The sequence below is a fragment of the Rattus rattus genome, chromosome 2 (genome assembly GCF_011064425.1).
Source record: "Rattus rattus isolate New Zealand chromosome 2, Rrattus_CSIRO_v1, whole genome shotgun sequence".
NCBI lineage: Eukaryota > Metazoa > Chordata > Mammalia > Rodentia > Muridae > Rattus > Rattus rattus.
This window is the reverse complement of record NC_046155.1, coordinates 163,897,188-164,040,819: the sequence shown is the minus strand read 5'-3', so window position 1 is coordinate 164,040,819 and position 143,632 is coordinate 163,897,188. Positions and strand designations below refer to the sequence as shown.

The 143,632-nt window shown below is 50.1% G+C and overlaps 2 protein-coding genes across 3 annotated transcripts in view; both read right to left on the bottom strand.

Moving 5' to 3' along the window:
• The window catches only part of Kctd15 (potassium channel tetramerization domain containing 15), a 14,930-nt gene extending 10,939 nt beyond the window's left edge, over positions 1 to 3,991 (bottom strand). The window contains exons 1-3 of the mRNA XM_032893868.1: positions 3,854 to 3,991; positions 2,188 to 2,286; positions 405 to 497 (exon numbers count right to left, since the gene is read on the bottom strand). Coding sequence (XP_032749759.1) covers positions 405 to 470 — 66 coding nt within the window. The 5' untranslated portion in view covers positions 471 to 497; positions 2,188 to 2,286; positions 3,854 to 3,991. The remainder of the gene's footprint in view (positions 1 to 404; positions 498 to 2,187; positions 2,287 to 3,853) is intronic.
• A 19,976-nt stretch (positions 3,992 to 23,967) lies between these two features.
• Chst8 (carbohydrate sulfotransferase 8) lies at positions 23,968 to 129,829 on the bottom strand. 2 transcript variants are annotated; one of them, XM_032893867.1, is made up of 4 exons: positions 129,627 to 129,829; positions 99,033 to 99,248; positions 25,850 to 25,887; positions 23,968 to 25,442 (listed from the first exon to the last, which is right to left on the bottom strand). In XM_032893867.1, the coding sequence occupies exons 2-4, from the start codon at positions 99,160 to 99,162 to the stop codon at positions 24,363 to 24,365; spliced, it is 1,248 nt and encodes a 415-aa protein (XP_032749758.1). In that variant the 5' UTR covers positions 99,163 to 99,248; positions 129,627 to 129,829; the 3' UTR covers positions 23,968 to 24,362. The 2 variants fall into 2 exon arrangements, with proteins under 2 accessions (XP_032749758.1, XP_032749757.1); XM_032893866.1 differs by lacking the exon at positions 129,627 to 129,829 and adding an exon at positions 103,975 to 104,166.
• Positions 129,830 to 143,632: the final 13,803 nt, after the last annotated feature.

Here is a 143,632-nt window from a genome sequence, read left to right as displayed (position 1 = left end):
TTTTTTTTTCCAAGGTGTCAGCCTCCAGGGGCATAAAACAAACTGCAAAATTCTAATTAAAGGTCGCAGGCTTGTGTGTCAGATGTGAAATATCCCCTGACAAACGAATCACCAATTTGTGAATTGGGATTCAGGGGTTTTTTGCAAGTTTGTCTCAGTAACGAGACACCTCTAAATTAGTGACTTCCTCGGCACCTAAGGCGTTGAGCTTTATACATGTAGTAAATTTCACATCAAATTAAGAGCATTTTCGTTTCAAAAAAAAAAAAATACATAATCGTACAGCCAGTCAATACCCATCTCTTGCGTGCTGGGTCTCGGAAGACCTGCAGCTAGTGTGCAGGTACCCTAGAAAAGAGCAAAAGGGGCTGAGGGGCCAACCCAGCCCACCAGGCAAAGCTCACCGCGGTGCCGCTGCTGCCGTGTGCGTTAAGCGAGGACCCGCTCGGCCGCTCCTTGCGGTGAGGCATCTAGGCTTCCATCCCTGCCCAGAGTATCTGTGGGAAGCAGCGACTTATTTCTCAGGCTCCATCAATGATTTTTTACAAAGACGCTGTCTGGGGCCCCATGTATACCAGGCAGCCTTCCCAGATCCCACCAACCCTACACACCCCAAAGCAGACCTCCAGGCCACAGCATAGTCCCCCCCCTCTTTCTCTCTCTCTCTCTCTCTCTCTCTCTCACACACACACACACACACACACACCAAAGCAGACTTCTAGGCCATAACATCTCTCTCTCTCTCTCTCTCCCTCTCTCTCTCTCTCTCTCTCACACACACACACACACACACACACACACACACACACACACACCCCAAAGGAGACCCCCAGGCCATAGCATATCTCTCTCTCTCTCTCTCTCTCTCTCTCACACACACACACACACACACACACACACACACACACACACACACACGTTTTCTAGGCAGTTCCATGTCTGCTAATTTGGCTAATGACAGCCTAAAACATATGCTCGCCATTACTGCCCTTCCATGTTTCAGAACAAATCTGATTTCTTTGGTATTTTGAGTTAGAGCCGTGTTACCAAGCGTGTCTCCTCTTGCATCAGTGGGAGAGAACCTGGGGGGTGCGATCCCCCAGTTGGTTGGGGAGCCTAGGATCTCTCACCACCCAGGGAAGACAGTTGGTATAGGACACCTCTTTCCACAGAAGCCAGGGCACAGAGATGCAGAAGCATCACTGGGAAGCCACCAGTCTCCTAGAGTTCCCACAGCAGACAGGACCTGCCTTTGTTTGCCTGCTTCTCCAATAGACCCCCAGAATGGTGCTGCCTGGGCCTAATGTATTCCAGACCCCCTCAGGATCACAGGCCCTTGGGGCACTGAGAGCTGGCCAGACAGCAATCAGCAAATGGGCTTTCTCCCCTCCTCCCCAGAGCTACTCGGGACTTTCCTATGTGCCTCAGACACCTGAAATAAAATTGTGCCTCAGTCCTCAGAAGCTACCCTGGGGGCTTTCAGGGAGCCCATGAAGGAGGGGTGGAGAAGGGCAGGTTTCTAGCACCCCCTCAACTGGCTCGGGGCTGTCTCAAAGGGAAATAAAAACACACACACACACACACACACACACACACACACACACACACACACACCCTGGACTTCTCTGATACAGGTTTAACCCATATGGGTCAACTACATGGTATCCTGGGTACCCACATGATGCTTTTTCCTGTTAAACTTCTAGATCTATGTCTTAACATTCAGTGTCCCAGTATAAAACATGGTCTGAGGTGCACAGACGAACCACTAAATGTCAGGAAAGTGCCTCCCCTCCCATGATTTGTTCGACATCCCCACTGCCCTGGGAAGTTCTCTGATCTGAAACTGTTTGGGGGTGAGGGAGAGTGTTTTAGCCTCATGGAGGAGTTGGGTCCAATCCCCTGCTTTGGACATTAACAGGCCATTTATCTCAAGGAAGATTTTTGGAAAACCAAAGCACACCCAAGGGATGGGTTATCCAGCCCTGGTAGGAGATGGAGGAGAGAGGGTGTCATAAAGGAACACCCACTGAAGGTCAACAGAGATGGGAGAATTCTCACCCAAATGCTACCAAAGCACCACGTATCCTCACTACCAGGACCCAACTGAGAAGTGACAAGTAGCACCAAGCACCCATCACCCAAGCTGCCCCAGCCTGTTTCTTACAGCGCAAACCCAAGACTCACCATTGGAAGCCCCAGGCCTTAAGCCTTGACCCGAATCTCCACTGCTCCCTCTGACAAACGCATCTGTGGTGGACCACGACCCTTCTTCCCAGAACACTGCTGAGATCACAAACATAGAAAGTGCACTTGATAAGAGACACACGAGTTCACTGCACCAGACACCAGGACCCAGACGCGGCTGAGGTTTGGCCAAGCAGCCTGTTGCAGAGACCTCGGCGGGTTTGTAAACTGGCCCAGCATTGACCCGATTCTCCAAGCTGTGGTGGGAGACCCGGGTCCCGCGCCCACCCGCAGCCGAGCCCCGCCCGCCCGAACAGAGGGAAGTGAGCAGAATGCCACGCTCATTTACACACAAAATGATTTTGTGTCCCATTGTGCTCGCAGTTGTTCAGCTCTCTGGGGGTGATTAAACTGGCTGAGCTGCGGCAGCTTGAGACGATTTCACTAAATCGCTTCTTCGTGAAGTCGCTTCTTTTGCTAAGCTGTTATTTTAACCATAAAAGGTAAACAGAAGGCGCCTCTCCAGTTCCCTTCAGCTCTACGCCCTGGGCGCTTGCCCGAGGCGGCAATGCCAGGGGCCTGCAGGACTGTCCAGGGGTGGAACGAGAGGGACGCGGCGGGCCACCTGGTGCGCGCCAGCCCGGTCCCAAAGCCAGCCGGCTGTTGTGAACTTCGGGGCTACAGGATCGGCTGGGCCGAACCTCCGGCCCCGCGGGCGGGGTGGCCAAGGCACCCGAAGGGCCCAGCAAAGAAGGGGTGGGAGTGCGGTGGGGGGCGGAGACAAAGTTAAATCAAGAGGCAGACACTTCAAGACCACAGATGGGAAGCTCGCCTAATTAAGGACGTAAAAGCGCTTTTGTTCTCAAAGTTTATTGTTGCCGGGATTTAAAAAAAATTAATTGAAACTAATGCTGTTATTCACTCGCGCAGTTAAATTCCTTCATGCACATTTGAGACGCAGAGTGAAAACTTGAAGGTTTATCTTTCTACTGTCGGGGGCTTCCCGAGGGAGGGTAGAAGAGGTGCTACAGAGGCGCGGGAGTGGAAGAATGAGGGTGTTCGCATCCAGGTCAGGGGGTGCGTGTGGGCAGCGGAGATCTAGAGACCGAGGTCCGGTCTTGGGGCGGCGCGTTCCCCGCCCCACATCCTTCCTGAGCTTGGAACCACTACCAGTGCGTCTGGCATGAGACTCATAGGGTGGGCGTCAGAAAACGCACATCTGTCCCGTTAGAGACTTTTTCCTTTTCTATAATTTGGGCGCCAACCCGGTCCTGTGAGCCCCAAAACCCCAGCTACATGGAGCCGGTTTCAGACTCAGGAAAGTCACCAGCTCTGCAGGGCACTCGAGCCCATACTGGAACCAGAGTGCGGAGGACCTGGACGCATATACCGCGCGGCAGGATGATCGGAGCCCGGCTGAGTGGGGAGGGTCCACCCGCGGCTAGGACCAGCCCACGTGGGCACCCCCCGCCCCGTGCGCGCCAGGCCTTTGTGCTGGGCGCCCCCACGCCGCCAGCCCCTGCGCTCAGCAGAGGGACAAAGCAGCCCGTCCCCCCCACCCCCAGCCTAGGTCCCGGCCCGGGGCCGAGTGACTTTCTCGGCATTGCAGCCACTTTGGGAACCAGGGGTGTGCGGCACTGAGCGGTGGCCGCCGTGCTGGGCTTACCTCGGAGCCGGAGCGGTGGATCGGGCACCGGCGCAGCCCCCGCCCCCCGCAGCCGCCGGTGTCGGGCGCCCGGCGCAGCCCCGTCGCCTAGTGCTCGATGCGCGCGGGTCGCTCCGGTCTCGTCCTGGAGTTACTTTCTCTCTCGCCCCCAACCCTCCCCCCACCCACCCCTCCCGCCCCGGCCCCCGCTCCGCGCGGCCCCTCGCGGCGCGCCGCGCCGGGGCCTCCCCTCCCCGCCCTCCCCTCGCCTCCTCCCTCCTTGCCGCGGCCGCCGCCGCCTCCTCTTCGCGCCGCTCTCCGGCTGCCCTCCCGCCGCTCCCACCTCTTCTCCTCCCTCTCTCTCCAGCGGCCTCCCCCGATGGCTGGAGGGGGAAAAACAGCCCCCCAAAATCAGCCGGTAGCCTGTGCGCCTCGCCGCGGCCCAGCCTGGATTGCAAAGGGCAGCGATCCGGTTCCAAATTACCCCGGCGCGGCGAGCGCGAGCGGGCGCGCGCAGGCGACTCCTGGCTCGGGGCTCGGCTGCGCCTCGGGGCAGAGGATTAGAGTCGCAATTAGCTCCGCGCGCCCGCGCCTGCCGCGCTCCGCGACAAAAAATGTACCGTTCCCCACCGCCACCACTTCCTTCCCACCTCGCGATCCCCACCCGTGGGTCCCGGAGCCCCGTGCCTGGGTGCCAGGGGCCTCGACCAGGACCCTTCCGGGAGCGCTGCGCCCGAGCCCCGCGCCCTCTGCGCCCCAGCCCCCCGCCGTCCGGCCACGCGGCGCCCGGGCCTCCTCCGGGCTCGGGGAGGGGGCGGGGGAGAGGCTGATTTTAATCATTGTCATTTCATCTGATGTAATATTTCCCCGGGCGCTTTCAGCTGGGCATAAATTTTCGACTCCCAAATAAGTAACACAGGGCACGTTTCTCACATTTCTCGACTCCTCGGTTACAAAGAGGAGAGAAGCAGCCGCCGCCGCGGCGCCCCGGGGCTGAGGGCGGGACTTGGTGTGGGGAGGGGAGAGAAACTGGGCTGCCAGGCGGCTTACCTCCCTCTCTCCCTCCCTCTCTCCCCGGGTCTCGGCCCCGGCTGCCCCTCTCCCGGGGAGCAGCGCCGGCCGTGACGTCTGCGGACACGCGGTGGCCACCGCGGGGGAGGGGAGCGCGGGGCACCCGGCCCGTCGCCCGCGGCCACTCGCGCCATTTCCTGGACGAGCACGGCGCGATGGAGACGGCGGCGGCCAAAGGTCCCTGCGGCGCGGAGGCCTGCGCCCAGAATGCCCCTAGCTGCTCCCCCTCTGCTCCTTCCTTCTCCTTCCCTTGCGCCCCGCCCGTCCCTCCTCCTCGACCATTTCCCGGCTCCTAGGAAACGGATCGCGGCCGGTGCGCTTTGCCCAGACTGCGCCCCCGCCTGGTTCCCGGGACGCCCGGGCCAAAGCCAGGCTTTCGGCTAGGAAGGCGGGTGCGCTCCGGCCGGGAGCGGCGGCGCGGCCCCCCTTCACTGACTCGGTCGGGCCTGGGCGCCCTCTACTGGCCAAACTCCTGGGGGTGCTCTGGAGGCCAGACAGGAACACTGGAGAAATATGATGGGGGTTTGGGGGGGGAGGACCCAGTCCCCCCTGATTCAGGGAACCTCTAGTGCGAAGAGTGCATCCTACCGCGTGTCTGTAACTTCACGCGGGAATAAGAAACTTTCCTCCTGGGGGAGTTATTTATTTATTTATTATCTCAAACTACTGGAAAAGGGGGAAATTTTCTCATTAAAGTTACATCCCCGCAGTTAGTTCAATTACTTGATATATGCAGAAGATGTTGTAAATTTATAGATTTAAATAGCTTACAAAGATGCCGCAGGCCCCATCAGTTAATTTCCTTAATTTATGGATTTTAAGCTGCTCCTAGAACAGAAAGGGGCCCGCGAAGTAGGTCAGGGATCTGTGCTGTGGGGGCCCATGGTTGCCCACGTTTGCTTCCTGCGCTCCAGAATCCCCGGGCTTCTAGCTCCCAGCATTCCATAAAGAGGGCTTCTCTTCTGGTGAGCGTGCAGGTGCGGTCCTGTTCCCCTGCTGGATAGTCTTCTCAGTTCTTTGCTGGCTTCCCCAGGCTTTGAACTGAGCTGTTCAAGGTAGTGGAACTTAGAAACAGTAGATACCCCCCACCCCCACCCCGGTGTTGAAGAAGCTGACCCTTAGAACAAGGTGAAAACCACTTTGCAAGAACGGTGACCTCAGTAGAGCTGGCTGGTACGTGACTACCCCTCAGCTTCATAGAGAGAGCCTTCCCTAGGCTTTGAAACCCATGAGAGCCAGGAGAGTATGCTAGGCTCACTTGAGGACCAAGGACCCTCTGAAAACTACTTGTCACCGCCCCAGTGGGCTCCAGCACCCCTCACTTCTCGTCACCTGAGTGGCTGTGGGTGCGTCTCTGTTTTGTGTTCAATACGGGTGAATACATTCATATAAATTCGTACTTAAAAGATTGGAATAAACTCATCTGTTTCAGGAAGCCACATGGCACTGTGATTAGGACCGGTATTCATGATTTAACATTTCTTTTCCCTCTAGATGAAGTTTCTAAGATTCGCAAGGCACATGTCAAGGACGGGTGTATAAATGGATTTTTATTTATTCACAACTCCACGACTAATTGCTTCCCCTTGCCTCAAGGCCACGAGATTGGTTTTAATATGACACTTCAAAAGTATTCATAGAACTCCAGAGATAGCAAGTGTCATTGTTTAAGAGACAAATCTCACCGCGATACTGCTGACCCTGAAAAATAGCAGGTTTCACTTTATTTTAAATTCCCACATGTTTTTTTTTAAGTTCCACTTGATACCAACTATATTAAAAATGCACAATTTAATCAGAACAGGGGCTGACCATTTTGAAGGACCTTTGTTTCCTCGATGCTCCTGGTCTCTGTCCCCATTGTCTGTCATCAAATGGCCGAGCTCTGTGTGTGTCGCTAAGAGTAAGCTTAGGTCTTAGTTTTGTCTCAGGTGTTTTAAAAGTTCCTGGCTAAGGCTGGAGAGGTGGCTTATCAGTTATGGCCATGTGCTGCTCTTGCAGGAGTTCAGTTCTCAGCACCCACACCGCAGCTTACAGCTGCCTTTAACTCCAGGTCCAGCGACTCCAGCATTCTCTTCTAGCCTCTGAGGACATCTGCACTCACCCGCACCCCCATACATATTCAAAAATAAAATAAATCTTTTTTTTAAAGTTTCTAGCTAAATGTCAGTCACCTCTTAAACCAAGAGAAATTGGTATAGCCCCGTGATAGGTGTTTAGTGATCTGTTGTATCCAATGAAGTAGGGGTATGTTTTTAAATTGAGGATATATATATGCACAATTTAATCAGAACAGGGGCTGACCATTTTGAAGGACCTTTGTTTCCTTGATGCTCCTGGTCTCTGTCCCCATTGTCTGTCATTGAATGCCACATATATATATATATATATATATATGTATATATATATATATATATGTGTGTGTGTGTGTATGTGTGTGTGTGTGTGTGTATATATATATATATATATATATATATATATATATATATATATATATATATATATATATATATATATATATATATATATATATATATATATATATATATATATATATATATATATATATATATATATTGGATGGAAACACACCGAAACATCTTGTGGGCTATATCTTTCATTACTACAGTCTATGAGATGAAACTGGATGAATCTAGGCAGAGCATGTGTCATTTAGGTTTGACCAGCGCTGAAGTTATGACAGCCTACAAAGGGATCCAGAGCTGTACTCCCTTTAGGTTTCTGTAGCAGTCCTGTTAGCTGCAGGATGCAAATCCATCGGCTAGTGGAGCAAGGTGGTAGGTTGAGGGAGGTGGCTCTCTGAAGTTCTAGGCCAGACTGAGGCTTGAGACCCTGATTCAAACAACTCCCTGAAAGAGGCCCGTAGTTAGCAAGAGGGACTGAATCTTATATAAGATGAGTTAGCTTTACTTCAACATTCTTAGGAATGCTAGGACCAGACCGAGAGACGAATGGACTGTGGGTAGCTGAAGGGATAAGAGTGTGTAAGGTAATTGGGTAGAGATGGCTCTTCTCCAGCTTGAGGCTTTGTGTGTGTGTGTGTGTGTGTGTGTGTGTGTGTGTGTGTGTGTGTAACCAGACTTGTCTATGTTTGTATCCATCTTAAGACGGAGAGGACACCTCTACACTTTAGAATGGAGCCAGACTGACCCAGAGCGCACAGACTGAGTGATGATCCCAGCACTGAGGAAGCAGAGGCAGAAGCATCGAGGATTCAAGGCTAGCCTGGGCTACAGAGTGCTACCCTATCTCCAATATGCTAGAGGTGGTAACCCATGTTTGTACTCTCAGCCCTCCAGAGGCAGAGGTAGGATGAAGAGTTCCAGGCCAGCCTTGGCTACATAGTGGATTTTAAGACCTGGTCTCAAAAAGTATACTAAAACAAGAAAGCTTCGCCCTTAGACAAAGAAAAATTATTCCAATGACCCCACAGCCCTCCCTGCCACACCTTACTGCCCCCAAATGGGTTTCATGCCAACGAGCTTTGAATAATCAGACTTGCCTGCTAGGTTGGGGCCCCTTTATTGGGAGAATGGCTTTGTGCTCAGGGATGGATCTTTAAGAGTTCGTGAGGTGTTGCCTAGAAGCCTGATCAGTTAGCAAAAGCAGAAGCCAAGATGGAGAGAACGCTTACCAAAGCCTGGCAGGTAGCACATGTCTGAGCTACAGACTCACGAGGTGGGAGCCAGCCTGGGCTGCACAATGAGGCCCTGTCTCAAGAAATGTTTAAAACTTCAGGGCTGGAGAGATGGCCCCATAGATAAGAACATTGGCTATTCTTGCGAAGGACTGGACGGAGATTGATCCTAGCTCCTAAAGAAATCAGTACCTTCTAGGGGACTCTTTAGGCCACCAGCATTCAAATGTACATACTGACCCCACATACGGATGCGTGTATCTTTTCATATGATTTGGGGAAAAAATGGCGGTGGGGACAGGGTCTTACGTGTAGTTCTGGCTGGCCTGGAAACCCCTGGGAAGACCAAGCCAGAGCCCAAGACGAGCCCAAGACGGAGATGGCTTAACTCACCTTTCACCGACACCCTCAGGAGAAAAGGCTCTGAGGTGGGGGTGGTCAGGTAGAATGTGGCTACTTCCAGGTAACCAAACCAGGCCCCAGGCCCCAGGCACTCCACCTGGTTTCTTCTCCAGGCTCATTGGACTCTAGGGAGCTGCTTCAGTGAAGCCTACAATAGCTCCCAGCGATCCCTCCAGGCATGGGGGATGGGGCTGCTGCTCTGAACTGAGGAAAACAGACTAGTGGATGTCCACACAGACTCTGGCCTGCCATTGGTTAGGAGGCCCAAGGGCCACCAAGGGTCAAACACGTTTTGTGCAGCAAACTGGGGTTGGGGGTGGGGCAGGGATGTATGGTGAGCCTCGAGATCTCTGGGGTCCCCCCGCGAGGAGACAACAGGCTCAGCACTTGGGTTCTGTTGCTAACTGACTTTGTGTGGCTACCGGTGACCCATCATAGGACACAGAGCTCTGTAGACATTTCTGCAAGAGTCCCACGGAATTTTTTCCCAGCAAGAGTTACAGGCCATGAGGAAAGTGACCTTTGGTCTCCCACTTCGGCCTCAGGCTCTTTTCCAGGACAAAAACCTCTCAAGATGGCTCTCTGTCTTCTCAGGCAATTCCTTCTCCTTGGGTTTGTTTTGGAGCCTGAGTGGGGAGCGTGTCTACCTGAGTAGCCTTGGGCATGCTCTCTCCTGTCTTCACATGTGGTGTAGGAACGGTGAAAGCCCTTAGCTCATGGGAATGCTGGGAAAATTCAAGGTAAGGACAGACAGGCAAAGAACTTGGCTCAAGCCTAGGCTAAATGCTCAGGACCTGATTAGTTTTGAAGTGATGATTGACAGAGAACTGGGATGTGGCTCAGTGGTGGCGTGCTTCCATTCCCATCATCAAACGTGATGGTGATGATGATGGTGATGACGACGATGACGATGACGATGATGATGACGATGATGGTAGTGGTCGTGGCAACGGCCCTTTTCAAATGACCCTTGGACCAGTTCTGATCAAGCCTGGATTGCCCTGTCACCCTTCCTGCTCACCTGCAGGAGGCACAGAGGATCATGGGAAGGTAGGGCCAGTTCCGGTAGAGCAGCCCCTGCATTCTGGAGTCAGGGCTTATGAGTTATGTGACTGTACAATTAAGATAAGCACATATACTTTAAGGGGGAGACGGCAAAGTTTGCCTAAGGTTTAAAGATAAAAATACAGGGATTCAGAAAAATGTCCCATTTGCTTTGGGCTCTAACTTTGAGGCAAGATGAGGAAGTGTCCTGGGGTTCTCTGTCCTCAGGGTCCAGGAGGCAAAGGGCAGGATAGCTCCAGGGAGGAGTCCCCAAGGGCATGAAGGTCTTCCTTCTCCTCCTCTTCCTCCTCCTCCTCTTCCTCTTCATCCTCATCCTGCTCTTCCTTTTCTTCCTCTTCCTCCTCTTTTTGCCTTTCTGCCTTCTTAATAAATGCCTTTAAAAATATTGGGAGGGGTGAGCGCAGAGGGACATTCACTGAATGTACTGAGATTTCAGGGACATTTAACAAAACCTTTTGTTGTTGGATTTTGGTTGTTGTTGTTGTTGTTGTTTTGTTTTGTTTTGTTTTTTGAGACAGGGTTTCTCTGTGTAGCCCTGGCTCTCCTGGAACTCCCTCTATAGACCAGGTTGACCTGGAGATCACAGAGTCTCCTGGCCTCTGACTCCTGAGTGCTCGGATTAAAGGTCTGCACCACCACTGCCCAGCTTGGCCCATATATTATTACTATTATTATTATTATTATTATTATTGTTATTATTATAAGCAAATGCAATAAACCTCGATAAAATGCACAGAAAGGAAATGCAGCCTGATTCCTCTTTCCAAAGGGATGGCGCCGACACTTCAGTTTGCCTACCCAGCCTTTTCCTAAGCGTGTACCCACAGTGTGCTCCTGGCCTCTCTGTCACCCAGACTCACACAGACGTGCATGCACAAATACATGAGCTCAAAGGCATGGGGAATTAATACTCTAGGCACAGTGATACGCACAGACACAGAAATTCACAGAAAGGCACATAGGACTCCAGTTGTACACGTGTGTAATAGATGCCTGTGTGCTCACACATGGGACAAACACATTTGTGAGGGTGTAATACACACACACACACACACGTGATTTTCATATATGGAATGAAAGGCTGGAGGCGTGTCTCGGGCAGAGCGAGCTAGCACATGTGGGGCTCTGGGTTTGAGGTCCAGCCCTCAAAAATCAAATCAAATCAGGGATTAAGCTGTTCGTCCACCCCCAGACGATTTCTCCTCCCCCGTTGTGTTGTTTTCTTCTTATTGCTTGCAGTGCTGACCATGGAGCCTAGGCCCTTTTGCCTTCTGGAGGCGTTGTGCTTCAGAGATAGCGTCCTCCATCCTGCGTGCTTCAAATGATAGAAAACAGTATCACACACAGGCCGACGGCCCCAACCAAAACAGAACCCGCAGTACACAAAACAAAGGGAATAAGACAGATCCCTTGAAACCTTGGCCTCCTTTGCAGCTTAAGTTGCTTCTCTCCGCGGGCGGATAGCAAGGCAAGACCGGATTCACAAAGGAGGGGTGATGGCTTGCTTAGAAAGGCGCTTGGGCTCGCATCATGTGCGATGGCCACCGCTTGCTATGCTCACATCTCTGGGCATGGCAGACCCCCTCCCTTGTCCCTGCCCGGATCCACAGGGACTCCATAGCTGCTGCCCTGAGCCCCCTCCCTCAGCTGGCACCCCTCCCCCCTCTCTCCTTCCTCCCTGCAGGGCCCTCCCCCCTTCTCTCTCTTTCTCTCCCTCCCTTATTTTCACCTCTCTCCTCTCCCCTCCTCCTCTACCTGTAGGGCATGCAAGCCTCTGGCAGAAACCCTGGAAGGTCAGCCAAGGAAGTACAAAAAAGAAAAGGCATTTAGATACATTTCAAAACAGTATCTCTCTGCACATTTTTTTTTTTTTTTTAAAAAGAACATTGTTTTTACATTTAAGGCTCTCAGTCCTTTTAGAATTAACTTTCGCCTATGGTTTGAGGCCTTGAGCTAAAAATGAAAAAAAAAATGTAATTTTCAAAACAGCTAGCCAGTCTTTTAGAGGAACTAACTGATAAAATCTCTCTCTCTCTCTCTCTCTCTCTCTCTCTCTCTCTCACACACACACACACACACACACACACACACACACACACACACACTCCTGAGGAGGTGTTTGGCGGAACTGGGGCAATGGAAGCTTTTTTTTCCCCTTTTCTTTATCACACGGGAGGAGCTGGAGAGTTCAAATACGTTGTAAAAAATTAAAACATTGATTCTTTTAGTAATTAGAACTAATTACAAACGAATCCCCCACACCCCGGCAATCTCATTTTCTTCTTCGTAGGGAAGCTGGGTTCGGATGTGTAAGAGGTTAAATTATTGATTCTAACCCCCCCCCCCTTGCCCTGTAGTACCTAGCGCTGTCTGTGCCTGCCTAGACACCGGAATTGGCCAAGCCACGGGCTTTGTGGTGGGCAGGAAGAACTTCAGACCTAGTGTCACCGAAGGGACGTTTTCAAGGAATGGCGCCAAAAGAGGCTGGATGTGGGGACGTGTCCTTATGCTGTAGGGCTTGTTCCTGGCGCTCGCAGACGGCAGATGAGATGCTGCAGGCGGTGAGGTGCTGCAGGCCAAGCTGAGGAATGAGCTGTACAGGGCGGGGCTGGCAAGTCACCCGCACACCAAGGAGAAATGAAGGGCTCTGGAGGCCTCTGAATTCCGCGTTTGTCACGTGGCAATAATGGCGGACTCTAAACTGTGCGAGTTTGTGTGTTCCTGAGTATGCACACGTGCGCACAATATGCAAATTCCACGAGGATGTCTTATGCAGTAACCCACGATGGATAACTAGTATACCGTGTATAGTTATTCCTACTGTAAATATTGTATAAAATTACGGGTGTCTCTTCATATCTTAGTCCTGGGCTAACTTCTGGATTTTGGGGTTTTGGTTGTCCTGTACTTCACTATGTAGACCACTGTGGCCTAGAACTCACAGAGGTCCTCCTGCCTGTTTCCCAAGTGCTGGGACTAAAAGTGTGCACTATTATGCCTGGGATTTTTTGTTTGTTTGTTTGTTTTTTGGTTTTGTTTTGTTTTGTTTTGTTTTGTAAATGTGTGCCAGCGTGTTTGTGTAAAGGTCAGAAGACAACGTCTCTCCTTACACCACCATGTGGGGCCTGAGGATTGGAAAGATCTTCGGGCTGAGTGGCAAGTGCCTTTACTGGCTAAACCAGCTTGCCCAATTTTAACACTTATGGGGTCCAGACTGAGAGGGCAAATCAAGATCCAGGCTGAAAATGTTTAAGTTTTTTTTTTTTTTTTTTTTTTTTTTTTTTTTTTTTTTTTTTTTTTTTTTTTTTTTTTTGTTGTTTTTTGTTTTTGTTTTTGTTTTTGTTCATTGGTGTTTTTTGAGACAGGGTTTCTCTGTGTAGCATTAGCGGTCTTGGAACTTGCTCTGTGTGACCAGGTTGGCCTTGAACTCTCACAAGATCTGCCTGCCTCTGCCTCCTGAGTGCTAGGACTAAAGGCATGTGCTACCACCACTGGGTTTTAAGCACTTTTTTGTTGTTGTTGTAATTGTTTAGTTCTGTTGTTGACAGGATCTCTCTCTCTCTCTCTCTCTCTCTCTCTCTCTCTCTCTCTCTTTCTCTCTCTCTCTCTCTCAGCATAGTTGGCCCTTGAACTTGTGATCCTGCTTCTTCATTCACCTTCCCCAGTGCTGGGTTTCTGGTGTGCACCACCATATTCAATTGTCAGTCTGTTTGAAAGTAGTGAACAGAGCTAAGCACAAACATCCTTCCGCCTTGACAAATCCGCCTTCACAACGACCAAGAACATCCAGTTCACTCTGGAATTATCCCTTCCTTGGTCCTATGTGCTGGAATGTGGTGACTTGGGATCAGCTAGCTATTCCTGGCCAGCCCATCTGTCACCACCCCAGGCTCCATGGACCACTGTGGCGATGTGTGTGTGTGTGTGTGTGTGTGTGTGTGTGTGTGTGTGTGTGTGTAGTCTCATGAGTACATGTATGCACAGCCAGTTTGCCCATTCTGGATCTGCCTAATCCCACACAGATTCATGCTTTCTCCCACCCACTGACTGATTGACAAGGCCTCATCTGGGATATCCAAATTTCCTTAGGCTCCATGGATCCTGACGCAGACTCAGACTCCAGTGTTGCTGGCCGCCCAACCCGGACTCCCCCACAGGGTTCCATCTCTCATTTACTCAGCTTTGTAAAGTAGGAGCTGCAGGTCATTTGAAAGCTGTCCTCCTCTCATCCCCAGTCCATCACTAAGGTCAAGACTCCTCAAAGCTGGGCATGACTCCTTCACCCCTCACCTCTCACCTGGGGACTTGAAATCTTCCTGCATTCACTCCCTTGGTTTCCCTCTCTAGATCCCCTCCGTGCAAACCTTAGGGAAGGAGATCACAGAAGTGCTGGCTTAAAGCCAAGCAAAAGTCTTGTTCTGGGGCAGTGGGTTATATTCTCCTAAACGGGTTGTATGCTTCAGACGGTCACTGTCATTAGCCGGCCACTGTCTGGCTTTTCAAGCACCAAATGGGACCACTCATTGAAGGTATAAACGGAGCGCATTCTGCGCCCCGCGTTCTTGGGTCTCACAGACCAGCACTTCCGGTCGCCGTCTCTGACGCTTTGAGAGAATAGCACCGACAAGCTCCAGGGAGCATTTAGTTCCCTACCTACTGTGGTCCTCTGCTGGCAGCCTCTGTAGGACAGATTTCCGGATGGGGAGCATTGTGGGCTCATGAATCTCCCCAAGACAAAAAAATGAAGATAAGCTCACTTCCTCCTGGAGCAGCAGACCCAGAGCCCATTCCAGGCTGCTGCTCTGTGGAAAAGTAGAGGAAGTTGGTCCCCAATGGGACAGAGAGGCACAAGACAGCCCTCAGAAGGGACCGATGGGAACTCCTGTAGGGAGGGCCTCTGGTATGCAAGGTCCCAGGTCCTGGGTTCCATCCATCATCTGAGCTCTTAGTCAGGTCCTCTCCATGTTTAGTCGGCGGCCTTAGGCTTCCACTTGGGGGAGCATGTGAGCAACCTCCCTGGCTTCACTTCTACCTCTAAATGGTGCCACTGAACAGTGACTGATACTCACCATTGTTATCTAAAGATGGGACTTACATTTCGTGCTCCTTGGGAGTTTACCCAGCAATGTGAGCGTGTTGTGTGTCAGTGGTCTGTGACCAAGTTGCATATGTTCCTGAGGACTCTGATAGTGACATAGCCTCTGGCGGCGGTAAAGTTGTGTGTGTGTGTGTGTGTGTGTGTGTGTGTGTACGCACGGGCATGCACATGCATGCTAAATATACTCTCATCAGTTTGGATGCTGGTCTTGGCCATGAGACAGACTAGGTCTCTCTCTGACTCTACTCAGGTTCCCTGCAGGAATGGGCTTAAGAGCTTGGATATGCCAGAAGGCTGCAACCTGGGGCCCACACATGGTCTGCAGAGCCCTGAGAGGCTGGTGGCCACAGCAGACATAGCCCAGGATACCCTAGGTAGACTAGGCTAGGGTAGGGTGTAACTGCATGGAAGGGGTGGGAGTCGTGGCTTCAGGGTCTGCAGAGCTGCCTGGATGTGTGTGAGGCAATGTCTTTCTCACTTTTCTGTTGCTGTGAAGAGACACCGTGACCCAGGCCAGAAAGAGTTTATTGGGAGTTCGCCTACAATTTCAGCAGATTAGAGTCCACCATGGTGGCAGGGGACACAGCAACAGGCAGGCCGTGTGGCACTGGAGCAGTAGCTGAGAGCTTACATCTGATCCATAAGCAGGGCAGGGGGAGAGTAAGAACTAGATAGATAGATAGATGATAGATAGATAGATGATAGATAGATAGATAGATGATAGATAGGTAGATGATAGAAGATAGAAGATAGATAGATAGATGATAGATAGGTAGATGATAGAAGATAGATAGATAGATGATAGAAGATAGACTATAGATAGATAGATAGATAGATAGATAGATAGATAGATAGATAGATAACTGGGAATGGTGTGAGCTTCTGACACCTCAAAGTCTACTCCTAAGACATACCTCCAACATGGCCGCCCCCCCAATCCTTCCCAAATAGTTCCACCGACTGAAACAACCATTCACACATGTGAGACCACGGAGGAGCCTGCTTTCTTTCCAACCACCACAGGCAGGTAACAGACCCGTGTTCCTGAAGCCACGGTGGAGCCTCTGGTAGCTATTTGGGTGGCAGAGGGCCATTTGAGTAATCTCTGTGCTTCACAGTGATCTGGATGCTGGGCCTGGGTCCCAACTTGGATGCTCTCTGCTTAGCATGGCGCCTGACACAGGTGGCCAGGGTGTAAGTAGATATTATGGGTTGAATACTGTCTGTCCCTCCCACCCCCAGTAGGGCACTATGTTCAAAACCTCACTACCTTAATGGGCTTAGAAGGTGAGGCCTTTGAGAGGGCCGAGGTCACGCAGGTGGACCTCTCACGAATGGCAAGTCCTCCTCTACCCATGACTGACAGCTCCATCTTTCTCCCTTTTCTCTTTTTAAGAGAGGGTCTCTCAGTGTTGCTCAAGGCTTACCCTGACCATCCTCCTGCTTCATGTTCCCGGGGTAGCTGCATGCTAGGCCTGCAATGCCAGGCTAGGCTCAGGTTCATTCTGATCCTTTGGAGGTACAGATGCTGGATCATAGTAATGTCTCCCCAGGGCAGCACGGAATCTCATCTTCTTACTGGGACCTAATAGTTACTGGGGAGCTGGTATCCCGTGCAACCTTCCTCCTTCTCTATACATGCACAACTGCCCAGGTTGGGGGGGCGGGGCATGGCTTGCTCCCATGGGTTTCAAACCCATCAACACAGCACAGGGTGATCTTGATCCCACTGTGTGTGTGTGTGTGTGTGTGTGTGTGTGTGTGTGTGTACATGTATATGTGTAGGAATAAGTACATGTGTGTATGGAGGCCAGAAGTTGATGTCAATTCCTCTCCAGTTTATTCTTTGAGACAAAGTCTCTCACTGAAGCTGGGGCTCCTCTAAGAGTCTGCCTAGCTCCTCCTCCCCAGTGCTGGAATTCCAGCCACCCATCCCGGTGCCTAGCTTCCCACGTGGGTGCTGGGGATCTGAACTCGGGTCCTTGAATTTAGGCAGCCGGCATTTTACTGACTGAGTTGTCTGCTCTGCCTCTTGATCCTTGGTTTGGAACACAGCTACATCATGTGACTGTGGCTTGTCCATATTTAGGGTACCACAATCCTAATCACCACCCTCCCCGGGCCACCCCAAGCCCCGCCCCTCAGTCACCTGACTCCCTGAGGCTGGCCGACCTGGCTGCCAATCCGCAGAGAGCTGACCTCTGAAAAATGATGGCGAGTCCTGTCCTTGTGTCATTAATTCTCCTGTGACTGAGGCCTTTCCCCGAGGGTGGGCACGGGGCCAGGTGACTGATCACACCTGCTTGGCCTCTTGAGGGCTTTGACCGGTGGGAGGCTTCGGCAGAATTTCCCGAGTGAAATGCCGCGTGGAGATTAATGGCCCTGAGCTGTTCGGAGCTCTGGGTGCGGTAGGCTTGAGTCAACCGGCCCCAGGTGCCCGAGGCCCTTGGATCTGCCCGCCACCCTGCTCTGCCCGACCCCTTCCTGCATCAGAGCTGCATGCGGGGGGCTTTGCCTCTGCTTGGATCTCAGAGTCCCCCAGAAATGGTAGTCTCAGCATCATGCCTGAAACCTCCAACACAAATAATTTTCAATTTGCCTGGGAGTTTCAATCGTACAATCCGATGCTAAATAATAGATTAGAAGCCTCGGGGAGAGAAACAGGATTTAAGAAGAAATAAATAAAAGGCAAAGTAAAAATCTGGGCATGGCTTGGAGAGAATTTCTGATCTCACAGCTTCTGCTCTTGGCCTGGATTTGACCGCACTGTTCCTTCCCACAGTGTTGGGACAAGCAGGTCTCTGGGGCTGTGGGACCGCCACCCACCTACATCTCTGAGAGCAGGCGGGGCTCTACTCCAGATGCTAGACTGATTCATTCCATCCCCTGTACTGTTCTGGGCCTCTGTACCCCAGAGAGAAACCTTATCTCGTAGCCTTGGCAACTGTCCCCTGGTCAGGTTGCCAGGGTCACCAAATGCTTGCATAGTCACACAGACTCCTGGGGGACCTTAAGCCGTGGGTGACAGAGAGTTGCTGGCTGGTACAGCGATGGGCAGGAACCAGGCAGGGTTTGCTGGCATTGTGTGTGACACCTCAGAGGGAACGCTTATGGGATGGTACCTTCTCACTGCCCCTGAACTGTGGCCATTTCTGTCCATCCTTTTCCCTGTCACTCCAAGAGAAGGTTCCAGATTCTCATCTCCCACCCCCCTCCCCCTACCTCTCAGACCTCCCTCTTGGACCAGGCTGGCTTGGATTGGATTAATCTCTTCTCCTCCCCCTCCTCCCTCCCCCTCCCCCTCCTCTTCCTCCTCCTCCTCCCCTTCCTCCTCTTCTCTCCCCTCTCCTCCTCCTCCTCTCCTCCTCCTCCTCCTCCTCCTCCTCCTCCTCCTGTTTCTCTTGTTGTTTCTCTTATTGTTACCTCTCTTATACCCTTAACTTTTACTTTTCCAGACAGGGTCTCTCGTGTAGCCCAAGCTGGCTTGGAGCTTGTTGGGTAGCGAAGGATGGCTTAGAACTCTCGGTCAATCCTCTCTCAGCCTCTAGAGTGCACCAACTCCACTAGGGATCTGTCCCCATCTTTCCGGTTACACTTGCTAGGGGTGGGGACAAGTCCTATTTCTCCCGCTGCTACCTTCCAGTAGCAGGAGGGGTGTTTGTCAGAAACCTCAGGCAACCGCTTAAGGGCAAGGGCGTCTGGAATCTCGGTTCCCTGCAAAGCTTCTCTTGCCCTTGCTCCTGAGGTCATTGGATTCCTAACTCACTCTCACCAACCACCCCCTACAGAGCTGCTAAGTATTCTAACGGCTGAGGACTGGACACCAGACCTCACTGCGGGGGAGGGCTGGCGCTGAAAGCCGGGAAAAATCCTTTGAAAGCTGTGGCCTCGGGGTAAATTGTTTAACCCCTCGGTGTCTCAATGTCCTTATCTGTAAGATCCCGGGAGGATATACTTGCACTGTATCTATCGTACAGGGTGGTAATGGCAAGTAAATAAAATAATATATTCATGAAATGTGCAGCACAGTTCTCGAGATGCCTGTAAACAGCACGATTTCTGTGTATGTGTGCAGGGGCTTGAACCTAAGGCCTCAAGCGTATTGACAAAGGCTTTAAGAGGAATCCACACTCCCAGCCCCTCACCGGCAAGTCTGGGAAGGCAGCGTACCAACGCATGACCTATATCCCCATTTTTAAAAATTGATTTCTTACATTTGTTTATTCTGAATGCACGTGGTGTGTGTGTGTGTGTGTGTGTGTGTGTGTGTGTGTGTGTGTTCGCGTGTGCGTGCGTGTGCCATCACTCACATGTGGGGCAGCAAGGGTCAGTTCTCTCCTACCATGTGGGTCCTGGGTATGGAACTTGATAGTCAGACTTAGTGGTGAGCGCCTTTACCGGTTGAGCCATTTGGCAAGCCCCATTGCTACATTATCTTCTTAGACAGTGCCTCACTCTGTTGCCTAGGCTGATCCATAACTCACTATGTAGCCCAGGTTGGCCTTGTACTCAAAGCATTTCACTTGCCTGGGTCTCTTGAGAAGCTAGCTCGCACGGGTGAACCACAGTACCCAGCCATACTTCTTATTACTCCAAGAGCCAAGGCCAGAGAGAACAATGGTGTGGGTTTAAATGACAGCTCCAGCCAGGCCTGGTGGCACCATCCCAGAGCTCAGGAGGCAGAGGCAGGCTGATCTCTGTGAGTGTAAGGCCAGCCTGGTCTGCAAAGTGACTTCCAGGACAGCCAGGGCTACACGGAGAAGCCGTGTCTTAAAAAACAAACTCACAAACAAACAAACAAACATATGACAGCTCCAAATAGGGAAAAGACTTGCTCAGCCTCTGAACGTGCCTGATTCTGATTCCTACACTACAGGTGGAGGCAGGAGGATTGTGAGCCGGGCCAGCCTGGGCTACTGAGTATATTCAAGACCAGCAGAGGTTATGGTAGCTAGACACTGCCTTAAGAAAACAGAAGGAAGAAGCAAAGAAGAAAAGACAGTAGAGGGGAAGGGGGTGGATTCAAGCCAGAGTGCAGAGGTGGTGGGCTGAGGTGGGGATTCAGAGAGTGGGGGTGCCGGACTGGAAGAGGTGGGGCTCAGGTAGGGCAGGAGGTCTGAGGCATCTTCTGGATGCGCTTATGCAAATGTGGGGCAGGTGGCTGGCCAAGGGGGAGGAAGAGGTCAGGTGTGGAGGTGTGAATTGGGAACCCAGCATAAGGGGTGGTGTAGAGCTCTCTCCTCCAGGGGATGAGCAGGCAGGTGATGGCCGCTGGACTTAGAGTACTGGAGGCTGCTGTAGAACCGGCATCAACCTGTTTAGGAGGAGGTGGGGGTAGGGGTGGGGTGGGGGATGTTTTCAGAGAAAGGAGGTCGAGGAGAGGCAGTGGAGCCATGGAATGCATTTTGGTGGGAAAGACAGGAGAGGGTTGAGGCAAGTCTTAGAGGGAGACTCTATTTTATTTTATTTTTTTATTTTTTTTGAGACAGGGTTGCCCTATGCAGTGCAGGCTGGCCTGAAACTCACGACCAGAGCCTCAAAACCTCAGCCTTCTGAGTGTTGAGATTACATGGTGTCCACCCCTATGCCTTTTACATTCTTTTATTTTTGTCTTCCAGCTGTGCTTGGGTGATGTCTTGGAGGGGAAGACAGAGAGATAGGGTAGGCAGTGGAAAATGCCCGGTGCTGGGAGGTGAACAGGACCCAACAGAAAATACCTACCTTTGATGATATGGTAGGGGCCTCCTGAGTTTTCCCATTTATTTAAAATATGGAAAGAGGTGATGCTCATGAGTGTGTGTGTGCATGTGATCTAGCTCTTAAGAACAAGTGTGTGTCGATGTGAGAATGGGCGTGCACGTGTGTGCACACGCATGCGTGTGTGTGTGTGTGTGTGTGTGTGTGTGTGTGTCCAGTAAGGTCAGAGAATACTTGGCATCTCTCTGATGGACAGTGGAAAACATTGCCTTGCTGGGTGTTGGTAACCCGGCTCTTGGGCCCATATGAAGGGTGAGAGAAGTTGAGGTGCTGGGGAGCTTGGTAATCGGAGAGATTCTTTTGGAACTGGTGGGTTTGAAAGTAGCGTCTGGGGTCTTTGGAGAGGTTGACTGAAATCTCTCTTTAGAGAAGCTGGGGGTGCAATTCTTTCCGCTTTGGCCAGCGTCGCCCACTCTGGAATATTGCTGCCACCTGGTGGCCCAGTTAGGGAATGCACTGGTCTCTGTTCAGGAGCGGGGACTTGGCCCCACCTGCTGGTCGAGAGTGGTTCTACACCTTATAAAGTCCCTGTTGGCGGCAGTTATGCTACCTGGGAAAGGGAAGTGGCTTGTCCTGTCTGCTTGGCTTACTGGGTCTGTTAGGATTTAGAATGTCTCCCCAGGGGATTTGAGGGCCTTGAATTCTACTCTCAGGCCCCCGGAGGGATGCCAGTTTTCTCTATCCTGATTATGGTTTCTACATCTAGGGAAGTTCAGCCATTCAAAGATAAAGGCCTGGTAGGGATCTCGTGTGTGTGTGTGTGTGTGTGTGTGTGTGTGTGTGTGTGTGTGTGTGTGATGTGTCCCTGTGTGAGGATCACACTAGAGGAGGGGACCTGAGACTGGGTAGTTTTCTCCAAAGTGGTTGTTTTGGTTTTGTTTTTTCCCCTTCCTAGGACTCTGATCAGATGGTCCCCTTTCAGGGAGAATGCGGGCAATTGGGACAGGATTGAGTGGTGAATATGAGGTGTTGCCAGAGAGGCAAGGGGACAGGATGTGTCCATGGTCCCACCCACACATGTACCCATCATACAGTCAGTCATGTATGTCCATATAGGACATACAGAATGACAGAGAGACAGACACACACGCCTGCATGCCCATTCTTTTCTGTGTCCCACAGTCTGCCTCCAGGCTGTGAGGCTGGAGGTTGGGGCTGCATATACCTCAATGAATTCCAGGCAGGGCCTCAGGGCTGGGCCTATGGCCTTCAGTTGATGGTCATCCTGGGGGACTATCAAGGTGGTGATTATTGTCAGAGTCCTGCGTGTCCTGTTCCCTCCTCCCTTAAAATTGGTAATGGATACATTGCGTGTAGGTCTGTCCAGCTCAGCTCACGCCTGGGTGCCACTGAAGACCCTGTGAGGGTTTCTTATTTTTATCCCATCCCTGACACATACTCTTTCTTTCTCTCCCTAACTCCCTTCCTCCCCCCCCCCCCGTCCTCCCTCTCACTGTGGAGGTAGACCAGGGCAATCCTGGTTGTCCCTGAGCTGCAGCACACCAAGCGGCAGTATAAGTTGCCCAGCTGGGTGGGACTCTAGGTGTCTTTCTGTTGAGCAGAGGCTACTTGATGCCCTGCCCCAGCCTCTGCCAAATGTACCCACAACCAGGAACACTTTCTGTGCGTTGTGAATTTAGTTTCGCTTGTGCCTGCTATTTCTGCCGGGCCACAGTTAGCCAGACCTTGCTAGCTTTCTCTAACATGGGTCTGCCTAGAGCTGGTTGTGGTTCGGGTCAGGGTGACCTTCTTGGCTTTCTGAGCCTCTGGACATCTGCCTTCAATGAGTCTCCTAAGTCCCGCAGGCTGTGACTAGTCTCCTCCCTGTCCCTCTGGGTCCTTCCCTATCTGATAGTCACTTCCAGTTGGAACCAGAGGGTAGCCTCACCCTTTGCTCAGGGCTCTGAGACAGAAGGGTGCCTGGGTTGCTTGTTCCAGTCCTGGAAGATTCCAGAGTCGACTACAGTGGAGGCAAAATGGAGGCGGACTAGCTGCAGCTGCAGCGAGTGTGGGCCCAGCTGGATTCCAGCACCAACTTCTGCCCCGGGGACCTGGCGCTGTCTCTCTTCAGGGACCCAACATCAGCTTCCTCACCAGTGGGGACAGCTGTAGGAACAGTCTCCCAGGAGGACCTGGGTATATCTGCCCACAAATGGATCCAAAAAGGCAGGCAGAGGTTCTAGGCAATCCTGGGGAGACAGGCAAAAGAATATCTGCTCCTAATACAAAGTGCTTTCCTCTCCTTGTAGACACACAGTCCACACAGCCCACTAGTCACACCCATACTGTAAGCACCAACGATCCTTCCACTGGGACCTTTCCAGTGTCGCTCAGGCTCGTGACAATCTCAGAATCCGTTATGGCACCGAACTGTACTTCCCCTCCCCCAAAGCCGGTTCCTCAAGGGTGAGTAATCTGTCAGCCTTGAGGTGTTTGGTCAGGTGAGTAGATAAGACCGAGGGTCACACTCAGGGTCAGGGATGTACTGGCTATAGCTTTAGCCAGCTCGGGGTAGATGTCTAGGAAGTTGAGGACGACATCGCTCCCCACGGTGAGAATCAGGGAAACCGACTGCGCTGCTCAGTGCCTTATGGGGCCCCCGGAGCAGTCTTCATGGACACCTGACAGGGAGTTTGCCCCTGTTCTGACAGTCCTCAGAGGACCTGCTGCAAGGTGAGATACCAGGGTCTCCACTCCCTCCGTGGGGACAGGTCTATAGATCTTTTCTCTCAGAGACTCAGCTTTCGCGGGACCCACAGGTGGTCTGGAAAGAGAAAGAACTCAAACAAACAAGCCGGAAACACACAGCAAGATCCAGTTTCAACAAAACAAAAGCAGGCTCCGTGGTTAAGAGCTCAGATTGCTCTAGCAGTTCAGCTCCTACTGGGAAGTTCTCAGCTGCTTGCCACTCCAGCTTTGGGGGAATCCGACCCCCCAAGTCTCCACAGACACCTGTGCTCATGCGCACATATTCACGCATAATTAATAGTTAAATAAATCTTTTACAAAATATCTAAGACTCTCCAAAGCACAGGGCAAGGTCCCTCCCTATGAACTTACAGCAAGACCCGGAGTAGACACCACTGCTCTGAAAACCATGTGCTTTATTCAGACCTCCCCCTGGGTCATAGAAAAGCAGCAAACCACGTGGTTTGTTTGGTACAAGGCAAAGGATAGGGGGATGTAGGACATCCCTTACCGCTGGGGCCCTCTTCTGGGCCTCAGGCTTCCCTGGTCAGCATAACTCAACTGAGTTCTTAGAGCATCCATCTGAGCCCTGAGTAGCAAGCTCAGCCAACCCAATGAGGAAACGGGTGTGGGACAAGGGTCACGGTCCATTGTCTGGGCCTCTGTGGCCCACCCAGGCCCACAGCCACAAGGCCTTACATCCTCAGATCCCTGTAGTAGAACTGGCCTGCCAATGCACAGGCGAGTGGGCATGACCTTCAGACCCCGCCCCTGACCAGCAGGCCCCGCCCTCAGTACAGGTCCGAGAAAGGCTTAGAGTAGTTGAACATCAGGTAATCCATGTAGTAGAAGTCGTAGGTTCGCTGTCGCTGCAGCGAGGAGAGCTGAGCGAAGTACTGATGGGTGATTCTCGATGTGGTCCGCGCCTCCTCGGAGTGCCTGTCCTTGAACCTCGGGAATGTCAGGTTCCCTGGCGCGTGGATGAGACGCAGGAAGAAGTTGGCGTCGTCCTCCATGCTCTCGAACTTGCCCACGAAGTCATAGTCGATGAGGCAGGGGCTGCACAGACGGCTAACATGGTCCCAGTGGATGTCCATGCCCACGGGCCGGTGGACATCCAGTAGGTACTGGACGAACTCGGGGAACTGCACACCAGAGCCAGTCCGCAGTGCCTCCCGCGAGGCGTTGGCGCGGTACCGGGCCAGGATAGCCTTACCAAACACAGGATGATAGTAGCTGTTGGGATGCTCAAACTTGTCTCGGAAAGCAGAGACCAGCCGCTCAAAGGGTTCCCGGACAAAGAGCATCTTGGTGTAGGTACTGAGCCGGTGCACGATGCCCTGCCGGTCGAAAGTATCCAGGCGCTTGAGGGCGCTGCCATAGTGGACGGTGTTGTGTTGGATATCCGCAGTGGATGAGGCTAACCCCGCCAGCACCATCAGCACCCGCTTCCAGTTGGAGCAGCCTGCCTTGGGGACCTCACAGTACAGCACGCGGTGGCGGTCCTCCACGAAGATGCGGGAGACATGGCGGGGAGTGACAGCTCTGCGGCTGCTGCTGGCCCTGTACTTGGCGCAGGCTTCTTGCATCAGACGCTTGCGTTCCTGCTGGGTCTGGTGCAGGCTGAGCCAACGACTGTCCACGGTGCGGGGTCTCGGCTGGGTTTCGGACGAGTTGTTGCCTCGCATGGTCCCTGCAGCTGGCATCTTTTTGATGAGCAGTCTCCGCCTGCGCTGCCGGAGTCGCAAAGGAGACCCCGCCGCCTTCGGGTGAGGTCGAGGCTGGTCAGGCGCCTGCAGTTGGAGGCCTCTTGGGGACCCGCTGGGTGAATCTCGTGTGACCCTTTCTGTGGGTATCCTCAAGTGGCTATCCTAGGACAAGAAGAGAAGTGGCTAGGGTCCATACAAGATTGCAGAAATGTGGGACCTGAACGGCAAATATAATTTCTACCACAAGGTGGAGCAGTCCCCCCAGGAACCTCGGCTTGGCGTGCTGGTGGGATGGGGCGGGGCATTGTTGGTGGCCTGCAGGCGGTGGGCACAGATTTACTGTGTTGGTTAGTTCAGTCCAAAGGAGTCATCTAACAGAGAAGGGAAATTCATGGAGCCAAAGCCCCAGGCTTTTTTCCCAAGGTCCCTGGAAAGGACCCAACACATTTTTCTTCCTATGAATGGATTCAGCATGAGTTCTGAATTGCCTTTCTCACCCTCTTCAACATCGCTTCCTGCTCCCCCTCCCCCGAGCCCCACCTGTGATTTATGGGATTCTTGGAACTTACATGCTGGGGATGCTGGGGCCTGATGCTGAACTTTATACCTGGAAGGCAACGGAGGAGAGAGAAGAGTGCGTTACACAGTGGGAGCACAGAAGTACCACATACCCGCTCAGCCCAACAGTCAGGACCCTCTCAAGCCATCTCCACATGACTCTGTCATTAAGTCACAGAGTACCCTTTCAAAGCTCGTGTCCAGCCTTTGTCCATGTCTGTCACCACATCCTGATCCATACTTGACCAGCCCCATGGAAGACAGGCATTTCCATACTCCTGGGAGGTTCCCTTGCCTGGACATTCACAGTATAACTTTGGCCTTCTTGGTATAGTCACAGGGATGATGTCCATTTTTGGCTCATCCTGGTGTCCCCCAAAAATGCGAGCAGAGCCAAGGCATGAACAAGTGCTGATTGGTGACTTGGGGAGAGATTTGTATGCTGCTGGCTGTGCTCTTTACTTTTTTGGTTGCTATGACAAAGTGTCTGATATGATTCAATTAAAGAAGAAATACAGAACTGGAGAAATGACTCAGTGGTTAAGAGCACTAGCTGCTCTTCTAGAGGTCCTGAGTTCAACTCTCAAAACCATCTAATAATGAGATCTGGTGCTCTCTTCTGGCCTGTGGGCAGAATGCTGTACATAATAAATAAAAATCTTAAAAAAAAAAGTTATATAGAAGAAGAAGAAAGAAGGAGAAGAAGGAGGAGAAGAAGAAGGAGAAGGATAAGGGGAAGGGGAAGAAGGGGAGGAAGAAGAAGAGGCGAAGGAAGAAGAGGAGGAGGAGGAAGGGAAGGAGGAGGGGGGAGGAGGAGGAAGAAGAAGAGGAAGAGGAAGAGGAAGAGGAAGAGGAAGAGGAAGAAGAAGAAGAAGAAGAAGAAGAAGAAGAAGAAGAAGAAGAAGAAGAAGAAGAAGAAGAAGAAGAAGAAGAAGAAGAAGAAGAAGAAGAAATAATACTGAGAGACTGTCCAGCAGTTTAGAGTCCTCACTGCTCCCCCAGGGAACATGGGTTCAATTCCCAGCACCACATGATAACTGACAACCATCTGTAACTCCATTTCCAGAGACTCCAATGCCTTCTTCTAGCCTCTGTGGGCACTACACACATGTGGACACACATGCAGCAAACACCCATACACAGAAAATTAAAATAATAAAATTTTTCTTTTAAAAAGAGGAGAGACTTATTTAGGGCCACAGTTTTAGAGGGATCGGTCCATGGCTGCCTGGCCTCAGGTGCTTGGGTAGAGCATCATGGCGGTGGAAGCACGTGGTAGAGGACAGTCCTTCACTTCACAGCTCACAAGGAAACTGAGAAAGCAAGATGGGACAGGGCCTGGGAGCAGATGCCTTCAAAGACCAACCTTCGGCGACTCTCTTCTTCAAGCTAGATCTCATTCTAAAGTTCTCAGATCTTCCTAAACAGGGCCAAAAGCAGGGGACCAAGCCTCTAACACAAACCTTGTACCAATGCTTTGATTGTTGTTGAGACAAAAATCTAAGATAGAAGCAAGATAGAAGGATTAACTTTATTTTTTAAAGATGTATTTATTTTATGTACATGAGTACACTGTAGCTGTCTTCAGACACACCAGAAGAGAGCATCAGATCCCATTATAGATGGTTGTGAGCCACCATGTGGTTGCTGGGAATTGAACTCAGGACCTCTGGAGGAACAGTCAGTGCTCTTAACCACTGAGCCACATCTCCAGCCCCAGAAGGATTTATTTTTGTTTCATAATTCCATGGTGGTTGAGGCAAGATGACTTGGCTTCTATCTCTGGTTGGAAATGATCTGTTATGTCTCAGCCAACAAGAAAGCAGAGATCTTAGGCCCAAACCAAGGCTGGGTATAGCCCTCTAGCCAGCCCCTATAGCTTTGTATCTGCCATTTAGGCTATGTGCCCTAAAGGTTCTGCAGCGTTCTCAAACAGCGCCACCACATGGTGGCCAAGTATTCAACCACCTGAGTGTGTGAAGGACATTTCACATTCAAGCTATAATAAGCCTTTTGGTGGAACACTTCATATCCAAACTATTATGTCGGCCAAGTTCTAGAACGTTCTCTCTGCCCACCAAAGAGGTTCCACAGGGGCTAGACAGGGGTCAGTCAGGGTAATGCGTTCTAGGAAAGTCAACCTTTGACCAGGCTAGGTAATTCTGCCTTAAATCATTTGGTGTGTTGAGTGGTTGCTTGGGTAGGCAGATATTCTGTTGAGAACTCTTCTGCTTCAGATCTCACCAGTCCACTGAGATATCAGGGACTCTGTTCCTGGGTCCTGGAGTGGACATTTTGCACTCTGAGACTTTGCTGAAAGCCGGTTACAATCAGAGAAACATTCGCCTCTCCTACAATCAGAGAGCCAGAGTGATGGCCAGCATGTTGGGGCACTGTGCCCAGCCACACCTGACCAGTTCCTGGCTGAGAAGGGAAGGAATGGTTCTGGTGGGCCAGCACTTCCCCTGTGAATCGAGCAGAGGCCAGTGGCTATATTAAGCTGAAGGGGGATATCCAGGTTGTCACTGACCCATACAGTGGATTTCTCTGTGGGATCCAGTTTCTTGGCTTCAGTGTTGTTCCCTTGATCTCATGGTGCCCAGTCTGAGGCTGTGCCCCATGTCTACTTCATTCATTAGCAACTGAGGAAGTGAACAAAGGCTTGGGATGGAAAACCCAGATGGCTTGAGCTTCCTGGAACTGTCACTGTGTGTGTGCACATATGTATAGTAAAGACATTTGTGTGTGAGCATACCTGTGGTGTTTTCCTTAACTGTTCTCTACCTATTTTTTTTTTCAGGTTTATGTGTGTGTATGTGTATCTGGACGTGTGTGTGTGTGTGTGTGTGTGTGTGTGTGTGTTGTGCAAGCATACCTGTGGTGTTTTCCTTAACTATCTACTACCTAATTATTTTTCAGGTTTTGTGTGTGTATTTATGTGTATTTGGATGAATGTGTGTGTATCTGTGTGTGTGTGTGTGTGTGTGTGTGTATGTGTGTGTGTGTGTTTTTTCCTAACTGCTTTCTACCTTATTTCTTTCAGGTTTATGTGTGTGCATTCATGTGTGTCTGCAGGTTGTGTGTGTGTGTGTGTGTGTGTGTGCCTATGTGTTTGTGTGTGTGCATGTGTGGGTGGGGACCCAAGGTTGACAGATCTTCCTCTTTCGCTGGCTACCTTATTCACTCGGGTCTCTCACTCATTACTTCAGCTGGACTGGCGGACTAGTGAGCCCTTGGGATCCTACATCCCCGGCACTGCCGGGCTGGCATTTTTACTTTGATTCTTGTGAGCAGACAGTTCTTATGCTCGCACCACAAACACCGAACTCAGTAGTTCTTGAGACTCCAGAGTCTTCTTTTCCAAGAAGGGGCCACCGTTTTATACCAAGCTGGCCTCACATTTACAATCTCCCTGCTGCTGGCTCTCTGCTACCACACATAGCTTCCAGAACCTTCTTCAACTCCCAAGTGAGGCAATGCATTAGGCACTTTCTCGTTGCCATGGCTTGAACACTCGACAGAAACAACTTGCGAGAGGAAGACTTTATCTGGGTGTACAGTCTCAGAGATTTCAGTGCACTCTTACTGGGGAGGCGTGCGGTAGTCACGGTAACAGGAGCATCACGCAGACTCCTCCCACAGTAGCGGACAAGGAGCAGAACTAGACTCAAAGGTCTGCCCTAATGACCCACTTCTCCCTGCCAGGGCTCTCCTGAAAGCACCATGGACTTCAAACCACGCTACAAACCGGGGACCAAATATTCAAAACATGAGCCCGTCGGAGCCATTTTGAATCCAAACCTTAGCAGATGGAAGAAAAGGCAGACCTTGGGCACACCATCGCTTTCTTCTGGTAATCTTGGATTGGGTACAAGCGATGCTCTTTTGGGATAAAGGATACACCTTCCTGGTATTCACAAATCTGTGTATGTGACACACACACACACACACACACACACACACACACACACACACACACACACACACGGCTCTTTGCAAACAAGCCTTCTGGTCTCTTCAAAAGAGACCATGGGTGAGGGAGCTCCATGCAGAAGTGGGGCGAGGGATGAGTGCCTGGCTTGGAGGTGAAGCCCCTGCCAGGTGACCCCTCATCCTCAGTCTATTCCATCCTCACCGTGCCTGCCTCCCCAACCCATCCTCTCTGTATTTCAGCAAAAGCTTCCAGAGCTCATTTCTCTTTGCGTGGGGTCCTCTCCTGCTGCCAACGATGACAGATCCCTTCACCAGAAGGGACCGCTGCAACCGCTCCGTTTCCCTCTCCACCGGCGTTCCTTAATTATTTTCTTCTGGTGACGGCAGCTGGCTCTGCTAAATCACCTCTTCTCCACAGAGTCTCAGACACAGGGATTTACTCTGGTTGTCACGCCTGTCAACCTGTCAAGGTGTGATGGTCCTTATTTATATTCCCTTTTCTGGAGCAAACCAGTCATGCTAACTTTGACCAGGAGGGGCTGAAGAGCCGCTGACAGAGGCTCCCCATCACTCCGTGAAGTGAGGCCACATCAGCTGGGGCTGTGGACCCTGTCCCCTTTCACCCGTGCAGGAGGACCCGGTCTCGTGTATGCTGCCTCCAAGCCACTGGGAAGCTTCAACAGATGGCCATTCCTGGGGAATCAAGGGCACAGGATGAAGGGAAACCTTCCTGGACACAACCCAAAGACATTTGCCCACCAAGCCAAGCTGGCTGCAACAGTCCACTTGGCAAAGAAATTTTATATTGCAATTAAAACAGATAAAGGCATTTGGCTCTCATGTGGAGCCAGTGTAATCAACTGTGCAATCCCAACCCCTTAAACTCAGGGCCGTTCATTGGGTGGCGATGACCCCAACTCTCCACGGCCACTTCTGAACAGACAGAACCATAAAGAAGGGAATGCAATTGACCCCCCATCCCCAGCCCCGCCTCCTACATGCTCGTGCCAATGGTTTCAGCTCCAAGAGTGAGTTTTCCATGTCTTGTTTAAATAAGGTGGAAGCTCTGGGCAATCAAAGCTAGACATCAGTGTATGAGGCTGGGTGGGGAATGTGCGTGCCCTCGGGACCAGGAAGGTCAGCTAACCATTGTTGACCCTCAGGTCTGGCATCAGTAGCATGGGGCTCGTATGAAGAGGAGGCTACGGCTTCAGTACAGCCACCTCAAACCCAACCCAAGGCCCTAAGTAAACAGTCTAGATAAAAAAAATGAATCTTGTCAGACATAGTGCATAGTAATCCCAGTCCTCAGGAGGCTGAAGTTGGAGAAGCACTAGTCCAAGGTTGGCCTAGGCGATGAGTAGATTCAAGCTCAGTTTGAATCAGTTTAGAAAAACCAGTGGCTGGGGACATGGCTTCGTGGATAAAGTGTTTACTTAAGACTAACCAGTGAGGGCTGGGGGCATGGCTCAGTGGTAGAGCCCCTGCCTAGAATTCCCCCAGTGAGGGGATGGGGGCGTGGCTCAGTGGTAGAGCCCTGCCTAGAATCCCCCAGTGAGGGACTGGGAGTGTAGCTCAGTGGTAGAGCCCTGCTTAGAATCCCCCAGTGAGGGGCTGGGGGTGTTGCCCAGTGGTAGAGCCCTGCCTAGAATCCCCCCAGTGAGGGGGCTGGGGGTGTGGCTCAGTGGTGGACCCCTGCCTAGAATCCCCCAGTGAGGGGCTGGGGGCGTGGCTCAGTGGTACAGCCCTGCCTAGAATCCCCCCCAGTGAAGGGCTGGGCGTGGCTCAGTGGTAGGGTACTTGTCCTAGATTTCACCTCCAGGGAAAAAAGACAGCAAAGTGGGCCTGCTGGGCAGTATAAGTAGGGATCCCCAGGCCCCTCTTCCTTCCAAAGACACAGATGCTGCTGTGTATCTGCCTCCCACCCTCACCCAGGACAGGAGACCCTTAAGGTCAGCCACACCCGCTCTCTGTTCTCGGTGTCTGGGTTACCTGCTTGCTACTCTCAGTACAACGTTAAAAATCTGTAAGAACACTTCAACCCTCTGCACAGCAGGAAACAAACAGCTACTTTCTCCTTCTGGAAAGATGACATTTGAAGAAGTACACATGATGTGAGAAGAGTGAGCACCATGAGAAGAAACAAGGCACGAGTTATGGGGGCTGCGGCGTGCACCGTGCAGTGAACTCTTAGTTGTCTGGGTGTTTTCTTCTCAGTTTTGGCTGAAAACCTTTTGGTTTACCAGCTAAGGGGAAGCTAAAAGCTAGTGATAGGCAAGACTCATCCTTCTGTCTTTCCCTTCCTTCCTTCGTTCCTTACTTTCTCCCTTTCTTCTTTTCTTCTTGGACTGAGGTTAAAACTCAGGGTTTCATGTATAAGTCCCTCACTGGGGGATTCTAGGCAGGGGCTCACCACTGAGCCACGCCCCAGCCCCTCACTGGGGGATTCTAGGCAGGGGCTCACCACTGAGCCACGCCCCCAGCCCCTCACTAGGGGATTCTAGGCAGGGGCTCTACCACTGAGCCACGCCCCCAGCCTCTCACTGGGGGATTCTAGGCAGGGGCTCTACCACTGAGAGCCACGCGCCCCAGCCCCTCAATGGGGGATTCTAGGCAGGGGCTGTACCACTGAGCCACGCCCCCAGCCCCTCACTGGGGGATTCTAGGCAGGGGCTCTACCACTGAGCCACGCCCCAGCCCCTCAATGGGGGATTCTAGGCAGGGGCTGTACCACTGAGCCATGCCCCCAGCCCCTCACTGGGGGATTCTAGGCAGGGGTTGTACCACTGAGCCACGCCCCAGCCCCTCACTGGGGGATTCTAGGCAGGGGCTCTACCACTGAGCCACGCCCCCAGCCCCTCACTGGGGGATTCTAGACAGAGCCACGAGCTCTACCACTGAGCCACGCCCCCAGCCCCTCACTGGGGGTTTCCAGGGGCTCACCTGGGGGATTCTAGGCAGGGGCTCTACCACTGGAGCCACGCCCCAGCCCCTCAGCTGGGGATTCTGGGCAGGGGGCTCTACCACTGAGCCGCCCCAGCCCCTCAATGGGGGATTCTAGGCAGGGGCTCTACCACTGAGCCACGCCCCAGCCCCTCACTGGGGGATTCTAGGCAGGGGCTCTACCACTGAGCCACGCCCCAGCCCCTCAATGGGGGATTCTAGGCAGGGGCTGTACCACTGAGCCACGCCCCCAGCCCCTCACTGGGGGATTCTAGGCAGGGGCTGTACCACTGAGCCACGCCCCCAGCCCCTGACTGGGGGATTCTAGGCAGGGACTCCACCACTGAGCCACACCCCCAGCCCTACAAAACCAGGTTTCTTCCACCTTTCCCTCTTTTTCTTCTTGTATTTTATTTTTGAAACAGTCTCACTGTATAGCCCAGGCTGACCTCAAACCTGCAATCTTTCAGTTTCGGGCTTCCAGGTTCTGGAGTTGAAGGTGTGTAACAACATGCTTGGCTCTCATCCAGTTTCTTCATAATCAGGAGGGACAAAGTCTGTGGCTGAGTTGGGGAAGGGCTTCACTTGCATGTGGGGATTCTGAGTAGAAGGACCTCATTTATGTGTTCCCTCTGCAGAGATATAAGGAGATCTACTGGGTTCCGTGCTGAAACCCCAATCCCCAATGTTCAGGAAAAGCTGCAGAAGACAACCGGGTCCAGCTCTGTGGTCAGATGGTGTAGGCATTTGGCACTAATGTCTAACAGTACCCAGAAAGGCCTGCAAGTGCTTCATGTTGGCAGGAATGTCACATGTGAAGGTGACAGCTGCTCGGGCTATTCAAACCCCAGTCCCAGGTCCTGGCAGACAGTATTGAGAGGGTCCTGCCACTCTGGACTCTGTGGTCCACAGAGGGAAAGCCACTGCAAAGGAGTCAAAAACAGAAGGAAGGGGTGGGAGAGAGCCAGGAGAGGCAGAGGGCAGGTTCTAGGTCCAAGTCCACCCTCGAGTCTTGAATCTTCTGGCTAAAGATACCTCAAAGCAGTCCACACTGTCTCCTCACGTGCCTGTTCATACGGGGCTTCCCTGGTAAGTTTTTGGGGTTTGGATTGCTCCCCCAGACTCGGGCTTGTCTCCCTTTGTCTCACAGCTTGTACAGAGACCATGCTCACCACCCCGTCCCATCCCTCCCAGACTAGCAGTCAACATGGTTTCCACTTCTTGATGAGAAGTGTGTACCTGACACATGCTCTGACAGGACCCAGTGCTACAGGGCAGGCCTTGTGTGTGACCAATGCTGAGCTGAGCTGAGGAGAGGCCGAAATCCTGGTGCAGGGAGGCAGGCTGAGAGCGGGAAGGTGCTCTGCCCACTGGGCTCAGAGATAGTGAGTGCCTGAGCAAGGAGCCAGGTACCATGCATATCACAGGACACATGGAAGGTTCCTGACTGAGGGGTTGTTGTTTTGGGTTCTGAAGAAGAAAAACCACACTCAATAAGTAGTACATGCATGGAAAAGATAGAATGAGAAAGGGAAGGAGGGGGAGAGACACAGGTAAAGGAGAGAGAGATTTTGAGGAGTTCACTCAAGTCATGACCGTTACACAGGGTAACCTGGAAGGCAGAGAGGAGGTGATATTACAGATCGAGTCAAAAGCTGTTCGAAGGCAGAATTCTCTCTTTGATAACGTGAATCTTTCTGTCTCCTCAAGACCCTCAATGGATTGGGTAAGGCCCACCCACACTACTAGTCAGTCCTTTGTCAGTCTTAGCATCCGAGGCTCTAAATGTCGATCACATCCACTGTGTACATTTACCACAAACAAGCAGATGAAGGCTGGCAGAGCTACCCTGGCTTCCTTTCCTAGATGGTGGCTGCTAGTGAGTATCTAGGAAAAATAATCAAAGCAGTTCTGTCCCGTTGGAATGCTAGGGGTCAAGACCTGAAGAGGCTGGGGCTGGAGAGATGGTGGCTCAGTGGCTAAGAGCACTGGCTGCTCTTTCGGAGGACCCGGGTTTGGTTTCCAGCACTTACACTGTGTCTCACAACCATCTGCATCTCCAGTTCTAGGAGATAGGGTGCTCTTCTGATCTCTGGGGGGTACCAGACACTTGTAAAGTACACATACATGCACGCAGCCAAACCACTCAATATATATAAAATAAAATCATAAAATAAAATAAGAAATAAAGGTGTCGGCAGGGCTACACTTCCTGTCAAGTCTCTGGGAAGGATCCTTCCTGTCTGTTCCAGCTTCTGGCAGTTCCGGGGTGTTCCCTGGCTTTGGACCACGTAAATGTACTCTCTGCCTGTTATCTTCCCGTGGCTGTCTTCCCCAAAGATCTCCCTTTACTTGATTATGCATGGGGAGAGCCTGTGTGGCCACAGTTATGAGCACTGGGGGTGGCGATGTCTGCTTTGGGGGAGGGCACACCATTCAACCTGAATCAGGAGAGATGTTTTTATGGGTCTGTGGAGTGGTCCCCAGGGCAGCGCAGGGAGCAGCCTAGATCTTGGCAATGGGGTGGGATGGAATCTTTGGATTCTTGGAGGACTGTGTTTGGTGTCTGTGTAGAGGGGTGGGGTGGGACTTTTTCTTGTTTACCTCTGTCAGACCTGAGCAGTGCCTAGTAAACTCTAGGAGCTCACTGAGTGCCTGTGGTAAGGCAGACGCTCCCAGACTGTGTTGGTACCAGATGTGGGGTGGGAGTTGGGTCTCTCCTTGCGGTGACTGTGGCTAGGCTCTGACTAGATTCATGAACCCTTTTGGGGTATTTCTTCAGTGCGGTTCCATAGGAGTGGCAGGTGCCTGTCGGGTGGTCAGGTGGATAGGGGTGGCCAAGCTGAAGGATCTCCTACCACTCATGGCTTGATGGCCGGGGGGCCCTGCCTTCCCCTGACGTTAGACACCCCTAGCTGTCTGTCACCATCTGTAGCACATCAGGCTGGGGTCCTGTTCCCAGGCAGTGGCCTTGTTATGGACACACTTCCTGTGGCTCTCTTCCCTCCAGCCCAGGTCATTCTGACCTCTGCTGGCTCAGGGGTGAGGGTTGAATTGCCCTGGAGGATCTCTAAATGCCTCTCGGTGAGCGGGCGCCTGTACACGGGTCCCCGTTAATGTATGCAGATGAGATGCAAAGTGAAAGACCCAAGTGCTCGGCAATTAGAGAGCAGCCTGGGCTCTAGGCACCGGATTTGGATGAAAGAAACCTCACGGAAGGGCTTTAAATCCTCACGCGTGTTCACAGGAAAATTCAATTTACTAAATTGCTAGATTACAGGGCATAGCCTGGACTGGCCACAGTGCACACCCACATGGCTGCACATGGGGGGGGGGTTTCCAGCCAGGAGAGTCGTTCCCATACAGATGCTAGCTGTTCCTAGACCCCCGAAAGCTGGCTCTCAGGTTGGCACGTGCACTTTGAGGGAGGCGGGATTCAGACCAGTCATTCTCAGGTGACACGCTCAGCTGTCACTGTCCCTGCAGGGGCGCCTATTCTCCAGCCTGGAGCCTTGGCTTCTCTTGGTTGGTGTCTTCTAGTTGTTCTGATCCTAAGTGAGTTAGGCCAGATGAGGGTTGGCCATGGTTCATTTTCTGGATACCCAAGACTCGGTAATGGACCAAGCACAGTTCATTTGGCTCATAGTCCTGAAAGCTATAAGCCCAAGAGCATGGTCCAGCACTGGTGAGGGCCTCTCTGCGGTGTCAAAGCACAGCCGAGCACAGCACAGGGCAGGAGGGCTGGAGCTTGCAAACTCCTTTCTCTCTTTTGCACTCCACCTCCTTTTCTCTTTGCAGCTCTAAGGTTTGAGCCCTGGGACTCCCACAAGTCTGGCAGGCCCTCTACTACGGAGCCATGCCCATGGCCTCTTGCTGGTGGATTCTAGGCAAGTACTCTTACCTATGAGCTACGCTAAAGCTTGCCCCTTCTGTTCTTACTAAGACCCTAATCCTATCAAGGGATGGGGCTAGCCTCAGAACCTCATCTAACTCTAATTCCCTCCAAAGTACCAAGCATCATGTGAATCTGGCGATTAAGTTGGAAAACACATACATTTGGGGAGCACATGAACTCATAGCAGAGGTTACACGGATCCTCCAGTTTGGACTCATCCTGGGACACGGCTTAGAAGAGTTGTCTGGATAATTTGTTTTTATTTATGGGAGACAGGATCTGGCTGCATAGCCCAGGCTGGCCTTAAACTCATGATCTTTCTGCTGCAGCCTCCTGAATATTGGGATAACGGGTATGTGACCCTAGGCCTGGGTACCTGGGTACGAGTCATATAGTTTACTGAGGCAGCAGCGTATCAAAAAGGGAGACTGAGAGCAAGAAACTGTAAGGTGGGCGGGAGAGAGAGAGAGAGACAGGCTTGATTGCTGTGTGACCTTGAATTCTCTAAGTCTCACTCATCTTGCAGGTGGCACAGGGCATTTGGAGCCACCAGCTGGAGGCTGCCATCTCCTGGTATTTGGATGTCTTGGTCCCTTTCCCAGCAGCTATGTTCTTGGACACAGCTGCTGCAGTGGTGAGGGGTCTCCGGGCAGGTCAGTAGAGGAAGGAAGCAGGACTCGCCTGTCTCTGATGGATGGGTACTGGTCTGATGAATCTGGCCTCTTCCTGTTTTGTTTAGTAATTCCATTCCCTGCCTTTGTGATTAGGATTCTCTATTCAACTGGGTAGTTCCCTGTCAGCTCAGCCTGCACTATGAATTCCCTGGGAGCTGTCAAAGACAAGCCTGTAGAAGCTGTCTGTCAGTCAGCCCGCCAGCCGCTTGGCTAGTCTGTGAACCCAGCAGCTGCCCAACCCGACCCGCAAACAACAACCTGTCCATCACTTGGTGGGGGAAGGAAGCCCTAAACATGTCACTCTTTTGTATGCCCCGCCCATCTATCGGGAGAGGCCCTGAACTCCAGCTTCAAAGTGCTTCTTTGTTTAAAGCCTGGGGTGATTCCCACTGTGACTGGTGTGTGTGTGTGTGTGTGTGTGTGTGTGTGTGTGTGTGTGTGTGTGCCTGTGTATGTGCTGCTGTGATGAGATTTCACCCCATGTCTTACGGTCCAGTATACCATGCATGGGGAAGTGTCACGGTGTACAGACATGTACTTTCCACACAGCAAGGTTTCTGCTATGTGATATGGCGTGTGCGGGGTTCGGGGAGCACTTGAAGTCGCATGCCTGCTGGTCTCAGAGTCTACATACACGGCTTAGCAGAAGACTTACCTGTCCTTCAGGTGCCCTTAAATTCAGGACAGGTAGGTAGTAGGTAGTGAATGGATGGAAAGCAAGCAGGGACAACACCCATGAGCAGCACCCTGTGGCCCCCGGAACTCCCGTTTCTGTCTCCCATACTGGAAGCACCTGCAGGGAGCTGGCCCTCGGGCCACCACAGCAGAACCATCCTGCTCTCCACCACCATGTGCTCCCCCACTCAACATGGACAAGTACCTAGATGGGCCTGGTTGTGTGCTGCCATTGCTGAAAGTGTCATAGCCAGGAAAGGGACGGTTTAGCACCAAACTCTATAGCCCAGTTAGGGACAGGCAGGGACCAGGGACTTCACACGTGCAGCCTACAAGGACTGGAGCCTGCAGTAGGCAAGGCCAGTTAGCTAAGGACACAAAGCAATGGCGGTTGGCGCCTGAGGTTGGCATTGCTGGCAGAGCTCAGCTGCTTTGCCTCGAGAGAGCAAGGTTCACAGGGCGAAGGGAGCCAGGCAGCTCCCAGAGAGAAGGAGGAACACTGAGACTGAAGGGTGTTGAGAAAAGGCAGGGCTGAAAAGACTGGAAGGGTGTGGCAAGCAAGGGACTTCATGGTCCTAAAAGCACCAGACTTTATCTCCCAGGGTTCAAGACCTGGGCTTGTTCTGAACTCAAGGACCGCCGTGAGATGAGGAGGACCTGAAGAGAGATCAGCAAGATCCATCTGTGACCAGGAGAGAGACCCCAGAGGCCTGGCCAAGACAATAGTAAAACCAAGGAAAGGCCAAGATGGATGCTTCAGCTTACCGGTGAGCTTCCTACCTGAGCAGTGGGCTGCAGGGGAGGAGTCTGACCTTGGAGCTGATTTGCAAAATGTAAATATTCCCACCCAGGCAGATTTCATGCTGCTGCTCTGAACGCGGAGCAAAGCCCTCCTCGGCTGGTAAAAGCTGGCTTCAGCTCAGCAGCAGGACCTGGGGGCTAGCCGAGAGTGGAGAGAGGCAGCTACTGGTCTCTCTCTGGCTTGAGTGTTAAGTTGGACTTTGGTGATTTTGCTGAAAGGAAACAAGTCCCAAGAGAGTGATTATGGCATTGCCTAGTGGAGAGGGGCAGGAGGGGAAGGAGAGGAAGAACTGGGGCTGGATAGACAGACATAAATGTTCTTGCCCATTTCTTGCTGGTGCTGCGTGTGCACATGTATGTGCACATGTGTGCATGTATTTGTGCACATGTGTGTGTGTGTGTGGTGTGTGTGTAAAAAACTAGTGCTTACCATGACATCACATGCCTATCATCCTAGCACTTAAGAGATGGGGCAAGGGCACAGGAATTCAAGGCTAATCTTAGCTATGCAGTGGGCTCCAGGCCAGCTGAGGTTCTGTCTAAAACAACCAAACTTAAGCACACAACAGGGTGAGTGTACCTGCTCACAGGCCAGAGTGCCTGCGGATTGCCCTCCTCCCATCTCAGCGGGAAGGTGGTGAATTTGGTTTAAATAGTATCGAGTCCCAAGGAATGAAAACATGAAGGAACTGGAGCCTATGGGGCCTCCGTGGAGAGCCTCGTACTAGCATCAACTGGCCCTGCCCTGTGCTGACCACTCCAAGGACAAGCGTGCTCACCCTCTCCCTTACTGGCCTTTGGAGGCAGTCTGTGGGGCAGCCTCATTACCGTAGCGGCTTGACCGAAAGATAATGATCTTTCCAGCTTCAGCCGGCCTCTGGATGTGTCGCTCAGGCAGTGGCGTCAATTACTGAGCTGGCCTGTGGCTGTCAGACCTGTCACAGCTGCTCTCCGTGATACCCTGAAGAGCCACAAAAGCGAATCGGTCTTAGCGGATGCCTCTTTGGAGTGGGCATGTCGCTCACGCCCTGTCCTGAGTGAGGCAACTCGCCCCACCACCTCTCAGGAAAGAGGGTCACCTAAGGCCTGTCTTGGGGTTCAGGGGTGGGTGCTCGGACTCTTGGTGGCTGTGAACTGGTAGTCAATGCTGACCCCTGATTCTATCCGGAGGGCTCCCTGAGTCTTCCAGTCCTGATCCAGCAGGTCGGGCAGGCAACTACACCGGCAGGGCCCTCCCACCATCCCATTCCACATTTGACCACAGGGACCTCTGTTCAGTGGAGGATTGGATTGCAAAGAAAGCCCAGGAGCTCCCTAGGCCATTCCCGCAGGGGCGGGGTTGGGGGTGGGGGGCAGCAGGAAGTCCAGGAGAGCTTGGCATGGGGTCTGAGTAGCTATAGTCCATATTTGGAAAGGAAAAGAAATCTCCCAGGAAGGGCTTTCAATCGGAGTCAGGTACAGCCGAAGACTGGGACAAGAGTAACCCAGGAGGCTCCGGCCTGAAGCCCTGTATATAGGAGTGTAGGTAAGACCCCAGACTACAGATGTGAGCCTTGGGCTACAATGGATGCCTGGAGAGACACCTCCTTCCCTGTTTCTATAATGGCCAGCCTTTGCCCTGCCTAGTCCAGATCCTGTACGCGCTCCCTCGGGGTCCTCTCCCTGGAGACCTCATGCAGCCTGTAAGTAGGTTGAGCACATGGGCCCCAGAGCGTCTGTCCGACGCAATGAAGACAGTAACCTTCCCGGCGGACTGAGTTCTCCACATACACCCCTCAAGCCCCATGCACCGTAGAGCCAAGAAAGCCGCCTGTTCCCAGGGCCCCGAGGGTTCCTGAGAGCCTGAGGAAGTGAAGGAGGGGTTTCTAAGGGCTACATATTCAAAGGTCATTCTTGGGGCACCTCAGAAGCAGCCTGACGTCATGGCGTGGATGGGGAATGAGAGGTCGTGAACTCTGGGGGAGAGGGGCAGGGGAGGGGGTGGTGCGGGGTGGGGGCGATGGTAGATTCTGTTGAATAATGGAGGGCTTAGTGGGTTGGGGTGAGCATGAGGAGGGTGAGGAGAGCTTCCAACCAACGGTCAGGTCCTCTCCAGAGTGAATTCTTTCAGGGACGAAGGAGCCCCTGGGGTTGGGGGTTGGGGGGAGGAAGAATGGTGTTGTGCTAGCCCAAACCTGAAGTGCAGATCTGACCATTGCCTGAGTGCAGGAGTCTCTATAGGCAGTGGAGGCTGGGCGCTAATAGTGCCCATTAGCCAGTCTGGGGCTGAACGCCTTGACTTGATTTCATGGTTTATTGACTTGGGGGTAGGGAGGGCCCGCACTCTGTAGCCCAGGCTAGTTTCAAACTTATGGGTCAGCCTCTTGAGGGCCGGGATCGCAGACATGAGCCACCGGGCCCATCTCCCACCTCATCGGTGGGAGGCAGCAGAGAAACAAGCTGCACCACGCGACCTGGCAACACCCAACACCATCTTCACTTGTAACACCACGCTCCTTAGCAATGACCCGGCACAAAAGCATAGACGGTTATCCAGAATGTCCACCCTTGTCACGTGTACTTAGAATTTGTCAGCGTCCTCAGGAACCCCTCAGTGAAGATGCTCCCAGCTTTATCCCCAGTTCTACCAGGCAGGATGTGCAAGGGTCCCCGTGTTCCCCTGGGTTGGGAAATAGGGGACACTGAATATTCTGGACCAGATCATCCCTTCTTTGCCTTGAGTACTGAGGCTGGACATTTAGACGTGGTCTGGCTCTGCAAATAGAACTTGATCCTCGTGTAATGACCGCCTGTGTGGCTGGGGTCATTGTAGAAGGACAGTTAAAGATATTCTGAGCTGTTCTCTGGCTTCCTTTGAAATCCAACCATCATGGCTGCTCAAAAGATTGAGTGAGCTGATGACAGGCATAGAGGTGGTCCCTCTCGGATGTGTGTTTCTGGAGAAAGGAAGACCCCAGAGTAAATCACCAAGCAGATATTTGGGGCCCTTCTTTGTGGTCATGCCGCATGCCCCTCGAGGAAATGAAAGAGGTCAGGCTTGTGTCTTTGGCCTTGCGTGTGTGGAGCTGGTGGGTGGGCCATCCTCTCGAGAATTAATGACTTTCGAGCTGCCTTGCCCACTGAGGCAACTTCTGCAGGATTAAACGTCATTCCTTCTAATGACTTGATTTATATCCAAAGGTTTACTGCTCCAAACAAAATATTGGAACAATGGCAATAAATCACGACGATCCTTCCAGCTGCGACTAGCATGTCTGCTATTTGTTTGGGAGCAGACTGGGGTGTGGAGGGTGGGAGTGGGAGATGCTGGGTAACTGTGCCTGGGAAGCAAGGTGAGCACAGTACACGGCTGGTGTCGGGTAGCAGCTAGCTTGGATGGGGCACCAGAGGGCTTCTGATGCCTGAGGCTTTGTGAAGAAAGGATTTCAGAGAAGGATTTACAGAAGCCAGAAATCCCCTGAGCTCCAAGGAGTAGCTTGGAGTGATGGATGGTTTTGATGGTGGTGTTCTGAGCTTCCAGCCATATGCCCTACTGTATCCGTAAGTGGAAGATGCAGAGATGGGCCGGCCTCGATGGCTCTGCGGGGATGAGCTCCCTAGAAGAATGGCAGGTGGCAGGCAGGGTGGCCCTAGGCTGGCTTCTGTCTCACATGATGGGCAGAAAGCGCTCCTTGAAATGAGGCCCCTGCACTGCAGAGTGAGAGCTCAGAGGATCTGAGGGCAACATCAAGTCCCACTTCATGACAGATCTGGATAGAACCCAGCCGGCTCCGGCCAGAAGTCTGGAAGAGCGTGCACCTCCTTGTGGGTAGAACTAATCCCGGTTCTGGCACCAAGATAGAGGGAAATTGGAAGGAGGACAATACAATATGGGGGTCCAGTTACAGGCCAAAACTGGCTCTTCATGCACAGCAGAGCTGATAAATCTTGGGAAGACTCTCATGGCCTAGAATATCAAAGCAAAGGCAGGATGCCCATAAGAGGCCAGAGTCCGGATGACACAGGGGTGAGCGATCTGTTACAAGGCATGTGTGAAGTTATGATGGGACTCTGAAATGTCCCCCACAGGCTTGTGGTATTGTTGTTGTTGCTGCTGTTGCTGTTATTGTTGTCCAGTCATGACGTTTTGCAGGCTTGAGGGAGGTAGGTTGTGGCTGATGTAGGCCACTAGGGAAAGGCCTCTGGATGTAATGTCCACCCTAGTTCTGACCCGCTTTCTCTGTTTTCCTGCTCGCCCAGGATGTGAAAGGCCATTGCTTCACACTCCTGCCACCACAGGGGGAGTTGCTGTGCCCTGCCGTGCCTTCCCCTCCAGATCGAATGGAATCTCCTGGGACCGTGGACTCAAATCCACCTTTCCTCTCTGAAGTTGTTTCTGTCAAGGTTTCTTCACAAAATGCAATGGGGTGCTGGCCCTGGATCAGGGCGCACTTAACCGGGAGGTGCTCAGGTCTCCCATGTCAGATGCAATGAAGCATGGGGAGGGGAGGGGCACACGACAGCATGCTGACGGAAGGTGGGGTGGCGAGGATGGTGCATGGCGGTGTGTGCCACATGTGTGTGGGGGCGGGACAGTATGTAGATGGTGTGCTGATGGCAGTGGTAAGGGATGGAGGTGGACGGTGGGCGGTGGTCAGAGTTTTAAGAAAAGGGTTTAAATTGGGTTCCTAGCAAGGGTGGGTGGCAGAAGGCCAGACAGCAAGCATCAGCACAGGGGTGGGAGGTTTGGACTGGGGGCGGGGGAGCATTGGTGTCTAACTATACGCCACGGGCAGGCGTTGGTCTCATTTTTTTGGTTCTTTTTTTCGGAGCTGGGGACCGAACCCAGGGCCTTGCGCTTGCTAGGCAAGCGCTCTACCACTGAGCTAAATCCCCAACCCCCCGTTGGTCTCATTTTACTGGCTGGCGGGTACTGGCTGCGGTGTTCCATAGAATTAAATACAGGAAGCTTGGGGACTCTGACCTTTCTGGCCTCCAGGACGCTCAGGGCAAGATATGGAACCACGAGTCCCCCCACTGACCTGTGTGAGCCCTCAATATAGAACCCTGGCTCCTGGGAAAGACGTTGCTATCCTTTTTTCCTCTGCAAACACCCCCCAATGTCAAACTACAACACCTCCATCCATCTTTGATTAAAACAGGTAGAAAAAGGAGAAGGGCTGTTTGCTTTATAAAGCCTGGAGAATTTTGATAATGAAACCTTCCGAACGTCAAGTTCGGAAAACCTCCCTAATTCCAGGCAGATAAGGGATAATGGTAACGTATTTCAACTTCAAAAGCAAAAATAACCTTTTATCACCGAATTTAACAATGTTGCTGGCGAAATATGTTAGGAGAATGTAAAATGCTATTTAAATGATAAAATGCGCTGTCTTGGACGGGCAAGGATTTTAATTGCTACAATCAGAGTCCAAACACACTTCCTTGCCGGGCCTGACAGACGCAGCTAATGACAGGGTGTCCATAACGGAACGACAGCGAGGAAAAGGGTCATTCTTGGCTTCTGTCCTCTCCCGGGGGAACTATCCAGCTCGACAGCTGTCTGGGCTCGGCCGCACTCATCAACATCGGTGCCTTGTGAAGTAGGACTAGCCTCAGATATTAATATTAATCAGCTATCACATTAATATTAATCAGTTAATATATACTTCCCATGACAACAAGAGATAAAGGAAGCTTATTAGGTGGTGGATCAGAGAATACAGAACACCTAAGTGGATCTCCTTAGGATGCACAGCATTAAAAACAAAACAAAAAAAAACGCTAACCCTCTTAGGCCTGTTTCCTCAGCAGAAGATGGAAGTGAAGCAACACACATGCCAAGTCCCCGTGGAGGGGAGTTCTTTCCCACCCAGCCAGCAGTGGGCAGGTTGGAGGGACTGTGGATAGCATGGATGGCCCCTCACATCCCTTCCTCCTGGGGCTCAGGCAGCCTCTGCAAAGTTGCCCATTCGAGCCCTGGGCAAGGAGGTGACAGGGTGAGCAGGCACAGAGAAACCAGGCAGGGACCCTTCACTACCCACAGTACAGCACTATGCTCCTGCCTCCACTCACAATCCTCGGCCTTGGTGGAGGGGAACACCAATTCTGTAGTTACTCTTTTGGGACACTAGCTTTGCTGACAGCTTGGTTTTGCAGTCCCCATTTGCACGGTGCTGTGTGCCTTATTTTGTGCCTTATTTTGTTCTCTTCGACAGCCTGGTGGGCTGCAGAGCTGAGGTCCAGACCACACGTCACTTGGCGTCTTGGGTTTAGCCATTAGCCACCATTGTCTGTCAGCGCCCAGGGAAGGAAGAGTGGATTGGCCACAGGGAGGGTCAAGTAGGAATCAGGGGGACAGAAGGAGGCCAATGTAGTAGGTCTCTCAACATAACCCCCAAGTCACACTGTCAGAATGAGCTCAGGGTCTTGCCGTGGACAGCCCACACTGGGATCCCGGAGGGAGACCATGTTGCTAGGCAGGGGGCAGGGCGTGGGGGGATTATCTACCTGCCTGCTGGCTTTCGGATTGCTTCTGCAGGCAAATGCACATCTGCACAATTAACATTTTAAGCACTAATTATTTTACTTGGGCGTCGAAGTCTGAGGATCCTTCAATTTCAGTTTAATTGGAGAAAAATGGTCATTAGTTATTGAACAGCAGGAGGGAGGCTCCACGTTTCCTCAACACGGAGGGGCAAAGCTACACGGGAGTGGGAGCAGATGGGGTCGGCTACAGCAGCTGCTCAGCTGGGTACGGTGAGGGTGCGGTGGGTGGGGCAGGAGGACCCTGGGCACCCTGCCCCAACACCGTCCGTCCCTAACATCTGCTGGGAAGGCTTGCTGGCGAAGTTAATGATTTGCCTTCCATTTTGTTCCATTTTTCAGTAACACAAACGGGGAAAAAAAAAACGCAAAAGGAAATGGGATTCCTTATTAAGGAGACCTCCTGGCTTCATCGCAGCCCCCTTGGACTTGATAGTAATCTGAGCTCATAATGAAATCCTCAGGCACTTCCCACCCGGCCGGCGGGGCCGACAGCGGGTTGTTATGAGAGACACAGGTGCCCACCTGGTGGAGGGGCTCTACCTAAGGGACATCTAACGTCCCTGTGCTTTAGCCACTGCCCTCCAGTGCCTCTCCCCTGTCTTGATTCATAGGGTCTCCTGGGAGAACCCCTCAGGCCTTGGTGATCATAGTTATGAAACATTTTGACTTCGGCCAACTTTGGTCCTATTTAGAGAGACTCAAGCCTGGGCCCCCGATGCTGATGATAAGGTGGCCCCCAGGAGCCTGGCTGCTAGTAGGTGTGGGGAGGTAACTGTCTCTTTTGATAGCCTTCAGGATGTCCTGGCCTGCAGCCTGAGGAAGGAAGAGCAGAGCTGGGTGCCTAGGACACAGGGAGGGACTCCCTTGTGGCTGGCTCCTCCTTGGGTCTAGACCATGTGGTCCCGGAGAAGGGTTTGACCCAATGAGAGAAGAGCAGAAAAGTCTGTCTCAGTGCACACTCTTGCTGGGAAAGGGAATTTTGAGCCCCAAAGGAACCGAGCTCAGCTATGAACTATCAGGGCAAGAGGTGGGCCGTACCCAAGAACGCATTACCCCATTCCTAGAGGTTTTCCCTTAGCCACACTCTCCGTGATTCCTGCGATCCCATCCTCCTACCCCTCCTCAATTCTTTCAAGTTTCCAGATCCTTCCTTGTTAAAGAGAGTCCCTGCTTTCTCAGGGCCCCCTCAGGCCTAAGCCCTCCGGCTCATCTTTGAGCATCTTGGCCCCCCAACCTCTCCATCTTGCTGGACGGCCCTCTCAGTGCCCCATCTTTATTTACAGAGACTTTGTCTCTCGTACACTCGGGTCCTGCAAGATCATGGGCAGGTTAGAGGGCTTCTCCATTTTTTTTTTTTGTTCCATTTTCTGCAACAGAGTCTGTTGCGAGGCAACGGCACGCAGGAGGAAAAGGGATACTTCCACAGCCTGCAGCAAAACTCAACCCTTGTGTGCTGTGAAAGCAACTTCAAAGCTCCCAAGACTCCCTCAGAAGGGTTTTCAGCAAGAAATATTTCATTTATGCAAGAGAAAACATATAATATATAATATTGACACTATGAAGAATAACAGCCGAGGTGGGGATGTAGCTCAGTGGTTGAGCGCTGGTCCAGCATGCAGGAGGCCTGGGCCCCATGCCCAGCATGCCGGATGGAGAGATAACCACGGCAACGCAAACACCCAGGTAGTAGAAGACGCTAAAGCCTACCGATGTCTCTAAAGTTCCTTCCGTTCCTCTAGGAAGGACACCTCTCCTACACCAGCCAGGAGCACCACCCTCCCTTTTATTTTCCTTGAGACAGGTCTCATATAGACCAGGTCACTGCCTTCACACTCCCTGAATAGCTGAGGATGACCTTGGACTTGATTCTCCTGTTTCTCCTTCCTGAGTGCTTGGATTACAGGGGACACCAACATGCCAGGTGTGTGTGGGTGCTTAGGGATTGAACCCAGAGTTTCGTGTATGCTAGGCAATCACCCCACCAGCCGAGCTACACCCCCAGCCCCTGTTCCTTGCTTGCTTTCTTTTTTATTTTTATTTTTATTTAATTTTATTCTTTTTTTAAAGGTTTATTTATTTATTATATACATTGTAGCTATCTTCAGACACACTAGAAGAGGGCATTGGATCCCATTACAGATGGTTGTGAGCCACCATGTGGTTGCTGGGATTTGAACTCAGGACCTCTGGAAGAGCAGTCGGTGCTCTTAACCACTGAGCCATCTCTCCAGCCCCCTTGCTTGCTTTCTGAGCGTGCTTTTTCCATATCGTATTCCTAATCATCTTATTCTTTCTTACGTGGGAACCTTAGAATCGGAACCAGTAGAAATATTTACACCACAGAAATTGGCAAACGCCACAAACAGCGGCCTTCCTTTTCTTCCCCCACCCCCAACCCACAGAAAGTGTCTACCGGCGTGGGAACAGTGTCAGTCCATTTCCAGGATGAAGAGTCACCTTCCAGAAGAGGAGGCTGCTATCCAGCCAAGAGGGTCAAGTCTGTGATTAAGGACACGGCTGTGCTGAGCCCCTCAGCATCTAGCGGATGTCCTAGTGGTGGGGGATGGGCACGCATACCCCCGCCCCCTGCTAAAACCTGTCTGGAGGAAGCTCCTGAAGCTTTCAGTAGAATAAGTTATAGCTGGGTCCAGATTGGAAGTGACCCCACAAATCTGCCCGCCCCCTCATTTTTTATTCGATGGCTTGCGGTATTTACAGACCATTCCTTGGGCGTCAAACACATGCTTACCAGAACTCTTCCTACCCTGAAATTATTTATGACTCGGCGTTCAGGGTGGAAAAGCAATTTTCTCAAAATGTCTGATGTCATGATATATAGCCCCTTTGACATGCATGTGCCCAAATGGATGGCTGTGCAGGCCTGGCTCTCAGTGGCTAGGACCCTGAATCAAAAATGGAGAGTGAATGTTTGGCTCAGCCAAAGAAAACGCTCGGAGCATCTGATGGGAGAGATGGTGAAACGCACCAGTCATTTGGTGGGATTGTTTTCTCGAGGTCTTTTGCTATGTGATGATGCTGGAGTAACTGACGTTTACGGTCCTGGCTCATGGAGCCCACCTACGCCTCCTCCCACCTGAACCTCACCAGGGCCACACTGCCTGGGTCCCTGAGCGCCATGACGCCGAGCTGAAAGAAGTCCAACATGATAGTTTCTCCACACAAGTAAGAACGCCTTGCCTGTAAAAGTAAACCGACTGCCAAGATGCCAGCCAGCGCTGAGGCTCTCACTGGCAAAGAAGCAGAGCCCAGCACGAAAGAGAACCCGTCACTGACGTGAATTCTCATACAGGGCAAACTAATTTCTGGTGGTGGGATCGGATCCGTGGCTACCCTGACGTTGAGAGTGGGGATCTGGGTAAGCCGGGACGAGGAGTGGTATCCTGGGCTGAGGGAAATTCCTTGTGCCCGTATTAGGATGGCTGTACCTGTCTGTCAAATCTCCTCTACAATGAATGTGTTTTCTTGTTTACATTTTATATCTTAATTAAGTTGTCAGAGAATGATGTGAACATATTTCAGAATGCTAAAGTGCCAGGTTGTTCTTATTTATTTAATATTTTAAAGCTATTTTGGGTTTTTTTTGGGGGGGGTGGGGTAGGAGATCTCGCTTGCATCTCAGAACCCAACGCCTCTCATGGATCTGAAAAGGGAAGTGTTTCCAGCAATGTCAGTTACCATTCATTTTCCAATGATCTTTGCCAGGCAAGGTAGAAACAGTGCCTTCTGTGGAGTCTGCTTTCTGGAAAAGTAAGCACTGGGCAGTTCTTGTCCTTTGTGGATGGAGAGCCTGGGTAGAGGCCACTGGACCCAGAGATGAGCTGTAGGGGGGCAGAGACCAGACAAGATGGTGGCAGCCAGCCAGGCTGCTCAAGGCTGAGACTCCCTACAGAAATAACTCTGAGCTGTGGAAATCACCTCTCCCAAGGTCTCCACTCCCTCCCCAGGGCCGCCTGCACCCCACAGCTGGTTCCAGTAGGGTTTGCAGGCTCCCTTTCCAGTCAGTCAGGACACAGCAGTGGAGCCATGACAGCTCCAGGGCTCCTTGTGGGATTAGCTGACTAAATCACAGCCAGATTCTGGTCCTCCTCCAGTTCCTTCTCTACCCCACAGGAGTGGCCTCCAGGGTCACTCCCACCTCCACCTTCCTACTCTGCCACCCAGCATACCTTTTGATGTCCTCAAGCTCCTCCCTCAGGAGTCTGAGAGTGCATATGCTAAGATGAAAGGTAGGAGGGATGATTTACCACTAGCCGGCTGGCACGGGAGACTCCAGAATGGGCGGGTAAGAAGAAACAGTAATGAGGCTGTTAGAATGTGTACTGCTAGAGAATGAGGCTTACACACCAGTGAAATACTCTGGCGGGCACAAAAATGTATCCAAAAGTTGAAGACTGTGGGGAGGATGGTAATTTGGACAGTGAGCTGCCTACCAACTGCCTCTCTGTGAAGAAATTCTCAACTGGGCTTAGTTGTAGAGCCCCAGTCTAGATTCCACCAGTAAGAGGCTCAGTGGTAGAGCTCCTGCCTAGAATCCCCCAGTGAGGGGTGGAGGGGCTGGGGGCATGGCTCAGTGGTAGAGCACCTGCCTAGAATCCCCCAATGAGGGGCTGGGGGTGTGGCTCAGTGGTAGAGCACCTGCCTAGAATCCCCCAGTGAGGGGCTGGGGGCGTGGCTCAGTGGTAGAGCCCCTGCCTAGAATCCCCCAGGGAGGGGATGGGGGCGTGGCTCAGTGGTAGAGCTCCTGCCTAGAATCCCCCGGTGATGGATGGTGATAAAATAGTAGTAGAGCACTTGAGGTCTAATACTTAAGAGACTGAGAAAGGCAGGGAGGGAGGCCTTGAGGGTGGGAACGAGAAAGACAGAGATAGAGACAGAGGCAGAGAAAGATGGAAGCAGTAGGGAGGAGAGAGAAGGAGACAGAGAGAGAGGGAGAGAGAACGGGCTAGTATGTCTCCCAGGTATTACTCTAAGCCAGGCTGGGCACCTGACTAATTAGGAACGAGATGTGGAAAAATGAGCTGGAACATGAGGATTGCTACATGGTCATGTTTGTAGACTTCCCAGAGTCCTCTGTGCCTCAGAAGCACCCCAGCCTCCTGCAGTCTAGGTTGATGGTCACAGGTCTCTGCTGGGTAAGAATGTGTGTCCTCTGTAGGATCTGCCCACACATTCCCACAGAGCCAGCAACGAGACCCTTGCTGGGGACTTGTTCTGTTGCTAAGGGAAGTAAGGAATGATACCCAATACCCGGAGAAAGGCAAGGGATCAGGAAAACAGGCAGAGCCAGGAACCAGGAGCCTAGGACTTACCACTGAGGGTGCTCAGTGAGAGAACAGACCGTGACTTTGGCTGCAGAAGAATGATTTACAGAGGAGTGCTCTCCTGGGAGATGGGCTTTCAGCTTGTGGAATGGACCCCAGGAAAGATGCTCATAGGGTTGCATAAAGAGCACGGGGAAAGCAAGCCACAGTGCTGATCCAACCGCTGTTGCAGATGGCAGGCAGAGAGCAGAGGCTGCCAGAGACAATCCCTTCACAGGGGCACACACACGCTCAGACTGTGAAGGGCTGGAGATTCCTCTGCTGAGTGTGTTTGTGGGAGACCTGGCATATCCCCCTTCAGTGAAGGGCTGGCATCTAAGAGAGGTTCAAGACTGAGTGTGAAAGATGTCATTAGAGCCCTGGATTCTCCGGTAGATGGGAAGGACAGAATCCTGGACAATCCAAGCCAGAAAGCGATGATCATCTATGCTAACCAAAACGCACACCCATCCCAGTGTCATCCCAGGGCTCACCTACAGGATGGGTAATAGAACACGGCATCTCTAAGGATAAGAGAGATGGGTGACTAACAGGGAGGGTATTGATCAATAAACACACCAAAAAGAAACCAAGGAGGAGCTGGAGAGATGACTCAGTGCTTAAGAGCACTGGTTGCTCTTCCAGAGGTGCTGAGTTCAATTCCCAGCAACCACATGGTGGCTCATAACCATCTGTAATGGGATCTGATGACTTCTTCTGGTGTGTCCGACGACAGCTATGGTAAATAAATAAATAAATAAATAAATAAATAAATAAATAAATCAACCAACCAACCAACCAACCAAGGAGGGCTGCCAGGAGGCAGAGGGCAGACCTCCCAATAAAAAGGCACAGCCATGCCCCAGATCCAGACCATGACAATCAAGAATGAGAGCAGATCCCTCATAAGAAGCCCTCCATGACATCACAGGAAATGCACAGGGATAACGTCTTCAATCCCTCCCCAGGGACCTGCTGTCACATCTGGGATACATATACACTAGAGAAGAGGGAACACTCAACCATCCCAAGATTTTTGGTCCAAACTGAAATTTTTTTTCCTGGTTCTTTGGTCCCTGGGAGCCCTTGGCAGAGTGAGGACATACAAAGGTGGGTGATTAAGTGGTCCTCCTGTAGCTCGTGCTGAGCTCATGGACTCCTGTCTGGTGGCCATTTCTCCTCTGTCCCTGGAGTACAATCACAATGGATGCCTGTGATAACTGGCAGTGCCTCCGTGCCCTTGGCCTGTGCACACAACCATCATAGTAAGGGATGTTTGATGAAAGCTTAGAAAGCGACCCTTTGCTTTTCTGTGTTTGTTTATTTGTTTATTTCGTGTGAATAGGCAGAAAACTCTCTTTTGCTTTAGAGTCACAATCTAATTTTGCTGTTTTGAGGCAGGAGCTGGCCAGGTAGATTTGTCTTGTACTCTCAAATCCTCCCTTCCTAGCTTCCCAGGGGGGTAGATTGTGGGCGACCACACCTGCTCAATTGTTACTGTTATTGTTTTAATAAGCTCCCCCCTTTTGATACGGGGTCTCTTATAGACCAAGCTGGTTTCAAACTTACCATGTAGCTGAGGATAGCCCTTGAACTCTTAATCCTCCTGCCTCTACCTTCTGAGTGTGGGATTTCAGGTGTGTGCCAACCAATTTATGTGGTGCCGGGGATAAAGCCAGAGCCTTGTGCATCATGGACAAGCATTCTACCCTCAGAGCCACAGCTCCAGTGTCTAGGCAGCCCCAGTCTCTGAGCTGCATCGGATGCTCTTGCAGAAAGCCCAACATGTCACGGGTAGAATAAGCAGAAAGCCTAGTTTAGGAGCTGGGGTTTCAAGCGTCGTTGATGTAGATAGTGTCATGACTGACAGCAGAAGGGAACATTCTGGCAAAGGTCTAAGGTCAGAAGAGCAAGTTACACCAGAGCAATGCAGCCCAGGCTTAGGCAGCACCGCAGATCCCAGGGTCACAGCTCATAAACGGGGAAGAGACAGTTTCAGGACCACGGACAGCTGCCCACATAGTTCCCACGCCCACCTCCCGTTCTGGGTCTAACTAACCCCAGGTCCTTATCTCTGGCACAGCGGGCCTATGGAAATGGAAGATAGGAAGTCTGTCCTACCTCTCAGCATTAATAACAGATAGTCTACAACTGCTTCGACAGCGTAGGCTGTTCCTTGTGGTCCTACTTGTTCAGAAGCCAAGATATGTACACATAGCATGCTGTGCGGTGCCAATTCTGGGGGCCGATGTAAAAATAATTTGCCGGTAGAGATCTTCAGTCTTTAGTGAGGAAGGCAGATGGATGAGCACGGGTTAGGCTCCAGGGGCCCTGGACTTTCTCAAAAGGGGTGTGTGTGTGTGTGTGTGTGTGTGTGTGTGTGTGTGTGTGTGTGTGTGATGGGGTGGAGAAAGACAGAGACTGAGGGAGAGAGGGAGGAGGGAGAAACAAAAGGGAAGGGAGGGGAAAGAGGGAGGGAAGAGACAAAGAGTAGAGAGGAGAGAGGAAGAGAGAGGGGAGGGGAGAGAGTGGGGGACAGAGACACACACAGAGAGAGACAGAGACACTAACTTCATGTTAAAATTTGCTGATCTCTGGTTTGGGACTCCTGGTTGGGCTCTAGTCCCAGTATATTAATCATTTTTGTACGGCTGTGATGGAGTACCTGCCCCAAACAACTTAAAAGGAGGAAGGATTTATTTCAGCTGGTGGTTTTGGAGGGCTAGCCCACGGTGACTTGGCTCCCCACTTCCCAGCTGGTGGTGAAGCAGAGCACCACGCAAAGGAAGGGAACGTGTGCCCTAGCTGGCTCTTCTCTCAGCAAGTAGAGAGCAAAGAGGAGACTAGACAGAGACCCGTGCTCAGAACCTGGCTTCTTCCATCAAGGCCCTACTTCCCAAGGTTTCTGGAACCTTTCAAAACAGTGCCATCAGTTGGGAACCAAACATTAACACATGAGTTTGGCATAGATGCTGTCATATTTTAAAAAAACAGCAGGAGCCCACCAGTTAGGGTCTAAAGAGATCTCCTTACCTCTAAGGACTGGGAATTTCTGCTAGAGAACCTCACATCCACAGTTTTCCCATGAAATAGCTTGAGGTTTTTCTCTGTGTCTCTCTCTGCCTCTGTCTCTCTGTGTTTCTCTGTCTGTCTCTGTATGTCTCTCTCTCTCTGTCTCTCTCTGTGTTTGTGTCTGTGTCTCTGTCTGTCTCTGTCTCTCTCTCTGTGTCTCTCTCTCTGTCTCTCTGTGTCTCTCTGTCTCTGTCTCTCTCTCTCTGTGTCTCTGTCTGTCTCTGTCTCTCTGTCTCTCTCTCTCTCTCTGTCTGTCTCTCTCTCTCTCTCTCTCTCTCTCTCTCTCAGACAGGACTTCTCTGTAGCCCTGGTTGTCCTGGAACTCGCTCTGTACACCAGGATGGCCTTGAACTTGAGATCCGTCTGCCTCTGCCTCCCAAGGCTGAGATTGAAGGCTTGGACCTCCACTGCCCAGTGTACTCAGCTGTCTTCAGGGTTTCTTAAGAAAGAAAGGTAAAGAAAGGTACCGGCCCAAGCTCATGATCCCATCTAATCCCAGGGTAAATTACAGCCACTCACAGCAAACTGACTTAGAAACGTGCACTAGCATTGGAAATATTAGAACTGAGGTGATCTTTGAAAGGCAGGGAGCAAGTGTCAACTAGAGGGAGTGTTCTGGGATGAGACTAACCAGTTCTGAATTCCATTCCACACTAAAGCTGATACATAGTTACTATGCAACTAGCCACTCCCACCACCCAGTCCTGCGGCAACTAGACCCACAAAGTAAACAAAAGGATTGTTGCCTAATCATCCGAGGTACGGCGGTGGTGGGGTATTTGGGGCCAATCAGATTCTCTGAGAAGGATGACAAACAGATACGGTGAGTGGGAGGGAGGGTAGGAGGGAATTCTTGTTTCAGTGACTTCTGGTGGCTGTGCGTAGTCCAGGCAAGGCTGTAGAGTCAAGGCAAACTGTCCTCTGCTCAGTAACACTGCACGGGGCCAGAGGCAGATGAGGCAGAGGTGGGTGGTTGGAACTAAAAGCTAAACTGTGTCTCTGAATCCCCGTGAACTTACATTTTTCTTGCTTATCCTGCCTCTCTCTCGGCAGATGGAAAAGAAACGAACTGTGAAGGCAACCCCCCAGTTTCCCATGGTCAATGAGTTTCTGAAGGAGATGAAGGCTGGGGCTGTGCACACTGCCTGCTTCCCTGAACTCAGCCTCGACTAGGAAGGCCTTCCGGAAGACCAGGGAAACGGGACCCCAGAGTCTTAAGGAATCAGGAGATTTCCCCACTTCCCCCTCTAGCCAGGAAACAGCCAGTGCAACTGTTAAAGAACTGAGGCCCCGACTCTGCAGATGTCAAAAGAGAACTAATATCTGTAGCAGAATAACGGCACAAGGGCTCCTTGCGGGATTCTGCTTCATTTAGAGTCAATTACTCTTTGCTTCTAAGAGGAACACAGCTTTGAAGTAATATGAGAACATATTTAATCCTGCCCTACCTGGGATACCCGTTTTGAGGCATTTTGCCAAAATCTCAGGCAGATGATTCCCGATTCCTTCTACTTCTACACCTCTTTCATTTTCCTAATGAATGCAGAGATCAAAAGTCCTAAATATTTCCCAGCAAACATTTCCGGGGGCCTCTAACTTGACAAGTGAATGACCCTGCACCCCAAGTAGGTTGATGGTGAGCAGGGCATCACAGAGTCCCCACACGAATCGTAGGAATTTAGAAGCAGTCAGAGTCATGGTATATTTATCTAGCCTTGAGTTTCAGGCTTAACGTCATTTCCTCATCAAGAATGGGGAAAAGGGTAATTGGATTTAAATGTCAAGATGTTCCAAGTGTTGGGGTGGAAGACACATGTCTGGTTTTTTTTTTTTTTTTGGCTACTTTTTTCCTTTGGTTTTATGATAATGAAAACTGAAACCACTTGTTGCTGGGAGATGGGAGTGAATCCATTAGGACTTGAAAAGAGGGGCAGCGATGGCCAGAGGGCAGGTGGGTGACTATCAGATGCAGAGGGCAAGGGACACAAAGGGGTAAGAAAGCTTCCTGAGAGACTCAGCCAGGCACGGGACATCTGAAGAGGGGTCAACGAGAGTCCAAAGGAAGAGCTGATTAGGACGCCAGCTGGGATGATGGCCACACTTCAGAGAAGACTGCATCAAGTTTTGCCGTCCCCCGAGAACAGTTAATTCTTTCCTGGGAGTTTTGGAAGATCTGTCTTGTGGCTTTTATTTTATTTTAAGAGCAGCCCTTGTGCCTCCCTTACGGCGATAGACTCATAGCCCTGAACCCCGAGTCAAAGTAAAGTGTCCTCCTTTAAGTTGCTTCTACCTGGGTTTTTGTTACAGGAAGAAACGTCAACGTAAGAGGCCAAGAGCATGGGAGGGGACCATGAATGTCTACCTCAGTGGCTGACACCGGGTTGTGGAGCAACACGGATGGACTACGTATTATTTCATAGGCTACCTTCTACATGACCACAAACCCCCAACTTCCAAAGTTTGGGGTAGGGCATTGGGGAAAGTAGCCCGGTTGTTAGTGCTGGACACTTCCTGTAAGGATGAGACAAGTGTCTGGACTGGCTGTTCCCAGCTGTACCAAGGGCAGGTGAGCACCACGTGGGCAAGCACTCCATTTGGCTTGGCAGTTGTGCATCCCCACCTGAGTGCCTTAGGGAGATCCTTTCTCAGTGAGAGTAGAGCCGTCATGCTACAGGAGGGCAAAACTAGAACAGCGAGGAACTAGTCGTTGATCGTTACCAGATCCAAGAGCCTTTCTAAATAGCCACCAGAAGCACCATGCATAGCCCCTGGAAGTGCCGCCCATAGCCACCAAAAGTACCACTCATCACTCCTCCATTCTGATAGGAAGGCTTAGGGTTGGGGATCCTGCGTGGTCCTGATATGCAGCCATGGTGACCCTGGTGTGGTGGCCTGAAAGAGGATGGCCCCCATAGGCTCATATATTTGAATACTTGGTCTATAGTTGGTGGAACTCTTTGGGAAGGATCAGGAGGTGTGGCCTTGCTGGAGGAAGTATGCCACTGGGGGTGGGATTTGAGGTTTCAAAAGCTCATGGCATTACCAGTTAGCGCGCGCTCTCTCTCTCTCTCTCTCTCTCTCTCTCTCTCTCTCTCTCTCTCTCCCCCTCTCCCTCTCCTTCTATCTCTCCATCCTCCTCTCTGTGTCTGTGCCTCTCTGTCTCCTACTTGTAGATCAGATGTAAGCTCTCAGCTATTGCTCCAGCACCATGCCTGCCTGTCTGCAGCCATGCTCCCTGCCATAACGGTCATGAACTCTAACCTTCTGGAATGATGAGCCCCCAAATTAAATGTTTTCTATTATAAGTTGTCTTGGTCATGTTTTTTTCTCTCTCACAGCAACAGAAAAGTAACTAACACACCTGGTTAGACTAGGCTTGCCCATTAATATTCATGATTAAGTGAAGTGAAGTGTTCAGTAGTTGGGGTGCAATGGGAACCACAGAATGAACACAATCTACTCCTGGCTGATCTCCAATGCTGACTTCCCAAACCACACCTGACCACTGTAGAAGTAACTTTTATGTGTCTGATGTAATTGGTCGTATCTGAGGCTCACTGCCTCTGTCTGCTAACACAGGCCTAGTCCTGGAAACGTCTAACGTCTGTACAAACTAATCTAGGCCTAGAGTGGTTTCAGCCTCTGAGACTTACTGCTGAGTAAGCTCACCCTTTCTTGTTCTTTCTGAACTCTGGCTGGCCGCTTCAACTCAGCTGTTCTGGCTCAAACTCCTTTCCAAGCTGACTGATTCAATCTGGCTTCTCTTGGCTTCTGACTGAATTGCTCTGCTTGGCCTCATAGTAACGCTGGCAACTTGTTCTAATGTTCTAGATCCTTTTCATCCTCTGGCTTCAACCGCCTCTGTTGACCTGCACTGAACTGCACAAACTCATGAATGAACTCAACTCTACTGTGCTATACTCACTGCACTGACTCCCGGCTGACTGAAGAACTGACTGAACTCCACTCTCTTTCCTTGCACTGCTCCTAAGTAGCCTCTCCTTTCTGTGCTGGTCTCGTGTGAGTTGGGCACATCTTGTCTCTGAGTTATAATGTCAGATCTTCCTCTGACGCATCACTTTGCCCCTCAGTTAGATGTCACTTTCAAACATGGGCATTTTTCCCCCCTACAAACTAACTTTATCGTCATTGTTTGGGATGAAAGGTGTGTACTTAGGGTGTATCTGTATTCCAGCCAGAGAGATTAAAGGTTTGTACTAAGGCTGAGCCATACCACAACTAGAAATATCCCTTCCCAGTAAACAACACAATCTTGGGGGCCACAGTGTAATCAAATATCCTGCAACAGACCATGAAGTCCTGTCTGGTCCTCTGTCTTCCAGTGGGCCACATGTAAGTTCAGACAAATTGCTCAGCCTGATGTAGACTTTCGGCTACAGTCCAGCCACAGAGGATTCCAGCTATTGTCTCCGTTCAGGTGTTCTCCAAGGACAGAAGGCTTGTGGACAGTCTCTAGGCTTAGGGTCCCCGGCAGGGGAGCGATGGGAGATGTGCTTGCAAAAGAGAGCTGGTGATGGACTCCCAGGCTGCCTCCTGGTGTCAGTCTTCGTCGCCATGAATTGTTAGATTAAGGTCACCTATGGCTTCTCTCCGCAAGGAGCAGTCAAGGACACCACTACTTGGATGAATGGCATTGCAGAAAATAAGTATTTTTAATTAGAGACATGGGGAAGAGACACTCTACTCCATTACAGGCACTGAATATGGGATTGAGTTTTTTCTTGATGGGTCTGAAGATAAAATCTCTCTCTCTCTCTCTCTCTCTCTCTCTCTCTCTCTCTCTGTGTGTGTGTGTGTGTGTGTGTGTGTGTGTGTGTGTGTGTGTATGCAAGAGTTCTATGTGCAGAGAGGCGAGATGTCTTGGCTGGAGGCCTCCATCCACCCTGCTTCCTCCCGCACCCATCCACATTCTCCTGCCAGGGGGGCATTTGACACTTTGCCCGGTTTGCACTGTCTTCCTTCCAGCTCAGTCGCTCTGCCTGTGAGGTATTTAAAGCCTTGTCTTCTGGATGTGTCCATCATTCTCTGTGTGAGCAAGGTCAGCCCTCTGTGGGAGGAAGGCTCCAGGCAGACAGGGGAGGAACCTGTAGCTTCCCCGTCCCTCTCTCTTCATCCCTTCCCAGCCAGGCTGTTGGCAAGAATAGTCTGCCAACGGCTGGGATTCTCTGATCCAAAGCCAGGCCTGGCCCTGCAGCTTACCAGCAAGCACATGCCTTTAAAAGGAAGCCTCTTCTCCCCTGGGCTGGGAACTTCCCTGCCTGATGCGTTTCAGTCTCTGGGCTTGCCGCAGCCTGAAGGATCCTCAGATGTCCCCGCTCGCCCTCTGCTTGGCCTGATGCTGGGGGCAAAGGTCGTTTGATGACCGAGCTGGGTAAGAGACATGGTCCCCAGAGTCCCCCTTCAGGTTGCTATCCGCTCCCCCAGCCCCGGGTCTGGTAGGAGTTTGTTAGGGTTTGACATTCACAGGCTGAAGTTCTGAATGCTCAGCCCTAAGCCTGGGTGGCCTCAAAGGCTATGTGGGGTTTGGGAGACGGGGGCCACTGGCTGAAGTGGGTCGCTGGGAGCAGAGCATATGGAAATCATACCTTCCCTGGTTCTGGCTCTGTCGACTCCGCGTTCCACTGTGTGAAGAGAGGCCTGTGACGCGTTCCTATCGGCACGCCCACCCCACACGGTCGAATGAAATCTACCCAGAACCAAGAACCACAGTAAACTTTCGCCCCTGTCTCTTTTTAAAAGATTTATTTTATTATTTAGATGAGGACACTGTCCAGAAGAGGGCATCAGATCCCATGACAGATGGTTGTGAGCCACCGTGTGGTTGCTGGGAATTGAACTCAGGACCTCTGGAAGAGCAGTCAGTGCTCTTAATGGCTGAGCCATCTCCCCAGCCCCAAACTTTCATCTTTTAAGGGATTTTTCTCACACACTTTGTCACGGTGATGAGAAAAGTAACTGACACAGGACTTAGGTGGGACTGGAACTCCTAGAGAGGCAGAGGGTATTGGCGATCGCTCGCTGCTGCTGCTGTGCTCTGGCTTAGCACGCAACACAACCCTCCTGTCAATCAGACAGAAGAACCTTCTCCTGGGAGTCACAGGCCTGGCTCCTGGCTGGGTGCCACTCTCATCCCCTCACCTCCATTCCACCAGAGGTGCAGCCCCGTGCCTAAGCCCTCTGTGGGCCCAAGCCCTCATCTTCTCACACAGAGCGGGGCCTGGCATTAGAGAGTGCATAGGATCAGCAACTGAGGCTCACAAGTATCTCCCTCCCAGCAGGCCGCAGCGCCACATGAGGGTCTTGAACGGGGCTCCTAAACATAAAGTGGGACGATGTTTGGGCTCTTAGTAACACGTTGTCTCAGCTATGAGGCTATGAGCATCTGTGCCTAAGTCTGTGACACAACCCTGTAACCCTAGAGCTCAGGAACACTGAAGAAAGGGAGGCAGAAATGTAAGAGCGTGGGGAGGAGCACTGTGAAACTGTCTTCTCTATGTGACATGGCTGTCACACCCACAAATGCAAAGCAGTGTCCTTCAGTATTTCATCAGGACTGTGAAAGGGTCCAGAGAAGCTACAGGCAGCTCTCGGTTGCTAGGAGAGGAGCTACAGGCAGCTCTCGGTTGCTAGGAGAGGAGCTACAGGCAGCTCTCGGTTGCTAGGAGAGGAGCTACAGGCAGCTATTGGTTGCTAGGAGAGGAGCTACAGGCAGCTATCGGTTGCTAGGAGAGGAGGAGTCACTTTTTTCAGAGGTGTATCCGCTGGTAGGTGGAACCATGTACGCTCTAGTAAGTAATTCTCTTTATAAGTAGGCCCTAATTAAACCCAGTGGACCACCAAACAACAACAACAAAACAAAAACAAAACATGAATGCAGGGGGTCGGAGGACCAGTTGCGAAAGAAGAGGTCCATTGGAAGAGGGGATGAATGAGATCCAAATGCGTTATATCCATGTATGGAACTGTCAGATAACGAATACAAGTGGATTTTAGAAAAAGAGGAGGGTGAGGAGGGAGGAAGGCCAGAGAGTATAAACTGCAAGTGCATTTATAAAAGGAAGAAAAGTAGGAGCTGTGCAGAGGAGGCAGGCGGAGGCTGCCATTTGCAGCCACGTACGGCTCAGAGCAGGGATTTAGAAGTCTCCCCAGAGGCCTGGATGTTAAAAAGGCTTAGACTCCAGAACGTGGTGCGATTGGGGGGCTAAGGAACCTTTAAGAGGTGACACGTAGTGGCAGAAAGTTAGGTCATCTGGGGTTGTGCCTTCAAGAGGGTTCGTTGGACCCCAGTCTCTTCTTTCTTTTTGCTTCCTGGCAACTATGAGCTGAGCAAGGTGTTCAACCGCACACCGATGCCCTCTGCCTCGCCACAGGCATAGAAGCAAAGGTTCCATAAGCAACCATAGTCTGAAACCTTTTCTCATTGTAAGTCGATTATCTCTGATATTTTGCCACAGTAATGGGAAGCTGACTAACACATTTCGTAATGGGCTGTGGTATAATTAAGGACTCATCTGGACTTTGCCCCCAGGTTCCTGACACACGGCTGCAAAACCTCCTATAATTTCCTACCCGACGGAACGTCTCATTATGTAAATGAGGTCGCTTAGCCTCAAGATGGAGGCCAGTTACCAGAAATATCAAACACTTGAAATGGAGGGTGACTGATGTCCAAGGAGTGGCACTGGGGATTAAGATCAATCATGTGGCCAATAAATCTGGACTACTCATAATTAAATAATACCCTGTTTAAAACTCTGAGAAATGGGACCTGGAGAAATAGCTCAGTGGTTAAGAGCATTGTCTGATCTTCCATAGGACTGTATTTAACTTGCAGCAGCACCCACATGAGGACTCACATTGGCCTGTTAACTCCAGTTCCAAGGGGTCTGGCGCCCTCTTCTGGCCTCTGTGAGCACTACACTCATGTGGTGCACATACACACATGCAGGCAAAACACCCCCATATGCATAATTATAAACAAATTATTGGTGTATTAATTAAAACAATATATTTATAATAAATAAAATAGTAATTAAAAATAAAATTCTGGAGGACAAGGATTGGGGACCTTCCGGGTGAACCGGCTGATGTGCTGGGAGGGTCATGAGTCTGGACTCGAGGGAACAAAGACAGGAAAGCTTTATCTTCAGAGTTCAACTATAGCGTCTGCTCTAGGTGGATCCTTCTAGAAACGGTTGTCAGGAAAGCACATCCCTGAACTCCAGATCTTTCTAACAATCCTTGAACATGAAGTAGCCACACAAACTCCCCAGTCTGAATAAGCAGTGGTAGCCTGGGGACCCCTTGTGTAGCTGGTGTCTGAAGTAAGGCCAGTTTTATGGAAGACTCTGTCCTCAACTTGTGGGGTCGGATGTTAACTGTGGGTGGCCAATGTCACAGTTTGATTGCAGCACAGACCAGCTAGGGGTGGCCCAGAACAGGAGCTCAGTGGGAGCTTCCCGTAGCTGATGGGGAACAACGATTCCTGACACAAAAACCGGACAATAGGGCCTCCAAAGTGGATGACGCCAACCTCGTTCTTAAAGCAGGGGTGACTGTGAGCTACAGGGGCTTGGTTTTCAAGGCGTTCAAAAGAAAGACTCCATTATAGTGGATCCCAACTTGGAAGTGAACTCATGGGTCAAGTGTACACAGTGGAGGACCTGGCTGGGTGAAGGAAAAATTCCACCATGGATTAAGGAGGTCACATAGCAAGGAGAGCCCCTTGTTCCTATGCCTCAATCACAACACAATGGAGGGTGTGGCAGCTGCCCTCACTGGGTCTGTGGCAGGAATGTGTCAGAACTTCTCATGTTGCTGTGGCCAACTACTTGACTGAAACAACTTAAGGCTGCAAAGGTTTGTCTGGGCTCACAGTTTCAGCTCGGTGTAGCGAGGAAGGAGTTGGGAGGTTGTGGCAGCAGGAGCATGCACCAGAGACGTCTCACAGCTTGGTGGACCAGGAAGCAAAAAGCCAGACCAGGGCGGTCTCTGGAGCCTCAAAGTCCTGCCCCCTGTGACATACGACTGCCGGCCATGCCTCAAAACCATGTCAGGTGTTGGTGACCAAGTGCTCAAATACAAAAGCTAGTGGGGATGTTTCTCATTTGAACCATAACGTAGCAAACCAGAGAATCTAGCCACCCACCCCTGTTCCAGAGTGACTCAAAGAGAACTTGAACCCCGTCTTTAAGGAACACCATACTCCAGAGTCATAAAATCTAACTGAGAAAGATCACATCTCTGCTTGGCCTCATGCTAGCTACAGTTTCCACACTCTCTCCTTTGACACAAAGTGCCTCGTGATATAAGTTCCATTATGGATATCCCCCACTGAACAATGGTTCGATGTATGATTTTTCAACTTCAAAATGTTGGGTTACTTTTTCCTTTAATTAGACGTATGCATGTGTCTGTGTCTAAGTGCATGAGAGTGCAGAACTCAAAGAGGCCAGAGGAGGGCATCAAAGCCCCTGGAACTGGGATTATAGGAGGCAGTGGGCTGTCTGACAGGGTGTTAGCAACCAAATCTGGGTCTTCTGCCGGAGCAATGGGTGCTCTTAACTGCTGAGCGGTCTCTCCCGCCCCCCCTTTCAACTTTATGAAGGAGAGGAAGCAATATGTACTCTATGAAGCTTGAATTTGGATGTTTTCCCCCAAACTGCTTTGTTTACTCACTTGTGCTGGGTGGTGGCAACAAGTTACAGGTTTGGCCACATGGTCGTTTAGGAGAAGCAAGTGGCCCTGCATTGCAGGCTGTGCTCCTAAGCTAGCGTGCTTGGTAGGCAGAGTGCACTGAACGTATGTGTGACTTAAGATTACTTCATACGGGCTGGGGATTTAGCTCAGCGGTAGATCGCTTACCTAGGAAGCGCAAGGCCCTGGGTTCGGTCCCCAGCTCCGAAAAAAAGAACCAAAAAAAAAAAAAAGATTACTTCATACACAGTGGGATTTTATTCAGCTGCCAAGAACAATGCTGCCAAGAACTTTTTTTCCCCAATGGATAGAACTGGGGGCTATTGTTTAATACAAACAGACTCAGACAAAAGTCATGTTTTCTCTCAGATGCAGGGCCAAGGCACAGATATCTTACAATTTGGGGCCAGCCTGGTCTACAAAGCAAGTTCAACAGCAGCAGCAGCAACAATGCCAGCCTGCAAACAAATAAAACCATCAAAACCAACGCAAATTTAAAAAACCCACATATCTTAAAATTTCAGAAAGCTGGAAATAAAGGAGACATAGTAGATATATCCATTGAGAAATAAGCACACACACACACACACACACACACACACACACACACACACACCTCAAGGAGAGCCAGAGATAGCTCAGTGCTTAAACGCTTCCAGAGGACCAAGATTTAATTCTCAACACCCACATGATGGCGCAACTAACCCCAGTTCCAGTGGATCTGAGTCTCTCTTCCGGTCTCTGTGACCACGTCATGCATATGGCGCACAGACATGTAGTAAAAATACCAGTACACATAAAATACAAATAAATAAGTGTCTCTTAAGGGATTAAAGGATTGGGAGGTGGAGAGCTGGCTCAGTGGTTAAAAGCCCCGGCTGCTTTTCCAAAGACCCAGGATTGATTCCCAGCACCCATATAGCAGCTCACGCCTGTCTGTTACTCCAGTTCCAGGGGATCGGACACCCTCACATAGACACACATGGAGGCAGAACACCAATGTACGAGAGAGAGAGAGAGAGAGAGAGAGAGACAGAGAGACAGAGAGAGACAGAGACAGAGACAGAGAGACAGAGACAGAGGACAGAGAAAGAGAGAGAGACAGAGAGAGACAGAGGGCAGACAGAGAGACAGAGAGACAGACACAGAGAGAGATAGGGAGGCAGAGACAGAGAGGACAGAGAGAGAGACAGAGAGAGAGACAGAGAGAGACAGAGAGGACAGAGAAAGAGAGAGACAGAGAGAGACAGAGAGGACAGAGAAAGAGAAGACAGAGACAGAGAGACAGAGACAGAGAGAGACAGAGAGAGAGACACAGAGAGAGAAAGAGAGACAGACAGAGACAGACACAGAGAGAGAGAGAGACAGAGACAGAGAGACAGACAGAGAGACAGACAGAGACAGAGAGACAGAGACAGAGAGAGAAGAATCCGACAGCATCAGCTCTCCCAGTAGCAACTCCGAGTTCCCCGTGGTTTCTGGGCGCAATCATCTCCTCAGGCACCAGTGCTCCAATAAACCTGCTTTCTTCCCCACCATCTCTGCCTGCTGAATGCTGGCTTTCCGGGGAGAGCAGACAGACGTAGTTTAGACGTGACACTCAGCAGCAAGCCCTAATGTGGAGAGGGAAAATGAAACCCAGACGCTCTGTCCTGTTCCTGCAAAGGCAGGTGACAGGGTGACTGTGGTGCGACACAGCTTCATTGTAAGCTGAGGAGGATCCATGGTAACCTCATTCCCTTTCCCTAGTTGTATTTCCCTTCAGAGAGAGGAACTATTTTCAGAAAATTTCTCCCAAGTAGTCTCTCAGCATTGTCCTTGCCAAATCTCTGTTTCTTCGCATGGCAGCCAGGGTAACCTTTTATAGTGTAAACTCTTCACAAGACGACTTCAGTCATATCTCACGAGCGGTAGGCAGTTACTTTAGAATCCCCTATGAGGGGCTGGAGGCATGGCTCATTGGTAGAGCCCCTGCCTAGAATCCCCCATGAGGGGCTGGGGGCGTGGCTCATTGGTAGAGCCCCTGCCTAGAATCCCCCAGTGAGGGGCTGGGGGCGTGGCTCAGTGGTAGAGCCCCTGCCTAGAATCTCCCAATGAGGGCCTGGGGGCGTGGCTCAGTAGCAGAGAGCTTACCTAGAATATACAAGATCCTAGGTTCAATCTCCAGTACTCTGCCATCAGCTCAGGGATCCCTGCTTTCCTTGTTACCTTCAACTTTTTGAGATGCTACCAAAGGGAAAGTTTCCTCTTTCCCATGATGCCCCAACACAAAAAGAGGCCCAGTCTTTTAGAGGACCTTCCAGCATCCACCCGAAGGACCGAGCTTCTAGAACATGACTCACTCAAACCATATCCGAACCACAGCAGATATAGTTGAAGGGAGGAAAAAGCTATTCTAAAAGCCTCCTCCCCTTGGCTACCGGTGGCACCCTAAGGCAGTATGGGTACCAACTCAGGACTTGAGGAGGCTTAACTAGATGATGCCCAAGGCATCCCGGTTCTCTGCGTTTACTGGAGAGTACCTAAATAGTCTGGGATGAGGTGGGTCTAGTGCTAAAAATGTAAAACGTAATGAGTGGCCCATCTACTGTGCCAGAACCCACTTGAGCTGCCATGAGTGTGGCCATGAACCAGCTACGGAGCTAATGGCACTCGCTGGGGTCTCAGTGCTCCACTCAAAACAGCTCCACGTTGGTCCGCTGATTGCCCCCAGCCTGCCCTTGGCTCAGCCACCCCATCTGGGTGAACTGGTACTTTCTCTGCATCCCAAGAGTGCAGTCTGATTGGGTTTGGGGCTCAGCAAAAGTAGTAGAGTCCAGAAGAGACAGTCACCAGGAGGGAAGGCACACAGGTTATACAAACAGTATAGGAGTTGGAAGGCAGCCACCAGCCTGCTCCTGCAGGAGGCTTCCCCAGAGAGCAGATCCACTTGGCACCTGGTCACGGTAATTACCGCTGAACTTTAAAACCTAACGCAGCAAAACCACAAATATTTAACATGTGCTTCTCCTCCCGGGGAGGCCCTCCTGAGGAGACACAAGCAAACGGTCAGATTCACAACATGAACTCCCAAGTCTGTTCACAGACCAGAGTGATGAAGAAGCCAGCCAATGGGAGCCACGGTGCTCCAGCAAGCTTCGAGGCCTAGCCTCCAGCGTCCTCTGGCTACCACAGACTCTTGGCTTCTGGAAGCCTACTCTGGTACTTCATAGCATAGGCATGCGCCAACGCTCCTGTGCATGGATGCACACATACAGTTTGGCAAGGCCCAGAAGCATTTATGTTCTGTGCGTAAAAAACGTGCCCTTACCCCACTCCCTGGTGAGTGTGGCCCGGCAGAGAGCACCATGGCAGCCTGGTTTAGCTTGCCATGTTAGCACAAGTTGTGAGCCTGTTTTGGAGGACTTGTGGGATGGGATGTTTGAGGTACCTAGTTTTTTCCCATGCTAAGAACATAAAGTTAGCCTGTGAGCAGTGGTTTGAAGAATAGCAAGTATTGTAAGGAGATTCCAACTGTGGGATTCGGGTTGGGGATTTAGCTCAGTGGTAGAGCGTTTGCCTAGGAAGCACAAGGCCCTGGGTTCGGTCCCCAGCTCCGGAAAAAAAAAAAAAGAAAAGAAAAAAAAAACAAACAACTGTGGGATTCATTCAGAGGACCATCTAGTGGTTCTCTGTAACAAGTAAGGAAAGGGATGGGGATAGATTAGACCCATCTCCATCCTGCTTCCTACCCAGAAAGGATCTCGGGGGTCCAAAGGCTTGTTTCACCTCCAGGCTGACACACTGACAGGGCTTAGTGCTGGAGCCCAGTTGGCCACCAAGAATGACTTGCTACAGCATGGACCTCCAGACTCCATGCTGGCTGCTACCCACTAGATCGGCAGAAAGAGGACCACCTCCAGGGCAGAGCCTGATTGGCTGCATCCTCCGGGGTTCCCTGTGCTCGAATTACACCCCATGAACAGACCCTGGACCAGGCCACGCTGACAGAGAATGTGACTGAAACCTGCGGGCCCCATTCTCCCGGTTCACCTCCTATCACCCAAGTTGAGATCCCCAGAGTCTCCCCTCCAACCCGGGTTTGGGAGACTCCTCTAGAGGAGGTCTCTGGAGGTGCTGGGAAGTCAAGAAATGAAACCATCCTCTTAGTGACATCTGGGATCGATGGTGAGAAGGAACAGGGAATCCCTGGGCTAAAGCTCTGGGGAAAATCTCAAGGGATTGATTCCTGAGGCCCCACAGTGACACAGCAGGCCCCTGGGCCACATCAGTGACCCCCACAGAGAAAGAGAGAGAGAGAGAGAGAGAGAGAGAGAGAGAGAGAGAGAGAGAGGAGAGAGAGAGAAGAGAGAGAGAGAGAGAGAGAGAAAGAGAGAGAGAAAGAGAGAGAGAAAGAGAGAGAGAAAGAGAGAGAGAGACAGAGACAGAGGGAGACAGAGAGAGAGAGAGGAGAGACTGCAATGTGTGGCCCAGGCTAGCCCTCGCTTCCTCAGTGCTGAAATAACAGGTATGTGTCACTAAATTACATACATAACCACTGTGTTTTAGTTTTTGCCTTTGCAAATTTCATTACAGGGAATTTAAAATGTGAAGGATTAGAACTTTTGACTCAGCCCATTTTGGAAGAGCCCCTAACAGTTGTGGATGGGCAGACTCAGGTACAGGGTACCACAGAAGCTGTGTGTGTTTGTGTGTGTGTGTGTGTGTGTGTGTGTGTGTGTGTGTGTGTGTGTGTGTGTGTGTTGGGGGGTGCTGCTGCTGGTGTCAGCCTGGACGTAAACGGAGATAGAGGCCCTTCCTAACCCTGCTCAGCTTCAAAGACTTGTGAGCCTCCCTCCCCCACATACTATAAACCACGGGCACACACACCTGTATCCATTATGACAATGCTTTCTCATACATCCTACGTGTAACCAGAGCCAAGCAGGACTCCTGCTGGGAGCTGTGCCTGGCAGATGCTCTCCTGGAGCACTGGAAAACCACCGCCTCCTCCTCCTGGGGTTCCCATCATGCCCTATGGTACTTCCTCAGGGAACTGCAAGAACCCCGCCCCCTACTTCTCTGCACTAGCTGGGACATACCCAGGGGGCAACTGCAGAAAGGGTGGGCTCCCCAGATGCACTTCTGTCCCTGTCCTCACAAAGCAGGCCTCTCTATGTCACCGGGCTTAGGAACCTTACACTGCTACCTGGAGTAAGTCTTCCCTGACTGAGCCCGCTCTGCTCTGGAAGCTCCAAGGGTGGGGAGAGAACAGTGAGGTGGGAAAGGACACTGAGCAGGAGTCAGAGCTCAGCTGCTCTGTCGGGCTCTGACCTCTCCTGGCTCTCCAGCTGCCCCTGGCAGAGTGGAGCCCACCCACCAGCAGCAGCCAGATTAGCAGCGGCACACGGTCGGGGGAAGGGCTTCCTGGAGGCTGCTGCCATGCATTTTAAGGTGTCTTCAATTATTCATGGAGATTTGGAGGAGCTGTCTGCCTGCCTGGAGCCGCCCCGCAGCCACACTTTGCAGGATAGAAGCTCACTGCTCCTCTGTCTGTGCCCCATGGGGGAACTCAGGTGTCCTCCTTTGGAATAAAGGAGCCATTGGGAAGGCAAGGCCCCCCTCCCATGCGGTTCCTGGCCCTAGTGGGTAGGAACTGGCTGTCTCCTGCTCTCTTTGTATCTCCCCTTTCTTCTGAGAGGTGCACAGGATTAAGGGACAGGACACAGCTACAGCCTTAGGGCAGCTCCTGTCAGGAAAAGGCATGCCCAACACAGAGAAGGTGGACTGGATCTGCACAGAGTCTAGGAAGGCTCTGGATTCTTGGAACCAGCCAGCCAAGCCTAGCCAAGAAGGATGCAGTTAGTCTGAGGCCAGAGTGGTTCGCTTCACCCACACAGCTACTGCCAGCATCCATGTGAAGTTGGAGGTTACCCAGGTCTAGGCACAATACCCAGTAAACCAAGCACAATACTAGGGAGGGGGGTACCCACCTACTGCTTCTGTTTCTAATCTGCCCACCTCCATGCACATCAGCACTTACTTCCTCAGGACTCATGTCATCTGAATTAGTGATACATACACTAAGGCAGACACAGGTTGCAGAATCCAGCCGGACCAACTTGCTTGATCTATGTCAAAAGACTTGGATCTGACGTGCTCATTCTCATATGGGCAAGAATTGAGAAGCCTTGGAAGTGCCAGGACCTCCCCTGAGGAGAAGGACATTTGGGTTTCAAGCATTCAGGTTCCGGTGACACTGAGATGGCACCTGTGTGTGTCTCTCCTTGATGCTGTCCCTTGTGAAGAAATGCTCCCATCCAACCCAGGTCCTCCCCGGTTAGGAACCTTTCTCCAGCAGAAAGGACAACAGGCAAATGCAGAGCCACCTGCCCCAGGTGAGAGCAACAGGGGAATGTTCCAGACTGGGAAAGCCTAGAAGGCATGCCACCTCCTAGAGAGATGACTCGGGGTCCCCAAGGGAGTATCTGGTATACAGTCATACCGTATGACAAATACAGGTCCCCTACATGCACACGCAGATGCAGAGTGCACAGGTAAATGCTTTCCATAGCTTATGCCTGTGCCATCTTGTAGGAAAACATTCAGATGGGCACACATGGACACAGGAGGGATCCTGGCATGCTCCAAAGGCCCGGGCACTCGGGCATTCAGCCTCCAGAAGTGCATGTTTGTGCGTGTACACACACACACACACACACACACACACACACACACACACACACACACACACACACCGTGAGAGACAGACACAGAATCAGAGACACAGAGAGACAGACAGACAGAGAGAGATAGAAAGAGACAAACATCTGCTCACTCCTGCACGCACAGCCCCCTCAGTCCCTCCAGGATCACATGTAGGAAACTTGGGCCAGGTCAGCACCCTAGACTTGGCAGCAGAGTGTGGCCCAGGAAACTTTGCTGGTGCCTTCTGGGATGGGAGCCACGCAGATGTTCAGCAGGGTGAATACCGGGTGAAAAATGATTAGCTGTCACTCAGCGCTCGATGGATGCAGCCTTCCCTCTACCCCTGCTCTCAGCAAAAGGCTGCCGTGTTATTGATCCACTTAGTGCATTCAGATCAGCAGCCGCACACGGGCTGAGGCGTGATTAGCTGAAGAACATGGAATCGGGGTGGGCTACAGTGGGGTGAGGGCTGCAGGGGTGGGCTACGGTGGGGTGAGGGCTGCAGGGGTGCTCCTTCCAGGTCGCCCCTGCCTCCTGAAGGGCCACTGAGCTAGGAGATACTTAGGCTAGGAGGCCCAATACTTTTTTCTTCTGGAAATGTTGTCTCCAGTCAGGTCCCTCCTGGATCATGTTACCAAGCATAAATTCCCAGGCCTTGTTGCAGGGGGAGGGATAACATGAGGGAATAAAATGATGAGAAGGGCAGAGGCAAAAAAAAAAAAAAAACCCTGGTGACAAGACCCCAAGGGTACTGAGGTATGAGGCACGGGAAACCATCAGATCTGGAAATGCTAAGCGTCTCACCTGCTTTCCAGGAGAGCCTGGTCCACATGAAGGATAGTGGCCTTAAATCTAATAAATCCTTGCAGAACTTCCCTTATTAATTCCTTATACTATCCATCCATCCATCCATCCATCCATCCATCCATCCATCCATCCATCCTACCACCCACCCATCCATCCATTCTACCACCCACCAATCCATCCATCCACCCACCCATCCACCCATCCATCCACCCACCCACCCATCCATCCCACCACCCATCCCACCACCCATCCATCCCACTACTCACCCACCCACCCATCCATCCATCCATTCACCCACCCATCCATCCATCCATTCACCCACCCACCAATCCATCCATCCATCCATCCATCCATCCATCCATCCATCCATCCATCTTTCCACCCACTAACCTACCCATTGTCCTTCTGTCCATTTGTCCACTAATCCATCCTTCTGTCCACTCAACAAACATTTATGAATCACCTGGCATAAACTACGAAGGAAGCTTGGAGTGGAAAGACAGCCGGGACCTGAGTCCTGCCCCAAGAACCATCAGAAGACAGGGCAACAAAAGTGTCATGAGCTGGCTCAGGGCGCCCTCTGCTGGCATGAAGGCAAATACACCACTGGACACATCATTGAACAGCCCCAACCTCAGAAAGGTGTCCAGAGACTGGCAGCCTTTCCACTGAGCCCTGCCTTGTCCCACAAAGCTTTCCTTTGTGAATATGTGGTTCAAGGATCAACTTGCATTGAGCCTGGGGTTGGTTACAAGGGCAATTGTGTCTCTGATTGTAGCATGCCCACCCAGGGTGAGAGGCATCAGTCCTCCATGGCTCCCAGACGGGCCAGTGACAGCAGCCACTCTGATCTGGGTCATGATGGACAGGACCGTCCACCATGGAGGAAATGCTTCTCAGACACCAGCCCCAGTTCCCTGGCTCTGCTCTCTATCACAGGAGAGAGTGAGCTGAGGGGGAAGGCAGAGAGGCCTGGTGCCCTGACACTGCTTGCCTTGCTCTGACTTGCTCCTGCCTCTCTATCTTTCTGACTTCGCCATGATCACTTGAGCTGAGTAATTCTCTGTGAGTCAGTAGAAGCCACAGACAGTGTATGTGGTGTGTCTGTACATGAGTTTTTGTACATGTACAGTGTTACGTATGTACATATGTGTGCACTGTGTGTGGATGATATGTATATATCATGGTGGTGTATATCTGTATGTATGGGCGACTCATATATGTATGATGTGTAACATGTGTATTTATATATAGTATGCATTTGTGTGCTCTGTGCATATGTGTGTGTGCTGTGTATGGATGGTATGTACATATGTGTGTATGTTGCAATGGGTAGTATATGTGTATTTGTGGGAATGAACGGTGTGTGGTGTCCACATGTATATGCTGTGCATGTCTATGTGTTCATTGTGTGTAGATGGGATGTACATGTATGTGGTGTGCATGTATATATGTATTCATTGTGTGTAGGTGGTGTGTATATGGAGTATTTATGCAGCTTCGATTATATATATACATATATATGTATGTATGTAATGAATGGTGTATGTGTGTGGTGTATGTGGATTTGAGGATTGTGTGTACATGGGTGCTGTGTATGCATGTGTGTAGTATATGCATGTATGGTGTGAGTCTGTATATACAAGGATGAGTAGTGTGTACCCCATCGGGCCAGACAGTCCTTCTAGTTCCTCCCTCCTGTGCCCTTCCTCTCTCTTCTGATAGACAGGGGCTTCCTAGTAGGGCGGGCCTGGCTGTGGAGTTTCAGGGGTTCACGCAGGGGCTGCTAGGCTTTCTGTGGAGCCAGCTGCCATAGTGGAATCAGTCATTCACGAGAAGAATGGATGTCATGCTCACATGGGAAGCTAAGCCAGAGTCTCCTTTGTGGTCTGAGCCCTCCCAGTCAGCAGCCAAGGAGATGATGTGTGGCCATCATGGTGGCACCGTCACAAGGCAGGACATCTACCTTCCTTGACTGGAGCAGTACACAGGAGCCTGACACACAGCGACTGTCACGTGATGCCCTCCACTGAATGTGAAACCCAGGCTTGCTGTGGTTTTCCCTTTGGTAGCCACAGCAAGGGGCTCCAGCCCCATCTTGCCGAATGAGGCTTCCTGACCCTTGCTCATCCTGCTACACAAGGCTCATCCACTCCTGACCATCTTCCCAGGGCCCTAGGCAGTTCTGAAGGCTTGATAAACCTGGGGCTGGGCGCCTTGCAGCCCTCGGCCTTCCTTCCTCCCCTGACTCTGCGGGAAGGTATAAAGTGCAGCCCTGGGGCCAGCCCAGGTTCTTCAGGTGACCCCCGCCCCCAGTCATCACTCCTAGAATCCTGTCACATTCCTGGGTTTATTGTCCAGTACAGGGAACACTAGCGCTCTCTCTCTCTCTCTCTCTCTCTCTCTCTCTCTCTCTCTCTGTCCCTGATCCTCTCCCTCCTCCCCCTCCCCCACCACACACACACACACACACATACACACACACACACACACTTACACACTCCTCCTGGCTTTGAACTTGTTATGTAGCTTAGGTGGGCCTCTCCACCCTCCATCCCCAGCCTCTGGAGTACTGGAATGTCAGGCATGTGTCACCACGCCTAGCTGTTAGGCTCTTCCAAAAGCACTCCTCTCTCACTCTTTCCCCAGAGAACAATAGCTAGGGAGCTCCAGCCACAGACACTGCAGCCTCAAGTGGGGGTGGATCCTTGGACAGAATGCACTCTTCTCGCAAGGGCACTGAGGCCTTGGAATGGAGAGACACAAGGAAGCCTGACTGAGAACCAACATACACACGTGATCTTGCCTTAGCTACACAGCCAGTTCCTGTCGTCTCACAGGTGCCCTGTGCCTTTCAGACTGGTGGCTAACGGGCAAGACACAACCCCACCCTGGCCATCACTCGGGCCTGAGGACAATCCTGTAATATGTCATGGGTTTCCCACCTGGCCCTCTCCCAGCTGACAAAAGGAATTCTCCTTATATCGGGGGAAGTGTAAATGGCTTTTAAAAACATTTATCAATGTCAGCCACAGTTTGGAAAACACATTTCATTTGGGAGGTGACAGACGCTGGTGTCTCGCTGTAGAAAGCCACACCTATGATGTCATTGGTGGGACTGGTGAGGGGAGGCTGGGTACATCTTGGGAACTTGAGGCTGGGGAGGGGAGTGAAGCAATGGAGTATGGGTAACTAGACCCCCAGATGAAGTCGAGAAGAGCAGGCACCCTGCAGAGCCAGAGCTGGGGGCAGGGTGCACCTGGCATTCAGGATCCCCAGAGAGGTGCCCAGACCCTGATGGAAGCTGTCGCCTCTCCCCACGAAGTGTCCCAAGCCCCACGGGATCTAACAGGGATTCAAGAGCTGGGGGCTGGCCTGGATGTGTAGCGTTCTCGCCCTCCTCTGCAGCCTGCAGCTTCTACCTCTTCCCGAGAAGGCTTCTGGGTAAACACAGAGGACTGAACACAGACATTTATCTCAGCTTCCCTCTAAGATCACAGTGTAACGGCAGCAAAGAATAAAACAGATAGCAGCCCACGGTGACAAACAGCACTAGTGGGGGACGGCAGCAGATGACAGACTCCAACACATTTATGGAAAGTGGAAAAAGGACCAGGGGTGGGGACAGCTTCCACGGGTGAGGGGGACACGCTGGCCAAACCCATGGGGTGCGTGCGGAAGCCGGATGAAACCTGCAGTAGAGGAAGAGGACTTGAAAGGAGCAGGAGAGGCAGCCGGCTGGGAGGAAGGGACGTGAGCCTGAGACTCTGGGTGATTTTCTCCCTCTCAGTCCTGGACAGACAGGTCAGATCTGCCTTAGAAGAGTGAGAAGAGGACAAGGAGGCTCCAGGTTTGGATGGGGAGGGGGCGGCAGGTGGGGTAACACTGAAATGAGGGCGTTAACTAGAAGCCTCCCTCCCCAGCGCGTACACAGAGAGGCCTTTCCCAAGGCTGGAGGTTATAAACCTGCTCTAGACTCAGGTGTGGGCTCCCCCCTAACTCATCGGTGTTGACGTCCTAACTTCCCAGACCTTCTTGAAGAGATAAGACAGAGCCACAAGAGTGGGTCCCACATGGCTGTTGTCTTTATAAGAAGAGAAAGATAGGATTTAGATGCACAGTAAAGACCATGAAGACACTAGGAGATAGCTCAGCCCTCAAGAGCAGGCATTGCTCCTCCAGAGGACCGGAGTTTGATTCCAGCACCCAGCATAAGGCTCACAACCACATATAACTCCAGCTCTAGGGCTATGACACCTCCGGCTCTGAGGGCTTCTGTACTCACAGACACACATACCCACAGACAGACACACGGACACACACAGGTACACGGACACACACACACACACACACACACACACACACACACACACACACACAAAAGAGAAAGAGAGAGGGGCACAAGGAGAAGGTGATACCTACAAGGCAGAGGGAGAGAGGAGAGAGAGAGAGAGAGAGAGAGAGAGAGAGAGAGAGAGAGAGAGAGAGAGATTTCAGAAGAAAACAGCCTAGCTAATACCTTGATCCTGGATTTCCAGATTCTAGGATTGTTATTTAAGCTACCTGGTCCATGGCGCTTTTGTTACAGCAGCTATAGATAACTAGTATACTCTTTCTCAGCACTCTCCAGCAAGATGGCGGGCTCCTCACATCAAAACCTTGAGTTAAGGACCTGCTTCCCCCTATGCTACAGGAGGCCTTTGGGGCTCTACTCATGCTGGTAAAAGTCACTAAGGGTCAGCAAGCATTGGAAAGCCTCCATCATAGGAGGAATCCAAGGGAGCAAACAGAATAAGATGGCTCACAGGAAACAGAAAGAATTCATGCAGTAGTCAAAAACAAAACAAAACAAAACAAAAACCTAGAATAACTTAAATGCAAATCATCAAAGACGTGGAAGCTGGAGGATTGCAGCTGCAGGTTCAAAGCCAGCCTGGGCTCTTTACTGAGCCTGCCTTGGGACAGAACAAAATAAAGCAGTATATAGTTACAATAAACCACCGGGATGTGGAAAGAAACAACAATCTGCATATGCCAATTAGAAAGAGGTCCACCGTGCAGTGTGAACTGACAGAAAACCACAGTTTATGGAGTGCGACTTTTTTATGTCAGCGACAGCCATTTAAGACAGGCCTTAGGGATGGGCAGTAAAGAGTGCTTGCTGCTCTTGTAGAGGACCCGAGTTCAACTCCCAACACCGGCACGAGGCAACTCACAATCACCTGTAGACTCCAACTCTAGGGGATCTGATAATTCTGGCCTCTATAGGCGCTGAACTCACATGTACATGCCTACACCCAGACATAATTAACAATGATAAAAATAAACCTTAAAAAGAAGGGTCTTCCGAGTAAAAGTCTACACACTTACAATGTTTGTATGTTAGGATTATTTTCTAAACGGGTCCCCCCATGTACCAAGTAAAGGTTCTATGGACTTCCTGCTCCATGGTGTTTTTGTTTGCCCAGGTGCCTCTGGACCCACAGAGAATTATTCCTGGCTGGTCTGCAGGAATGTACACGTTTGCTGAAGAAGCGGCCAGGCACACAGCAGGTGCTCAATGACAGTTCCCTGGAAAGGTGAGAATATGAACAGATATATATTGGGATGAATGAGGGAGGGAGGGAGGGAGGGAGGGAGGGATGGATGGATGGATGGATGGATGGATGGGTGGGTGTTGGAATGGTCTGAGGGTTGGTGGATGGATGGATGGATGGATGGGTGGGTGTTGGAATGGTCTGAGGGTTGGTGGATGGATGGATGGGTAGGTGTTGGAATGGTCTGAGGGTTGGTGGATGGATGGATGGATGGATGGGTGGGTGGGTGGGTGGGTGGTGGATTGATGAGGGATGGTGAGTCAAAGCCCAGATGGGTGGTGAGCTAAATCATTAGCGAAGTGAAGGTCACCCTGTGTGCTGCTGTCTGCCCGCTGGTGATCTATCTGCACACTTCTTGGGTCCTATCACCTTCTGCCTGAGCAGTCACTGATGCCCGGAGAAGAAGTTTAACCTGTTGAGTTGCCAAGGCAACCAGAAGCATGCTAGAATGCAGAGCTGACAGTCCCAGGGAAGTCTTGTCTTCTATTTGCTAAATTATAGTCCATCAACCTTCCCTCGAGGCCTGATCCTATCATTTCAAAAGCTGAATGGCAAGTCAGTGCATTCTTTCCCAATCTCATCTCTGAGGGGAAACTGCTATGACCTTGCCAAGAGCCCCATGTTACCCATACATACTTCCCATCTCCAGCGGTGGCTGAGATCATGCTGGAGACGGCAGGATGTGCTGGTGATGTCACAGCCAGAGGGCTTTAGGAGCACCAGGCACTTCACAATGTATGACCACAACCAAACGGCAGCCTCGAAAGGGAAGTATGAAAGTGACTTGCTCCTGGGCAGGGATGACTACGCTTCACTGTCCAGAAGGGGACAACTCAGAGGGTGACAGGAGAGCATGATAGATGGATGCATGCCTAAGGGATGGATGGGTGATGAGTGATGGGTGGATGGGTGATGGGTGATGGATGGGTGATGGGTGGATGGATGATGGGTGGATTGATGCATCATGCAATGGGTGATAGACAGGAAGATGGTGGATAGATGGCTGGATGGCAGACAGAAGGATGATGGATGGATGAATAGATGTTTAAGTGCGGAGCCAGTGTCCTAGAAAAGTCACTTAGAGAGGAAGTAAAGGAGGAAAAAGTAACCACGGAGTAAGAAGGGGGGCTGAGACAATAGGCTATCTACACTAAAAAAGATGAAGGCAGGGGTCAGTAAGAGGGCTCATTGGGTGAAGGAGCTTGCCACCAAGGCTGATATTGCTGGGGCCTGGAACCCATATGGTGGAAAAAAGAATGGACCCTGTAAACTGTCATCTGACCTCAACTCATTGTGCACATGAGCATGTGAGCACACACACACACACACACACACACACACACACACACACACACACACACGGACACACACACGGACACACACACATACACTAAATAAATAAAAATAAATAAATGTAATTTGAAAAGAAAAAGATGAGGTCAGGCCATTTGTTCACAGGAAACATACACACAAAATATCTCAGAACAGATCATAAACATACCAAAAAACTCATTAAACTTTTGGAAGAAAATTTAAGTGACTATCTTTGACCTTAGGCTAGGCAAAGATGTCGCAGACACAACACCAAAAAAAAAAAAAAAAAAAAAAAAAAAAAAAAAAAAAAAAAACCATAGAAGAATTGTACTTTTTCAAATTAGAAAATTTTGGATTTCAAAAGACACCACTAAGAAATCAAAAAGACGAGGAGTAGATGGAGATCCTCTGCAGACCTGGTGATGCAGGCCTGCAGAAGCAGAGAATCGGAACTCAGTAAAAAGACAGACCATTTCCACACGATTGTAAGACTGAATAGATACCTCACTAAAGGAAATGGTCAAAAGGCAATAAACACAGGCAGATACATCCAACATCACTAGTCATTACAGAAACCCAAATTAAGGCCCAAATAGGTCTCCTTACTTCACACTGACTGGCATGGTTGCAATTAGAAAGGCAGATAGTAACAAGTGCTGGTGACCTCGTGGCGACATCGGCCCTGCATGTGAGTTGGTTGGCGATTTCTTTGAAAGTCAGCATACATTTTCTACCCAGCCTAGAAATTCTATTACCAATCATCTCCCCCAAAGAAAGGCAAACATGTTCACGCAAGGGCATGCATGGAAACGTACACAACACCACACATAATAACAAAAAGGCATGAACAACCTAGTCATCAACCTGTGGGAGACTGAGCCGAATGCTATAAAATACAATGTTGATTGACAAGATTGGAAAGAAGCAGAGTTTGCTTGTCCTGGTCAGTTTGACGTGAGTCATTTGGGAAGAGGGGGCCTCTTCCTGTAGGCAAGCCTGTAGTTCATCTCCCTGATTAATGATTGGCAGGTGGAGGGGCCATTCCTGGGCTAGCGAGCCTGAGTTCTCTAAGAAAGCAGGCTGAGCAAGCCATGAGGAGCAAGCCAAGAAGCAACACCCCTCCACGGCTTCTGCATCAACTTGTGCCTACAGGTTCCTCCTGCCTTGAGTTCCTGCCCTGATTTCCATCTGTGATGCAGTACGATCTGAGAGTTGTAAACTAAAATAAAATCTTTCCTCTCCAAATTGCTTTTAGCCATGGCGTTTTATCACAGCAATAGAAACCATAACTAAGGCAGTGCTTATTATTTATTTATGTATGGGAGTACACTGTAGCTGTCTTCATTCAGACACATCAGAGGAGGGCATCAGATCCCATTACAGATGATTGTGAGCCACCGTGTGGTTGCTGGGAATTGAACTCAGGACCTCTGGAAGAGCAGTCAGTGCTCATAACCACTAAGCCATCTCTCCAGCCCCTCAGAAACATTTTTAAGGCAGTTGTATGACATACAAAATCTTGGGCTAAATGCCCGGAACTATAAACAAACAAACAAACGAACAAAAGAACATGATAGTAGGGACTGGAGAGATAGCTCAGTGGTTAAAAGCTCTTACTGCTCTTCCTAAGGAGCCAGGATCGGGTCCCAACACTCACCCATTGGGCAGCTCACAACTGTTTATAACTCAAGTCTAGACATCCTGATGCCCTACTGTGGCATCTGGCACTAGCACACAGACAGGCAGACGCACATGTGCACAGACACATTGACATATACGCATATGTATGTACACAGACATACACACATAAACACAACACACGCACATAATACATGCACACACATACACATGCATACATATATATACACGTGCACACACATACACACATAAATACTACACATACTACACACATGCACACACACATAAGCACGCACATGTATACATATGTACACACCCATGCACACGCACATGCATGCACACATGCACATGCAAACACACACATAAAGAAGAACAAATCTTTTTTTAAAAGGAACACGTGAAAGAGAAAGATGGCAGGTGGAAAAGGCCACTGCATGGATGTGTTTTGAAGACATGAACTTACAAAGGACGACTGTGGACTTGTGGTTACTTGAGCCAGGAGTGGAAATGAGGCGGGAGGTGACTAGTGACTTGGAATGAGCACAAGGGAATTTGGAGAGAGCAATGGAGATATCCTAAAATTGGATGGTGGTAATGGTTGCGCAGCTCTGTAAATTTACTAAAAATCACTGAAGTGTGCCATGTAAAAGAGGTGAGTTTTATGGTATGTAAATTATACAGTTCACTCTTGATAGCTGTGAGTTCTGCAATCTCTGATGCAACCAGCCGTCGACTGAAAATATTTCAGGGAAAATTGCATTTGTGTTGAACACGTACAACCTTTTCTTGTCATTATTCCCTAAACAATTCTGAATAAATGACTATTTACATAGCATTTACATTGTGTTATGTATTGTAAATAGGCCAGATTTGATACAAAATATATATTTGGGATGTTCATAGGTTGTAGACGCAATTGTTGCATCCTTTTATAAACCATAGAACTTGAGTATCCAGGGAAGGGTGTTCTGGAACCAACCCCAAGAGATATGTACCTGAATAAAGCATGGCTCAGATGTAGAACCCTTGCCTAGAATCCTCCAGTGAGTGCTGGGGGTGTGGCTCAGTGGTAGAGCCCCTACCTAGAATCCCCCAGTGAGGGGCGGGGGCGTGGCTCAGTGGTAGAGCCCCTGCCTGGAATCCTCCAGTGAGGGGTTGGGGGCGTGGTTCAGTGGTAAAGCCCCTGCCTAGAATCCCCCAGTGAGGGGCTGGGGCGTGGCTCAGTGGTAAAGCCCCTGCCTAGAATCCCCCAGTGAGGGGCTGGGGCGTGGCTCAGTGGTAAAGCCCCTGCCTAGAATCCCCAGTGAGGGGTTGGGGGGCGTGGCTTACTGGCAGAGAGCTTACCAGAATCCCCAGTGAGGGGCTGGGCGTGGCTCAGTGGTAAAGCCCCTGCCTAGAATCCCCCAGTGAGGGGCTGGGGCGTGGCTCAGTGGTAGAGCCCCTGCCTAGAATCCCCCAGTAGTGAGGGGAGCCCCTGCCTAGGTGGGCGTGGCTTAGTGGTAGAGAGCTTACCTAGAATCCCCCAGTGAAGGGCTGGGGCAGGGTAATCAGATGGGTGCTGCTTTGCTCTGAATGTGTTCAGTAAACTTATTGGGAATGTAATCCTTTAGTTCTATGTCTATCTTGTGAAGAGGTGGCACTTTGGGTGTAATTAGGGTGGGGTCACGTGGTTGGGGACTCCACAGCAGGACAAGTGGGTTTGTAGGATACAGACAGCTGCATGCTTGTTCTGTCTCGTCATATGACACCGGCATACACACACTCATTCTCTGACATTGTAGGAAGGCTCTTGTCAGACCCAGTCTCCAGAGCGGTGATCATTAAATTTCTTCTCTTTGTAAATTATTTTGCCTTGGGTTTTTGTCACAGCAACAGAAAACCGAGGTAATTGGTAGGAGCCACGCTATGCTGGTGACTCTTCCCTTGTTTGTCCCTGCTCAGCAGGAGGTCACAGCACACTCAAGGCCTCTGGTCCAACTCTGTAAGTAGAATGAAGAGAGGACGCCTATTCTTAACCAGGGGCACTGCTGAAATGTCTGCTCGGTTAGAGGCGAGGTGCGTCAGGGATCTCTCACCTTAGCCACAGTGGGCTCCACCAGAGCAGGGACCACTCATTGTGCATTAATCAGCACTTTTCATAAGAGCCAGTTATGGACTCAGCCAAATTGTCCCTCAGCAGGTAAGGAAGTGTTTTATTTATATATATATATGTATATGTATATGTATATATATGTATGTATATATATGCATGTATATATGTGTGTTTATATACAGTTCATAAACACATATGTAGTATTCTGCCAATAAGAATAATAAAATTATATCATTTGCAAGAAAATGAATGGAAGTGGAAATATTAAATTATGTAAAAATAAATCCAGAAAAGACGAAGACCACTTATTTTGTTCTCATATACAATCTAAACACAGTGGTAGGAAGTTAGGGACAGAAACCTAGGGTTCTGTATATTTTAAACAGGCTGAGCCCCCCTAGGCAGGGGGATTCTAGGCAGGGGCTCTACCACTGAGCCACGCCCCCAGCCCCTCACTGGGGGATTCTAGGCAGGGGCTCTACCACTGAGCCATGTCCCAAGCCCCTCACTGGGGGATTCTAGGCAGGTGCTCTACCACTGAGCCACGCCCCCAGCCCCTCACTGGGGGATTCTAGGCAGGGGCTCTACCACTGAGCCACGCTCCCAGCCCCCTCACTGGGGGATTCTAGGCAGGGGCTCTACCACTGAGCCACGCCCCCAGCCCCCTCACTGGAGGATTCTAGGCAGAGCTCTACCACTGAGCCATGGGATGGGGATAGAAACTACCAGGTAGAGGCAACAGAAGCTAGGGTTTGTTAAAGTACTTGACATGCCTGCATGAGAATGTAATAATGTAACCCATCACCTTGTTCAACAAATACATACTAATAAAAAAATCTCTCTGAAATAGGCTAGCCTGAGCTACCCATTGAGTTCAAGGCCAACCTGGCTTGGCCTTGATGGGTTTAAGATTAGCATGGGCTACAAAGCAATGTCTGAAGCAAATGAGGGAAAACCCCGGCAATAAAGGCTCACTCCTGTCATGTGATCTTTCTGTTCTCTCATACTGTCCACGCAGTGCCGGGAAGGGGATGAAGCCCACCGCCATGCTGCAAGCTCTCTGCCATACACACTGTACGTGCTCCAAGTTCAGGCTTGATTTGAGCCAGGCCAACCCTTTAATTACCGCTGCCACTTCTAGCTGGGTTCTTCGAAAGAACTAATTCAAGCCGTGACCACTCGACCTGAAATTTTATGAATGTAATTTCATTATTCGGTCTGTCTGGGCTATGAGCAGGGGTTACGGTCACCACCTTTTGCTGAGTTCCAAGCCCAGCTGCCTCTGCCTGGGCTATCGCAGCCATGTCCTGTTTGTAGCAGGGAAAAGTTTCACAGAACACACAGAGCACCCAGCTCCGAGTTCAGGTGTGAAGCACTTCCTCCGGCAGGCACGAGCGGAGGCAAGCACACCTCCTGTGGTGTGTGCTGTGTCAGCGTACGGACACACTCGGTCCTAGACAGGATTGAAGGTGAGATGTTACAAGAACCAGAAACGGTGTGCAAAGCTCAGGAACAAAGCAGGCTCTGAACAACAGGGTCTCCAGTGCTGGTCTCCAGGGCCATGCACGCATGCGTCTTACAACGGCTCTACCTAGCCCACAGCAGCTAACAGAGTCACAGATAAGAATCCACAGATTTTCATCGATCTGGAATCTAGGGTTCTAATTCAAACACAGCCACTTCCTGGTTGTATGACTTTGGTCCGGGGACTTTGTCCCTCTGGGATGGAGAAGGGTACTGGGAGGACCTGTGCAAGACTTTCTGTAAAGAATATAAAAATGCAGAGTCTGGGATACAGAAAACACTCAGTCTACTCCCATCACTCAAGCTGCAACTTTCCTAATGGCCATTAAGACTCTCTAATTCTACTCAGAGCCCCTATGATGCTACTGACAGGAGGCATCATGGGAGAGTCCTAGTTGGCCAGGCGTGGCTCCTTCTGGGGCTTCTTGCTAGGTATGGCTGCCATAGGGAAGGGAAGTGAATGGAGCTGTCTCTGCAGCACAGGTCACTGGAAAGCATACAATCAGGAATTCTTTTCCTATCTGATCCCATTCTATCCTCCCGGTGCCATAGCTCTGTGACTCAGCCATGCCATTGAACGTCACTCTATGTTTGGTGGTCACTGCTGGGGAATGAGTTCAGGGCTTATACATGCTAGGTGGGAAACTTACTGCCAATCTATATCCATGGTTTCTTTGTATTCTAGTTAAGTATTTTGCTGGTGAGCCACACCTCTAGAATCTCATCGGTAGATTCTTTGCAGGGGCTGTGCTAGTGAGTAACACCACCAAACTCCTTTCTGGCTAATTCTAGGCACTCACTATAGCACTAAACTATTCTTTTAGGCCTTCATTAGTGGATCCTAGGCAGGGGCTCTACCACTGAGCCACATCTCCAGGCTCTCACTGGGGGATTCTAGGCAGGTGCTCTACCACTGAGCCACGCCCCCCACCCCTCACTGGGGGATTCTAGGCAGGGGCTCTATCACTGAGCCACGCCCCCAGCCCCTCACTGGGGGATTCTAGGCAGGGGCTCTACCACTGAGCCACGCCCCCAGCCCCTCACTGGGGGATTCTAGGCAGGGGCTCTACCACTGAGCCACGCCCCCAGCCCCTCACTGGGGGAGTCTGAGCAGGTGCTCTACCACTGACCAATATCCCTAACCTGATGAGAGCCCACCTTTTCCTGGTTCCCTGACTATCTCTCTTGCTTTCTCCAGAGCGCAGGGACAAGTAGTTACTAGGTCTAGCAAGATGAGAAGGTCAGCTCAGCACAAAGACTGTCAGGACCATAGTCCCCAGCGATCAACAGGAGATGCCAAGTGCCAGGACTCGGGTGTCTCTGCTGCACAGTTCCCGAGTCAGAGCTATGGCTGAGATCTTGGGGAATCCAGGTAAAACTGTTATAGTCTCAGTTTCTTTGAAAAAAATACAGCAAGGTCCAGGTATAGTGGGGCAAACCAGCCATCACAGCACTTGGGCACTTGAGGCAGGAGGATGAAAGGTTTGAGGTCTATCTTGCAGGATAGCCTGAGCTACCTGGTGAAACTTTGTCACAAAGAGGAAACAGAAGAGGTGAAGGGAGAGGCAGAGGCAGGGCAGGGGAGGAGGAGGAAGAGGAGGAGGAAGAAGGAGAGGAGGAGGAGGGAGAGAGAGAGAAAAAGCAGTAAGTGCAGACCACTCGTCCAAGTAGAGGACCACTGGCCAGGACCGGACTCTCTGGCTTTGGGGCAACTAAGCAGAGCTCGGTGTATATCCTGGACAAGGCCAGACCACTCTATCAGTGACCTTCAGGTCTCTGAGGATGGCTGAAAATTCCCTTAAGCAGGTCTGAGAGGAGAAAGAAAGGCAGTCCCAATGTCTCTCCAAGACCCAAACCGTAAGAATGGGCAGAGCCCCGGGTGGGGGTCTTGTGCCCCCTCTATCAGAAACTAGTGCTTTCTCAGAGCTTCGGGGACCACAGAATGGGTGCAAACAAGCGCCACTATTTACCCGTATAGGTAAAAATTTTAAAGGACAGAATCTTCCACAGAGTGTTCTGGTGATTTGAGTTAGAAAAGCAGAGCCCCAAATCCTGGGAAGTAAGCTTTCTAATGAAAACATCAGCAGGTATGTAATGGCGAGCTTGGGGCTTAAATGAGATCTTCCTAGAGGCCTGAGGCATTCTGCAAATATTATCAGGAGGAGACAGATCAGCACTGACCCTAAGGCACAGGAACGGGGTTTGTGGGGATGTCAGGGGCTGGTGTGCACCCACATAGGTAGCTGACCTTTTGGTGCATAGCCTTATCCCGCTCACTCCCAGGCTCTCCCCGTGTCGGCTGTGCCTCTGCCCGCTAGTACTTCAGGTGTCAAAATGGCCATGGTGAAATTAGCTTTGGTTTTCAATAACCAAGACTAGCTCAGGGACCTTAGAAAGGACAACAGCCTTGTCTTTGGAGTTCAAGCCAATTCCCTACTGCTTGCATTAAGAATTGGGGGAGCATAAGGCAGGAGGGAGCTGCCACAACCCCACTGGGCCACTTCCCCTAGAAACAGATGCCTCTTTCTGTTCACTGTGTGTTCAAAGGCCTTAGCTTTCTTGGACCTGAGAACTGAGGACAAGTGTATTGAGGGACAGAGAGGTAAGACAGACATGAGACGGCCCCTTGTCTCTCTTGGAGCCCCAGGTTACTTTGCGATTGGAGTCTTGGTTGCCAGGCGATGTTAATGATGCTGCTGGTCAGTAAGTGACTGAAGACAGGGGCCCAGGCTGTGAGACAGGACATTCGCCCTCCTCCTTTTGTCTTCCTGGAGCTCCTTATGAGGCCTTGGTGCAAACATGGTGTCCTACCAGACATCATTTTGGGGCATCTTATATACAATCCTAGTGTTTGCCTCCATCCCCAAGTCTGCAGTTCATTCTGGCCCAGACGGGGTGGGAAAGAGGCCGCCCCACCTCTAAGAACTCCCTCCGGACATGTGACTTGTGTCACACAAGAACAGTCTGATTCATCCCTGCATAGGAGGGACAGTGAGTCACTGTGAGAGGCAGAATCTAAAACCAGGCCACCTAGGGACAGGGCAGGCACCAGAACTGCCTGGCTCCGATGGGTCCATGCCCAGGTCCACACACAATGGGGACCCGGAGTTCTAGCTGGACTGTAATTTCAGAGGGTGTCTGCCATGGGTCTCAGTAACCATAATAGTTGAGGAACCTGGAGATCTACAATCAGGGAGTTGGGCTGTTTCCAAAATCTGTAAGGTACAGTCAAGAAAGGTCCTCTGTGGAGGGAAAGACAGGAGACTAACATTAAAAAAAAAAAAAAGACCCAGAGACCCCGGCATGAAGGTAACAGGCAAGGAGAGAATGGAAAATGCCCAGATCTGTGTTAAAGATGGCCCTGTCTAGTTCCGTGTTAAGCAGCTACTGTCTAAGTGGAAGCTAACGGCCTCCTGAGGTGAAGACAGATAGAGAGAGAGCACCCAAGACAGTGCCTGGCACCCCTAAAACAACACGGCATCACACATTCTGAGGCTTAATTACATGGTCTTGTTGTGTAAATTACCATCCTGTACCTGCGTGCAGCCGTGGGGGCTTTTCAAAGCCAACGCCGTCCATTAATTCATTAAACCCACGCACCGCTCTGCCTTCTATTTTTAGCGTTTTACTGTAGCTCCCTGAAAGCATATGTCACGCTTCTATCAGCCACGACTGCCCCGCTTTCCTGTTCTGTCTTCTCTTCTAATTTCCCCGCCCCTAGGAACCTTTAGCATAACAATGCTGGGACCATTTTCTATTAATATCAATTTTCAGATTACAGTAATGTGATGTCTGTTTCCTAATTTAATTAGGTGATTCCTGTTATTAGTTCCCACACGCTCATTATTTCTCATTGAGCGTATTTCAGTGCACGAAAGGAAAGCATAGTTCAGGCTGCAGACCCTGGGGTGTCTTCAGGAAGACGTAAAAGTCCCCTCCATCTGCAGGACTAGGGAACGCAGGACACGCGGATCACACGGGGGAAGGACATACTGGGAAGCTGCAGGCCAGGGATGTTACAGGAATAGTCTAGGCTCAAGGGAAACAATATTGGGAAGAACAACTCTAGCTGTAGACACCGAGTGGTCCCCCAAAGTTAGGTGCTCCCAGAGAATGTGAGAATGGGAATCTTCCAGGACTCCCACAAATACACAAGAGAACTCGAGGATGGACTGCAATAGCTAATTATTTTTAAAGGTTTATTTTTTTAATCTATGTGTACCTGTTGTGTTTTAAGTATGTGCAAGTGGATGCAGTGTCCATGGAGGCCAGAAGAGGGCGTCAGATCCCCGGGAGCTGGGGTTACAGATGACTTGTGAGCCATTCAACCTGGGTGCTGGGAACTAAACGGAGGTGCAGCAAGCACTCTTAACCACTGAGCTGCCTCTGCAGTCCAGATTGGTTAAAAACAAAGATTTTTTTTCCCTTGGTATTGAGGATTGAACCTAGAGCTTCATGGGTCCGTGCATGCCAAACAAGTGCCCCACTCCTAGGCTACATTCCAGCGTCCTATTACCTTTGACTTAGAGACCATGTCTTGTTGAATTGTCTACGATACAATGAACTCACTCTGTAGCCCAGGCCCCACCATTAGCCTGCTTCTACCTCTGTAGTCTCAGGATCACAAGCCTGTGCTACCAGGTCCAGCTACGATGGTTAATATATACAAAGTGTGTGTGCCTGGATGTGTTTATGTGTGCCGTGTGTGCCCGGGGAACCCCCAGAGGCCAGGGGCAGTTGTGAGCTGCTATTGTGAGTGCTGGAAACGGAGCTCAAACCCTGTGCAAAATCACTAAAGTATCGTGAACCATCTCTCTAGCCCCAATGGTTGATGTTGAGTGGCTCGGTTGGACTCAGAAGCGTACTTCTGGCTGTGTTTGGGAGAAAGGCTCTAGAACTGAGAAAGGAGGGAATATCTATCCTGCACATGGGAAGCACCACCTCGTAGTCAGGAGACTTGGGTATAATAAGAAGAAAATATCAGTTAGTCCAGGCATTCCCCCACCCCCCACCTCTATGTGTCTGTCTTTGTTTTTCTATCTGTGTCTCTGGCTCTCTCTGACTCTGCCCTTCTCTGTCTCTCTGTGTGTCTCTGTCTCTCTGTGTGTCTCTGTCTCTCTGTGTGTCTCTGTCTCTCTGTGTGTCTCTGTCTCTCTGTGTGTCTCTGTCTCTCTGTGTGTCTCTGTCTCTCTGTGTATCTCTGCTTTTCTCTGTCTCTCTCTCTGTGTCTCTATCTTCCTATGTCTCTATCTTTCTGTGTCTCTGTCTCTCTCTTTCTCCTTCCTAGCATCTATGAAGTACTTCGCTCTTTCACACCCCTTCCCACCACGATGGGTTGAAAACCTCTGCAAACTTGTTCGCAGGAATCTTTCCTCCCTTGTTTTACTCAGACATTTTTGGTAAAGCAACAAAGAGCTGACTAACACAGGCTCCCATTCCAGCATCACCAGAAACCCCCAAACCCACCAGGGCTTGAGGACTCGAAAGCTCCTTTTAGCGCTCGTTGACTGATGGCCACAAAGGGCTCGGTGTCCACTCCTCCTTCATTTTTGGCCTCTGCCCAGCTGCAGGGGTTGGCCCTTCACCTCACAATCTAAACGTGAATGGAGCCCTGTGTTACGCAAAGGGCCATCTGGGGTTGCTAGTCTCGCCCAAGTGTTTGACTCCAACTGTGTACAATGAGTCTTCCTTCCTTCCTCCTGCTGGACCGTGGGGACTGAGCTGGCCTGGGGAGAACACACACACATGGATTCCTAGAGTTTAAGGGGTCAGGAAGGGCAAGGCCTCATAAGTGTAGAAGGAGCAGTTGGCCTTGATCCCCACCCACAACCCTGGCTGGGAGAACCTGGCTGTGTTACATGATGCATAGAGGGCATGCCCCAGGAGACCTGAAAACCAGTGAAGTTGTGTCTCTGAGGTCCCAGAAAGGTGAGACAAGGGAGGGCAAGGCGTCCCCACTGAGCTGTGGGCGACACTCAGCAAGTTTGAAGATGGTACAGGTCTATTGTTTAGAAACACTGGGATCTGAGAGCCCCAGCCCGGCTGATTTTGCAATGATGTATTGCCAGCTACTTAACAGGATAGATCGCTGCAATTACATGTCACTTTTGATATTCACAGTCACAACAAGGATGTGTCAGCCTCACAAGGTTTAGAGGAAATATATATGATGTTCCGCAGTGCCGTTAGAAAACGGCTTCAGGAAACAGACTCCAGAGGATTCCAGGAAAATCCACCTGTTTGGGGAAAGCAGCCAGCTCCGTGGAAACGGGAGGGGCTGGCTCCCCAGACCTGGGAGGAGTGAGAATTTTAATATCCCAGCTCTGAGAGCGCAGGGTTCAGTGCTAAGGGTCCAGGGAGGCTGTCATTACACTTTGACAGACTCGCTGATTTTGGGCTGCCACCACTGTGGATCATTCGAGGCTCTGTGGATTCGAAGTTCTCAGGGGACACACCTAGACGACTGTAGTCTCTGTAGAAACCAGATGGACCTGGAATTGTAGAGTGGCCCTCAGCTCTGAACAGACAGGGCCATGGGCCCTAGTAATGTGGGACCCAGAATGAGGGCCACACGTGGTCTAGCAGCACTGCTTTGTCTCTGGAGGTCAACATAGGAGCCTCAAAGCCAGTCAGACACTAGGACTTTGGCTCTGTGGACTTGGGCTGAGAAGTCTTGGGTCAGAGGGTCAGCAGCATGTGCCCTGAAGAAAGTCTCCCAGCCCCACAGACTGTGCCCAAGCCCACACCTGAGGTCTGCACCAAGTGGCTGATGGAGAAGTTAGGCGGACGTCCCACAGCAGGTTGACTCCAGGAAGCTCTGCTGACCCCTTCACCTTCTGGAGACCCAAGACTCACAGCCACCTTTGTCCTTTGAGTACCACACAGGTGAGTATTTCTCTCCCAGAATCCTTTGTGACAGGGCCATGTTTTTCCCACAATGCCCTGGGGGGACTCTAGGGAAAGGTTCAAGACCCTGTCCTTGGTCTCCAGACTGTGGGCTCCTTGAAGCAGAGTCTACTCGGCCTTCCTCCACTCACCTTCACTTCTGCTTGCGCCCCTCCCCCACCTCAGGTGGGCTGCACCTGGTGGGGTCCCTGCACAGAGAGGTGCACACAGGTCTCTCCCCAGCTGGCAAACCAGAGACCCACACGCCATGATTCTGTCCCAGGACAGGCAGAAACCTGATCCCAACCTCGGCATCTAGCCCAACAAGGAACGTGGGCAGGCTCCAGTACAGACGTGTATCCATACCAGCTCCTTCCAGAGCAGAGCGCTCCAACAGTCCTGCCCACCATCACTGGGCCCAGGACCCCAACCTCAAGTAATGAAGAGGATAGAGAGGCAGAAGGAACCTTCCGATGATCTGTGGGTGTGGAGCCCCTTGTTAGAGAGGTTACAGAGCACCACCCCACACGCTGCCTACGGCCTCAGGTTCCCTAAGCCTGAAACAGAACCCATGATGCCTGCCCTTCCCTGTCAGAGTTACCTGGGAAAAGGGACCTTCTACCTGCATCTGCCAAAGCCAGACACTCCAGACGTTGTCTTCTTCCGTCTTCCTCCTCCCCCCAACCCACCAGGTCACCAACTCAGCTCACACACAACCCTCCTTGGTGTCTGTTGCAGTTTGAATCTGAAAAGTTGTCCACAGGCTCCCATGTTCTGAACACAGTAGCCACAGTTGGTGCCATTATCTTCAAGGCTGTGAGGCTTTTAGGAGGTGGGTCTGGGTGTTGGATGCGGGTCCCTAGCGCAGCCTTTGAAGGAAATGTGTCTATCTTATTTCCGGTCTACCGTGAGGTGAATAGTCACTACACTCCACCCTATCCACACCCCCGACGTCAGACAGAGACATTCTAGGGCTTGTCCCTCAATAATGATTTGAAAGTTCCTGAAACCATGAGCCAAAAATGAGCCCTTCCTCCCTTAAGTTGTGTCTGTCAGGCATTTTGCAGTACTGATGGCTCCATATAAGAATACTGGCTGCCTTTGTCGGCAAAGGATCAGTTCATTCTCAGCAACCACACTGGGCCGCTAGTTTATAACTAGCTGTAATTCCAGTCCTCGGGGATCTGCCGCCCTCTTCTGGCCTCTGTGAGCACTGCATGAACATGGTACACACACACACACACACACACACACACACACACACACACACACACACACTTTAAAAAATCAGTCTTTTTTCAAGCTGGACATGATGGTGCATGTCTTTAATCCCAACACTCTGGAGGCAGAGGCAGGCTGATCTCTGTGAGTTTGAAGCCAGCCTGGTCTGAGTTCTAGGTCAGGCTACACACTCTGTGTCTCAAATAGCCAAAACCAAAACAAAAATTTGGTGCATCCAATGGTAGAAACTCTTCAACTCAAATCCTAGACCAAGGCTCAGAAATGGTACCAGTAACTAATACTGTATCCTCCTCTCGCCTGCTCCCATCTGCTGTATCCCGTGTGTTGTTCTGCTCAGGTATGGGACATCCTCATGACATGCAGCCACTGGATTTATTTTTATTTATGAGGCACATGGGCAGCATCTTCCATCTATCTGGTACAGGAAGTTGTAGGTGTGTCTGAGCTGGGAACCAAACTTGGGTTTGCAAGAGCATACCATAACCACTGAAGCTCACTCTCCAGTCCTAGAATAAGAAGTCCCATTCCTCTGTCCAGGGTGCCCAGTTTCCCATCTCCTGGGGCAAGGACTAGCTCTGCCCCACGTGTCCCAAGGTGGGGAGGGGAGGTGTTGCTGGGACTACAGCCTGGCTGATTCTTCAGCCATAGGTGATATCTCAGCCTCCAAGCCCCTCAGAGCTCCTCACATGACATATTCATTCTAGCCTCAACATATTTGTCAACACTGGGCTGTGCTATGGGAGAGAATTGCCATTCGTGTGCTGGGGTATGGGAAAAAAAAAAAGAACAGGCTGGCTTGAAGCCTTAGCATAAGACTTTGGGCATGGTCTTGCTTCCCTGTGCTCACGGGCCCAACAATTGGTGGTAACTTTTACAGTGTCCAAGGTGTGAATTTATTGACATGTGGTCAGAGGCTGGCAGTATCTATCTGGTCAATATCTCTGTGTCTGAGCTACCAAGTGACCATTCAGCACACCATACCAGAAGCCACGTGTTATAAGAACCATGCTGGAGTGTGGAAGTGGATGCCTATAATTCCAGCACTCAGGAGGAGAGGTGGCAGGATGTTCCTCATCTACTAGCAAGTTCAAACCAGAGGAATTCATAAAAAAAAAAAAAGAAAAGAAAAAGGGCTTAGCATAAGACTTTACAAGGTAAACTCTTGTCAACATTGGTGGTTTTTACTCTGAAATATTCTTGTTCTAAGAAATGACGGCTCCAGGGTGTCACACAGACAGAGAAGCCATCAGTGGCTGTCCCTTCGTCTAAACCAGAGGTCATCAAAGAAGGGACAGGGCTGTGACAAAGGAACCTCAGCCACAGCTACTCCATTCTGGGAGAGAGCAGAGAGCCCTGAAATGCAGGAAAAGCCACTCTGCGAGAGTCAAACAATACAGAACTTGGACCAGGCAGACGGCTCACTAGGTTAAGGTGCCCGCTGCCAAGTCTAATGGCCTGAGTTGGGTCCCCAGGACCCAGAAGGAGAGAACTGACTCCTGCATGCTGTCCTCGGACCTCTACAAGCACTCCATGTCATGTGCCCCGAATGAATAAATAATAAATAATAAGTTAATGCAATTTAAAATTATAAATGACTGATTGATTTATTTATCTCTATGGTCTGTGCACTGGTGTTTTACCTGACTGTATTTCTGTATGAGGGTGTTGGATCCCCTGAAACTGGAGTTGCCTTGTGGGTGCTGGGAATTGAACTTGAGTCCTCTGGAAGAGCAGCCAGTGCTCTTAACCTCTGAGCCATCTTCCCAGCCCCCATTAACTTAAATTTTTAAAAAGGATTATGTAAAAGTGATAAAAAACAGAATCTGCATGATAAAGTATCTCTTCCTCTCTCTCCTCTCTCTCTCTCTCTCTCTCTCTCTCTCTCTCTCTCTCTCTCTCTCTCTCTCTCTCTCCCTTTCTCCTTCTCCTCCCTTTCTCTTTTTCTCCCCCCACCTCCAATGCCCTGTACCTCAGGCTGGTCTTGAACTCACTCTACAGTCAGAGTTAGCCCAGACCTCTCAATGTTCTTGCCTCAGTCTCCCTGGTGCTGGGAAGCCAGCCTGCACTGCCAACCCTGGCACTACTTTTTCTTATTACTCCAACTGACCCGTCAACCCCACACTCACTTCAGCTTCATGGGTCGCTGACAGCATCTCACCTGGCCCCATTCAGACAAAACTCCATCCCATCTAAGCAATGAGGAAGGAATGATGGAAGGCGGATGAGGCCTCGGTGTGACCCCTGATGGAGGGGCAGATGGAGGCGTGACCAATGGCAGCTCACAGACATTACAGGAGGGCAGGAGGGCATGAGCTGCCTGGCAGGAGACCACAGAGCCACATGTGAATTCTCATTAAAGAAGCCAAGGGGAACCAAACCAAATCTATGTGTGCCTGCTTTGTGAGGATCTCCCTACTGGATGTAGAGCACAGAAAATAAAGGACAAATTGTTGCAATTAATTAAGACTGCAATGGGAACATTCTATATGACCCATGGCCCAGTGTCCTGAGTAAACAGGGAGAGTCAGAAACTTACATGTAGAGAGAGATTTAACGGGTTCATCAGGAAACCGCACTGCGTGGCTAGACCTGAATCCTGGGTAAGACCCTGGAGACACATATGTGTATATCTACAAGCCAATAAAGTTTCAACACCAACCAGACATTTGAGTCTTTTTTAAAAAAAAATTTTTTAACACAGGGACCTGCTATATTGCCCAGGCTCACCCCAAACTTGGTACTCTCCAGCCTCAGCTTCTCAAGGATTGCCCGCTCAGCCGTTGGATGCTTTTAAGGGAATGTAAGACGGTTGGATGTGAGGCTACAAACAAGAATTCTAATCATCCAAGCTGAGAACCATTGAAATATTTATGTGTGAATTGGGTCAATAACTGGTGTGGACCTCAAAACTCAGATATAGGGAGAAACGCGCTGAGAGGGAGAGATGGAGCTAGCCTGGCCAGGCTGGGGTGCTGGGGAGGGGGGCAGGCACTTGGGGTTCATTTTTCTATCATCCCAATCTTGATTCTATGTAATACAGAGTTCACAGCCACTGAAATGGTGTGCCAAAGTGAATGCAGACTCGTCCTTCTGAAGTCTCATTGTGCTGAGTCTCTTATCCCCAGTCCGGTCTTTTATTAGAAGGGCGAGCCTTCTATCAAGGGTCAAGAAGTGACCTTCTTGGGCTGGGCATGTGGGTTGGAAGTTGAGCACTTGTATAGGATGCTTAAGGCCCTGGGTTCAAACCCTAGCGTGTGTTTCTATCTAGGTGATTCCAGAAGACACTGGAGAGGCTGCAGCAGGAGCATTATGAGTTTGGGGCTAGCCTGAACTACATGGTTATACACAGTCACACAAACAAACACACCCGGGGGCAGAAGCTCTGGCCTTAGGACTTGCGATTTTGTAGACTGGAAAAATAATTGTAATTAGATAGGTAGGATTCTCTGGTAAACAAGAAAATCTAATCTTAGAATGAAGGTTAGCTCTCAGATACCTAATCTGTTGTCATCTGATTCTACAGTGACCCACAGGCTAATCTTCTGAGTGCTTGGGCCTCCAGTTTATGGCCCATTTTGAAGGTCATGGGGCTTTAGAATGTTTGGCTGGGCTGGAGGAAGTCTGTCACCAGAGACTCTGGTCGACTCTGGTCCATGCTCTCAGCTTCCTGTCTGCCAGCTGGGAGGGGGCTTTGCCTCAAGCTGTGGCCACAACGTCCTCCCCACCCCAATCCATGATGGACTGAAACCAGGAACTGAGACAGTTGTTTCTGTCTGGTCCTAAGCTTTGCTTCCAAAGGGGCTAACTTAAAATATAGCACTCTTTTATAAAAAGAAAACATGGCCCACTGTGGTGCTTTCAATAAAAACGGCCCTCATAGGCCCACAGGGAGTGGCAGTATTGGGAGGTGTGGCCTTGTTGGAGTAGGTGTGACTTTGTAGGAGGAAGGTGTGTCTCTAGCTGTAGGCTCTGAGCTCAAGCCAGATGACACCCCGTCTCCCCCCCAACCCCCGCCCTGTCTCATTTTCTTCCTGCTGCCTGAGATGTAGAACTCTCAGTTCCTTCTCCAACACCATGTCTGCCTGGTGCTCCCGTGCTTCCCGCCATGACAGTAATGGACTGAATCTCTGAAACTGTAAGCCAGCCCCAATTAAAGGGTTTTTTTTTCTTTTATAAGAGTTGGGGTGGTCATGGTGTCTCGTCACAGCAATGCAAACTCTAACTAAGACACCCACCTTACAGAAGTTGGTAATTTTGTATGATTCTGTTTGATGCCCTAGCTCAGCTGACATGGGCTAGCTGGCCCTGGAGAGATTCAGATACGTCACAGTTAACTACATCTGTCAACTTGACACAAACCTAGAGTCACCTGGCGAGAGGGAACCTTAACCAAGAAGTGTCTCCATCATATTAGTTTGTGCCTATTGTCTGTAAGGCATTTTTTTAAATGTTAATTGTGTAGAAAAGCCCAACCCACCTTGGGCAGTCCCATCCCTACACTGGTGGGTTTGGGCTATACAAGAAAGCTAGCTAACATGAGTCAGAGAGGGAGAGCACCAACGACCTTCATTCCTCCACGGTTCCTGCCTTGAATTCCTGCTTAACTTCCCTCAGAGATGGATAGGGACCTAGGAGTCATAAGACGACATCCCCCTACACTGCCTTGTTCATCGTGTTCATTACAGTGACAGAAAGCAGCAGCCTAGAACAATGTGCTTTCAACGCCTAGCAACTGTTCAGCGAGATCCGATCAGAGAGGAACCCAGAAAAGCCACAAGCACAGACGAAATTCATTCCCTTTCTCAAGTTGGCTCCTTGGCACCGATCTGCCAGCCTCTCCCGTCTTCTTGACGTAACAGAATCCACAGAACTCTCATTCTTAGTCTCAGGAAACTTCATACCCTGGTGTGGATTTTCCCCGTGTTCCAGTCCTCGCCGGGTGTCCCTGCTGACAGGACAACAGCCTTGTAGCCTACACCTCCTTGGAACAGAGACTCCCAAAGAGAGGGCTTGGTCAGGGCCGTCGGGCCACCCGGCACGCAACTGGGCGCATATGCTTTGTAAGCAATGGTTTCCAACAGATAAATGTAATCAAGGTTTATGTGCTCAGAGAAGCCAACAGGATGGGGTTGTTTCACTTGAAGGATCAGAAGAAAATTGTAACTAATGTTGTGGAAAATTACTTTGATATTGCTTTCTTGCTACCGAATCACAATTAGGCTGCTGCGAGTGGTACAGGGAAGGAATAAATGAATAGAAACAAATCAACACAAACAGCTTGTGTCAGGAGCACTTCGCTCTGGGAAAGGAACGTAAGCATTACTTAAAGTTTTATGACTGTGTTTGGTGTGATTTACATAGACCCGCACGGCTGTCCATCACGTAAGCACGTTGAGGGTGGCCCTGCATCTGCCAATGAAGAGAACTTCTCACCTGGCTCCGACCCCCCCGCTGATCCCTCACCCCTGCGAATCTGAGGCTCAGAACTCCCAGACACATTCTGGTTCCCACCCACCTGTAACTCACACATCTGTGCACTTGGGCAGCAGTGTCAGGGCAATGCTAGGTAGAAAGGGGGACAGGAATCCAGTGCCTGTGAATTTAAGGGTTCCGCTCTGCCGGCGGGCTGTAGGCACGGAAGGGCATATCCTAGGATCAACAGAGGAGAATCTCACCTGGCAACAGATGACCTATCCCAGGAATGGATCACAGAAGGGGCCCTCCTGCCCCACATGGACACCGTACATAAACTTATGCCTTTCCTACTTGGCCCCTCCCACAGTGCAGACATCAGATAGTTAGACCCTTGGCCTGTGTGTATACCGCAACCACACACATTAGGGAATCCACCAGAGGCTCGACTCCTCCAAGCAGTCTTCAAGCTCCCTTACTCTCTGGTTTCTTTTTGCACACAGACTACACAGAGTCACAGGGACCATTTTGTTCCTGTATCGTGATGGTTCTGTCCTGTGGGACCCAGCTGTGCCAACTCAATGTCACTAGCTATTCTAGAGCTCTCAAGAGGCTACAAAGTCCCCCAGAGGAGCCAGCTCAGTCACGAACACTCGCTTCTTCAGAAGCTAGGAGAAGCCGGGCCCATTTTTGACAGTTGCCAGCTGTAGAGGTTGACCCCGGAATGCGTCAGCACAGTGGCTTACAGGATGTTTCAAGGGCCTGCCACTGAGCTTGCTTCTTACTCACTGGGATGAAAGGGATAACTCATCAGCCTCCCCGCCCTGTGCAGGGCTTCTGGCCGCAGCTGCAGGATCCAGGCAGGATCAGGGCTCTCTGTGTGTTCCTTCCTTTCCTCTTGAGGCCTGCGGCCTTCCATCTGGGCTCAAGGCCACCGTATCACGGTTCAGAGCTCCAGTTTGCAGAAGCAAAACAATGAAGTGGGTGGTACAAAGAAGGGGGCCTGAGTTGGGGGGAGCTGGGGGTAGTGCTAGGGAAAGAGCCCCTGGCTGGAGAACGGGCACCCATGCCTCCTGTGGCCCGCACAAGCCATCGGTCTAAACCTCTCTCTTTCATCCTGTCCCTAAGAAGTGTGTTCATGCACATGTCCCTGGAGAGGAAGTACATCTCTGAGGGCTCCTCACAATAGATCTTCTAGTGCTGTGGCCTGCAAGCCCAGGTTTCCTCTTCCTCCTAAGCAGATTAGCCTGTGACAGCCAGCTCCATCACAGCTTGCTTCAAGAGCACCGGAGAGCTCCTCCTTCCACGCCCTATCTGCCTTAAGTCTTCCACATGCTCCTCCCACTCTCTGCACCCCACCATCCCCAGCAGACACTGACCATTCCAATGGGTCACAGGCACAGAGAGAACGAGTGTGTGTGGTAAGAGTGGGTCTCAGCCTCACAAAGCCAGTAGGTGACTTCATTTCTGTCTCAGGCCAGAGGGACCAGATTTGAGGGAAACCCCAGGCTGGACAGGGAAACTGAGTCATATTCTAGACATGTGAGTTCATGATGACAATCAGGGGTCTGAAGAATGGCTTCTCAGACTTCCACCAGCAGGCCTGTCGCCCAATAAAGTAATTAACAAATGTAACAAAATTATTTTTTGAGCTGGGATTTCACCACACAGTCCTGGCTGGCCTGAGACTTGCCATATTGACCAGGCTGGTCTCACACTCAGAGCTTCGTCTGCCTCTGCCTCTGCCTTTCTTTTTTTTTTTTTTTTTCTTTTTTTCGGAGCTGGGGACCGAACCCAGGGCCTTGTGCTTGCTAGGCAAGCGCTCTACCACTGAGCTAAATCCCCAACCCCTGCCTCTGCCTTTCAAGTGCTGGGACTAAAGGTGTATGCCACCACACCAGCTATAACAGAAGTTTTCAAGAGAAGACATGTTCATCTGGGTCTGATGATGCTGCCCTATAAGGCCAGCGACTCAGGAGGATAAGGTAGGGACACAAGTTCAAGGCCAGACAATGAATCAAAATAAAAATAATAATAAAAAAAAATGATCAAGGGGTAAGACCCTGGGTTCAATTTCCAGTGACATTTTTTTAAAAATAGAAAGACGTTTATCCTCTGGTATTCAGAACAATGTGGAAGACGTCCCGAGAGTTGGCAGACTTTCCTGAGTCTGAGATTCCCTGAAGACAACAAACTGGCTGACCAGATGGGCAGCCTCTCCATCGCCCACACCAGGGGCTGCTCAATTGCTATGGAAGCCAAAGCCACAGCCTTGAAACTGGAGGCCTGACACCCCCACCCTGACACCAACACCTGCCAGGAGGAAGTCAGTGCCCTTTCTCGGTTTACAAGGGCTACCGTCCTCCCTCAGCACACCAGGCCATCAGGAAAGTCTGCATGTGGACCCGCAGTGGTAAGCAGCAACCTCGGGGCTCACCTGGAAACTGCTGGGGGCTGAGCTCTATAGGGTCCTGCAGGCTGATGAAGAGAAGCAGGCCCGCAGCTCCAAACAGCAAGATGGACGAGAACATGCAGGCTAGCCGCATTGTTCCGAGTCGTGGGGTCATCCGGGGCGCACTCCGGGGTCACCTCTTGGGTGTAAAAGGCACGTTCTTCCCTCATTATCCACACCAGACATCCATCAGGCTGGGATCTACAAGACGGAAGGGAAGAAGCAGGTTTCAGTTGCAGGACAGCCCGTCGGGCTAAGGCCCGTGTCTCTGTCTCTGTCTCTCTCTTTCTCTGTGTGTGTGTGTGTGTCTCTCTGTCTGTCTCCCCACCCCCCCTCTGTGTGTGTGTGTGTGTGTGTGTGTGTGTGTGTGTCCTGTGCATGCATCCCTCTCTTCCTCCTTTTGGATTCGGACTCATTATGCAGCCTAGAGGGGTCCCGAACTCACAATCCTCCCACCCCTGCCTCCTGAGTGTTGAGATCACAGCCATTCACCACCATGCCTGTCCATTCTGACCTTCTGAAGCCCACAGAGGCTGAAGGGGCTTCTGTTGCTCCCTGCACCTCTGCCCTCCCTACAAGGGTCTCCTGTCTGCACCTTCCATAAAGTCACAGAGAGGCGCACTCTCTCGTTGTTGGGGGACAGCTAAGGGTGGTGAGAGCCTTGGCAGTTACAGGTTGTAACCGGTGAGCACCCCCCTACCCTGCCCAGCTGTGTGAGCCTCCCAGGAACACCATGCTCCCTCCAAAGGCTGCTCGCGTCCCTGCTTCCCTGCTTGCTCTTTTGGCCGCTGCAGACTCAGAGCATGCGCAGAGCTGTCCCTTCGCTCTACCATAAGAACAGAAGAAATGTCCTCCAACGCTCTAAGTACAAATGAATCAGACCAAATTATGGATCCAGATAGTTAACACCCCAGGGCTGGAGAGATGGCTCAGTGGTTAAGAACACTCAGCTGCTTTTTCCAGAGGACCTGGGTTCGGTTCCCATAATCCAACGTGGCAGTTCACAAGCATCTGTTCCAGGGGTTATGACGCCCTCTTCTGGCATCTACGGGCACTGCATGTTCATGATGCAGAGACATACACGAAAGCCAAACATCATACCCATAAAATAATACAACTTATTTGGTTTTGGGTCGGGGGAGAGGATGTTTTGAGACAGGGTTTCTCTGGGTAGCCCTTGGCTTTCCTAAAACTCACACTGTAGACCAAGCTTACCTCGAACTCAGAGAAATCCACTTGCCTCTGCCTCCCGAGTGCTGGGATTACAGGTGCGCACCACCTCTGCCTGGCAACTCTTTTCTCTCTTTTTTTCTTTTAAACAGACAGGCACACCTCACTTTCGTTTGAGTCTGAAATGTATCCCACAGATTCATATCTTTGAACACCTGGTCTCAGTTGTTGGTGATATTTTGGGAGGTTGTGGGGCCTCACTCAGGCCTGTGTGGGCTAGGTAAAGGTGAGTGGACAGAGGAAGTCCCCCAGATACCTGTTGCAAGTCTGCACAGGCGGATTCCTGATGCTTACAATATTCTACCCACACGCACACCATTGCAGGGACTTACATCCCACCAGGTATTCGCACAGATAGTCTCAGAGGGCTTATTCCTTTCCCATGGCTATGATAAAACACTTCACAGGAGCAAACTTAGGAGAGAAGAGCTTGGGCTGGAGGGATAGCTCAGAGGCCAAGAGCACTGGCTGCTCTTCCAGAGGCCCTGGCTTTGATTCCTAGCACCCACATGGTAGGTCTCAGCTTTCTGGTTCCAAGGGATCCATTGCCCTCTTCTGGCCCTTGTGGGTACTGCATGCACACCATAAAAAGTGCATAGGGAGATCTTTTATTCTGTCTCTTTTTGTCAGAGTGTTCAACCCAGCATTGTAGAGAAGGTGTGGTAGAAATAACTTCCTTACAGGTCCACTTGTGCACAGCAGGATGCTGGCCTTACACACTGGCCAAACCAGGAAGCAGTGAACAAGGCTTAAGCAGGGCTCAGGGTGGGGTGATCCTTAAAGGCCTGACCATAGCCAAAAGTTACTCCTTGTTTCTACTGAAGGAGTTTGCAAGGATCATGCCCACTCCAGCACAAGGCAGTGCCAAAGGAAGCTGGTGCCACCCAAGGCCATAGGGCCCAGGAGACCATCCCCACCTCATTCCCAGCCTGCAAACCCTTAAGCAGAAAGGGAAGTGTGTGAAGTCCTTTCCTGCCCTTTTCATGCCCAGAAAAAAAAATTTCCCAAGGACTAGACTGATTCTCAGCAATGCCTAGGAGCTGAGGAGTATGCATTCCAGCTTGGGTTTCTCCCCTCTGCAGTCTCTGTAATTATTTTTTCACTCAGTTAACTTTAATTAACCTGCCGCAGGCCTCTGTGCGCCTGGTGCTGGGCTCCCTGGACTGTATGGAGCAGGTGGTTCCCACGACCTCCCAGCTTTTATATTTGGGAAGCAGCAGTGTGGGGGGCTCAGTTTATCAGTAGAGTCGGCTCTGGGGCTTTCGAGCAAGCCATGACCTCTGTGCAACGGCCTTGTCCTAAGAAAAGACTGTTGCCACCTGTCAGTCAATGAGGTGTGGAGTAAGGAATCCTATCTTGCTCATAGTGTGCCCGGACTGAGAACCACAGAGTCTCAGCCCTGGGGATAACCAGGGCTTCCCAGAGTAGACTGGACTGCATCTCTAATCATTGTCTTATGAAGCCATAGATAACACCATTTAGACTTCAGGATTTCCTAAAGACCAGTGTCCATGTAGAGAGATCCTCAGAGCATGCCTGGTGCTGTTTCCCCAAGCACTACCTGCAGTGTCCGGTCCATCAGTCTCAGTCTCTGGATGCTGGAGGGTGTGAGGGACCCAGAAGGGGCAGAGCCATTCTCTGCCACCCTTAGAAGCTGCTTGGGAGCCTGGTTTCATACCCTCAGGCACTATCCCCCCACAGCAGCTGTCACAGCCCTTTAGAAGACTCAAAACAGTTTCAGAAAGGAGTTGGATGGGTTAAAGTGGCATTCTGCGGTGACACGGCAGAGAACTTTCAGAGAGAAAGCAGGGGACGAAGTTTGCGCCCTTTCTAGGCACACTGACCCCACCTGTAGACTAGAGCAGATAAATCCACACATGTCCTCGCCCATGCTGCTGACTGTCTACACACATACACCATCAATGGCCAAGCCATGTCAGCTTCCTGGGGAGCCAGACGCCTGATCTGGCCAAAAGTGGGAGAGGATAATTCTCACAGAGGATGAGGACCCCACAGGCCCATGTCTTAAGGGCTTGGCTCCCAGGTGGTGAAAAGTTGTAGACACTTTAGAGAAAGAGGGAACCTGGCTGAAGGAAGTAGGCAACAAGGGGTGGACCATTGGGACTATCTTGTCCCTGGATGTCACCTCCTCCTTTCCTCCACCTTTCTTTCTCTCTCCTGTTTGTCACAAGATCAAGATCCTCCTCTGCCACATAATCTTACTCCCATGATGTTCTCCCATAGCAAGCCACTATGGAGTGAACTCTCTGAAACCAGGAACCAAGTCAGCTCTTTCCTTCTTTACGTTGTCAGGTATTCTGTCAAGTAACAAAACAAAACTAAACAACTGATGTAGCGGGAGAGAGGCAGGGGAGAGGAGAAAGAATAAGCCACATCCAGCACAGAGATACCTGGGAAGAAAACTAACAGTGTTCCGTGGTGTCACCCTCCAGTGTCATTTGATGGACAAAGAACGGGACTTAGAACCCTGCGATCGTCACCTTGCTGTCTCCAGCCTGACCCTGCAGATGTGACTATTGCCGCCTCGCCCCCTCTCTTTCCCCACCTCTCACACAGCCATCATTTAGAGCTGCGGCAGAGTTCTGTCAACGGCTAAAGGGGTTCTGCAGTTTAACTCCGAATCAGCTCGCACCACATCCATGCCTGGAGACAGGCTGCAGCTCCTGGGCCTGGGATCCAGGAGAGAAGGCAGGAGACCCAGTTGTACAACAGTTGCCATTTCCAAGGTCCCCAAGACGACCCAAGGGCATGCCCACCTCCAGGAGCCTGTCTTAGAGGCTGAGTGGTTTCTCTACCTAGCTCTACACTCCAATCAGCTTTTCTTCCTTGGACCCCGTTTTCCGTGTTTGTTCTCACTGGGGACTATCCGGCCAGCTAACTCCTGGCCCCACGCAAAGGAGAAGCAAAAGGTCAGCTGCCTAGCCTCCTGAGGAAATAGTTTGTGAACTGGAATGCTGTAGGAGGGGGCCAGCATCCTGGAATCTGCAAGCCCTCTCTTCCTACAGAGATCTGAGAGACACACTCCAGATGACCTGTGTCTCTGAACCCTCCTGCAGACTCCCTCCCTCTTCTATAATCAAGCGGTATTTTCAAGACAACAGAGAGATGCTGGTCCAAAGGTCATTTGTCTCCCTCTTCTCTGAGTCCAGCTGTTGCCCTGGGTCTCAGGACCACAATGTGTCACAAGCCATGGCCTGGCTGCCCCGGGCCATGAAAACGAATTTGCAAGACCTCAGCTCCCACCTGGGACTGCCTCGTCCTCACTACATAAATTACACTCTGTTCTGGTGTCAGCTGCGAGTGTCCCTCGCCTCCCTTCAGCCTTTTCCAAAACCAACAGACAATAAGGAAATTCAAATTATTGGCAACGAAGAAGAGGTTGCAAGAGGGGTTGCTTAAGACATGAAAAATTCACAGGCTGGTTGAGTATTCATTCAACCCTGCTCAAAATTACAAAGCCTTCTAGTGGTTTCTCTCCCCAAGGCCTGAATGGCGTCACCAATTTTTTACTTTAAGAAAGAAAAGCTCCAATTAATGCTAGCACCTCCCGGGACACAGGACAAGGCTGAAGATTCCTCCCATCTCCTTATTTATTTGATTTAAAATGTTGTCTCTTTGGGGAAATTGACTTTAGGGTATAAGCAAAGACTTGAGAATTCAGCCAAAACACACGCACCTCCAGTGGCGGCAGCGGGACACGGACGACTCCAAGGACACGCCTGGCTGCGGCTGTTCCAGGATGTTCCTTCCAGTCACTCAGAGGACCCCTCTGGCTGTGGGGACCCACCCCCACACCTCCTGCCAGACAGCTTGGGAGTGCCCACGTGGTGAGTGGGCCCCAGGCCCCCAGGAAAGTTCTGTCCCTGTGTGTCCTCCTCACACAGGCAGGAGCAAACAATGCCGTCCCTCCCCGGCTGAGGGCTACGGGAGATGCGGTTCGTCGGGAGACAGGCTGCTATGGCAACTTGAGGAGAATGGAGCCAGGCAGTGCCGTCACCTTGAATCCGGCACCGTGCCTTCTGCTGCGGTGGCAGAGGGGACCTGGCACCCTGCTCTTCCCATTACAGCGTCTGGGCACTGGTAGCTGACCCTAGTCTTTCCTCCTCCGTCTCCTGGCCTTGGGTACTTCTTATCCGCTCCTCCTCGTTTGGAGGGAGCACTCCGGCCCAGTCCCCTGAGAGCACCACCTCCATCTGTTTTTGTCAGACTGCCTCTTCCTTGTGTGCATGGCTCCAGCTTACTTCTGAGACGGGGCTCTTCCTTGATTTCAGCTCATTAAAATCCTGCAGCTAATTAAAACCCGCTCTAACAGCAGCGGCAGCAACGGCGGCTGCAAACTCTGGGACTGGTCCCTCCAGTTTTATGCGTAGGCATAAAGTTGCAGTGCTCGGTACAGAAGACGGATGGCTGCAAGGGCTTAGACCCGGAGGCAGCGTTGCAGGCTCAGAATTGCTCCAGCCCTCCTCCAAAATCTGGGCCTCAGGGGTGCTGTATGCAGTCCTGAAATCCCCGAGGCTGAGTTTCTACACAGCCAGCACCCCGCACGGCTCACCTGCACCCTGAGGTAGGTGGGCTCGTAGTGATTGGCCCACCATCCTCTGCGCTGGTCTAAAGCCAGGCTCCCGCTAGTCACCCAATCCAGCTCTCACCCCATGCTCCTGCAGGTCAGAAAAATGGGCCCCTAGTGGTAAGGTTAAATCAGATTCAAATGTCTCTGAACTTTGTCCCCCAAATCCTTAAGAACCTTGCAGTCCAGCCTCACCCCAGTAGGAACACTGAACATCTCCCTGAAGGCTGAAGGAGTCCAGAAAATTCATGGCAACCCTGACAGGTGCCAAGGACCTGGTCCAAGAACTAGCAGGCACGGCCAGGTGACAGGTACCTTCTCACCCCAGGACATCTTATATGATCAGGGATGCTCACTCCCATAGGGTGGATGATAGGAATTCTAAAGACAGACTGAGTCCCTCCTAACCCTCACCCTGGCAGATCTGGTTTTGACCACTCAGTACCCCAAATCCTCGAAGCCCGCGAGCTTCCGGTTTAGCCCTTCCCCCACACACGGAGAGTGTTTACCACTGGGCTCAGCAGGAGCCGTGGGAGCTGGGTTGGAGGCCCTCTCCATCTTTGTATTCCCAGCACTCAGCACCATGCCTGGCACCAGAGAAGGGATCAATAACGCCAGTGCATGCGGAATGCGCATGAGTTAATAAATGGAGGTGTGGGGGGCTGTCAGGAGGGAGTGCACCATGAACTTGGAATTTTAAAAAGGTCATTTATGTTTCAGGGAGCCATGGGTTTGTTTTGGTTGGGTCTGGGCTGAGTACAGGGAAGAGTGTGTAAGGGAGGAGACTTCAACCCTGGAGTCGGTTTCCCTAGGCCCACTGTGCATCGGGACAGCACTTGGAATCCTTCCATCAGTTCGAGAGCACGCAACTCGGGGGGAGGGGGCTTGAAGCTATATTTTCAAAGGTAAAAGCAGAACCTCTCTCCTGTAGATATGCAAATTGTATATAAAAATATTTACATAATTTGGGTGTCATAAAATTGACGAACCTTTTGTATCGGTTGCCTTTCCCATTGTTATGATTAAACACCTGACAAGTGCAACTTACAGACGAAGGGGTTTATTTTGGTTCACAGTCTGAAGTTACAATCCACCATGGCAGAGGGGTTGTGGAAGCAGGAGCATGGAGTAGCTGGCTGGCTGCGTTAAGTCTCTCGACAGGAAGTGAAGAGAGACGGATGTCAGTGTTCAGTAAGCTTTCTCCTTTTTGGTTAATCTGGAACCGTAGCCCATGGGGTGGTGCCGCCCACACTCAGGGTGGATCTGTCCCCTCCTCATGTCAACTTCCCTGCATACCTTCATTAATGAAGCGTTCCCAGAAGTCTGCTTTCATGACGACCTTAAATCCAGCTAAGGCAACAATGAAGACAACCGTTGTACCTTTCGATGTGGTTCAATGATAGAAAACCCCTGACCAAAATTACAGTCCATGTGTGTTGATCAAATGTCTACGGAAGGGCTGGCAAGATGGCTGAGTGGGTAAAGATACTTGCCTCCAAGCCTGACAATGTATGTTTGAGCCGGACGGATCAACTCCTGAAAGTTGTCCTCAGACCTTCACATGCTTACCTACCCTAACACACACACACACACACACACACACACACACACACACACACACACACACACACAATACCAGCCATACAGTGATCCAGAACAGTCACAAAAGACAATGCTACACAACTGCACAGAATTGCCACGTTCAGAGGCAGTAGGCAAGACAGTGACTGCCCGGGTCTGCCCAGGGATGGTGAATTGTCTTTCAGTGGGTGAGTCCCACACTGGGATGATGAGCGGGTTGGGAGGTAGACCAGAGGGTCAGGAGGTCGACCATGGTGATGGCTGCACACCAGCTCGAATTTAGTTAATGCCACCAAACTGCACACCTAAAGATGGGAAGAATGAGACTAGAGAGGTGGATGGTTCAGGGCAGTTTACAACTGTTACCTACAAGTGCAACTCCAGTTCCAGGGGATCCTATACCCTTTTCTAGACTCTCTGGGCACCAGGCACATACATACAAGCAGGGTTCGGTGGTTTGAATAAGAATGACTTGTCTGCTGAAATAAAAGCCCCATAGACTTGTGTGTTTGAACACTTGGTCTGCAGTTGGTGGAATTGTTTGGGAAGGATTAGGAGGTGTGGTCTTGTTGGAGGATATTGGTTACTGGGGCGGACTTTGAGCACTCAAAAGACCCTTAACATCCCTAGCACACTTTCTGTTTCCTGCTTGCCGTCGTGAGCTCTCAGCTATTCCTGGTACCAAGCCTTCACTCTGCCGTCACAGACTCTAACCCTCTGGAGCCATGAGCTTTCTTTTATGAGTTGCTTTGGTCATGGTGTCTTATCTCAGCAAGAGAAAAAGTCATGAAAACATGGAAAAACACATACACGCAAACCAAATCTTTTAAAAATGATTGAAATGACGTATTTTATGGGACACATATTTTGTATATTTAGGTGTTTATCGGGCTCAGGTAGGGAGCTCATGTTCTGGTCTTGGCTTCCTCTTCAACCAGCTGGGAAACCTTCAGGACTCCATTACTCTAATCTCACAATCTGTTCTCATGCAAAAGATCAACTGCGAATGAGTTCCCAAGTTCCTAGCAGCTCTGGAGTGAGATATGTAAATACGGTCACTTTCAGCAGGACATGTGGCCATCTGGAGAGAGTGTCTGTCACTCAGGTCTGAGACCTGACCTTTACCACAGATCTTGGTCACTTCCATACAAAAGCCTCTGATAGGTTTCTGGGGCTGTGCTCTAAAGTCCTTCCAACCCAAAAGCACTGGTGCAGAGACATCTGGGTCCCTGTGGACTGAGTCCAGATAAACCATTTGCCTTCATGACACCTCTCAAAGGTGTCTCTGACAGCCTGGGCTGTAGTGTCAAGCTGCACACTGTATTCTTGGCTCTGCAAAGCCACACTCATCCACTGGAGGGCCTGCTGGCTAATGAGGCCACCTGGGGCCACTCTGTAGGAGGGGACCACTGTTGTGTGTGTGCACACAACATGCAGCCCTGCTGGGACCGTGTCCCACTAACTGAAAACTTCTCTGGGGCTGGATGGTAAGACTGGGTCTCGTTTTATAGCTTAGTTTGGTCTAGAACTTGCTATGGAATCCAGGCTGGGTTTGGACTTGAGATTTCCTCTGTCCGCCTTACAAACGCTATGGTTACAGATGCACACTACCACACAGAATCTGATGGAAATCACTTTAAAAAAGACGTTTAAACCAGTTTAATCATTTGGATCATGATGTATCTACAGCCAGACTTTTCATTTAAAAACCTTTAATTTTTAAAGAACTTTAAAAGAGCAACATGGGAGTGCATTTGGTGATGGACGTGGCCTCTATTTTACAGCTGCACCATTGATATCTCGGTTGTGACACTGAGTTACCACACAATACAACCATGTATAATATTATTATTCAGGGAACCATTATGAAGAGCACAAGGGGCTTCTGTTGTTGTTCTGTAACAACTGCGTGAATGTATAATATTCTAAAATTTTTAAGAATTTAGAAATCACGAACTTAAAATTAAAAGTCTCCTGGGGCTAGAGAGATGGCTCAGTGGTTAGGAGCACAGGTTACTCTTGCAGAGGACCTGGGTTCGATTCTCAGCACCTACATGGTGGTTCACAACCATCTGTAACTCCAGTTCCAGAGGATGCAATGCCCTCTTCTGGCCTCCATGGGGACTGCATGCACACGCTGCACCAGGGAGGACGCTGGCAAACACTCATGCCCATAAAATAAAAAATAAATAAATCCTAAAAAAAAAAAAAAAAAAAAAAAAAAAAAAAAAAAAATTCTGGCCTTTTCAGCTTAACACCTAGTGGAAATGAATTCTAACACTGCACCCATAAATAACAGAAAGCCCTTAGCATAGATCAGTCCAGTCCTCATTGTATATAAGAAACATCTTAAAGTCAGGGGGACTATGCTTTAATAGGAAAATTTGATGTGTTAGCAACTACTGGCCGATCTTTGTTGAGTTTTTCAATTGCAAATTGCACTTTAAAGATGCAAACAATTATTAATATTGATCTGGACTAAAACAATATTGAATTTCAATATATCTCCAACCCCTTTATGAATTACCCGGTGGACACGTGGAGATTATGATGGAAAAGCATCTGCATGCTCAATTTCTTCTCAGTGAGGATCCTTGAGGAGGGCTGACGAGATGCCTGGATAATGAACTTGACAGAAGGCTAGCTCGAGTCCTTGGTCACAGTTACAGATCTCCCCCAGAGCACAGGCCTCTATGCCCAGAGCTACTTGTCTCCCTGGGCTCCCCATCCCCCAGCCCATTTTACAGAGCACAGGTTAGGATCACATGCTTACATTCTTGAATAGAATTCCGTGTGTTTTAGAGGCAGGGAGGGAGGAGAATGGAACAGATATTTATCTCCCTCTGGTAACGTTTCAGAGACTACGCAGGACACTATAGAAATAGCCCACTTAGCTTGCTCACAATAACTTCTTGAAGTGAAAATCATTATCCTTACTTGTCACAGGTTTGGCTCTCTGCGAGCAGGCTGGGATGCAGTTCAGAGGTGTAAGTGTTTATTAAGGGCCGGCACTTGTGAAGCAGAAAGGAAGGAAACTGAAGTGGGAAGGACACGCCCTGCCGTGGGCAAAGCCTGCTGGAGCATCCTGCACTGGCAGCAATGGCTGACTTTCCTCCCTCCCGCCTTCTCTGTGGCTGGATGTGGGTTATCCTTGGAAGGGTGTGCCCTCAGGTGAGGCAGCTTGCTGCTGCTGAGGGAGATCCCCAAGGAACTGGCGGCCCAGTCCTTGACCACATCCACTGGGAGGTCAGCAAGCCCTCCCTGGGAAGATGGGGGGGGCACATCTTTCAGTCCGCCTCTCTGTTTCCCAGTGGACACAACAAAGATCTAGGGAGACCAAACATGTCAAGGTTACACTATAAATTACAGCCATCCCAGATCTGTCTGACTCTCTCCTCACCAGCCCCAGCTTTTCTCCAACAAAGCTTACATCAGACCGTCCTGACCTTCAGTTACTGAGACAGGAGGGTTTGGAAGTCTCCAGAGGAATATGCGGAAAGTTTGGCTGTGTAAGCAAATACACTCCCAGCCCCTCCCCCACGAACATCTGTGCCACATGTACGCATGCGTGTGCGCGCACACACACACTCACACACACACACACACACACACACACACCCCTTTTCACCCATTGCACTGCTGATAGGAGGAGGAGACCGGTTATTTGGGTGAAGGGCTCCCAGGGTGTATAGCTTGGAGACCGTCTTTTCCCAGTAGATCCACTGGATCTTGCCAAGAGCAGCTGAGAATGCATGGTGTTGCACGGCCGGCCTCCTTTTACTTCCAGCAAGCAGTAAGCTATTCACATTTCCCAGCTGCTCCAACATCCACAGCCACAGCAGGGAAAATTACAGGGAAGGAAAAAATTGCATATTTACTTCTCCAAATTGAAAGTTGGGGTATAATATGGGCAGAAAGAAGTGTGTGAGTAAAACCGGAGCGCCCCGGCCCCTGGCAGGGCTCAGCTGCCTCCAAGCTGCCAACAGTAATCCAGAGACTCTGGAGGAGGAGAGACTGGCGGGGAGGCTTGGCCTCTTTCCAGGGAATCCCTCTCCCTGTGGCTGGTGCAAGGCAGCCCCAGAGGACTTGCCTTTGGGCACTCGGCTGCCAGCAAAGCCTGGCACAGAGTGGGTGCTTAGGCACTGTGTGGTGAGCAAGGAGAAGGGGAAGGCACTCCCACACTAGAGCACTGGGTCCTTCCAGATGAAGCGATATGGCTGACACACGTAGATGCAGCAGGCAGGGGCGGAGTGACCCCTCCTCTACTTCTTTTTGAAAGATTTGTTTTTAGTAATTTTTTTAGTGTGTGTGTGTGTGTGTGTGTGTGTGTGTGTGTGTGTGTGTGTGTGTGTGTGTGTGTGTACCTGTCCAGGTGCCTGAGAAAACCAGATAGGTCAGAACTCCTGGGGGTTACAAGTAGTTTAGAGCCATCCACTGTGGTTGGTGGGAACAGAACTCAGGTCCTCTGCAAGAAAAGGTTGAGTGCTCTTAACCACTGAGCCATCTCTCCAGCTCAGCTATCCCTCTCTTGACCTGTGATACAGCTATTTTACTCATCTCTGGGACCGAGTACTGGCAGGAACAACTTAAAGGGTAAGATATTTATCTGGCTTATGACTGGGAAGATTTCAGCCTATCGGGGTGGGACGGTTCCCATCTTCCCAACATCCTCTGTCCCAAGTCACCTCTGCCCTTTATCCCCACCCCCCTTGGAAACACAGAAATATACATCCTTCCCTCAATCCCTTCCTGTTTCCTCCTACCACAAGGAGCTGCAGACCTGGACATCTGAGCCCATCTTTTCCTGTCTGTTGGTTCTAAGCAGGTTCAGCAGCTGGGGGCCTGGACAACCCCTCATCCTCTCAATACAGAACCACACTGTGTTTTCAGTCACTAAGTCCCTGGTCAAAAGCACCCCGAGGTCAGAGCTGTCCACCTCCCCACATCCACGTATCTCAGTGTGACCCATGAACTCAGAGTCAGTCTCTGGTAAGGCCCAAGCCCTGCCTTCATCTCTCATTCCCAGATGGTGCCTGGTGAATGAAGCCTGTGATTTTCTCTACTATGTCCCCCAGACCTTTTCTCCAATTCAGGTATCCAGGAGAGAGAGCACTGTCCTCCAAGTGTCGGATGCTCCGCGCAGTATTTCTCACTGGGTAGCATCCTCACGTTACATTTCCTGTGCTGTAAGTAGGTGCCTTGGAGACCAATCCCACAGGGGTACTTCTAGGGATTCCTGCTCTGAGGGCTGATGCCCTGGGGTGAAGGGAAGGGGAGTCAACCAAGAAGGCTTTTGAGTTCCTGGGACCCAGTATTATTGCCACAGCCCATGCTACCACACAGATGTTCCTGTCCCTTAAAAAAAGGATGTGTGTGTTGGGTGTTTTGCCTGCATCGATGAATGTACACCACATGAATGCCTGGGCCCGTGGGGGTGAGAAGCTGGAGTTAGATCTCTTGGAACTGGAGTCAGGGACAGCTGTGAGCCACCACGTGGGTGACAGAACCTAACCTGGGTCCTCTGCAAGAGCAACAAGTGTTCCTAAGTGCTGAGCCGTCCCTCCAGTACCCCATGGTCCCTGTGTTAGTTAGGGCTTTACTGCTCCAAAGAAACACCACGACCAAGGCGACTCTTACAAAAGAAACCATTTAATTGGGGCTGGCTTACAGTTTCAGAGGTTCAGTCCATTATCATCATGGTAGGAAGCATGGCAGCCTCCAGGCAGAGGTATTGGAGAAAGGGCTGACAGTTCTACATCTTGATCCAGAGGCAGCCAGGAGGAGACTCTCTTTTGCACTAGGCAGAGCCTGAGCACAGGAGGCTTCAAAGCCCACTACACAGCGACACACTTCCTCCAACAAGGCCTCACCTCCTACACTTTCTATGGCCAAGCATTCAAACACATGACTCTACGGGGCCGCACCCATTCAAACCACCACAGCCCTGTTCTTTGCAACTTGGCTGACGGTTTTTATTTTGAACAACATGCAGAGAAGTCTGGTTTCTCCTTGAGCCCACGGACTCTTTCTTACTCCCCCAAATCCTATACAGTCTCACTTCTCAGCCTCAGTGATCCAGAGAGAAAAGTGGTAAATCCTGGTGCTCCCAGGACATGGTGGTGTTCCAAGGCATTCGTTCGCCAGGTGGAGTGGGTCACAGTTATAAAAAGACCTTGGCCGACCAGTAGCATCGCACAGTGGGATAGCATCCACAAGACCCCACATCTGTGCCCGTGTACATCTCTGTCAGCTGACCGCAGTGGAATAGATTAACCCCCAACTTCTCTTAGGCTGCCAAAAAGAGAAAGGAAGATGGGTGATAAAAGGCATCTTGTGAAGGGACCCAAAGCAGTCAATCTTTGGTCTTTAGTGAGCCCCTGTGTGAAACAGTTCATTTCCAGTCATAAACACATGACCTCTGTATAATGAAAATTGCCCTTCAAGTGACACAGCCGAGGGCCCTGGGCAACAGATCCTGACTCTCAGATCTGCCGATCTGGGAACCTGGATGTCTACCATCAAGTCTTCTGATTCTCAAATCGGCAAGTGGTGCGGACTTTTTAAAAAGACTATTTGAGGAGCTAGGGGTATTCGCCTCAGTAGTACACATCGTGAATTTGAGAATGAGACTCCATGTTCAAGCACCAGGGAGTGAGTGGGAACTGAGGTGAGACTCATCAGAAATTCAGGCACTGGCTGGGCGTGGTGGCGCACACCTTTGATCGCAGCTCTCTGAGGCAGAAGCAAGTGTAGCTTGGTGAGTTCAAGGCTAGCCTGGTCTACACGGTGAGGCCTTGCCTCAATAAACGAAGAGAATCAAAACCTCATGTCTGAGCCCAATTAGCCCTGGGGTCCACTCTGCTATGAACAGCACAGCCACAGCTGTGAGGAAGCATGAATCCCCTGGATAGACGTGAGGTCTGATGTAGCAAAGAGCCACATAAAATTAGATAAGCAGGGTTGGGGATTTAGCTCAGTGGTAGAGCGCTTGCCTCGGAAGCGCAAGGCCCTGGGTTCGGTCCCCAGCTCCGAAAAAAAGAACCAAAAAAAAAAAAAAAATTAGATAAGCAGAGGAAAGGCTCTGAGTCGTTGGTGTGCCAACCTGCCTTGGCCTCGCTGGTTAGGAGCTGGCTTCCACCGCTCTGGAACCTATGGTGCTCATGCAGAAACATGGGGTTCCAGCCTGAGGCATCTGCTTCTGCCTGGAGGATGATCAGTGTGGCGGGAAGGGATATGGTGTGGGATATATGGTATCCCCCCACACCTGCCCCCTCCTTTCTCTGTCCCACCCCCTGCCTAGTGCTGTTACATACACACACACACACACACACACACACACACACACACACACACACACACTCACTCATGCTCACAGGTACCCACACCTATCATTACAGTTTGGGTGATGTTCTTCCCTTCCCCAGTCTATATTCTGAAGTCATAAACCCCAGCTCCTCAGAATTCGACTTTGTCTGAGAGTAGAATTACTGTAGACTTATCAGTTAGGATGAGGCCATCACAGAATAGCAGATGAGATGCCCCTGTGCTCTAAAAGGTGGTTTACATAGTGTGTTCAAGGCCAGCCAAGGCTACATGGTTACATCACAACAAACAAACAAGCAAAGTAAAAAACCCCATTGTCCTTAGAAAAGGAGACCTAGGGGACCCTTTATCCATGTGAGGATGAAGGTCTGAACGTCTGTGACATGCACGTGTGTCATGGCTCTGCTCGTGTCTCTGTGCTGATTAGCACATACCAAATGCATACACTTTCATCTCCAAACTCTTCATTCTGATGTTAGGACATCACCTCCAGCTAGGACAGTCCAGCTGCTGCTCCAGACCACCAGAGGGAACGTCCTCCCAAGTAACTCTTGCCCCCTACTCCACAGTGCTTCAGTTCCTCATGGTGGTGGGAAAATCAGGCTCCTTTCTCGTAGGGGACAGCAAAGCTCTGCCTGTCTCTTCCCTGGGCCTTGAGGGAGGACCTCGGAGGGTGGTCTGGGCTGGCAGTGTGGGGGAAGTGTAGGAGCAGCAGCCTAGCGGGGCCATCTGCCATCTGCACCACAGCTCCACTGTCCGCTCTGTCCCCTCTCTGCCTCAGGGTGCATCACTCCGGTGACCCCTGGGAACTGGAGCTAATTTTCCACCATCATTAGTGATGGGAAGACCTCAGGTTCTGCCTTTAATTAAAGTCAAACGCGGGGCTGAGGAGAAGCGCCCGCACGCAGACGTCCCTGTCTCGCTTGTAAAAGCCATATGCAAATAATTAAGCAAGGCATGGAAGCCATAATTAAAAATTTCACAAACCCCTCATTAGCTGAGCAGGCTGCACAGAGAAGCGGGACCGAGTCCCTCCCCCACGCCCATGGCAGTTCCTGCAGATGGTTAATTGGGTGTCTATATGGGGGGGTGGGGGTGACAGGCCACACCTAGGTGACAGTGCACCTGGCACTGTGCCAGCAGGGCTCCTAGTACATTTCCGAGGACAAAGTGGGCAGCTTCGCCTCTCTACATTCCAGGATATAGAGGCTCCACAATAGAGGTCCGGGTTTCAAATCTCACTGCCTCTCCTGGTGCATATACAGCTGGGACCCCATATACAACTGGGAAAGAGGGTGCATATACAACTGGGAAAGAGGTGCATATACAACTGGGAAAGAGGGCTCCCAGTGGAGACGAAAGACCCTCTCCATCTGGACGCGGTTACAGCTCCTACCCATCCTTGAAGCCCTGAAGTCTTTTTTGCATGGAATCTCTTCCATCCAAACATAGATCTCTGGGCCTTGTAGCCACTGCACCGTGATCCACACCAAGGCAAAGGCCCTGGACAGGGTACCCACAACCCGGAAAGCACTCACTCAGCCCTGGCTTTGATCAGTATCTGCGGGAATGGTGGTGCAGGAGGGTGCGTCTGACATCACTGTTACAGATGTTCTTTGGCTAATCTCTCCCCTTCATGCCAGGGGTCTCTCGCTCCAACTCTCAGCATCCACAGACATCTGGGTCACCTCATGATGGGGATTGATCTTGCCAGGCAAGTCACCACCGGCATAATCTTTACTTGCTCATTGACGTTTCCAAATGAATATTCACTTGTCCCAATTGTGGCCACTTGTTTTCCGTCACCTCTGATCAATGGTCTTCCTCAGAAGGCACGGTGCTCACTAGAGACACTGATTGATGGCCAGGAAGCTGCCTGGAGCACAAAGAGGCAGGATGTGATCTGCCAGCGAAGAGGCTAGGATGCTGCCTTCGCCTGCTTGCCTTGCCCGTGGGCTGTTCTGTCCTGCGCTGGACCAATGCTTCCACACGGCCCACGGCCGAGATTCACCCCCCTCGCTCAAAGGGAGTGCAAATGAGCCCAGAAAGCAGAACTTTTGGGTTGCTTTTGAGACAGTCTTTGCATGTAGCCCCGTCTGGCCTTGAACTCTATATAGGTCAGGTTGATCTTGAAATCAGGACCCATCTGCCTCAGCCTCTTGGATGCTGAGATTACAGGCCCGCACCATCATATCTAGGACCCAAAACAAATCTTAGAAGCTTTGGGGCTGCAAAGTGAAGTGTGTGATGCTTGGGGCCCCTAGAGTTGACAGCATTCTGCTTGGGACCCTCAGACCCCTGAGCATCCAGCTTGGCCACCTCTTGACACATCAGATTTCTTTTTTTTTTGGTTCTTTTTTTTGGAGCTGGGGACCGAACCCAGGGCCTTGCGCTTCCTAGGCAAGCGCTCTACCACTGAGCCAAATCCCCAACCCCATGATTTCTTGATCTTTATATACATTTCTGGACTCAGCCCTTTACAGTTCAGACTTGACCTTTCATAGTGCTCGCTCTCTCTCTCTCTCTCTCTCTCTCTCTCTCTCTCTCTCTCTCTCGGCCACTAGACCTAAGGTAGTCAGATATCATGCCAGGTACCCTGCTCCCAGAAACATCCACAGGTAGGCATGGTAAAACTAGCTATAAATCCCAGCATTTGAGAGACTGGGGCAAAAAAAAAAACAAAACAAAACAAAACTGTGTGTTTGAGGCCAGCCTAGACAACATGGGGAGACCCTGACTCAGAAAACAAAATAAAATAATTGTTTTAGTTACTGTCCTATTGCTATGATGAGACACCATGACCAAGTCAACTTACAAAAAAAAAAAAAGCATTTAATTGGGGCTTGTGTACAGTTTCAGAGGATCAGTCCATAATCATCATGACGGGAGCATGGCAGCAGGCAGGCAAGCAGGCAGGCAGGCAGGCAGGCAGGCATGGCACTGGAGCAAGAACTAAGAGCTTACATCTGATCCACAGGCAGCAGGCAGAGAGCAAGACTGGGCCCGGTATGGACTTTTGAAACCTCAGCGCTCACTCTCAGTGACACAACTCCTCCAACAACACCGTGCCTCCTAACCCTTCCTAAACAGTCCACGAACTGGGAACCGAACATTCAAATCTATAAGCTCATGGGGGCTGTTCTCATTCACCACAGCGATGATGTAGCCTAGTGCCATCTTGCTTGTCCATCTGCTTTATATTGTACCTTCTCCAGCACCACACCAGCATCAGCTCTTACAGTCAGTTTACAACTCCCTTCAATTCTTCTGTCCTTTATTCACAGAAGCTTGCCCTGCCCACCCTCTCTTCCTGCCCCCACGCATCTTCCCTGTCACAAAGCCAAGAACCTGCGGGTGCAGTCACTGATAACCTCTGTGTAGGGTGAGCACCCCTAACTTTCACATTCAGAATGCTTCAAAAATCCAGAGTGCCCCAGTTGCTGCTGACACAACAGGTGGAAAATTGCACCCTTGGAAACTTGATTTTCCACACAAAATTACTATTAGTGCTGTACAAAATCACTTTCAGGCATTGGGTACATCATGCATAGGAAAAGCGTACACAGTACTTGAACTCAGCCTTGGGCTTCATCCCTTAAGACATCTCATACACAAATGTTGTCAAATGTGAACAGTTCAGGGACCCAAGAAAACTCTGTCTTACATTTTGTGTAAGGAGCAGTCCATGTGTGATGCACATTTAGTGGGGGAATAGATGTTCTCTTTATGTAAACCATGCATAGATTACGAATTCTCATTTTGCCTGTCTGTCTGTCTATCTGTCTGTCTCTCTCTGTCTCTGTCTGTCTGTGTGTGTGTGTGTGTGTGTGTGTGTGTGTGTGTGTGTGTGTGAGAGAGAGAGAGAGAGAGAGAGAGAGAGAGAGAGAGAGAGAGAGAGAGAGAGAATGAATACATATACTGGTAACTATATGCCATTTAGCCACACCCCCAGCCCCTCACTGGGGGATTCTAGGCAGGAGCTCTACCACTGAGCCACGGCCCCAGCCCCTCACTGGGGGATTCTAGGCAGGGGCTCTACCACTGAGCCACGCCCCCAGCCCCTCACTGGGGGATTCTAGGCAGGGGCTCTACCACTGAGCCATGCCCCCAGCCCCTCACTGGAGGATTCTAGTCAGGGGCTCTACCACTGAGCCACGCCCCCAGCCCCTCACTGGGGGATTCTAGGCAAGTGCTCTACCACTGAGCCACGCCCCCAGCCCTCACTGGAGGATTCTAGTCAGGTGCTCTACCACTGAGCCATGCCCCCAGCCCCTCACTGGGGGATTCTAGGCAGGGGCTCTACCACTGAGCCATGCCCCCAGCCCCTCACTGGGGGATTCTAGGCAGGGGCTCTACCACTGAGCCACGCCCCCAGCCCCTTACTGGGGGATTCTAGGCAGGGGCTCTACCACTGAGCCACGCCCCCAGCCCCTCACTGGGGGATTCTAGGCAGGGGCTCTACCACTGAGCCACGGCCCCCGCCCCACACTGGAGGATTCTAGGCAGGGGCTCTACCGCTGAGCCACGCCCACAGCCTCTGACTGTTTAGTTTCTCAAAACTTCTTGGCCCAGGGAGTGGGCACTATTCCGAGGTATGGCCTTATTGGAGGAAGTGTGTCACTGTGGGGATGGGCTTTGAGACACACCTCCTAGCTGTCTGGAAGTTGATCTTTCTCCCTTTGCTTTCCAATGAAGATGTAGAACTCTCAGTTCCTCCTGCGCCATGCCTGCCTGGACTCTGCCATGCTCCACCTTGATGGTAATGGACTGAGTCTCTGAACTTGTAAGCCACCCCCAATTAAATGTTGTTACAAGAGTCACCTTGATCATCGTATCTCTTTACATCAATGGAAACCCAAACTAAGACATATGTCTTTGTTAAATATATATATTTGTAGTCCCCTTGAATTTCCACCTTTTCCCTCCCCCACCCTAGAGGTAACTCATCCATGCAGTAAATATTTAATAAGCATGTATTCTAGGCCTGGGACTATTCTGGGTAACTAACACCCATCAGTCAACAAAACGAAGACCCTGCCCTTAGAGAGTTATATTCCAAGCAGAGAAAACCAGATAATAATCATAGTTTGTGGAAGGTACTCAATACTATGAAGAGAGGAGAGAAACAGAGTGAGGGACAGAGAACATGGGTCGCTGAGCCTGGACCCTGGTCTTAGCTCCTCAGTACACAGAGGACATCCTCACTGGGAGGGGGCTTAGTCAAGCTAAGTAGATAAACAGGGGTGGCTTTTGCAGAGGCCCTGGAGTAAGGATATTCCTGAAACATGACCTGTCAGGAGAAAGACATCCACACAGAGGGAGGTGGTGAGGTCAGAGGTGGGTGAATCTGATTCGGACTTTGGGAGTACCCCTTTGGGTATGTTGAGAGCAGAGGCCATGGGAGAAGTCCTAACCCTGGTGTGGGAATCTGTGTGTACTCTTCTCGTGGGAGAACTGGTGCTCTTAGGGGTCAGCTTTGTTTGGATTGTGCAAGTCAAGGTGAAAGTCACATGCATTGTTTACTTTGGTCTACGACAGAGGTGAACGTCTTGGACTGTCTTTGGGGGTCACTATGTTTTTTTCAGACATAGATATTGTGGGTCCTAGAAACACACTGTCAATGTCTCAACCCTGACTCTTCCTACCCGTTCCTATGGGTATGCTTGGGAGCCCCGGATGCTTGGTACCCATGGATGAAATGAGACTGGTACCCTGTGGTGTAGTGCTCACATGAAGGAGGGTCCTGGAGCGGCCAGGCCGCCTGGCTCCCCTCTGTGACGGTCAGTCTAGATGGTGTCCTTGACTACAGAGATGCGTCTGGGAGCTCGTCATGCACACTCGGGGTGTGCCCATGAAGTTGCTTCCACCAGAGAGGGATGAGTAAGTGGAAAGACCCATCTTGGATGCAGAGGTACCAGCCCGCAGGCCGAGATCCTGGAGAGGGGAAGAAAGGGGAAGCTGAAGAGAATGCAGGCAGGCTTCCTGCTCCCTGGCTGTTAGGATACGAGCCTACTTCCCCATGGCAGACCTAAGTAAGCCTTTGACTCTGCAAATAAGCCGGAGTGGGGGTGGGGCGTGTGTGAGCCTAGGCAACTCTGTGCAAGCTGTGGCACCTGAGGCAAGTTACGCAACCTCTCTGTGCCCCCGTTTGGGTTTTGTTTGTTTGTGTGTTCATTTCAATGTAAAATGAGGCTACCGTACTGGGTTAATATAAGGACTATATGAGCAGTGAGGGTGATGTTGAAGCAGTACTAGGCACCTAAGGAGCCCTCCATCATGTTAGCCGCTTGCTAGTTTAAAAAGATGGACGAAGCCCCCGTCTGTGCTCCTCTCCAAGGCAAGTCCGCCATGTCATGGCTGGCAAGACCTGAATGCCTGCAAGGAATGAGAACTGTTAGACGCTTCCAACAAGGTCCCCAGGAAACGTCTCCCGGGCACGGAGAAATGTATATTCCTGGAAGGAGCTTCCAGGAAACAGCCTATGAGCACTTTATCAAGAAGGGAAAGATGCAGCCGCATTCTTGGCTGGGTATCTGCAGCCAGCGCTGGCCTTGGGCTTCCTCTATTGGCTGGCGTCCCGAAGAGCAGTGGGGATTGAATTTATCTGTACGGTGTGTGTTCGAAGTGTTCTTTGAACCGTGTCTGCCGGAGATGCCAGGCTCCGTGCAGAATGATCTGTTTGGAGAGTATGATGCTGTCGGGTCTCCTCCCTGATAGCAGAGCTTATGGTGACCGTTAGCCCACATCACGCAAAGCCCCACTGATGATTTCCAATTGGCTCAGAAGGATCCAGTGTGCAGTAAGACTTCAATGTGCCGACTGGTGTGGCCCTGAACCCCCGATTCTCCTGTCTCAGAGCAGTCGATCTCCACAGGTGTGTTCCACCATGCCCGGCTACAGGTGGACCCTTAGAACTGGCCCATGTTAAAGGATCAGGGAAAGGGCACGACACCTAATGTCCTGTTTGGTTGGTTTTGTGGCTTTGGGAGGAATTTTCCCTCTCTTTTACATAATTGATTGTGTTGGTTGCAAGGTTGGAGCCTCCTAAAAACATCTGAGAGAATGCTAAAAGTTGACGTTTAGCAAGGATGATCAGGAGTATTTAGGAAATATTTGTAAGCTTTCTCCTGTGTGTGTACATGCAGATACACACACACTCACTCATGCACACACACACACTCAGGCACGCACACATACACTCACTCATGCACACACACACTCACTCATGCACACACACACACTCAGGCACGCACACATACACTCACTCATGCACACACACACTCACTCATGCACGCGCGCGCTCGCGCACACACACACACACACACACGCACGAGCATGCAAGTCTTGTCTGGAACTTGGCATTGTTGCAATAGTTATAATAGAAAACTAATATTGCTTTCCAACTCAACTTGAAAAAATTCAATCCAGTTCATGCTCATAAAGGGAGTCTCCAAGACCTACGAAAACAAAAATTTCTTCCGTTAAAGATTTAATTTTTTATAAGTGTGCGTGCGCATGTGCGTGTGCACACATGGGGATAGTTATGCACATGAGTACATGGGTGTGTGCCTATGCATGTGTGCATGCGGGGATCAGAGGATAAACTGAGGTGCCATCTTCAGGAACACTGTCTGTCTTCTTTGAGACAGGGTCTCTTCATTGGCTTGGAGCTCTTAAGTTGGGCTAGCCTGGCTGGCTCGTGAGCCTCCACCATCTCTCTGTGTCTGCCTGCTCAGTGGTGTCCTTACACGCACATGCCATCACCACCCAGCATTTTTACATGGGTTCCGGGGCTCAAACTCAGGTCGTCACCAACTGAGCGATCTCTCTAGTGCCTACGTCTTTTCAGTTCTGAACGGATGCATAGCTTGCACATCGATATGGGGTACAATGTGACATTTAAATACATGTGTGCAATGTGTGATGATCAATCCAGGGTAATCAGCACATCCATCACCGCGTGTATTTGTCGCCTGTGCTGGGAATATTCGAGATCCTCTCTACTAGAGATTTTGAAGCATATAACTTAATGGCCGCCCCTTGAATAATCCTATGGTTATCCCTCCCCTGTCTCTACCCCTCAGCCTTCCTAGTAAGAACCATCTTTAATGATATATCGCACAGCCGGGAGCTTGTGTGTGGTTTCCCTCCTCATCTGGTCATCACAATTAATGGCCAAATAATAGATTTGACCTTTTGCAAAACTTAAAGCCTGCCACTTTCATTAAATTGCTAGCTGGGTAAAAAAAAAAAAAAAAAAAAAAAAAAAGTCCTCTGGGTTGGCAAGATGACTCCTCTGATGTTGTCTTTGTTCGTTCGTTCGTTCGTTCGTTCGTTCGTTCCTTCCTTCCTCCCTTCCTTCCTTCCTTCCTTCCTTCCTGGTTATGTAGCTCTGGCTGGCCCGCAATTCTCTATGTGTGTAGAACAGACTGGCCTTGAACTCAGAGACCAGCTTGCCTCTGCCTCCTGAGTGCTGGCAGTAAGGGTGTGCACCACCACCCACAGCTAAAATGGCTCATCAGGTAAAATGCTTGCTGCCAACGCTGCCAACCCCTGACCGACCCACAGGACCCACATGATAGGAGGAGAAAACCAACAAGTTGTCCTCTGACCTCCATGTGCACACGTGGCACATGATCCTTTTCCAGAAATTAATGTAATAATATTAATATTAATAATAGTAAAACCTTGATGTCCTATGGGCTATCTGTGGGATGTGGAGGTTCTCAGTGTGTGTTTCATAGAATTTTCCCAAGCAGATGAAGATCTGTGTCTCTAAAGATTACGAGAGCTCAGTAACAGGGGCCTCCTACATCATCTTCAGGTGTCCCTAAAAGGGACAAAAAAATCAAAAGCAAGAGTGTTTCTGCTCATGTGTGATTTGAAGACACTACTGAGGCCCTTTGTTGCAAGCCAGAGGGATACGCAACAGGATCAGCACTAATCTATACTGGGCTCTGTGATGGTCTGAATGAAAACGGCTCCCACGGGCCCACAGGGAGTGGCACTATTAGGAGCTGCGGCCTTGTTGGAGGAAAGGGTGTCACTGGGGTGGGGAAGCGGGGTTTTGAGGTCTCAGATGTTCAAGCCAGGCCCAGTGTCTCACTCGGGCGGCTGCCTGCTGATCCAGATGCAGAATCTCAGCTACCTCTCCAGCACCACGACTTCCCGCCGTGCGGATAATGGACTAAACTTCTGAACTGTCAGCCAGCACCAATTAAATGTTTCCTTGGAAGAGTTACCTCGGCCACGGCGTCTCTTCACAGCCATAGAAACTCTTAACTAAAACAGGGTAGCCGAATGCGTCTGTGAGTTGGGGGTTTTGCCTGGTACGCAGTCATCGGCACGTGCGTCTCGGCCTCCGAGGGCCTCGCAGGACCTCGGAATCCCAGTGATAACTTAACCCGCCGACCGCCCTAAATCTCATGCGAGCGAAACACTGGAGACGCCGCGTGAACAAGTTTTCTGAACTCCACTCTGTCGCATAAAACCGAAAAAAGAGAAAAAAAAAAAAAAAAAAAACCCAGACTTTTCCTCAAAGCACTTCTTCATGCTGAAAGAGAAAAGACCTTTATGACACGTGGCGGGAAACATGACAACATAATGCACGGTGACAGCTCACAGAAGGGTGTCATAAGGGAAGATCTCAAAAATCCCCAAATCAGAGCCTCACGCAAGGGAAGTAGCGAAAAGCTCTGCTTCCTACCACGGTTTGGCTGCAAAAATATAAGTTCTATCCCCACCGCAAAGTCTCCCCGATTATCAAATATAATGTATACAGAAGAATAAAGATATAATTAATTATACATGCTATATATAATTAATCACACCTTATATTAGTTATAACCATACATATGTTTATATTATATAGACATAGCATACATAGAACATATGTATATAATTTTATATACATAGCTAATGTGTAACTAACGCATTCTATATGTAACATATAAATCATATATATTATATATAACTAATATATAACTATACACTAGATACTATACGTATGAAGAACATAAATATAGATGTTCTTCAGCTACTCTCCTCTTTCCCCAGTAGTCCTGATACACTGTCACGTGGGGTCTCCTGATCTGGCTCTCCTCCTGCAAAACTGTGCAACGCCCCACAACCATGCCTGGGGGAAAAGTGCAATAATTCCGCTTATTTTTTCCGAATTCCGCTTGCACAGAAGCCTTTCCTCCAGCTCCAGGAAGCCACCTCCTCACCTTGCCTCTTCCTGTTTCAGACAACAGGGGACCAAGCCCGAGCATCCATCATGGTGGAGCCTATGGGTTCTCTCTAAGCTCAACTATGAAGATGGTCAATGTGGGCCCCCAAAAGGAAGGCAAGGTTTGGAGAGGCGTGCACAGAACGGAAAGCCTGGGATCCCCAGGCAGAAGCCTCTGCCCCTGGCAACAGCACTTACTGCGACACAGTCTATTCAATTCCTTCCCACACCACCATCGTTTATGCAGCAGCAGCTTTTGCAAAGACCGCATTAGAAGAGGCAGAGTCACAGGGATGAAGGGACCTCAGTGTCCCCCTTTCTTGAACACACACAAGGCTTACTCTTTGACATCTAGAAGGTAAGGTTGCGGTCACTCTCATCCATCCCTCACGAGCCCCCCCCCTTGTTGTTTTAGGATATGAAGTGTCACTAAAAATGGCCAACATCTCTCCCCTGACACAGGGGCATGAATCAGTACATCTTCTGTGCTTTCTTTGTGGTATCGATTTTTTTTCCCTGAGAACAGAGGCAGATGGCTCCGCTACGGCGTCGTCTAATATCCCACCCCCCACCCCATCCCACTTGATTTATGGATCTCTTTGTACATTACCTGAACATAAATGAGTCTAGCATCATTTCTCGCACGCTTGTCAAATTAAGGTAAGATATTCTTGTTGACCTTTAAACCTTCGAAAATAAATTAAAAAATAAACCAACGTGGCTGAGACATTCTGCAGTGAGAACTATAAATGAGCCGGGCTCTCGGATGCCAATTAAGAGGATGTAATTATGAAGGGGATTGTCGCGTGTGCTACGGGTAATGATTTAATTTTAGTTTTAATGCGTTCAACTCAATGGAGGAAAAGAAAATAATCTGGTTACGAATCATCTCGCGAAAGAGCCGAGAACGACTTGGCACCATTTGTTCCCTAATTTACCAAAACGGGAAGGAGCTGGGGGTGCTTGGCACCAGAGCCTTCCAGGAGGAAAGAACACTTTTGGAAAAGGTGCAGAAAGAAGCAGTGGCGGGAACCAAAATAGAGACAAGGTGGCCGTTTTGCTGCGATGTTACCAAACACAGCCAGCGCCAGCCCGCTCTCGTGGGGCTGGGTGAGGGTGTGAATTGGATCCGATTTCCTGCAGGGGAGGAATTCTGCTCAAGGGATGCATTAAGCCTTTCTCCTCTGCTGCTTTTTCCAATGTCCTTCCTATAACAGCCACTCTTGGATCCAGGGAGGGGGTCCCTGGGTATTAGGGTTTGAGTGTAGAGGGGTCCCCCCAGGGGCTCAAGCGTTGGGATGGTTTCCAGGTGGTGGCGAAGTGTCAGAGGTGGAACCTTTTGAACGCAGGGTCAAGGGTCTTCTGAGTAATTAGCCAAGTCTGAGCTCTCTGCTCCTTGATGACAAGGTAAACTGCCAGTCCCCGCCCCTCCCCCACCATGATGTTGCTGGCCCAGCTACGAACATGCTCTCCATTACCATGACTTTGTCTTCTCAAACCAATGAGCCAAAATTAAATCCCCCTTCCTTCTTATTGCTTCTTCCAGGTGTCTTTTTTATCATGAACAAGAAAGATACTAATTCACCGGGCGGCAGCAGGTGATGTCTACTTAGGGCTGAGCTGGGATAGAAAGGTACACAGCCTCTTAGCATCTCCATGCACAAACACTGTTATCCAAGGCCAGATGATGCTCTCCCTACAGTTCCGCACCAGCCAGTGTGCCACACACAGGTGCACACCCACCCCAAGAACGCCTAGCACCCAGCCTATCAGGCTGGCTTTTGGCATCTTCCAGATATTTGCACAGGAATATCATGTAACAACCAACTTCTAATTAAGTCTGTCTTCAGACCTCACCAAGATAATGAAAGGGGCCCTGTGAGGAGCCCTCGCTCCCTTCCCCCACCTCTGTCGTGACTAATAACTTCCATGCCCACCCCTCCTTACTTCTGCCAACTTCCGGTGACTGGCACAGCTTGCAGCCTCCTGCCTCAACCCCTCCCACTTCCTAAACTCTCCTCCTTTTTCTACAGCGACCCTGCTCTTGTTGGTATAACCCTGCCCTGTCTTTCTTCATGGACTGCTAAGAGTCACCTTCCATCTAATCCAGTGGACTCCAGTGACACCAGGCAGAAAGGATTCTCTCAGGGACGATGGGGTGAGATGCTGGAGGCCTCTGTGTTTCCTCACTGTTAAGGATTCAAATATGAAATGTCTCCTACAGGCTCATATTTTGAAAGCTGGTCCCCAGCCTAAGGCACTATTGTGGGCAGTTACAGAACCTCGTGGGGTGGGAACGAGCGGGAGGCTGTAAGTCCTCGAGGCCATATTATCCCTGGCCACTTTCAGTGCCCTGAGTGACATAATATGAACTGAGCCCTCTGACATACCTTCCCTGTCACGGAGGACTGAACTCCGAAACTGCAAACCAGAATGAATATCTAACTCTGAATTGTATCTGTTGAACATTTCGGTCACAGCGGTGAGAAGTTAACCAACGTGTTCGCACACCTGCAGGTGCACATGTGTGCACACTCACACGCAGCCGGATGGGCTTCAGTGGATGCAGAGGAAGGAGGCCCGAGTCTCCCAGCCACGTGCTGTGTGTAGTTTGTTAAGGCCTTATGGCCTATCTACAGTCATGTGACTAATTAACGTGGCCTACACGGCCCCACACTAATGGACTCTCCTAGTCCTGCAGCCCATGCTGCCTCAGTGTCAGCACCCATGATCCTCAGGAAGGCCAAGGGAAGCACAGCAGGTCCTGATGGTGCTGGGGAGGCCACGGCTGCCCTCGGCGTCTGGGCATGCCACAGGCCTCTTCCGCAAATTGAGACATGGTCTGCTCCAGTCTGACTTCTGAGGCTCCTCTGGGTCTCTGTGAGACAACGTGAGCAAGCTTTGTTCATCTCTCTGTGTATTGGGTGTCACTCAAGCTCCTCGAACCTGCACGGAATCGAGAGTTGCTAAGGGCTCCTTCCAGAGGTTCTCTGCCTCAAGAGGCACAGAGGAGCCAGTCCTCAAGACACACGTACACACGCATATCAAAAATATTAATAAGGGCTGTTCTTCCAGAGGACCAGGATTCCATTCCCAGCATCCACATGAAGGCTCCCAACCATTTGGAAAATCCTGGCCTCAGGAGGCCTGGCTTCACCATGGTCCAGCTGGAAGAGACTGCATGATAATGCTTCAGAAAACATTTCTGGCAGCAGGAGAGACGGCTCAGTGGTTAACAGCACACACTGCTCTCATAGAGAACCAGAGTTGAGTTCCCAGCACCCGCATCGGGTGGCCCAAACTCCCCCAAACTCCAGCGGCAGGGGTCCTGACACCTCTGGCTCCCTGGTCACCTGTACTCACTCACATGCACATACCTACACAGACACACATGTATACACACAGACACACATGTATACACTATTAAGAATATTATTAAGGGGCTGCTCTTCCACAGGACCCAGGTTCAGTTATCGGCACCCACATGACAGCTCACGACCATTTGGAACTCCATTTCCAGGGGACCCAGTGACCTCTTCTGGCCTCTGAGGGCACCAGGCACACAGGTGGTGCAGACATACGTGCAAGCAAAACACTCAAACACATAAGTAAATCTAATAATAACAATATTTAAAAAGATCCTATAAATAATAATGATTAGTAAATTTAGGTTCTACTCTGCGGCATAATCATTTGGATTAAAAGCCTGCCGTAACCCACTTCCCACTTTTCTGTTTCTTCATACCCCTCTGTGTCCAGATCAGTCAAACCAGGAACCCACAAATGATGTCCCATGGGCCAGACATGCCAGCGACCTGTCTTTATGACTAAACTTTAATGTTTCTATTTGCTTTCTGTAGGGCTGGACCCTGGGCTTGAACCTAGGGCCTTGTACATATGCTCGGCCAGAACTCGGCCTTGGAGCCACATCTCCAGCCGTGCAAATAAACTGGAACAGAGCCACACCCATATGTTCCCGCTGCATCCATGGCTGCCCTCACACTGAGGTATACCATCTATGTAGATTCAGGGGAGAACTGTTGCTCCAAAGCCCAAGACAGTCAGCACCTCGCAGAGAAAGCTTTTTGACCTATGGCCTAAGTTACACATAGGGTTTCTTCATAAATTACCTGTCAATTAACGTTTAGGGCTGCCCGTTAAACTTTGGGTAAGCCATTCGACCCAGTCACTCAAGGAAATAAAAGCAAAAATGTCAGAAGCTGAGGGTGAGCCGCATCGATTCCCAATTCTAAATCCATACACGAGCACACGGAAAAACAGCCCCACAAGGAAAGTCTTCAAGCAACTCGATTACGGCAAAGATTCCTTTGAAGGCTACTCCCACTTCAATCCACTCCACACAGGGACCATTGGCAGAATCCTTCCTGGACTTCACTCTACATGAAGGGATGCAAAGGGTGTACAGTGGTGGCTTTTGTTGCATATGTGGGCTTTAGTCATAAATTAATTACATGTATAATATGTACAGTGTTGTGTGTGTGTGTGTGTGTGTGTGTGTGTGTGTGTGTGTGTGTGTGTGTGTGAAGAGGCAGCTCCGAGGTTAAGAATGCTCTCTGCTCTTTCAGTGGATCAGAAGAGTTTGGTTCCCAGCACCATGTCTGGTTACCACCTGTAACTTCAGCTCCCGAAGGTATGGCGCCCTCTTCTGGTCTCTGTGGGCACCTGCGCTTATACGTGCACATATTCACACACAGACCTGCAGATACACACACACACACACACACACACACACACACATACACACACACACACACACACACACACACACAGCCAAGAACAAAATAAATCTTGGGGCTGGAGAGATGGCTCAGTGGTTAGGAGTACTTGTTCTTGCAGAGGACGTGGGTTTGATTCCCAGCACCCCCATCGGGTGGCTTACAACTGCCCTTAAGTACAGTTCCAGGGACACACAGGCAAGCAAAACATTCATGCACATAAAATAAACTAATTTAAAACGCATTTCTTTTTACAGAGTAGCTCTTGGATCTCTTGCTTGGACAGCACAAGCAGATGTACTACTGTGTGCTTCTTAACTGGCCAGAACATTCCAAGGTTCGGACTCAGAATTCACCACCCCCCTACACACACACACACACACACACACACACACACACACACACACACACACACACACGGAGGCATCAGAATCACCATTATGGGGAAACAGCCCTTCTTTCCCCAAAATAGTACCCACTCTGCTTCAACAGCAGCAACCCAAGGGAGGAGGATTTGTACTGGTGGGTGAGTGGTGTGTGTGTGTGTGTGTGTGTGTGTGTGTGTGTGTGCGCGCGCGCGCGTGCAATGGTGTTCACGGAGGCAGGTGCACACAGCTTAGACTCTACAGACTTGGCAGACCAGAGCACAGACCTCAGGTGGGAACCAGAGCTCCCTCCATCTCCATGACTCACTCACTTTTTCCAGCTCAGCCCTGCCTCCCGAAGATTCCACAGCTCTCTCTCTGAAACACCTCCACCAGCGGAGGGACCAAGAGCTCAACTATATGACCCGGCTGGTGATGCGTTCTCTAAATACAGAAAAGTGACCCACAGGTCACGTTGGAAATCAAGCCATCAGCAGATGGACCGAAGGTCCCTGCCACAGACCTTACCCACTCGAGGATGTCCCCTCCACCCACGTGTGCTCCAGGAGTCCTGTCAAGGACCCGCAGCCTCTTCCGGCACAGCCCCTATGATCCACAACTCCAAACACCCCATTCAAAGACTCGATTTGAAAGGAGAATCACTGTGAATATAAATGACTTTCTCAGAAGCTTGACTTTTAAAAAAGGAAGACGGATCTGGCCCTTGCAAATAAAAAACAGATTGAGAAGCCGAGCTTCGTGGAGTGACTTAAGCAGGCATTCAGAGTTGGCACCCGCTGGGAACAGTGCGGCAAACTCGGAGCTGGAACAGCAGAGCCCGGGGCTTGGCTCAGCAGCCGCCTTCCCTTCCCACTTCTCATTCGCTGCCGCTTCCCGCCCCCCCCCCCCCCTACCCCCACCTCCTCTCTGCTTAGAAAACCCTCAGTGAACACCTACTGTGTGCTGCTCAGTGTGCCCACACCTGACTGGCCCTAGAGCGTCCCCAGTGATCCGGACGAGCAAGAGACCCCAGTGTGCCACCTTGCCCGGCGCAGGGGTGATGCCTGATGGGGAGGCAGAGACAGGGGAGGGGCGGCGAAGCACACTCCTCACACAGGTCTAATGGGCAGCCTGTCGCCAGGGGACGGACATTGGGAATTTTCCTTTTTAACACCAGCTCAGCTGCAGGTGGAGAACCCAGTCACGAGGGTCAGCTCGTGGGTCACTGTGTACTCCGGGTGGGGGCGGGCAGATGAAACAGTAGGGAGCCCACAGATAGCTGCAGCAGAGGCTCCAGAGGCCAGCCGCCTGGGAGAACCATGCTGGGCATAGGCGCCATCTTTCTTATGATAGCCCTGCTGTGTAACCCTCTCTTGGAGAAACGCGAGGACCCCCGTGGGGGAGGGGCTGCACTCCTGGAGGTGACTTTACGAGCATCTTACTGTGCTGATGACATGCATGGTGCTAAGCATAGGGTTCCCCTCACTGGCTGTTCTCTGGGGTCCACGGTGAGAACTTCATGCAGTAACACAGTAGTCAGTTCACTGCAGTAGTCCCCATTGGGGTGACGGGGTGCATGCTTTGCCAACCGATGGTCACCTGATAGCATCCAGTCTTTAGAAGAGCCCCTTCCCCAAGCCCTTGGTCCTGCTAAGACTGAACTCCCAGTGAACGTGATTGTTGGGGGGAGGGCAGCAATGGGGGGGAGGATGGGAGGGGAACACCCATAAAGAAGGGAGGCGGAGGGTTAGGGGATGTTGGCCCGGAAACCGGGAAAGGGAAAAACACTCCAAATGTAAATAAGAAATACTCAAGTTAATAATAAAAAAAAAAAAAAAAAAAAGAGCTTCTTCCCATAATGCTGGGCGATAAAATGGAAGCACAGTTGTCATCCCCATCATGTCCGTCCCCATGGGTCGCCCCCCGGTTCCACCGGTTTCTGCTAGCCATAGTCAAATATTACCTGGAACATTGCATAGTTCTGCAAACAATTCTTAGGTTTCAAATGATTCACATTACATGATAGCGTTGTGGTTGTCATACTATTAGGTATTATTGATCGCTTGCTGTGGCCAATTTAAAACTTAAGCTTTATTATAGATAGGTATGTGTAGGGATAAACATTACATATACAGTGTTTGGTAACACCCCAAGTTTCCAGTGTGCCCAGGCTACAAACATACAGTCTGATCTGCTTGCTACACACACAGCTCTCTCCTGCCACCTTCGAGGCCAAGGGTGCTGGAACTGCTCCTTCCCGCCACAAAGTCTTGTCCACCATGACATCAATTCCAAGTGAGTGGGAAACTGAGGCTGAGGAAGGAAAGCGAGCCCGCATCTCAGTGAACGATTTTCATTTATGGAAAAAAACAGTAGCTGAAGATACCACTGCTTGTTTAACTCCTTTTTTCTTCCCAAATCCCCAGCAGAAGGATCAAAGATGCACACAAATGAGAGAGAAAGGTTGGGCCTGTAACCACAGAGGGAAGCTGGCGTGTTAGGGTTCTGATACTGTGACAAAATGCTCTTCACAATCAACTTAAGAAGAGGAAAGGTTTATTTTGGCACACGGTTGTAGAGGTGTCAGCCCGAGTTCATCTGGTAAGGTGCCAGTGTGGCCTATCATGGTGGGAGCATGTCATGGAAGTGACCTGTTTACCTGATGGCATTCGGGAAGCAAAGGGAAGGAAAGATGGGGGCGTACATCCCAATATCCCCTTCTTGCATACCTCAATGGACTACTTCCTTGTTTAATGGTCCCACCACTGCTCAATAGCACCAAGGGCTGGGCGGAAAGCTTTTAACTTGTGGGCTTTTAGGAGACACGTATCCAAACCATAGCAGGTGATTGGGAACTGGGGAGGGGAAAAAACATCCTTGGAAGCCACAGTATAGAGGTTTGAGCAGCTACTCAGACGTTAGGAGGCCGGGAGGAATGCAAAAGCCCAACTCTTAGAGGGAGGAAGGCATTGGGAGGAAGCCAGGAGTCATCCCCACAGAGGGAACCTGCCAAAGGCTACACTCTATTTCACAGCATTCCACAACACAGCACTGAAGGCTCAGAAGCAAAGGTCAAAAGACCAGGACAAAAGCGGATTCACAAATCCCTGGTCCTCCACATTTTAGTGCATTGTGACTTGTTTGGGGTTAAAATATATATTGATTTACTTATCAATTATGAGTATGGTGTGTTGCCTACAAGTATGTCTGAGTACGGTCTGCGTGTGTGTGTGTGTGTGTGTGTGTGTGTGTTTCTGTGTGTATCTGTGTGTGTGTCTGTGTCTGTATGTATCTGTGTGTGTGTGTGTGTGTGTGTGTGTGTGTGTGTGTTTGTCTGGTACCCATGGAAGCCATTAGATGGCATCAGATCAGATCAGACTTGAGTTACAGACAACTGTGAACTACTGTGTGGGTGCCAGGAATTGAACCCAGGTCCTTTGAAAGACCAGCCGGTGTTCTTAACTATGGGGCCACCTCTTTAATCCCTTGTTTTGTTTTTCTGAGACAAGGTCTCACTAGCTATCCTTGGCTATCCTGGATCTTTCTATGTAGACCAAGCTGGCCTCAAACTCACCTGCCTCTGTTTCCCAAGTGCTGGGATCAGAGGTGCACAGCACATTTTAATACCTTTTAAATAAGAAAATTATGGGATTAAAATTAAGCGAGGATGAGCTAGGAAGTGGCTGCTTCTGTCTGCAATCCCAGCACTCAGGAGAATAATGTAGGAAGGAATTCAGAGTCAACCTGGGCTCCAGAGTGAAACGAAGTCAAAACAAAACTAAGCAAAAAGCACTGAGGGTTAGCACCTGGAGAGATGGCTCAGAGGTTAAAAGTGAGCATTGTTCTTACACAGGACCTGAGTTCAGTTCCTAGCATCCACGTAGGCAGCTAGCTCACAACCACGTTAACACCAGTTCCAGGAGTCTGGTGCCCTCTTGTGGGCTCCATGGGCACTGCACCCACGTGCACTTACCCCTTCCCCGACAGAGACACATGTACACACACCATTAATTGTTTTTTTAAATCTAAAGGGATATAAATAATCTGATCAATAAAATCTGGCTTGCTTTCATTTTTGTATTCAGCAAACAGAACACAGTCTGTTTTTTTCAATTGCTCAAAAATTATTTAGGAAACTTGGCTTATGTTGAACTACAGAAAAAGAAACCTCAACAGAAGTCATTATCTAACCAAAACGCAATAAAACCGAATATTTAAAAATGACAGGGGAAATATTGGCTATGACACTGTTTCTGACGGCAGAAAGTAGAACTTATGGGCTTGACCTTCCCTAGGGACGGGAAATCCCTGTTTCCAAAGGCTTGAAGATGGAGTCAAGAGCCAGGAGCCAGGAATGAGAGCTACAATGTCACAATCACAAGCAAAATCAACCATACCACCATCAGGCTGGAAGGTTCAACAGGTTCCCCTCAAAGTCGGAATGATCATGGAGGAAGAGAAACAGCAGGGATCAGAAGATTTGAGGCACACAGTTTAAACTTGATTTCATACATTGCCTGTGTGTACACATGTGTAGAAATATATACACATATATTATATGTATGTGTTCATTGGAGAGACTGACTCGTTGATTAAAAAGCACTGACTGCTCTTCCAGAGGACCTGGGTTCAGTTCCCAGCACCCACATAGCAGCTCCCAACAGCTCCAGCTCCAGGGGATCTGCCGCCCTCTTCTGGTCTCTGTGGGAACTGCATGCACATGGCACACAGACACGCATGCAGGCAAAACACCAAACACAAACTATCTTTTTAAAAAGTCATGACAGACTACATGCCCAGTACACTAAAAATGTAATTTAGATCACATCTCTTTCGTGATGCACATTTCAGCCAGTTGACATGTGTTTTTATCCCTTTTTGACATCGGCTCTGAAACCAGGATGCTTCTAATAATTGATGAGACACTAGAATTTAAATGGCGCTGCCCCTCCTTTTTTTCCACTGGTACAAAAAGATAATGGCGTGCCTTATAATCGGCAGCGTTTTGGATTTCATGAAAGTCTGGTAATTCTTCAGAAATGTACAGGATATATTACTATTGAGCTGGAAATTAATAATAAAAGGAAAAAAATGGGCGCTCTCGGGTATTCTGAACACTTCTCTCACATCAAGGAGGAAATAAAAACAGCAATTTTAGACTATGAAAAATTATGATAATGGCAACTTGTGCCCATCAAAACTTATGGAATGTAGCCAGCACCGTGTGCGTGCAGACAACTACTAGCTGGAGTGTTACATTCGTTTTAAAAATGAAAAAAAAAGATAATAAATGACCTGGACGTTCAACTTTTAAAAACGTGAAAATGAGCAAGAACGGCAGTCCTGACAGGTATTTAAGATAATGAGAGAAAGTGATGCCTTTCAGATGTTCGAGGGAAGATGAATAAATCTTGTAGCTGCTTCTCACAAAGGCCAACGAAACAGACAGATCTCCAGTAAGGTGCTAGTCAAGAAAGGAGAGGTCCCTAGCATCAGGGGTGGGCATCTCCGAGGCTGTATAGTTCAGGGGTGAAGCACCTGCCTAGAATCCCTCAGGATGCAGTAGGCTGTAACTCGGCAGAAGCGTCAGCACTTACCTACCTGAGTTCCGTGCCCAGCAAGGCAAAAAGGAAAAAAAAAAGGGTAGAGGGGAAAACACCGATGGCAAAGAGATAATAGCACACCTGCAAAAAAGTTGTTACAATGTAAGAATGCCACAAGAGATCGTATTTTAACTTTTCCAGGGAGGAGACAGAAGTGATACAAACTGATTTAAAAGGTGGGAAATCTGAATAGAAAATCAAATCCTGGAACATGCCCCACCCCTAAAGGCATTGTCCTCCCCTAGCTCCAGCCTTCCAGGAAAAGATATTTTCTATCCCATTTAAAATGTTCCAGAGGATAAAGAAAGCAGAAAAACTTCCTAATTAATTTTATGAATAACACATAACCCTGCTACTAAAACCCTGCCAAAGATGAAGGAGAAATAAAATCACAGACTAATCTTGTTTGTTACTATAGATGCAGAAAGTCCAAATAGAAGGATGGCATTAGACACGCACAGCCTGCATGGCACCTAACCCCCTGCACCAAGGCACAGACTGATGGGTAAAACACAACGTAACATAATTAAATACATACAAGACTTCTGTGTTACCGAGGAGGGGAGAGAGGAAGGGGAAAACAGGGAAGGATGATGAGGAAGAGGGGAAAAGGAGGGGAGGGGGAAGAGGAAGAGAAGGAGGAAGGGGAGGAGGGAAGAGAAAGGAGAAGGGGGGCAAGGAAACAGGGAGGAGGTGATTCGAAATTAGAGGAAGGACTGAAAGTGTTGAAGGGGCTTGCAACCCCATAAAAACAACAATGCCAACCAACCAGAGCTTCCAGGGACTAAACCACTATGGAAAGAGTACACATGGTCTGACCCAGGGCTCCAACTGCATATGTAGCAGAGAATAGCCTTGTTGGGGCACCAGTGGAAGGGGGAAGCCCTTGGTCCTGCCATGGTTGGACCCCAGTGCAGGGGGAATATGGGAGGGGGGCAGTAAGGGGGATGTACGGGGGAATACCTATATGGGGGAGGGGGAGGGGATGGGAGCTTATGGACAGGAAACTGGGAAAGGGAATAACATTTGAAATGTAAGTAAAGAAATATATCTAATAAAAAAAATACAAAAGAAAAAAAAAGAAAAAGAAAATGGTGAGTGTTCATAAGAGTCCCAAAGTATGGAGGGAAGACCCAGAGGTCAGGGCCTGGGGCCTTGGTGTCCACAAATGAATTCGATGCAGCCTGGACTCTGTAAGACAAGGACTGGGCTGGGCTCCAGGGAGTCTTCTACCTCAACGTGATGCAAGCTAGGCTCAACCTCAGGCCGGGCCTGGTGTCTCAGACCTATAATCCCATTCCTCAGGAGGCAGATGCAGGAAAACCAGGCCTGAACGCCAATCCCTGCAACCCACACAGCAGGAGGAGAGAGCTGATTCCCAAAAGGTATCCTTTGACCTGTGCATGTATACATACATATACACACATGCATGCAGGCACACACACACCACATGCACACGTACTCACACACATACATGTAAATGCACACACTCACTCATGCACACACGCAGTCACATACACACATGTGCCCACACATACATACACACACACACACAGAGGCATACATGCACATACACATCACATGCACACACACTCACACACATACCTGTAAATGCACGCACTCACTCATGCACATATACATACACGTACTCATGTACACACACATACACTCACATACACACATGCACATCCTCACATCTACTATAAATACAATTTAACAAAGAAAAACAACAACAAAAACCCCAAAACTGTTAACTCTAGGGAGAGCAGGGGGAAAATGCTGTACACAGGGAAAGTGTCTTCTGGAACAAAAAGGAGTCTGCATACCCCCCTAGCCTATACTGTGGCTGTGGAATCCTATGTGATACTGAAATCCACCCACCCCCACCCCCACCCCCACCCCCGCCCCATGCCGGAAGTAACAGGATAAATAGATCCCAAACCTGTGCATGCACGGAAACTCCACAGCAGAGAGAAATCTCCAAATTTGACAACTCAGGAAGCACAGGGATATCATTAAAAAAAAAAAATCCCCACCAACCTTAAATTAGTTTCGGTAATTTTTGCTTCTGTAGAGTAGTGCATAGAAACCATAATCCACACAAGGACATGAGTCATGGTGAAGCTGGTTGACGAGGAAGCAGACCAGAACCTAAGCTCAGGGCAGAATCTGATTTGCATGAATTTACTTATTGTTTATGTGAACATTTCCATTTTAAACCTTTGAGGGTACAGATAAACTTCAAGCTAGGGAAGGTGGTTCACGGCTGGAGTCGCTTCTCTAAGGCGGGAAGATGGTCGTGAATTTGAGGCCAGCCTGGGCTACGTAGTAAGTTCAAGGCCAACCCGGGTTGCATAACAAGACACTGCCTCAAATGAATATATTTTTTAAGAGAGAAAAAAATTCAAAGCAATAAAGAAAAAAAACCAGGAAATCATAAAAGGCAGGCATGTAGATTTTCAATATCTCCACAGAGTATCAAGAAATGAAAAGTATAGTGATTGGAATTTCAAAAGCACATTTTCGGGGATTAAGAATAGACTAGTTAGCAAAATAGGAGACGCTGGCACGCAGATGAATCCGACATAAACACTCAGGTTACACATATGGGGAAAATGAGACGGCAGTGATAAGAGATTGGAATAAGAAAAGCCCCAGACAATGTCATTAATCATAGAGACTGTGGCAGCAATGCCCGCCCTGGGGACCCTAAGAAAGCTAAGTGCCTTCCAGATAATTTGCAGTAACAGGATGTAGGCGAAGAAGTTGGGGTCAGCACTGGGTCTCTGCCGGATCCCACAGCACACTGAGAGCCAAGGCTGACCGAGTACTGGGAGCTAACTTAAGCACCTTGCATATTTAAACCTATTTCATTCTCACGATGACCTAAGAGTTTGATCATACAATTGTCCCCGTTCTATAGACAACTAAATGGCGGGTCTGAGAGCTGAAATAGTTCCTCTGGGTGTTGTTGTTGTTGTTGTTGTCTGTTTTGTTTTTCCCTAGACAGGGTTTCTCTGTACAGCCTTGGCTGCCCTGACCTCCAGGCTGGCCTCAAACTAAGCGATCTCCCTGCCTCTGCCTCCCAAGTGCTGAGATTAAAGGTGTTCACCACCATCACCACCTGTCTAGTTTTCCCTAGTTATTGAGTGTGGAGAACAAGGCAAATCTAAGCAGCCATCTGCAGGATCCAAGTCTATATTCTATGCTCCAGACTGACATTTCAAAGGCTGGAACTGCGAACAGGGGTGCGACTGGTAACCTTGGTTATTAACTTGATAGGATTTGAATTACACAGGAGACAGAACTTAGTGGTTTGTCTTTTCCGGAAGAACTTAACGCAGGAGGGGAGATGCACCCTGACTGTGGGGACGCTGTGCAGTGATCTGGGGGTCCTGCACTGAATAGAGGAAGGAACCTGCCTCTCTCCTTTTCTGCCTGTAGACACAATGTACCCAGCCGCTTCCAGCTCCTAGCCTCTCAGCTGGAGCTGAGTCACTGAGCTGCCTTCCCCTCTGGGGTGGGATCTACCCGCAAATCAGGGGCCGGAGTAAACCCCTCCTTCCCTAGATGGCTTTTGCAGATTGTCACAGCAACAAGAAAATTGACTGATATGAAAGGGAAGAAACTATTGAGGCTATGAGGACCAGACTTGCAAGACTTAGGAAAGACAGGAGGCAGGGGATGGAGGCCAGCCTGAGTGTACTGAGACTCTGTGGAAGGAAGGAAGGGAGGAAGGGAGAGAGCAAGGGAGAGAGGGGGAAGGGAAGAAAGAAGATGAGGAAGGGGAATAAGAGAAGACAGTAAAGAAAGAAAAAAATGAGACATACAACAGAAGTCTATGCGTAGTTCAACTATTCTTATTAAAATATGAAGCAGGAGGAGGCTGGAGAGATGGCTCAGTGGTTAAGAGCACTAACTGCTCTTCCAGAGGTTCTGAGTTCAAATCCCAGCAACCACATGGTGGCTCACAACCATCTGTAATGAGATCTGATTCCCTCTTCTGGTGTGGCAGAGACAGTGTACATATATATATATATATATATATATATATATATATATATATATCATGCATACATGTATGGAATTTTCAAAGAATAACCACAAATAATGTTTTAAAGGACTAAAATAAAACCTAAATGAACAAAAGTTAGGAGAGCATACATTGGTCTTCTCTGCAGACACCCAAACAGATCACAGCAAGAGTAGGATTCAGTGTGCAGAGGCAAGTGGAGAGGCTTTTGACCAAGAGTTAACAGTCAAAATAACCAACAGATACTGATAATCTTTAATCTAGGGAAGAATTTAAACAAATGGGGTTAACATTAGCAAAAAAGAAAAAAGAAGATAAGAGTGTGTTCAGAACTAAAGCGCTCTGAGATTAGTGTGCGGTTTGGGAGAAAAGTAGATATTTTGATTTTAGTTATACTTTGTCAGCCCATACGTGTAGATCAACAATATAAGGCTGAACATTAGAAGGATAAAAAAATAGAAGATGCAGGTTCAAAGGCAGCACAGAAACAGAAAAGAGAAACACAATGGAATCAGGTGCAGCCGGTCCTTTGAACAGACTTTAACGACGATGAAAATCTAACATATGTAGAATAAAATAAAGCTTTAAGTAGGAATGCAGAGCATCTGGAGAGATGGCTCCGTGGCTAAGACCTCTGGGTGCCCACGGGACAGCTCACAACCTCCTATAACTCCAGCTCCAGGGGATCTGGTGCCCTCTTCTGGTCTCCAAGGGTACTGCACTCACGTGCGTGCATGCACAAACACACAGACACACACACAGACACACAGGGAGAGGGGGGGGGGACAGAGACAGAGACAGAGACAGAGAGACAGAGTTAAAAATGAATCTTTAAAAATATTCCTTTTCTAAAAAAAAAAAAAACAAAATATAGATACATTGGTAAGGATTATAGTTGCTGTGAAACTTCCAAAGTATGATGATTCAGAAATGTTAAAGTAAAGAAATAGTAATCTGTCTGTCTATTTCTCTATCTCCCCTTACCCCCCCCGCCTCTCTCTCACACACACCCCAATCCACCACATACCTGCCAAACCACCACGTTATTATTACAGTACAACTCTAAAGCAAACTAGAGTTTAATGCCAAGGAATATTGATTGGCATTGGAAGATTATTACAGAAATAATAAAGAAAAATGTAAAGACCTTGAACTTGTATGTCCCTAACAACATTGTTTTACAAAAACAGTCAAAGTTGACAAAACTATGAAATAGAATCAACAAACTCATAACCACGTGGGGAGATCTTTAATGCCTCACATTTTGGTGTTGATCAATAAAGGTGGGCAAAAAAAAATTAAAGCCATGGGAGATACAAACAAGAAAAATATCACAAAACTAAGGTAAAGAATGTGTATGGGTGGATATACATGGAATTCTGCAGCAAACAATTAAAGAGATGCATTGTTTCGAGCATAAAGGACAGCAATGACCACCCCCTAACCAGAACACAAAACAATTCCCATCTAAAATTAAATAATCAATATCATGCAAGCCACAACCTCTCACTACTACAAAATGAAACTGGAAATTGATTTTTTAAAAGCAGAAAAGGGGGGAAAAAGTCCTTGAAATGTTTAAGGGTCTAAATAATTCATGAGAGAACGAATCACAAGGATATTATAAACTTTATGGTTATTGAGCAGGAAATACAATACAACAGCTATGTACACCAAACAATTATGATTTAATTCAGAGATGCATTATGGAATGGTTCAATATTAAAATATCTATTAATACAATTTATTGAACCAATAGATCAAGAGAGGAAAATCGTGTTTATTTTTACAGACAGACTAAATACATTTGTGTGCTGGAAGGTGTCCTTGATTATCTAATAAACATTAGTAACATAAACTGTTCCCTTTAAGTTTAAAAATACCATCCCAAGCAGAACTAGCTTAAAGCTCAGCTGTGCCACTCTTGGATATTTATCCAAAGGACTTTAATCACTGCAATCCCAGACAGACTTTACATCCATGTGATGGGAAGTAAATGGAATATAAAGAAAATAGGTACAAGATGGGATTTTACAAAGCAGCAAAGGAAAAAGGAAATCTTGGCGTTCACGGAAAGATGGATGGAACTGAAACCGTGCTAAGTGAAACAAGCCACACTCGGCAAGACAAATCCGGCAAATTTTCCCTTGCATGCAGAACCTAGATTTAAAATCAGGCATCCATGAAGCAACTTCCGTCAAAAATATAAAATGGTCTCTGGCAACTAGGTAATTAAAACATCAAATAGCCCAATTACTCATAGGCAAAGGATCTAAACCGACCCTCTGCAAAGCCGCACAAGTGACTCAGAAGCACAGGAGGTGACTCTTCATCAGGGGAGTGCAAACCAAAACCGCCATGAGAAGGTGCTCCTGACCACTAGGACAATTATACCCAAAAGACAAACAACGATGAGACTTAGAACGGGCAGAGAAATCAGAACCCTTACACATTGCTGAAGGGAACGTAGGACAGCAAAGCCACTTTTGAAAACAGTCGGACAATTTCTCATAAAGTTACGAACAGAGTTACCAAGTAGCCCAATAGCTACACTGCCAATGACACACTAAGACAGCGGCCCTCAACCTTCCCAATGCCGTGCGTCTTAACACGGTTCCTCATGTTATGGTGACTCCCAACCACAAACTTATTTTCATTGTTACTTATTTTTTTTAAAAAAGACTTATTTATTTATTTTATGTATGTGAGTACACTGTCGCTGTCTTCAGACACACCAGAAGAGGGCATCGGATCCCATTATAGATGGTTGTGAGCCACCATGTGGTTGCTGGGATTTGAACTCAGGACCTCTGGAAGAGCAGTCAGTGCTCTTAACCACTGAGCCATCTCTCCGGCCTACACTGCTACTTCTTAACTGTAATGTTGCTACTGTCATGAATCATGGTGTAGATATCTGATATGCAGATGTTTTCAGGTGACCCCTGCGAAAGGGCCATTCAATGCCCAAAGGTTGACAACCCACAACCCACAGGTTGAGAACCACTGCAGTAGAGAGATGACAATATAAAACCTTGCAGATGGATACAGAGTAATTTTGTTGATAACAGTCAAGAAGCCATGAGGCGAAAGCAACCCAAATATTCATCGACAGATGAATAGATAAAATGATACCCGTGGTATGTGCATGCTATGAGATATTACTCAGCCACATAGAGGAACAAAATGTGGATGGATCTTAAAACCACTATGCTGAATGAGAGAATAAAAAAAAGAGCCAGAAAATAAAACACCATACAATACAGATTGTACAAAAGGCAGATAGATCTGAAGAGACAGAAAGCATTCGCGATTGCGCAGAGCTGGGCTAGGAGTGAAGAGTGACGTTTAAGAGTGCGGGCTTTGGGCTGGGGATTTAGCTCAGTGGTAGAGCGCTTACCTAGGAAGCGCAAAGGCCCTGGGTTCGGTCCCCAGCTCGAAAAAAAAAAAAGAAAAAAAAAAAAAAAAAAAAAAAAAAAAAAGGGCTTTCTTTTTATAGGTGGTCAGAAAAATATCCTGGAAAACAGGAATAGTTGTGAGAGTCTGTGAACAGGATGAGAACCAGCGAGGGGGAGGCGGGAGGGAGAAGGAAAGAGACTCATCTGGTACACAGGCACCGCCACGCCACGTGAGGGTCGGTCTCACCTTTTCCACAAGTCACCTGCGCATGCTCCCACCGGAAGCCACCCTGCTCCGCTCCTCCTTCACTTTCTCAAGGACTTGACTTGAGCAGCCTTCCCTCCCCTGCCTCGGATTCTCACAATCAGTTTCAGAAACATCAAGATACTGTGATTTCTCCCACCCTAAAATAACAAACAACGTTCTCAGCTCTGCTTCTTGAGCAGTTGCCGCGTTCCTTGGCTTCTCTTTCTAACTCAGTATCTTGAGTTTCCTGAATTCACAGTCTTTGATTTTATCCACCTCCCCTATTCTCTCCAATAACCGCTAAGTCAGACATTTCTTCCCACCGCCCCACCAAGCCCACGCCTGCTTAGATCACATTGATAAGGCCATTGGTCAACGTAGCTGTGTCTATGTACACATGCAATACCGCAAAGGCCACAAGAGGGCGCTGGATCCTCTGGAGCTGCAGTTTCAGGAAGTTCTGAGCCACCCCATTTGGGATACTGGGAACCGAACACAGGTCCTCCAGAAGAGCAGCAAGTGCTCTTAACCACTGAGCCATCTCTCCAGCCCACTGATCCTCTTTCCCTGCCACTTGCCTTCGACACAGCGAGCCATCACGATGGGCTTCTCCAGCTTCAGCATCTCTCTGATTCCGGGTTCATCTGCCCACTCGGGTCTCTAGTTGGCGGTGTACTGGGCTTTTCAGAGAGTACACATTCTTACCCACACTTCTTATCCAAACCCCTCTACCAGCTGTTGCTTCTGCTGGTCTCCCTATCTCGAGTGCAGGCTATTCTATCGCTTGTGACTCTCAGTCCCCACTCCATTCCTCAGATTCCATCAGGAAATGCCCACTCTGCCACCACGCCGACCATCCTCTCCTACTGCGGCAGCCCAGCCAGCTCTCTTGGCGCCACGTCACAGCAGCTGTCAAAGAATGGACCTCTCGGGCTAAGACTCCATAATAGCGCTTCTCCACTTAAATCCCCGCAGCTGCTGTCCGCCTCTCCAAGGGAGTCAATTTTCTAACTATGAGAGTTTAAATATGAACCGTCCCCTGCAGGGTTCACTTTTTTTGAATGCTTGGTCCCTAACCGGTGATGAGATCTGGGGACACCGTGGAATGTCAGGGAAGTTGGGCTTAGCTGGAGATTCCTGAAGGCAGGTCGGTCCTTGGGGACCTACCATGAGTAGTCAGTCACCTCCTATCTCACTATTTCTTGGCTTACTACTCCATCAGTAAGTTACTCAGTGTGAGGACATGGGAGTGGCCT

What these genes read in the sequence shown, in the direction of transcription:
- Chst8 (XM_032893867.1), bottom strand. Translation starts at nt 99,162, where the DNA reads ATGACCCCACGACTCGGAACAATGCGGCTAGCCTGCATGTTCTCGTCC. An exon ending in CAGCCCCCAGCAGTTTCCAG is followed by an intron (nt 25,888 to 99,032) that starts GTGAGCCCCGAG and finishes GTTGCCTTCCAG; the next exon opens with GTATAAAGTTCAGCATCAGG. An exon ending in GGCCCCAGCATCCCCAGCAT is followed by an intron (nt 25,443 to 25,849) that starts GTAAGTTCCAAG and finishes TTCTTGTCCTAG; the next exon opens with GATAGCCACTTGAGGATACC.